Source organism: Telopea speciosissima, chromosome 1, assembly GCF_018873765.1.
Source record: "Telopea speciosissima isolate NSW1024214 ecotype Mountain lineage chromosome 1, Tspe_v1, whole genome shotgun sequence".
NCBI classification, from domain to species: domain Eukaryota; kingdom Viridiplantae; phylum Streptophyta; class Magnoliopsida; order Proteales; family Proteaceae; genus Telopea; species Telopea speciosissima.
Window position 1 is genome coordinate 5,660,486 of NC_057916.1, and position 139,709 is coordinate 5,800,194.

Here is a 139,709-nt window from a genome sequence, read left to right on the forward strand (position 1 = left end):
ACACACACACATTGGGTGCTAACTTACTGTATATACCGCTAGCATACCCAACATTTTCCCATAAATAAATAAAGCAAGAGAATCCAGGATCTGTTACAAAAATACCAAGTATTTTCCTCTGATTTGACCAGTTTAGGTCACTGTTTTATTAATATGCTTTGGCTAGTAGAGCATAATCAAACCCTTGTTAGTATCAATAGATGGAAAAGTAATTGGGTGCAATTGTATTATAATTTCTACTATAAAACAAATATTAAAATACAAATGTCTCTGAAACTCTCACCACCATTTACATTCCTTTTGTCTTATTGATGAACACACCCAAGGCCAGTGTGCTTCCACCATCCACTGTACAGGGGAACCACCTCAATATATCTCTTGACATCTCATTGCAATGATATTTGAGAGCTCTTCCCACAGGTTATAATGAAAGGGGAAATAGGTGAAAGCGAGAAAGAAAAGGAGTTAATGAAGGACGCAAATACCCATCATCTTCCTCAACTGAAAAATCTCGCCATAAATTTGAAACCCCAACCTAACTCTTGCTAGTATTGTTAGCAAGGCTCTCGTAGAATAGGATGTATCCATGGTCCGTGTTACTAGAATATTCCTGTGCAGACCCAAAGAATGTCTGTACAGCAGATTCATCTATTATCTCCACATTCTCATCGTCAAAGAACAACCAGTGGTTGTGACTCTTCACAAGGCTAACATAATGTCCATGGTTGGGTCCACTACCAACATGAACAACAACCGCAAAGAGGGAATACTCGAGGTCTGCATCTTCCACTGTGTTGCTCAGCTTCAGTTCCAATGGGAACACTACCCGGTAAGATAGCTTTTTGTACCGGCCAAGCTGCTCAATGTACTTGAAGCGCTTCAGATGAATAACCAGGATGTGAGGTGGCCTTTTGATCTTCATCCTCTTCTGGGCTTCCTGCAAACTGTAACAAAAAAGACATCATATTTGGTGTTTTGAATAGAAAACCCTTTACATGTAAGACTACCTAGCCAAAAAAATTTCTCTTCTGAAAAAAATCTCAGATAATGAAAAGAAAAATTTGCTACTTCTAAATGCGTTGTATTAACTCCATTTAGAAGATCCTCAATGCCACCTGAAACACATGATTCAGTGGGTTCCACGCATATCCTAGGAAAAACTACTCAAATCAAGAAAGAGAAAATTTACATGATGAAACCCATATTAGCAGTATCCATAAATTTGGATAACCAAAGGACAATGAAACCCAATCCCTTCTATATTAAAAAAAAGGGGGGAATGAAACCAGCAAACCCAGGACCAGACCTTAAACAACTTCACATGAACCAACATCAATACAAGTCAGGATTGTCAAAACTAGAAATGGTAAAACCAGCTAATATCCTTTATTCTGTTACAGCTTATGTAACTTGGTAGGCCTTAATGGCCCTTTCATTACTTGATCCAGGTTAGAATGGACTGGCCATTGACGAGATACATCTCTGGTCCTGGTTATAAGAAATTTGGCTCAGTGGCAGGTAACAGGAAACCATCATTTTGAATCTAAGAAGACAATGCTAAATTTAAAAAAGCAATTGAAGGTACCTGCAGCACTTGTCACAGAAGAACTTGTCCTCTGCGTTCAACGTTTCTGTAGAACTGAAATTTTTGAGACAGCTTGTGATTGAGCTGTTCTGTTCAATATCAAGGCTCAAGTCTAAAAATGTCTCATCCCTTGCTGTTACTGTCTCACATCTTAAGCACCTTGTCTCATTGGTCAGAATACCCTGCATTTAAATACACCATTTACACACACACACAGGATCTGCCACACTAAATCATGTACTTGATGATATACACTTAGCAGTGCATCAAGCCTACCCATGCATTAACCAAGACTACTCATTCCTGGTCATCACAGCATTTGAGCTTTCACAACTTGGCAAGAGCTGTCATCAAGCTGCTGCCATTGACCATTGGGCATAGTTGTCACGGCGTCACGGCGATCCAAGTCGGTGGAGGGGTGTCACGTCGATATATTGACATGTCGCCCGCCATGGCGTTGCCATGGCGAGCATGTCGACCATGTTTTATTTTTTATTTTCTCTATTTTTAATGTGTTAATAGATGTATACTCAAGCCATGTTTTATTTTTTCTCTATTGTTTCTCAAGTTTTAAGAAGAAAATTCAGAAATCGAAGAAGAAATCGAAGAGGGAAAGAAGAAATCGAAAGAAATCGAAGAGGGAAAGAAGACAGGAAGAAGAAATCGAAGAGGGAAAGAAGACAGGAAGAAGAAATCGAAGAAGAAATCGAAAGAAATTGAAGAGGGAAAGAAGAAATCGAAGAGGGAAGAAGAAATCGAAGACAGGAAGAAGAAATCGAAGAGGGAAAGAGAGTCAGGAAGAAGAAATCAAAGAGGGTCGCCATGGCGTAGGTCGCCATGCAGCCCTCTCCAGCGCCAGGACGCCATGGCGACGCCATGACAACTATGCCATTGGGTTTGATGCATAGGCAGGCCACATGTAAGCCAAAATTCAAGGAAACTTAGTACATAAGTCTAAACTCATGAACCTAGAGCAATCTTTCACACAAATATAAGTGCTTAGTGCAAATGATCAATTGAAGGAGAAAATATTAGATTTGAGAGGTCACCTGAAAATTTTTGTGAACCCACGTAACCAATGGCTCCTTTTGAGCACCATTGGGTTGACCATTCTTTGGCCCATTTGCGATCTTTGCTGACGGCGGAGAAGTCTCTGGAGAACTTTTCGTAGCATGAGACTCTTTCTCCAGTATGTCAACAAGTTCATTTAGCAAGAAGTTCAAAAATTCATGGGCATCCTACAAAAAAAGAAAGCAGGAACACCAGTGATTTATGAACCTGTTAAAATACTCTCTTTTTTTTAAAGAGAGCTACTTTGGGATGTTCAAACTCTAGATGCATATAGGTATGCTAATAGAAGAAAATTCCAAACTCATGTCTTTCCTTTTTTTGTTATTTCAAGTAAAAAAGCAACATTATTTTGAACTTCATTGAGTCTTAGTGAGTGCACCACGGTCATTTAGGCTCTATTTGGACGGACTTTGTAGCTCCAATTCAGGCTTGATGAACAGATTTTATATTCCATTGCTTAACAGATGATGCTCTATACGCTTAAAATAAGATTTAACTTTAGCCGTCAGAATGGATTCTAAGTTAACTATGACAGGCAGTCCTAAGTAGCATTGGAGGTCAAAAAACACAAAGAACTCCTTCCAAGTCTTGTAAGCTTAATATATAGGTTATAAAAGCACATAATTTCCATTAAAATAGATAACCTCGATCTGATCAAAATCAGACAACTCCATGAGTCTAGACATAATAGCAACCAGGTGGCCTCATATAAATCACAGATTTCTTGAATTTCTTATATGCATCACGGAACGCTGTGTGAAGGCCGTAGAAATGAAACATGCAAATGTTAGGTTGGCACCTAGTTGATTGGACCAATTCTTTAAGAATACAGTTGCAATATGAATACCATGCACGATTTGGCCATGGTTCACAAATCCAAAATATCCTGTGCTAGGTTGGTCTTTAAAATTTTCAAATCCAACAACAAGGCCATTTATAGCATTCTCAACCATCCAACAGGTAAGATATCTGAGAGATGCATTTCAAGCTATAGCAATTCAAACAGGTCCCCTCTGGGAATTTGAATTTATGACTACGTGAAACCATTCAACATTACTTTGCAGAAATTCTCTCTTTTTGGGGTAACTGGAGTTATAAAATAAAAAGCTCAGGCTTGACTGCAGTACGTTAACTAAATGTTAGGCTGCCAGCTAAAATGTCTTCTCATTAATCATTCAAATAAGATGAATTTCAAAGATAAAACCACCATACAGTATGAGATGGATTCTAGCTGATACAACATTTGCTGGATTTGTTATTCCAGCACTGAATCATGACTGTGGCTTAGGTGGTTTTCAAACAAATGCATGCTTGTTACGCCATTAAACCTATACCTGGTGCATGTAGCTGCGGAAAAGTTCATTCTGTTTCTTCACTCTCTGTACAAAACGTTTTGGAGCAATGACACCCGTTTTCTTCTTCTGAGAACTTATCTGCATAAAAAGCATCAAAAAAATTGATCAAAGGAAAACTGTTTGGACACTCTTGGTGTCTAACACTAACAAGTAAACACCACAAAGAAGAAAATAAGCTGCAATTTCTTCTCCATTGTTAATTACGTGTTGTTAAAGAACAAAAAGAACAAGAAATTAAATATATGGAGGCTGGAAAATGCAGCAAGAAGCCAAACAGAAGTGATGGGGGGGGGGGTAGGTAGGAACAATTTTAAAACCCTCCCGGGTAGGATCCCAAGTCAAAAACCTAACTTAGATAGAAACCCGGAAATTGACTGAAAACTCAAACCTCTCAAAATAACACCAAACTCTAGGAAACAATAGTCAATTGGAAGGATAAGAACCCTGCAAAAGATGGGAATGAACCGATAAGTAGTTTGGGAGTAATTAAGGAAAAATTGATCTCACAGACAGAGATCCCAGAAACAGTAAAACTGAAATTAAATTCAAACCAACCAACGGATTGGTCTGAAATTTGGATGAGACCTCAAGTTCAATAGTTTAAATAAAAGCCCTAAGATTCCAATACAAACCAAAGGCTGGTTTAAAATAAATTTGAAAATTCAAATTCTGAAACTGGGTATAAAACAAAGCATCCGCAAGACAGTAAATTAGACTTTAAGAGTTGAATCTGATCTTACCTGACGGAGGGAATATAACAGTAACTTAATGATCAAATAACCAGTTGAAATCAGAGAGAAAAACTTCATTCCAGCAGCTAATCAATCAAACAACTCAGAACAGTATGTATATGGCGGTAAACAGAGGAGGAAGAAGGGGAAAACCTATCTCAGTTCCAAGGAAATCTCACACAGTTGCTTAAGGCTAAACAGCACTCAGAATCATTAATTCAATAATCTGTATCTGGGTGATCAGCCTTACATTGCTTATATAGACTGAAATAAACTCCTAATTAAACCATGAAAACTGAAAAACAACTCCTAATATGATAGGAGTACTACAATGTTGCTGAAATTAAAAACACAATTAATAACTAACTATTCCTATTTGAACTAGGAATGAAAATAAGCTACCACTAAGCCTAATCTCATATTCCTACCTTGTACCCAAATTTTAGGCCCATTGAAGTGGCCCATAACAATGAAAATACATGGAATCAAAAGCCCAATACATACATAACCCAACCCAACCCAAGGCTGATTTCAAATAAAATAAGCTCATTTATGTGATTATCTGCATCACTAGTCCCAGACAAAAGAACAAAGACATACTTACTCTGAGACAACTGACACCTTTCCTGCTGCGGAGTGCGGACTACCTCGATGCCCAAAAAAATATCTAAAAACCCCCCAAAACTTTCATCTGAAAAATGATGCTGTAAATAACCTTTAACATCCTCAATGCCAGATAAGCCATTACAAGAAACCATAATATCATCAACGTAGACAACAATTGAAGGGACAGATTTCAAGAGGCTTCTCTGGAGAAAGATAGGTTGGTCAGGCGGACCATGATGGAAAGCCGAGGACATGAGGTTATGGAAGTGTTTCAAACCAAAATAACCACCTTAGAGCCTTGGCAACCAACAAAGACATAAATGATCAAAGTAGCATTGAGAAAACCAATACCTAATAACTTTGCTAAATTTATCAAACCATGCTCTACACGATTGATCAATCTATAAATAACTTTGTGCAACCTACAGACTTTGTATGCATTCTCTCCCCCTAAGTAACACATCATGAAAGTTGCTCCATATACAGTTTCTCATACAAATCATCATACAGAAAAGCAATCTTTATATTAAGTTGAAATTAAAACCCGAAGAGAATTAAGACGTACCACAAGAGAGGTCTCGAAGTAGTCAACTCCATATGTCTAAGTATAGCCTTTGGCAACCAAGCAAACCTTAAGCCTCTCAACAGAGCCATCAGGGTTATACTTGATGGTATATATCCAACAACACTGCACAAGCTCCTTACTAGGAGGCAAATCTACTAGACTCCATGTCTTGTGATAAAGTAAAGCATCTATTTCCACATCCAAAGCCTATTCCCACCCAGGGTGAGATAAGGGTTCATGATAAGTTTTAGGGATAGTGTGGGTAGACAAGGAAAAAGAGAAATTACAAATGGAATCAGGAAGATGAGAAATAGACACATAATGAGTAACAGGATAAGTAGCCATGGAATTCTGGGTACATGAACAAGTACCTTTTGAAGTGCAACTGGGAAGTCATCATTAGAAGAAGAACCTATAGGCAAAGAATCTAATTGTGACATGAGCGAAGAAGGAACAACTGTAAATGGTTGTGACAGCTTAGGTGATACCTGTAAACTTGCAATGATACTGGTTGAGATGTAGACGAATAATCCTCAAGATGAACTAATTTTGAAATGAAAGGAGAACTAGAAAATTCAGACTCTTAAGTCCCAATCAGAAGTGGTAAAATATGGGGTATTTTCAAAAAATGTGACATCAACACTAACAAACTGTTGACCAGCAATAAGATCAAAATACCGACAGCCTTTTTGGGTACAAGAATACTGGGGGAAAAACATACTTAACAACACGAGGAGACAATTTATCAATCCAAGACGAAGATTGTGAGTAAAATGCATGCACCCAAATATGCATGACAGCAAAGAAAATAAAGGATTATCAGAAAAAAACAACCGAAAAAGGTGACTGGTTTTGAAGAACTGAAGAAGGCATACGGATAATAAGATAACTTGTTGTCAATACAGCATCTCCCAATAGAATTTAGGCACACTTATGAAACATTAAAGATCGAGCAATCTCTAATAAATGTCGATTTTTCCTCTCTGCCACTCGGTCACTCCATTTTGTTGAGGTGAATAAATATAGCTAGTTCGAGGTATAATATCATGCTCAGAACAAAAGGATCAAAGACTAAGTCTTTAATTCATTATGAAACTATTCAAAAATAGGTACAAATTTAGAAAGATCATGTAATTAATACAACCAAGTCATTTAATAATGGTTGTATATAAAAGTGACAGAGTAAGAAAAACTAGACCAACTCTTTACACGACAAGGACCCCAAATATCCGAATGAACTAATGAAAACAAAGACTGACTCGTAGACACACTACGAGAAGGGCATGTAGTGCGGTGATGCTTACCAAGCTCACAAGCCTCACATTCTATACTAAAAATAGACTTGTAACCGAAAAATATATGCCTTAGCTTGGAAAGAGATAAATGCTTGAGCCTATAATGCCAATGAAGTGGAGAAGCACCACGAGAAGTGACAGACGCAGCAATAGAGGAAACAACATCAAGGTAGCATAAGCCATCCTTCTCATGCCCCCACCAATCCTCTTCTTTGTCATGAGATCCTAAAAACGAAACATAAAGGATAAAAAGTGATTGACTAATTGAGATTTCAGTCATCTGACTTACAGACAAGGTTTTAAGTACGTATCCGCCGATACTAACTGGTACGTATCTTCTTTTTAGGGTATCGATACAATACGGCACCGATATGATACTTTAAAAGTATCAACTGTATAGGGTCGATACGTGACCCGATATGGTTAATACTCTCCGATATCATACAATACGTCTCTTAAAATCACCTTTCCGATATGATACCTGATACCAATACTTTAAACCTGGCTTACAGAAAGAAGATTAATAGGAAACTTAGGTACATGAAGTACATGTGACAAGGATATGGAGGGGGAAAGAGGAACAACACCATAACCAGAAACATGTGGAAAAACCATCAACAAGAACAACATGAGGAAGACAATTTGACTTTCGGAATGAATAGAATACATTTGACTTACCAGTCATATGAGATCAAGCACCTAACTCATCAATCTAAGGAGAGGGAGATGAAGGAACATGAATTGTGGGCTGCAGCATTACCTGAGTGGGCTAAGGTAGCAGTGGATGAGAAAGTGAATGTCAAGCTGCTGGACACGCTTAAGCAATTGATTGTACTGAGCAACCAGATCATCACGTGACACAAAAGTTGATTAAATACTCCCAGGCAAAGAAGCAAAATTGGTGTCATGAGATGGCACCATTTCAGCTATTCCATCAGAAAATGGCGTGTTAGCAAACTGTTGGGCCCACTGAGGTTTACCATGGTTCACCTAGCACTTGTCCACAATATGGTTAGGGTGGCCACAATCTATAAACCATCGTAAAGGCTGATAAGCCTGCTGTCCTCCACGACCACCGAATCACGTCCTCGACCCCCCCTCCCTGAACCACGACCTCTACCAGGAAAAGTGGAGCCTCAACCATGACCACCACTACCAGCAACAAAGGCCGAGTTATCCTTGGAAGAGCTAGATGAGTCATACATAGAAGAGGGGACCATGCTGCGCTGAATCTGACAGCATGCTTCATCCATCGAAGGAACCTTCTCACCTGTAAGGAGCTGGCTTTTGACAGACTGAAGATCAGAATTTAAACCAGAGAGAAACTTAGCTAGTTAATATTCCGCACATTGAGATTTCAGCACCACAAGATCAGTAGACAATGGTTGATAAAGATTCAACTCTTCCCACATACCTTTGAGTGTACTATAATACTCGCCAACTAATTTACTATTCTGCTTGAAAGAAAAGATCTTTCATAAAAATCATATACTTAGGATGTGTTCTTGGCTTGAGCAAAACTCTCCCTGAGGCCATCCCAGACTCCCTTAGCAGTTGAGTGGAACATAACATTAGCAGCCACAGATGGTTCCATACTATTCCACAACCATACAAGAAGGGCGTCAATTTCACGCATCCAATCTTTGTGTTCTCTAGAATCAGCAGGTGGTGGGTCTGAAATGAAATACTCCATCTGACCCTTTACAGTAATGTATACCCTAACTGCTTATGCATAGAGATGATAATTAGAAGCACCGCTCAATTTTATGGCGGTGATTTGCACATTAACAGCATCAGGAGGGGGTTTGGAATCGCCCACAATCAGTATATAATCTCCCAAAGTGAAGAAGTAACAACAATAAACAAGTCTCTAACAAAAATACCAACCGCAAGAATGAGTCAGCAAGTATACTCAATCCGCAGAAAGTAAGAGAAGGAAAATCAATTGCAAACTCAAAACAGGCCACAAGATATGTATAATGTCACAGAAAAAATGAGATCAATGAGATAAAAGTTTGCAACAGACAACCAGAACCAGATCCACAACAGGAGTAGGAGATACCAAAAACCGCAGAGAAAAGAAATCCAAGATCAGACACAAGCTTAGCCTGATCTGGCAGATCTCCTAGTCGAATGGTGGAAATAATGGAAGTAACACACCTCAAAAATTGGGAGATCTGACGGTGGCTGGATTGTAATATATAGTACTCACCAAATTAGCAGGTTACCAAGAACTTGCAGAAAAAGAGATCCAATGATCCAGAAACTGGAACTAAATCTTCCATATGTCAGTCACAAAGTCAAGTGCAGGACCTAGACTATAACCACTAGTGCAGCATCGATCAAAGCCAACCGCGAGTTAAAGAAGCCACAGGCGCAGAGAAAGAAAAAATCTCTTGCGCAGGTAAGAGGTAGAAACCTCTGTGCTGAGTTGAATCTTCAGCAATGAATCAGCAGTAGTTATAAGTCTTGATCAATAAGCAATCATCAATAATCCAAACAACAATTCACTTCAGAAACACAAGAAACCCTAGTTGTTTTCATATTCAAGAAACTAGGGTTTCATGATAAATAATGCAGCATAGGTGGCTGCACACCACAATAAAAAAATGGAAACCCTAAAAGGACTGTCAAGATGACGGAAGAAATCTGCAGACACAAGTTACTAATTCTCCGATACCATGTTACAGTACCAAACACTAATAACAAGCACCTGTGTGTAGAGAAGAAGAAAAGAAGAAAGAAAGGATAGAGAAGAAGAGAAAGAGATGAGAGGAGAGAACTTGGGAGAGAACTTGGGACTCATGGTTAGAAGAATAAAATGTACATCTAACCGTGAGGCCTATTGTTTATTTCTAATACCTCGAAGACTTGAAGTATTAGAAATACAAGAAAGGACCGGAAGTTAAGAGTATTTACTCACAAGTCCCTGAGAACAATATATATATATATATATATATATCAAAACACCCTGTGGTACATAAACTAAACCATTCAACAAAGAACAAATTGTTCTCCACTAGAGCCCATAATTGATGATTCCATGGAAAAAAAAAAACTGAACAGATTGTGGGAAGTAAAATATTTCAGTTTGGTTTACATCCAGGGTTTTACATCGATACAAACGGAACCAAAATTGCAAAAACAAACAAAGAAGAGGTTTTCCAAGTGGCACACCAGAAGGTATCCCTTGATGGGTGGGCTAGCTGACTTGGATATTAAATCCCATACATCAATTAAGGCCCTTCTTTTACTGTTTTCTCTTTACCTCTTCCTTTTCTGGTGAGTTCAATGAAAACATAAGTTAGAGCTCCAAGAAACCTTGACCATTAAACCCTAAACTTGACCTGAAAGGCTGAAACTCAGAACAACCCACTGTGAACCGGGTCAGCAGAGATATCCCAGAGTAAGAATTATTGGAGTTGCAGATTGTAAGAGTCCTGGCACCAGAATCCAATTGCTAGTCACAGGAGTTGCATGCATGCATCTCTAGCAAGATAAGGGTTTCAACACCAGAAGCCACAGGAAGGTAGATTTAGGTGTACCTTGGGTACCAAGTTAAGCCAGGACTGTAGCATTTTAAAGCGTTTAGTATGAATTTTATACAAAAATTGAAGTATCTCATACATTAAATCCCCCCAAGTTGAAATATTTGGCAACAAGAGTGTTCAAAGGTGGGAGTGAAACTAGTTTGCCTTTGAAATAAAAGATTTGACATACAGACAACACCACTACAAAGCATATAAAATTACAAATAATAACAAGCACATAACAAAGAAGAAGACAACAGAACCTAAGTTCAATAGCCAAACCATTTCGGAAAATAATAGGGGTAGGCTTTGTTTGCTCAACCACACTTTAATTGGACCAAAGTCCACATTAAAAACATGCAACCTAACATAAGCCAGAGAGTATTGTCACCTGACTGAATAAATCTGCCAAGCATGTCAAGAGATTCTCTTCCGCATCTCCCTGATTTTTGTTATTTGCATAGTACTCTAGTAATTGTTCACGGAAGGGAACACAGAAATAAAGGGCCTGGATACAAAAAATAAATAAATAATAAGTAATTAAACTCATTGGAGAACTATTAGGGAAAAGGACTCAATCTAAAATCCAGATATAAACAGAAGCACCAAGTTACTGATCATAAAACCATGAAAGCACATCCTTCTAACATAAAAGATTTAATCATGCACCCCTTCAGGTCTCAGGTGCCAATTTCTAACCATGAAATCAATGAACAAAGACCCCAGTAATTAATAGGCTCCTCTTTTGACTGTTCCTAGTTCTTCAACAATTTCCTATCACTTGATTTTAATCTTAAAATTTTCAAACACAAATTGGGGGCAGGGGGGAACAGGATAGAGTAACAGAGTAAGGCACCATTCAAACCATAGTTGTCACAGCGTCTAGGTGACCCTACGCAATGGAGGAGGGAAAAAATCAAGGGGACACCAACAAAGCGCCTAGGCATCACCATTGCCTTGACAATTATGATTCAAATTATTCTGTGTGTCAGCATTACTGTCAACAACTAGAATGCAGTCCATTCCCCAAGTAGCAATTCTCAGTTTCTCATTGTATATCATAGACACAAATAGAACTCACACCAACCATGTAGTTCCGGTAAAGACTATGGGTATATTAATCATATTTCAGATATAGACATTTCACGAAAAACACGTTTTTGTCCAGTTACACCATAGACAAGGACATAGCCATTAGTGTAAGAATTATGGACAAAATGTCATGAAAACCTGAAAAAAAAATGAGAAATGATGGTGCGTCAAAAAACCCATATTGCACAATCAGAAAACATTCTTAGACAAACACTAATATACCAAAGAAAGTACAATGTACGAAAGTCTCAAGGTGGACAGAAAAAGAATAAAGAAAGAATATGGGAAACTAAACAAAAATCTATCGTATCAACCAAACTTAAATAAACAAATACTGAATAATGCAGATAAAACACAGAAATGGGCTTATTTTAGTGGAAATAAGCCTTCGATTGGGTTTCATATGTGGTAGGCCTTTGGTCCAATGGGTTTTCATAGTAATAGGCCACAAAAATGGACCTAAATATAGGTAGGAGGCAGGATAACAGGATTTATTAGTTAGTTAAATTGTGGGGTTTGTTTAGAGTTCTATTTTTATTATCAATAATGTAATCGTGGGGCTGGAATAGGTTAGTATAAATCAAGTTTAGTTTCAGTGTCTTTTCTCTATATTTTATAAAATCATTAGTCGATTAAACCCACCTCCAAAGAAAGCTATTGGCTGGATGATTTTAAGCTTAGTTTGAGTCTTGTTTAGAGTCTTTTATTTAAACATATTGAATATTGATGCAGATAAGTCACCTAAAGGGCTAATTTTATTGGAAATAAGCCTTGGGTTGAGTTATGTAGGTGTTGGGCCTTTGATCCCACGAGTTTTCTTTATACTGGGCCACTTCATGGAAAAAAAAAAAAAGGAGCAACCCAGACACCCAGTGCACGAGACTCCCGCTACTGCTAGGTCTAGGAAGGGCAAATGTATGCAGCCTTACCTCCTGCTTTGTAGGAGAGGCTGTTTTCAAGTTTTGAACCTGCAACCAACAGGTTGCAATAGCACAACTTAACCGTTGCGCCAAAGCTCGCCCACTTTAATGGGCCTAAAATATGGGTAGCAAGCAGAAAAAGGGATTTACTTCATTAGTTTAGTTAGAGTCCTGTTTTGAGACCTTTTTTTCATTATTTTAGTTTCCTAATCAGTTTATGTTACCTTATTAGTTAAGGATTGGGTTATGCCTTACCCTTTTAGTGTTTGAATCTGTTTTTGAGTCTTCTATATAACTTTGTAAGGGGCTACAACCTTAGACAAGAATTTGATTAATAAGATTGAGAAGAAAAAAAACATAGCCTTACCCTTTTAGTGTTTGAGTCTGTTTTTGAGTCTTCTATATAACTTTGTAAGGGGCTACAGCCTCATACACGAATTTGATTAATAAGATTGAGAAGAAAAAAAACCAAAAACATAGCTTTGTACTTTGCGCTGTGACAGAGCATGGTAATTGGTGAGATGCCATTGGTGGGAGACCAAAATACGGTGAGAGGCCGTGGGTGAGACCCCTGAGCCTGAGAGAGACTACCCTATCTTCTTCTTCCCTTCTACGATTTCTTTATTTTTGTTTATTGTTCTGAAATTTCCTGCAAATTTGAGAACTGATTAAAGTATTTACTGTTGTTGGATCTGAAGTTTGCGATCCTATTGTGGACTGGTTATCACTTGTGACTGGTCTACAATATTAAATTAATACAGATAAGTTACCTAAAGGGCAATGGTAAGGTTGCTCCATTGTGACCAAGTGGTTACGGGTTAGAGTCATGGGACTCCTAATGATTTTCCTTCATTCCCTATTAGTTATGTTCTATTGGATGGGAACAATTATTTGATGTGGCCTCGCTCCTATTACCTCTCCATTGATTCACGTGGCTATGCGGGGCATTTGACGCATAGTTGTCAAGGCGGCAAAGAGACCCAAGGCGGTGGAGGGGTGTCTAAGTGCTTAGGCAACAAGGCGCCCGCCTAGGCGACCAAGTGGTATTTTTTATTTCCCGTCTTTTCTAACATTATTTAGTATGCTACAATATGCACCTAATATTATCAAAAATCAACATTAAGCCACATCAAGTCATCAAAATCAACATTAAGTCACATCAAGTCATCAAAAATTAATATTAAGCCACATAAAGTCATCATAAATCAACATAGAAATAGAAGACAGCAAAACTAAAGAAGCAAGCTATTGGAAGTTTGAAACAATCAAAACATACATTTGGTTTATATGTTCATGGAATTGGTCATTTTCAGCCATACATAGTCTCACATTTGGTTTATACTGTTCTTAGAAAATATGATCTTATCAATAAGTAATTAACCTGCTCTCGATTTAGAGAAATGTTTTTGTTCTCTAAGAAATTTGATTGATCAAATGATTTTATTTTTACATGAGACTCTTTGTATTAGGTAGAGCACAAAACCAGCTTTCCAACAAATCCAAGATTGCTTAAATCTAATTTATTTTGAGGGAGTTATTTTCCAGTCAAACCTTATTTGATGTATGCGAATGCTGTCAAAATCGCTTTGAATGAAAATATATTTTTTAATATTAAAATAAATAAATATTTTACCGCACTTTTAGTTTTTAACAATGTTTTTCCATATTAAGATTTATGAAATTTTTAGATTTGAGAAAAACCCCAGCATGATAGAAGGATAAATTCCATACGACAGTTGTAAAACCAACAATGCTCTATGCAGCAAAATGTCAACATAAAATGATTGTAGATAGAATTAGGATGCTGAGATGGTCGATTGGTAATACTACGACGATAGAATCATAACTGAAATTTATTCAAGGGTGCTTGGGAGCTGTACCAATAGTTAACAAGATGAGGGAAAGACCACTGAGAGATAGTTCGTTGTATGTAACCAACCACACATAAGGGAATCCGAAAAACACAAAACTCGCAAGAATAAACTATCAGCCTCTAAACCATGACGAGAGTCCCATGTTCATAAAAGCTTCGAGAAAATAAATACCTGGTGACCTTCACAGCATAACCCACCGTCCCAGGGATCTAACTTTATACATGGAAAACGCCAGAGTTTTCAGAAATCTTAGAATTACAAATAAATTGCAACAGTGCAGAACAACGCCCCCCCAAAAAAAAAAAAAAAAACATAAAAACCATCATTTAATGATTGTTGGTGAATGAATAGCAGAATTCCGTCTAACATCAAACACTGAATTGAATTGCGAACTCTGAAGTAGCAAAAACAATGGACACATAAACATCACGAAATAAGCCATCCACTACTACCAGAATTAACCCTAAAATCATTCATAAAAAGGAAATCCAGCAAACGAATCAGATATCATCAATCAAACGAATACAAGATTAATACACAAACCTGTAAAACACTGTTACAGTAGCAAGTATTGCCGAAATTCTCCAGCCCGAAATACCTCTCGCCTTCGGGGAACTGGTCACCAAGAACTTTCTCGAGCTTGGAACCGGCGGCACCCATAAGACCATCAACTATGAAACCAGTCCCTCTGTTTTCTTCAGCTCTTCGATTCTGTCCCCATGAACAACCAAACTTCACACCTTTTCTTTCTATTAACTTTCTTAGGGTACTGTGAGGAGCAATCGAAGAGAATGGTCTGAAAGAAGAGATGGATTATAGCTAGAGATGGCGAGACGGAGAGGTCGGAGAATTATAGATTTAGCTGTGGAGAATAGACAGAGAGAGAGAGAGAGAAAGAGGGATGAAAAAAGATTAATATTATTATCGCATAGGAAGGGACAGGGTGGGAATTTGATCTGGCTCTTCCTGTCTTCACAGCTTCTGTCGAGTGTTGACCGTACGCATGCGTTATTTGCATCCCTCCCTTGCCGTCGTCCCCTCTCTCTCTCTCTCTCTCTCTTTCTCTATACGCTAGCACCTAAAAGGCTAAAATCCTTCCAATTCACATGAAATGACCTCGTTGCCCTGCAGTATACCGTATACGACATCATTTCCTCTATGCCGCCGCTTGCTCTAAGAAAATTTTTCTGTAGGAGGACACAGCGACCATGCCCACACACAGTGGGGGCAGGAAATGACTGCCCCGCCCTCATGAAAGGTAGAAATCCAGCTCCCAAGAAATTAGCGCGGGAAAATAATCATCTCCAACTCCCTTAAGTATGCAGTGCGGCAGTTTGGGGTGGATATGTCAACACCTGGCACCTCGGACATCCAATGGTGTCGAGCTTGAGAAGGAAGAAAAGAAAACGAAAGTTAATGAGCTCGGACTATTGGACCTCTGAGCTATCAAGTGTCAGCATCTCCACCCCGAACTGTTGAACTACACACTTTTAGGGAATTGGAGAGGATTAAAATCCTGTCAGTGCGTGTGTGGCCCCAAGCTCCCCTAGCTCCCCTAGAGAGAACATTCCCCCTATATATATATGAGCAAGAGAGCGTTAATCGGTCATGTAGCCCCTGCCTGGGGTGGCCAATAAATGTGTGTGTAGTTGCATTGGTTTGGATGTGATTTTCGACTTCACTGGGGGCTGAATGCTCTTTTCGTGCACAACGGCATTGGTTTGTGTCTAAGCACAGGAACCATGCTAACACATTGGTGTTGTGCCCAGCCTAAGTTTGTCTCTCCCATCCCCTATGGAAATGACCCCCTGCCCTCCCCATTGAACACAGTCGCTAGCTCAAGGAAAGCAAGTGGCGTGGTTAAACAAAAAACAATATATGGGTAGAAGATTGTTGTCAAGCTGTGTGGAACATGCACAAGTGCGAAGGCTAATGAGAGCGCATGGAAGGGCATCAACGAAGCAGGGCTTTTTTCATTCCAGGGGCGCGCGGTCTTTTCATGTGATCCTGTGTTTGGTATGATGCCCATGTGCATGCTCAAACTGTGCAAGGGCCAAGTGACCAGGTAGGAATCTCTTGCCCGTATTTATAAATAGGGGAAGTGTTTCATGTGGGGGAGCCTGACCCCTGCACGTGCACATGGGCCAATGGAAGCGCACGCAAAAGCATTGGCGGACGGTCATTTCCGCCTTTCATGTGGAGTGGGGCGGTCATTTCGCCCCTCCCCTCCCTCTGTCTTTGGGTGTGGGCAGTACACTCACCCACATGAAACGTTTCTCCTTATATATATTAAGGTCAGGGGATTTACATGCTACCAATGGAAGATAAAAATCTCCAACACGATGCTAATAGGAGCCTGGGAGAGAGTGTCGCACAATTTGTACATAGGAGAGCCCACATGTCAAGGAATTGAAAGAAAGGTTTGGAGGAGAGAGTGTAAGAACGCAGTATGTACAACTTTTCTCATATATAAAATACGGGGAAGAGATGTTTTTTTTTATAGAAAGAGGGCTATTCATTCATGCGCGCCCAACGCCAAGCAAAGGCAAACGGAATAATACATAAAGCAGATAAATAACATGATAAGCACAAGGTATGGATATACAATATCCAAAACCAAGGAATGGAAATAGACTCGGTCTCACATGTCATTGACTGGGTCATCCAAACTAGGGGATGGGTCACAACCACTTCCCTAGATAAAATACTATAGACACAGCTTAGATTAAGCGCATGCACATACGTGCCAAATGAGGGGCCCCCATAAGGACTGGAAAATCCAACAGCAAAATGCCCACAACTACCGATATGCTGCCATAGCCTACTTTCAAACAAACTTGCCAGGTCGACAAAGGTCTGATGAATCGGCGAGTGGATCTTTGAGCATCGTTCGGCAACGAGAGAGGGTTGGTGAAGATTGACCGACGACCGGAGCTTCATAGCCGATGATAACCGCGGTGCCACAAGCACCATAGTCGGTATCACTTGCAAACACATAAAAAAAGAAAAAGAAAAAAACCTTCCACAGAGACCCGAGACACTGAAACAGAGCCTTGGAGCACAAAACCTACAATTTTTGCCGACGAATACAAACAATCCAAATCACCCACAGAGCAGTCCCACTATGAGCAGTCCCACCATTCATCAGTAGCAACACGGTGGAAACCATGAAGACCATGGCCCCAATAGATACCAGATTGAGGAGCGTATTCCTGGCCTTGACCTCTGCCTCACAGGATTGAGCCATCCCCATCACCAATGCAACAACATGAAGGGCAGCAGCACCTAACATCTGGTCGCCACCATGCATCACCACCGCAGCACCGAGTATCTGGCTTGGATTGGCATCACCATGTTGATAATCTGAAAATCTTATCAGATTTAACAAAACAGAGACTGAGTCTGTGTTGCTTGGTCTACAACCCATTGCCGTGGGAGTAGAAGCGGCTACGGGAGGGTGCTTGGAGGGAGCTCTATCGGAGAAGAGCAGGTGGGCAGAGATGACATTTGCTTGTGGAAATGGCCATGGACTCCATCTGGAGACCGGACTGGTGTGGATGAAGAGGAAAAGGAAGGGGAAAGAAGCGGCAGTGAAGGGGAGAGGTGCCGGCGAAACCACAGGTTCCCCATCGTAGGCATCATCGTCGTCGTCGGCATCCTCTTCGTTGACTGTTTCGATGGTCATGGCGAAGAAGCTGATGAAGAAGTGGGGGAAAAGGGAAAATGAACACGCACTGAGGCGGACAAAAAAACACGCACAATGGCGGACAGATACCATGTACAGTGGCAGACAGCAAACAAAAACTTGCAGCGACGAAAAAGGATTAAATACGGGGAAGAGATTGCTGCTTGGTCATGTAGCACTAGTGTGGTGGCCAACAAGAGCGCACACAGGGGTATCAACATGGATGAGATTTTTTATTTTAGGATGGTCCAGGCGGTGATTTAATGCACTCCTGTGTCTGGGCACAAGAGTCACATGACCAATCAGCGTTCTTTTTTCCCATAAAATATAGGAAAAGGTTCTCTGAGCAGCTAGGCAAGAGTACGCTAGCACATATGTGTCTATCTCTCACTTCCTCACTTGAAATGACCTAGCTGCCCTCCTATATACAATCTCATTTATGCGCTCCCCTATTCCATTTACTCAAAGAACTCTCTCTCATAAACAATGAATAAAATATTCATAGTTAGGTCATTAAATTTATTTGCTAGGAGCCCTCTTTTTTCAACCATGTGGGGAGGACTATTATTACATTCACTTGAAATAACCTAGCTGTCCTCCTATAAATGATACCATTTTGGCGCACCTCATTGCCCCCGAGTGCAACTCAGGTTCATGCACGAGACGTACGCCCCCTTAACCGATGAGATGATTTTTGTACGTGAATCTAAACCGAACTGATGGCTCCCCTATGCCTGATGGCTCCCCTATGCCGTTTGCTCAAACAACCCCCCTCTTATAAATATCGAATAAAAAATATTCGTTAGGTTATTGAATTTATTTGCTAGGTGCACGGTGAACCTCCACCTTTTTTTTTTTGGTTCTACCAAAAAAGATCTCCACTTTTTCTACCACGTGGAGGAGTATTATTAATCCTTCCGTAAAATCTTTACCGTAAATACATCCACTTGATGCTCATCTTAGGGATATTTTGATTAAATATTCCAATGGATGGAAAGGGCTTGCTGAGTTCAACTTTTTTTCCACTCGTTGTGATTCCAAACAGTGAAAGAAATCATGAGTATTAACTGGCATGAGTGCCACGAATCGTTATCGTCTACTGTTACAACACAACGTATCATACGGCACTGCACAGGCCATGTGGCACAACAGACCCCACATAATGCACATAGCCTGTGCAGCTGCCGCACGATGCATTACAACACCGTACTGTAACAGTAGAGGATAAAACCATCTTGCTCACTAGTCTCTCGAGTGAATTTTGACTTTGTCTTCATCCAAAAGAAATTTTACAAGTTTTAAAGTAAGCAGGAAAGGGAAATTTTTATATCTAAACTTAACCATGCGTTAGGAGGATTAAATCTGTCTCAGGTATATCAAGATATCACGTGAAGGTTTCTTTCTACCTTCCAAATTGAAGTCAAGATTGAAGGTATTGCTAATGGTTTTCTGCCTAATTCCATTGATAACTCTTGAGAGTGTTGAAAGCCATTGATGGGTAGAGAAGCTATTAGCACCGATGATCACTAACAGCATTTGGAGAAGTTGTGATTTAGTTCAGACCCATCCACCTTAGGTTAAAATCCAACCATTTCAGAAAAAGGAATTTCGCATGAGCCATCACACCAAAGCAATTTGTTCGGTACACCTATTATTGTTTCTGTAAACATTTTTGTTGATACTTGATACCACCATATCTGAAAGATACTGAATTAGGAACCAAGCTAGACTGGTGCTACTGTCTAGCACTTGCAAGCGAAGACCACCACACAGATGGAGATAAAGAAAATGCAGAGTTATCAATTTGCAGGAAGGGGGAAAAAAACTATAATTAACCTGTCTTAATCCCAACATGTATTGCACTGGGATTCTTGGAAGAACAGACGAAAGTAGCCCACTTAGTTGGATACAAACATCCACCACTTATACAGACCATAAACATAGAGACTGGTGTATACAATCAGTCTCAAGGGGTAGATCTTGAACCTGCACATACAAAGCAAAATAATTAAGGAAGAAATATCGTTTTCTTATCAATGCGTCAAAACATGCAGGGTTCCTGTCAGAAAATTAGGGTTTCGGTGCTGCCAAATACTCTACAGTTTCTGAGCAAATGTAGTTCTCCACAGCACACGCATGATCATGGAATTTTTCTAAAGTTCAAACCATTTGAAAGAGAGGGGACACAATCAAAAAGCAACTATCCCAGCTGAAAACCAGAGCTTTTCAAACTAAGCTTGGAAGATCAAAGAACCCTAACCTCAGATCTACCGAAAGGGGTTTAGAAACAAAAAAGTGATATTAACATCAGAGAGAGAGAGAGATAAGAGAGATTACCTAGAGAAGGTCAGAGGAGAAATAGTAGTGAGGGTGTTGTTATTGCCAGGAAAAGGGGTAGACCATCGAGAGAAATCGCGGTCGAAGAAATCCCAATCGGGAAGAAGCACACCAGCAATGGCAAAGAGGCCAAAGAGGTAAGTGACGATCATCTTCTCGAATGAATAAGTGTAGATGCCGATTAATAAGACTATCGCGCCCATGCAAACCAGAGAAGATCGGAGAACGGCGTCACTGCTCGCCATGGCTGCTGCTCCCAACTCTAACCGTAAAAGAACCCCAAGAAAAAGAGAGAGAGAGAGAGAGAGGTATGGTATTGATGACATGCGGCAGCTTAAGAACATTGAAAATGGTAGTTAAAGTATGGGGGCGGGAAATAAATTTGGCGTGATCTCTTTTATTGAGGTAGTTGTGCTGCAGTCTTCCATGGTAAATGAAAACAGTGGACGATGGAGAGTTGATATCCCCAACACGCAGTGCCGATTCCCGATTTGAATCGGTAAAAATCGGTCACAACTGTTCATTAATCGCAGTAACTCGGTTTGAACTGGTGGGATGGATCAGTGTCAATTCCAATATGAATCGATCGATTTCCAATCCGATTCTCCAATTTTTGAAACCCTACCTACATGTAGGTTTAGGTGTTTACCTGCGCAGACACTTTAGGTGCCGCATCTGTCCAACTTTATGCCATTTAAACGGTGGAGAAGGGTACTACCAAAAAAAAAAAAAAAAAGGGTGAAGAAAGGTATAATAGAAAGGGATAGGTGTTGCCACATGAAGTGTAGGGGATTTGAACTGCCAATACCTCTCCCACATAGTGCCATTTAAGGGGTGAACACAGGTATTTAAAGAAAAGGATAGGTGTTTGCACATGAAGTGCAGAGGATTTAAACTGCCTTCCTGAACTTGAATTTTAGTTCATAATGGATCCACATCCTCTACTTCCAAAGTTGGTACTTCCATCCTACTTCCTTTAGTTCACAGTGTGCCACTTGGCCTGACATGGATCCACCAATGGTTGATATTAAAAAAAATTCAAAATATTTTGAAAAACACATGAGATGGATGTTTGAATCACCTGACCCCCAAACCAAACCCACCCGACCGATTCAAACTCAACCAAACCCATTTCACTCCAACCAAATCCATCAACACTCATCTCTGCCTTCCTCTTTCTCTACCTTTCTTTGCAATCCCATGGCGGTGCTACCTACAACCCCTTTTTGCTTAGAATTAACCACGTTAATTCCTGGGTTCACTCGATCCTCATCATACTAAGAAATCCAAAAGAAAATACATACTAAGAAACCAGAAAACCCAAAAAAAAGAAGAGGGTAAAAAGTGCGAATCACAGAGAAACTGAAGAGATTCATGAGAGCGTCAGTGGCTGTGAACGCTGAGGTATCTTACTATTTTAGAGGACATATCGTTCGAGAAAGTTTGAGGATTAAAAAGTGTAGTAAGGGAATACTGCAAGGGGAGGAGGGTGAAAGAAAGACAGGCGGATTGAAGACGGATTGAACAAAGGGGAAAACTTCTGATTTTTTTTTTCTACCCCTGAAATTTCAGAAGGTGGATTGGTCTTTCTCTTCGCAATTATTTCCATTTTTAGTGGCTCTCTGTGCTGGCTATTGGGTTTCGTCTATAATTCATTTGTTTAATTTGAGTTTCAAGGTTTTATTTTAAAGTCTCTGTATCTTTCCGTGACATTCTTTTGTCTTCTAATGTAGTTAGTTCTTCACAAAATTATGCAGAGTTCCCATTTTCTTCTTTTAATCCTCTCTCTCTGATTATTTTAAGATTTTGCTGCATGTAATTTAATTTGTTCTCTACTCTTGAATTGTCAGGTTACTCAGTTCCTGTTTGCAACATGGAAAGCTAGACTTGGGTTTTTTCATTTTGTTCCTTATCGAGTTAACTTCCTACTCTGTAGAGGCGCTCATCGAATATCTTCAAGAACTTCCTCAAGGTCTCTTCAATCAAGATTTTTCGGAGAACGGGAAGAGCGATGAGATGGTTCAGGAGCCTGTTGGGGATGAAGAAAAAGAAGGAACAGAAGGAGAACTCTAACGGCGGTAAACCTAGGATCTGACATGGTTAATTCTACGCAAGAAGGGGTTGTAGGTAGCACCACCATGGGATTGCAGAGAAAGGTAGAAAAAGAGGAAGGTAGAAATGAGTGATGATCGATTTGGTTGGAATGAAATGGGTTTGGTTGAATTTGAATCGGTTGGTGAGTTTGGTTTGGGGTTCAAGGTGATTCAAACAACCATCTCATGTGCTTTTCAAAATATTTTGAATTATTTAACATCAACCGTTGGATGCATAGGGAAGTAGGATGGAAGTACCAATTTGGAAGTAGAGGATGTGGATCCAGTTGATAATATGCTTTCATGCAACATCAAAGGCTTGGCCGCGTTGGCGTATCAATTCAGACCTTTGAATATGTAAGGAGTGGTTTGAATTGGCTAGGCGTAGAATTTCACATCCAAATTCAATCATTTACCCTCCCTTGTGATGGGATACCTTTCATGTATGTCCATCTATCCCCTTGCAATCCAGACACTTGTCAATCCATCGGGACTGAAAACTTTTCGGCCAAAGTATATGTATATCCAAGGAATACCACTCTTTTAATTCGCCTTCCTATTTCTGTCAAGATGCTTGTGGATCCTGTGACATTCTTAACGCAATGGTACTATCATCAGGAATTTCAGGAGCAAGGCCATAAGTCTTTACTACGATCAAGTTCTTGCCTTCAGTAACACTCGATCTGAGCAGTTAGCAGTAGCACACGAGGGTCTTTTAGGATAACCACCATTCTGAGATTGAGTCAAACCCTTATTCACAAGATTCTTTGTGTTCTCTCACCCATCCACATCGATGTATTCAAACAACTAGACTAGAGACACTCAGGATCACCATTCAGAAACTCATATAGGAACACTCTGCTTATACCAAGCTTTGTTACAGAGCAAATTACGCTAGAGACAGCCACAATCAGCAGTAGACTAGAAAGTATGAACTCAAAGGCGCATGAAGAAGCATGATTCAGGCTTGGATACCACTACATACATACAGAGAGAGAGAGAGAAAGAGGCTGTCCTTGGCTGTGGTTTCAGGTAGCAGTCAGATTGGCAGTGACTGATCAACTGATACAATGTCGATGAAAAACTTCGCTGCCCCTTGACATGACCTCTTAGGTTTCACCCAGGACCACCTTGGATTGCTGGTCCGGATGGCAATCAGTGGAGCCTAAACAAATTCTGGACTCTGGTTCCAGGTATCAGTTGGGATCGGTAGTGGCTGATCAACTGATATAGAACTCTTTGCTTCTCTTCACCACTTTGGTTATTAACTACAGTCAGGTTGGATCGCTGGTTCAGATGGCAATCAGTATTGTCCGATCCAGTTCTGGATCCTGGGTTTTAGATCATTGTGCAGAAATCATGTCCCAACAATCTGGACTGGACTTGACCACAACAGTTCCATGTGGCTGAAATGAAGAGCATGTGTATCAAATTAAATCACAATAGAGAATGCATGAATATGTGTTGCCTTATTAAGTAATTAGATGATATCTCTCTTTTTGGTAAGTAATTAGATGATATCTCTAAGGACTCACAACTGCCATTCAGGAATCAATTAAATAAATCTATAAGTATTACATTCAATTATTGTAACAGTATATATCTTACTCCATAATAATGGCCGCTTGTGGAGATCTGTAACACTGTTGCAAAGTGGCAGGTATCGTGTTTGCGTAATTTGTACTCTCAAAACCTCCATCCGGTGACGAAGCAAATTTTGCATCTTCAAACCCCATATAACCATCGAGCTTTAACAGGTCTTGTTCCGAGGAGTTTCACAGGTAACAGGAGGAACGCCAAATACCCAATCAAGAACATTCAGGTACTTGGACCGAAAAACCTCCCTCTCCTGAGCATAACAGTGCATGATGATAGCAGTTGACAAACTGAAAATAACTACATCAGCTCTCTTCAATCTCTTAGGCCGTGGCAACAAACCAGCCTCCACCATGCATGTGAAGAAGCTCTCAATTGCTCGTGAAAGGCAGTAGAGAGATATTTCAATCCGTCTGCTCTTCTTCTCGATCGCCAAGGCCAGACCAGTAGGAAACTGTTCACAAGGACAAGCACAGCACTTTAATAACAGATTAGACCCATAATCTCAGGGCAATAAGAAAGCCACCAAAGTTCACACACCGTTCCCATTGCCACCGTTGAAATGTTGCACCTCTGGAAAATCCTGAACACCAAGCACGTCCACATCCTAAAGCACAAATCAAACAATTATAACTGAGTAACTGACAGAGATAAAAAAATTCTATGTTCTAACTGTAATGCCTCAGTTGGAATTATGTGGCCACAACAAACTGCATAGACAATCAGGTTGGCACTGGTACCAATTGATACAGAGAAGAAGATTCACTAAACTTGGTAATCCTAGGAATAGGTTCAGATGGAAAATAAATAGGGAATAGAAGTAGATCAAAAGTTGCTGGATTTCAAAATACGAGAACAACGGAGAAATGAAGAACACTAATAGAAACAACTCAAAATAATAGCATCAAAGTTCAGTTAATTGCTCAATATTGTGCAATAGGGCTGCAAAGTTAAGAAAAGAGATTTTTCATGTTTTGCGAGGTGTAAAATTGAAGGGTTGGTTCCTAATAGGCAGAACAAAAAACCTAACAAATTTTAAAATTGAGTGATTTGTGGCCTTCGAGAGAAGATAAATAAGGGTCATAACCCAGTATATGCAAGTCTCATTTTCGCAGGTTCTGGGGAGAAGTGGATTGTAATAGGTCCTAGCATTCGGTTTTTTTGGTGTGGGGGGGGGGGGGGCGCAAAATTGCCACCCTTGGAAACGGTTTCATTAGCTATTTTACAACTAGAATCCCTCTTTTTCCCGATCCGGTTCCTCCACCACTGCATGGGTTCATGCAGAACGTAGCAATGTAGAAGTTCTGCAGAAAATCCATTAGGATCTCCATGAAAATGGAGGTGCAAGTATAGTGATGAGAGCACGATAAGCAGAGCTGAAACTGAAATAAATATTACTTATTGACCTAATCAACTGGCTTATCAGAATACAGTAATTATAGTTGCAGAAGAGAAAATGAGAACACTTAAAAAAAAGCAAACGAAAGAACAATTTAGGTTTGTATTACAAACCATCAATGGAAGAGAATCATTCTTTGTTCCATAAGTCATATGGCATTCCATTATGATATGAATGCCATAAATAGCTGACTCCCAGATCTGATTAGTCAATTCCAAGCTCAAATCCTATTCTAGAATGAAACACCCTTTTGAATTATCCTAAAACTGAATTGATTCTTACATTGAAGTAATTAAATCCTATTTTGTTTCAAACTAAATACATATAGATTCTCCCCTGCAGCATCAGGTATAAAGTAGTTCAGGATGACTGCAGTGATATTTCCCTTAGGTTGATTCACAGTTTGATCGAGTCCATGAGCAGCTTAACTGAAAAGGTGAGCACAAAGATTCTTCAACTAATGGTACATGTAACTGATATTGTGCACCTCATTTTACATTTTTCTGATAGCTTCACAAATGATTAAACTGAAAACTGGATGCAAAATTGGCAGAATATATTCCAATCAAAATTGTCAAAACATTAAAATTGCAAGTAAAGGCTGCAGTTTAGTCTCTCTCCTTTATATATATATATATATATATCCTTTTGTTACTTAATAATTAATAATAATAGCAGCATTAAACTCCACGGAAATTTTTGCAACTGGGGCCAAAAAGGCAAAATGTTATTTTATCTTAACGACAGCCAAATCAGATGGTGGTAATCATGTTGGTTCAGTACTTAGGAATAAAGTTTGACCAGTCCAAGCTAGTTTTATAATTTAAACCTATAGAGCTTGAAAGTGAGCACTTGACCAACACGCCAAGCACGACCTTCCACTGATAACAACAGAAAAAACAATATTCACTGGGCCAAAAGGACCCCTCAAGTAAAGGCTTCCTCAACTGGTTGACCAAAATGAGGATCCTAAATTGCACGAGCAATAGGTCTCACATGTAAACAGCCCTGTACCCATGACTCAAAATTTACTAGACAAGCTACTTGAAAAAGATTTCCAGAAGTCAAATAGCTGATTTCGAAGAAACTAGGATTTTAATGAGGATCCTAAATTGCATGAGCAATAGGTCTCACATGTAAACAGTCCTGTACCCATGACTCAAAATTTACTTGACAAGCTACTTGAAAAAGATATCCAGAAGTCAAATAGCTGATTTCGAAGAAACTAGGATTTTTTTTAGTACATTCGAGTATTGAACAAAGCAGATATTTGCTCATGTTGCTCATAAGGAACTGAATTTTATTAAAGCCTATTTTAGTTATATCATGTCTTCCTAGTTTAATAAAGTATCAAATAAGAAGGTTGTATCCTTATTCTTAAATGTGGGAAAAGATATTTCCATATTACATATATACAACAACAACTCAGCCTTATCCCAACTAAACGGGGTTGGCTACATGGATCCTTGCCCTCCAATCAGTTCTATTCGAGGTCATACTTGATACAAGGCCTAAGCTATGCATGTCTTTCCTCACCACTTCTCCTAATGTTATTTTAGGTCTGCCCCTGGCTCTTTTAGTTCCTTCAATCTGAATCACATCACTCCTCTATACTGGAGCATCCAAAGGCCTCCGTTGAACATGGCCATGCCACCTCAAATGACTTTCTCGTAGCTTATCATGTATTGGAGCTACTCCCAAACCAGCTCTAATATGATAATTCCTTACTTAATCCTTCCTACTTTTGCCACTCATCCATCTCAAAATTCTCATCTCTACTACACTGAGTTTATCTATATGATGCTTCTTAACTGCCCAGCATTCTGCACCATACATCATAGCCGGTCGTATGACTTGTCCTATAAAATTTTACTTTTTAAGTTTTAAGTGTAATGTATCTTGAAACTTTTCCCTCCATACACAAAAGGGAGATGTTTTAAAGTTCAAAGTACCCTTCTTATGTACTAAAGATAAGAATGCCACATCATGTACTACCTAGCTTTGCACTTCATACCATGTATGGAGTTGTACTACATACTGTATTTATCCCTTTGGACTATATATCTTCAATATAAGTAAGAAAGGCCTCTGTCATATCAGACAAGCCAAATCATTCTCTAATCTTCTTGTTCTCAACTCGGTATTAGAGCCCAATATTTTGGGTATTTATTTTCCCCTGCTAGAAGGTACGACCCTCCATGCAACCGAGGCTTCAGCCTCGCTCACCCGGCCGAGCATGATCTATTAAACATGCTTTAAGGCATGTCACGCCATGCTAACCACCGTTGACCCCTTACCTCGTATGGTCCCAGCGCCCCTACCGCCTTCGCCAGCCATTGCCAGACTTTTGCCTGGAGGGAATCTGGTTACTTAGAGAACCAAGAAGCAAACAGTGGTATCCATACCTAGTGCAGAAGCGGAATACCAAGCAATGACTCAAGGTGTGTGTCAGCATATATAGCTTAAAGTATTACTTGATGATCTGGGGGTGACATCTAAAGAACCTATAAGGCTCTACTGTAATAACAAGTCAGTATAGCTCATAACCCATTTCAACATGACATGACCAAGCATATTTAGATTGACAGATACTACATCAAAAAGAAGCTTAACCAGGGCTCAATTTGTATTCCGATTGTCACATCCAAAAATCAGTTAGCTGATGTATTTACGAAGGGTTTAAATTGTAAGCTATTATATCCTATTGTATGTAAGTTAGGCATGAGAGATATCTATGCAACAATTTGAGGGGGGTGTTAAGGATAGGATAAGAATGCCACGTTGTGTACTACCTAGCCTTGTACTCCATACCATGTATGCAGTTGTAGTACATACCGTATTTAACCCTTTGTACTCCATATCTTTAATATAATAAGAAAGGCCTCTGTCTAGACAAGCCAAATCATTCTCTAATCTTCTTGTTCTCAACTGGGACAAATCTTTGAATGAGTACTTCAATGCCTTAAAGGGAAAGTGGGAGGAGCTCAATATTCATCAACCTCTCACTACTGATCTGGAACAGTTGAAGATTCAGTGGGCTGAATTTCAAGTTGCAAAATTTATGGCCGGGTTGAATTTTGATTATCCATTTGTTAAGAGCCAGTAGTTTGTTGGGGAGAAGGTACCTTCCCAGAATGAGACCTCTCATCTCTAGCTTATTGTTTCTCCTTCTAGAGATGACATCTCACCCTCTCCTAAGGCAGGTTCTATGTTTGTTGCTGGTCTTGGTCGTGGTTCTACCTTTCTTGGGGGAGGTCGTGGTTGTGGTACAGCCGTACAGGTGAGCAGTAGACTGACAAACCTTTAAGACAATGTACTTTTGGTGGCAAGTCTAATCATATGGTTGAGACATGTTGGGCTAAACATGGTAAACCACAATGGGCTCGACAATTAGCTAATACACCTATATCAGATGGTAATACTAAGAAGGTGTCTTTTTGGCGACACCAACCTTTCCAGTTCATCTGCAGCTTCTCCATCAAGTTCTGTGTCTCGAAACGATTATAAACAAATATTTTTTTTATAAAAATAAACAAATACTTAAACATATCCAAAATTTCTTGAGTTATCCACTGCTACTTTCTCATCCACAGGCACTCTGGCACACCCAAGTACATAAGCATTTAACACTACCACATCTTCCACTCCTTACATAATTGATTCTGGTGCTCCCCCCAAATGACTGGTAAGTCAAAATTGTTTTCTTCCTTCTCTATAATTCACAATCCTTCCCTGTAATTCTGGTTGATGGGTCTTTAACCGATGTGATTGGTCACAGTATGGTTTCACTTCATCCATGACTCTGTCTTTTGTTCATGTACCACAATTACCTTTAAGTATTTTATCAATCAATTACCTTACTAAATCTCTAAATTTCCTCTTATTATGTTCTTTAGGATCTTCAGAGTTCAGACAAGGAGGACGATTGGTGGATGGACTATATTATCTTAATTGTGTTGCACCTTCTATTGCTTCTACTACTACTTCTGGTGGTCTTTCCCCTATTCAGTGGCACTTTCAGTTTGGAAATATCATTATCAAAACTTCAGCATATGGCACGTAGTTGCAAATCTGTGTCTCGCCTTTAGTGTGGAGCTTGTGAACTCAGGGAGCATCATCAGCCGTCTCCCCTTCTTGTAGTGTGTCTAGAAGTCCTTTATTTTCTTTAGTATATTCAGATATTTGGGGTCCTTGTCGTGTCAAAAATAGGTTACATTTTTCTTATTTTTTCACTTTTGTGGACGATCATTCTCGTTTGACTTGGTTGTATTTTATGAGAGATCATTCAGAATTTCTTTCGTTGAGAAACACAGACATTTATTGGAGATTGCTCAGTCTATAATGATTTATATGAATTTTCCCAAACAATTTTGGTGTGATGCGTTTCTCATCCCTTGTTATTTGATTAACCAAATGCACTCTTCTGTCTAGATAACGGATCACCTTTCTCTATTGTGTTTCCAAAATCTCCCTTATTTTCTTTGCCGCCTCGGGTTTTTGGATGCGTGTGCTTTGTTCATAATTTGCAACCTCAAGTTGAAAAGTTGTCTCACAGGGATTTTAATTATGTTTTTCTTAGTTACTCTAGAACTCAAAAAGGGTACAAAGTGTTATGATCTACTTACTCAACGGCAATTTGCAGTGCCATTGTTACATTCTTTGAGAATATTCCATATTTTTTACCTATTGCCACTAGCTCTTCCCTTGACATAGGTGTTGTTCGGTCATCTCTTATTCCTACTCTTGAGCCATTTGATGATGCTCCAACCACTATCTCATCTGCAGTACTGAAGTGTACCAACGGCGTAAGAAGACAATGTAGCCTGATTCGGTTCTTCTTGCTTCACAGCCCACCACACGGTTCGATCTTCCAGCTCGAGCTTCTGTTTCCTCCTCGTGATGACTTCCTAGTTACTCTTCGCAAAGGTACCAATTCTAGTACTCAGAAATCCATGATTGCTTATCCTATAGAAAATTTTGTTTCTCTATCTCACCTTCCATCTCCCTTATATAGCTTTGCTTTATCCTTATCTACTCACTCCATTCCTAAAACTAATCATGAGGCGTTATCTCATCCTGGGTGGAAAGCAGCTATAGAAGCGGAAATGGATGCCTTGATTCTCATTAGACATGGACTTTAGTAGATTTACCTCCAGGTAAAGACCTTGTTCGGCGTCATTGAGGGTACACCATTAAGTACAATCCATAGATTCAGTTGAATGGCTAAAAGTCTGTTTAGTTGCGAAAGGTTATACTCAGACCTATCACCTATGGTCTGGATTACTTTGAGACCTTCTCTCCTATTGCTCGTCTTAATTCGGTTCATGTGCTCATTTCCTTAGTTATGAACTTAGACTGGCTTTTATATCAGTTGGATATCAAGAATGCTTTCTTTTTAGTGATATACTCATCTACATAAGGAGGTGTATATGGAACAACCTCTAGAATATGTTGCTCAATGGGAAAATGCTCACAAAGTTTGTAAGTTACACGAGGCCTTTTATGGTTTCAAACAGTCACCTAAAGCCTGGTTTGATAAGTTTAGTTCGATTGTTACTCGGTGCGGATTCTCGTAGTGTAATTCTGGATCATTCTATGTTTATTCATCGCTAGGATTCTAGGGTGATTGTATTGGTGGTGTATGTCGATGATAGTATCATATCTGGCAATGATGCATTTGGGATTACAAAAGTGAAATCTTATCTACTAAAACATTTTCAAATGAAAGACTTGGGTGCCCTCAAGCATTTTCTTGGAATTGAAGTGCTTCGAAGGAAAAAAGGGATTAGTCTGGCATAGAAAAAACTGTATTAGACCTTTTGTTTGAGACTGATATGCTTGCTTCTAAACCAGTTGATACATCTATTGATCCACACCAGAAGTTTGGGACAAATGATGGCAAGGAATTTGATGACAAGCACCGGTACAGGAGATTAGTAGAGAACTTATTTATATTACTGTTACTAGAATAGAAATATCTTTTGTTGTTGGAGTTATTAGTCAGTTTATGGAGTACCTAAGAAGACTCACTGAGAGGCAGTGTGTTGAATCATAAGGTATCTTAAGGGTGCTCCAGGAAAGGGGCTCATTTACCGAACTAATCAGCATATTGGTTTGGTTGGATATTCTGATGCAGACTGGGCTGGTGCTGACAGTGATAGGAGATCTACCACAAGTTACTGTACGTTCATTGATGGCAATCTTGTCATATGGAGATGCAAGAAGTAAACAACTGTGGCTAGATCCAATGCTAAGGCTGAGAATAGGGCTATGGCTCATACTGCAACTGACTTGATTTGGATGAAATCATTGCTTCAAGAGTTGGGGTTTCCGGTTACTAAACCAAAGAAGATGTTTTATGATAATCAAGTTGTTATCTATATTGCAATAACCCAGTATTTAATGAAAGGACCAAACACATTCAACTTGATTGTCAAGTTGTGAGGAATGCAGTACGAGGAAGTTGACTGATACACCATTTATTTCCGCAGATCAGTTGGGTTATATGTTTACCAAGCCTCTGCTTAGTCAAACTTTCCGGAAGGGCTGTTCCAAGCTGGGCATGGGTGATTTATATGCTCCAACTTGAGGGGGAGTGTTAAGTGTATTGTTATTATCTATTGCGTTAGTGTTACCGCAGGGGGTAACTTGGGGACATAGTTTGGTTTCTAAAGTTATTTATGTACTATTTAGTAATTCGGTTTAGTGTTAAGAGTACACTTGTAAACTCTCTTTTATCATACTATATTAAGCATCATAGGGGCTTATGGTTTGATATTCTGGACAAAACCGTGACTGGTTTTCTCTCCAGACCTGCGGCTCTCTCTCTTCTTCACTTTCCTTCTTCTTTCTTCTTCTCTTGCTTTGTGATACTGGTTTCCTTTGTTTGATACGATTTGAACCTCTTAATTGGGAGGTGTTCGTCCTTGCCAACTGAGCTACCCCCTTGGGATTAATAACATCATTTCTTACTTCTTTAGTTTGCAACTTAAGGGATCTACACACACACCAAGAGAGAGAGAGAGAGGTTGGATGTGAGGGCCAGATTTTGTTGGTAACAGAGACGCACGAGAATTGAAGAGAGGGTTGCTCACAAGGGAGTAGAATCACGGCTCAAATCAGACTAGATTACACCATTTCCGATGGGCTGGGCAAGGGATCCAACCTTACTTGTACACTGATCCCTGATTGTATTGGGATGTTGAAGTAGAAAAAATGTGTTCATTTAACTAAACTGTAGAAACCTATATTCAGCCCTTTCTTTACCACATGAACAGGGTAGAATTGGAATTTAGAATAACCCATTGATGTCAACCTAATGGTTGTCACATTTTATGTTCAAGGGACCAAAGGGAGAAACTTTCAAAACATTGTGTACTTAAGCTATACTTAGAGCCATGTGCAATTTGGCAATATCTTTTTCTATATCAAATATTGAGGCTATTTTGCAATAAAAATGGGGTTTATCTTGATGAGGAGTAGTACATTTTGATAACAAATAAAATTTCATCTAAAGAAAGCAGTCTAACTTAGCCATCATTCAAGCTCTGAACATTTGACTTGAACTCCTATTTCAAAAGTAGCCCAGTTTGTGAGCCTGAAATTTTAAATTTCATTAGTTTAGTTGAGTTTTGAGAGGTTTTGTATATTCTAGGTTTGGAAATATGAATATATAATATGTAGTGTTCCATCTATTTGTCATGGGATCCACAGTAAGCCCTGTATAGTTGCTTTCTTAAGCATTGTATGAAAGTTTTTAAAACAATTGTCTAATTATGAATATTGGCCCTTTTTTTCTTGTGGGATAAATACTCATGAATAGCATTCTCAAATAAAATAAGTTGCTGCTTCTATCCTACAGAAGCAAGGTATTTGCCTTGAGCAATTATTCCCCTCTTCCCTGTACTCTCCCTTTCTAAATCTGTGGTAGAACCCTGTTGCTAGTTGCTTTTACTTTAAGGCTATGTTTGGATGCCAAGAAAAGAAAAGTTTAAACATGAGACAAAAATCATGATGATGCAATGATTGAATTATGTATCTATCTCTCTCCTCGAATTCTTTTTTTTTTTGAATTTTTTCTGTTCTTCTCTTTTCCTGACATCCAAACATAGCCTGAGGTTTTCTTTTCTTGTAAATTGAGAAAAAACTTACAAATTTTTGTTAACAGAGTATCAATCTAGCAGTTTCTCTATTAGCATTATTAATAAAGTAATATTTGATGTAAAATGCAGTAATGAATTAACCACCTTATGCAAATCCCTTCTTGTACCATGATAGTGCATGTGACATAAGGAAAATTAAATGCTATACCATGCAGACGAACAATATGCAGAGAGAAACAAGCTTGATCTTGCAGTACCAAGGAGACACTTCCCCAAAATTGTATAATGCCTGCACAATGCTCAGCATGAATGCATTAGAATAGAACAATATAAAATCATGACAATGTGCAGAGAAAAAAACCAAGATAATGAGTATAAATTTGCGGAAATCATTCCAATAGCACATCATCAAAATCCAGATTTCAAAAAAATGCCATGCACTCTCTCCATATCCATCAAATTTAATGATAGAAGAAAATAATTGAATCTAGCTAAAATGATCAACAATGAGAAGCAAAGCCTTAATTAAGTAGTTTCCTATGGATATGGAACCAAAGAGCCATACGAAGATAATGTGAAAAGTGCCAGCAGTGATTAACAAAACTGTTCAAGAGGGGGAATCATCATACTGCCTATTTATCTCTGATCTGTCTATGAAGATTCCCTGATTGCAACTGGAATATTTCTAATGCTGACAGGGAATCTAATATCCTAAGTAGCCTGGTCTACCCAACCCATCTGTCCAATGGCATAGAAGTTAGAATTGCCAAATGATGGTCCCAAGTTTTAGTTCTTGTCAGTAACTTGAATTTCATAATAAGAGAATTGGAAAGATAAGCACATCAGCAAGTTAAACGTCAAAGAAATCACAGGTTAACAGAGAAATAATTGAAGCAAAACGCATAAGAAATTTCAGACCGGAGCCAGAGGATGGAGTCCAAAAGCAACCAAAAGATAGATCAATCTTATAGGTTCTTTCACAAATTTAAGAACCACAGAGAACAAAATTCATGCAGAAGCACAAGCTTTAAGAATTGAAAGAAACAGTATATATCAACTGGATGTAAAAGACTATAAGAACCCCCCCCCCCCCCCCAAAAAAAAAAAAAAAAAAACCAAAGAAAGAAGAAAAAGACGGAAGATTTGATCGAAAGAATTACTGAATAACGGAGAGAGCAAACATGTCAATAATTGAAAAAAACTTGCCAATACAACTCAACTAAGCCTCATTCCAACTAAATGGGATCTGCTACACGGATCCTGTTTCCCTATTCAACTCTATTTAGAGCCATATTTATCATCAACCCTAATCCATACATGTCTCTCCTCAGATACACTAGTTTTATTTTCTATGTGGTTTTATTTCCGCCCAACATCCAGCTCAATACACAATACTGGTCATATAGCTGTCTCATAAAATTTTGCTTCGAGTTTTAGTGAAACACAGCAATCACAAAACTCTAAAAGCATCTCTTCACACCATCCACCCCACTTTAATTTATGGGTAAAATCTTCCTCAATTATCTAAAATTATCACTTTGAGGTATCTCCCTGTTGTAAATTCTAAACCCCAGTTTCAGTACTATTTCTATTGCATGTGTGTGTGTGTGTGTTTATCTTACCCGGATTATCTTAAAAATTTTATTCCAAAGTGTTTCTCCATTATTTTAATTTAGCATTTATCCCTGTTTTTTCATTTATCAACAGAAACAATATAATCAACAAAAAATATACACCAGGGAAACTCATCCAAAATATGTCTAGTCAACGCATCTATGAGTAGCACAAAAAAAAAGAGGGGCTTAAAGATGGTTCTTGATGTAATCTTACTATAATTGGATCCTTCATTTGTTTTCAAGGTCATGAAATTTACCCTATCTTGAAATTTATTAAGTTATAACTGTCGTTAGAGATAGAAAGCCTTCACCAGACATCAAATTAGTTATTAAAAAAAGAATAATCATGCATGCACAAGACACCACTAGCTGGCCAGACTTGGACCCACTTCACAGCAATTGGTCGTTACTACAAATTATATAGTGATTTCTTCAAGAAAAAATAGGACTTCACACAAAGTTTAACTTGTCATTTCTTAGCGAGAAGATGATGAAATAACTGGAGTGTACTAGGTAGAGTAATAAACCCCCAAAAAGTTACCTTTTTAAGAGGTCTAGACGATGTACTATCAGAGCAGGAATAAAATATACTGGAAGATAGACCGGCAATGCCCTTCCATAGGCTTGAACGAAAAAGGAAATGACATGTTCTGCACAAGATTGATGTCCATGTATAATCTGCAGAAACATTTGAATAATAGCATATCAGTTTTTTTTTCTTTTTTTAACTAGTAATAATACTCGGTTGTTGAAGTTTTCACAACACTAACATAGGAACGTACTGGAAAACTTCAAAATTTATCAAGATAAAATAATCACTGCAAATTATTAATGCAAAAATTCTAAACAAGTAGCTTCAAGAACTGGTGTTTTTTTTATGGATGGCCATTTCAAGTATTGCAATCCATAAAAATACTCTTTTTCAGGTGGTCTACGAGCTGCTGCTCGATCAATTAGCTATGAAATACCATTAACTCTATGTGTGTTATCAATATTTCTACGTTTGATTCGTTGGGACATAAACTTTTATTTAATTTGCTTTTTTACTTCAAATTTATTACTTTATTTGAACTTTGACTTTGGTTTCTAGTAAAGGAGTTTAATGTATTGACTAGATAACTTTATTTTTTTACTCATCGTTCCAGTTAATGAACTTAGGCAGATAGTTATACGAGAGAAACAAAACAACTTAAAAATTCGCAGTAAGAAGATTGAATCTCATTTCCTATGTATAGAGTTGAGTGGAAGTAAACATAAGTAAAGCAATAGAAACTATTTACCCTAAGATTGATTGATTAATCATCAAGGCTTAAAGTGGGTGCAAAAGATCAAATGTACAGAATTTTCGGTATTGCATGTATTATCATACCGGGGATCAAACAAAAAGAGTGGACGGTTAGTAACACCAACGTATACAAAGAATTAGTAATAGAGATAATAATGCAAGTTAGGACTACATAAAAGGAATTCCAATGGGGCTTTAAGTTGGTAGAAATGATCAAGAAGTACTTTCTCATGTTCCCAATTCAGAGTATCCTCTTATCCATTGATAAAAGAAATGACTATCAGGAATGAAGTAATCGTTTTTTTTTAGTCCCTTGTTCTGAGAAAGAAGAATAGGAACGAAAGAAATGGAATGCAATTGCATGCAATAGAAAGAAAAAAAAAAAAAGGAAAAATAATTTACAGAGCATTTACAGAATCCACTTAAGAATAAGCACCCCAAACACTCCCAAAAAGAAGAAAACAGAAAAGACTATAAAACTTAAGGTTTCAAATGTGAATTCCTCCATTTCCAAAAAAACAAGCAAATAAAAAAAATTAAAAAAACTCTCGAAAGCTGAATTACTATGACAAAACAAAAGATGCTGAAATGTTCTTTTTCATAAGACAAGACTTTAAAACACAAAAAATATAATATTTTGAAATTTTGAAGATTCACAAATTTTGAATATAATTTAATCAACCCAGCCTAAGCCTCAAGCCAAAGAGTTCGTGGAACCTAAGGGATGTCTGGCCTTCAATTCACTGCATTCAACTCATGTGAAAATGCATGTGTTATTTAGTTGGGGGGGGGGGGGATGGAAGGATGGTGTTAAAGCCCAATTCTCAGAGAAAGTGTATTACAACTTCCTGTAGCGCCATCATATGGAAAAGTGCTGCCCCTGTTTTACTTCAGTTTTGTCCCTAAAGAAATTCCTAACCCAATAACCCTTGATCAGCTCAACTACTGCAGATGTTGCCAAAGAAAAAACTTGTCCATGTATTTAGTACTTTATGAATAGCCTTGATTTTGTACTTTTGGTCATCTTGGGTCCTAATCTGATCTATGAAATATATTGTTTTTGGTGCCAATCACCCAAAAAAAGGTGTCAACACAAGTAATGTGTGTCTTCCCATGAAAAGCAGAGAACTATAAATTTAGGGAATGCATACCGAACATGGCACTTTCATTTGAGGATCAAGCTTTATGTTGACACCATTGGACTTGTAGTACTTCTCTATCCCATCCAACTTGGTGAAAGGCATGCTGCTTGCTAATTCTTTGATGCCTTGCAATATAACAGAATCCTTTCCACCATGCTTATTAAGAAAAGACCTGTATGATGGAGGCAGACTGTCTTGCTTCAATATATATGCCGACCTGCAAAAAAAATAAAATTGAAATTGATCATATTCGGGCCTGAATCTTTCTTCCTTAAGCCTTCCAAATAAGAAAGATGATAAGTAGGGGCATATTTGAAGTATTCTTTATGAATTTTACACGGTAATCTGTCCAGAGGTCTGAAGAGGCTGTTCTTTGTTACTAGTCTACTTGGATTCCAAGGTTGCAGAGACTTACATCAACCACGACCCAGTGTCCCTGGTGCAGCTCTAAGAAATTGAGAAACCACAAAAACAATTTTTAATGTCGCATATTTTGATTTTGGATACATAAATAATGAATTATGAAAGAGGGAACTGGTTAAATAATACAAATGACCCAGTGTCTTGGTGCAGCTCTAAGAAACTAACCACAAATATCATTCTCACTTGACTAGAATCAAACATCTCAGGTAAACTATCCTACATATATACATATATATATATATATATATTGAACCACCAGGGGAGGGTACACTAGCAAACTTGCTCTATCTCTCTACTCCTAACATGAAATGACCTTGCTGCCCAGTTGTGTACGAAACCATTCTGTCACACTTCATTAGTATACTCCGATATTACAGCTTGAACAAGCAATCTCACGAGGGGATGTTTATGTGTATGATAAGTACAAGGAAGTTCTAAAGAGATATTAGGTCAGTGGCTTGGACATATGCTCTATTCGAAGCATAATCTATCCCAAACAACACTATAGCAAGTGCAATTTAATTAGAGATACAAGGGGCAGGGAATAATTTCCTATAAACCTGCTTCAACTCCTACTCCTCAAGGATTGGATGCAATATGACACCAGATAAAGAGAGGAATTACTTGTTATCTATTGATATTTAGCACTCAATTCTTTTTCAGGCACATAACTTGATACTCGTCCTTTTCTTTCTTCCTTTCTTTCCTTCCTCAACCCTCCCTCCTTTGGAAAATGTCAATAAACTAAAGCGAAAAAGGACTCCGTCCAGGAGCGTCACTCCTGCACCCAGACACAGCATGGGGCAAAATGACTGCCCCCCCCCCCCCCAATGAAAGATGGTAATTCTGCCCCATTGGCCCCTCTGCTGGCGCAGGGACCATGCTCCCGGACAGAGAACGCATCCCATAAACTAAATTATATAAGAAGTACAGCAAGAGGGGGTAAGAAACGGACCAAAGAAACAGTTAATTACAGACAAGACTACAAGACAAGATCCCAAAATGCACTGAATCTATAAAAAGTACATTAGCCAACAACTGACTATATAAATCACTTAGCAATGATAATGGACCACTTTCAACATCAGTGCACTTAATGGCTGCTATGGAGAGTGGCATCAGGAGAGCCTAAGAACAGCATCACCGGCAATATTTTCTCATTGACTTCATCCTCAGGTTTCTTAGAATTTCCAGAGTTCCTCTACTTTCTTAGTTTCCAAGTATCCACCCATTTTCATAGGGATAGTTCTTCTATGTTTACCTGACTTTCACTCACCCCTTATTTTTCCAACCAGTCAAGCATCTGAAGACTGGAAGAGCAGGCCACTGTGGAGAAAGGCTGCTATACAATATGTCCAACATTCCAAGAAAAATAGCACCAGAGGAGAAGGTGGTTCACTAATACAATGCCAGTCTTGTAGAAGTCACATGGGTTCTGAATACTCCAGCCCCTAGCTCCTGTTTATTAACAAACCATTCACTAAAATTATGTCTCTGGCTGCTGCAAAAATGAAAAAAGATTGCCTTCCTGGGCTCTTAGTCACCCACAAATTTCTGAAAATTTGAGAATGTAGCCCTGATCCATTATGATTCACATAAAATTCATCATGAGCAACCCAGTAAAACTCCAACTTCTCCAGAAGTCATATCTCCAAGTCAATAATATCGTGGCAAAATCCTGTGTTCCATACCACTATCATGACATCCTTGTAAGCAATGAAATAACACATAGCCGTGAAATTCAATTTTGAGAATTATTTTCACACCAGTGATCAGCCAGAATTTGGTGACATTACCTTTTCTCACATTATTCCAATCCCTTATATAACCCAAAAGAAAACAACTTGCCCCCAGAGTGTGTTTGATTGCTTGGTTTAGTCTCTCAACACTTGGATACTATGGTTGCGTTAACATTTAACAAAATTACTGACACAAAGTATAACCCAATGAAGTAACCGTTAATGCAGTTAAGGTCATGAGTTTCAAAGTTATAAACTCTTGTAAAATAATTGTTTTCCATAATGCAGATACTACCATAGTCCTTAGGCTCGTAGGTGCAATGGAAGTTTCAAGGAGGTCTGATAACAGGAAAACTCTCTACAAAAAGAATTACAGTTTGTCCACAAGGGACAAATACAATGTCCAACCTCATTTAAAGAGCAAGCAAATAGGAATAGAAACTTTCAAAAATAAATTGATTGTAATTAACAGTTGGGGAAAAGGAAAAGATAGGAATCGAAATTTAGGCACTACAGAAAAAGACTTATTGTAGAATTAAATTTTTTTCCCAGAGGTTACGTACAGAATTTGGGAAGAGGAGAGGCACATTAGGAAAATGTCGCCGTGTGCCCACGTTAAAGGTTTACAAATGCGTCCAAATCGTTTGCTCTTTATCCCACATCTGGATGCTAGTACAGCAGCTCGCATAAGGATGTATATGGCTAGGCCTGTGTGCTGCGTATTTGGTCCAGTCAAAAGCATCGAAGGCCCTGCAAGAAGCCCGGCAAACAGTGCCCTCCACTTCGCCGTCCTGATCCAGAATGAGATATAAATTAAATGAGCACCTAAAATACCAAATTCCTTTTTATTCTACTCTGGTAAACAAATATGAATTACAACATGATCAAACTAGAGTTATTCAAAGAGGAGAAATGAAGAAGAGGAAGATGATGATGGACAATAAGAATCGTTACATGCCTACGATATCCTCCCAAAGCAGCAATACACTCATCGACAGAAACAAATGTGCCTGCAAAGGTACCGAGGAAGAGGCCGTATCTTAGAGTCTCCTTAATTGCTAAAACAATCGCCTCGCTATTCGGAACCACTCCGGTCTTTCTGAAACCGAGGGAAATCAAAATCAAAATCATAATCACAACCTTTGAGTCTGAACCAAAGATTAATTTCAGAAACTCTTTGTAAACCATCTAGAGGTGGAAAAGGACCTTCCTCTCCTCAACCGGGCGAGGATCGAAAAGGCCGCGAGTCCACCTTTTAAACCTGCACCAATGGTAAAACCCTTGGTGGCAGCGGCAACACATCTCCGTAACTTCTCCCAGTCCCTCTCATATCTCAAATCAGAACTAAGAAAAGAACAATAAGATGAGGAAGGAGGGCCAGATTTCCCGCAATGAGGACAACTTTGTTCGTCCGATACAGTGCGGCTCTCGCCGTGAAAGCCACCATTGTCGCCGGAAAAGCATCTGCAACAGGCAACCGATGCATCGGTTCCGACGCAGGGCGGAGACATGGTGGCTAATAGGATCTCAATTCTCAAGAGATCATCGCCATCACACAAATACGAGTGCCTTCAGAGAGCTTAAGGCCGGAGCCAAAAAAGCGGGTGAGAAGTTAGACGCTTTTATTAGCACCCCATAAGCGGATTTTTATCGTCTCAATTACATCTTCATCAATTACATTTCAAGTGCACACCTAAGATGAGGACACGTGGCTTAATAGAATCTCACGGTCGAAATTGAATTGAACGATTTCACTTTCATTTCACACATTGCTATTTTTCCCTCCATTCTCTCTCTCTCTCTCTCTCCCACCTCTCCTCTCTCAAGACGACCTGACCAGACGGCGGTGGAGGTGGTTTCCGTCACCGTAATCTGCATCCTCACGCGCGCGGCAACCTCACGTCGATTGAGCACCCTCACAAACCTCTTTCTTTTTAAATCCCTAACTCCTCTCTGCCATAGCTCAGTTCGAATCGTTCTTCTTCTTCGTCGCACAAGCGAAGCTATTGCCCCTGCAACTTCAAGTATGAGACTATTTCGTCAAAGAATCATGGTTTTCCTTATACCAAACCCAGCTTTGTTCCGATTTTGCATTTATTTTCGAGACCAAACCCTATCTCCTCTCCTCCAAGGCGGGCGTAACGACTACGGCGACTCCTCTTCACACTCCCGGTATCCCCATGACTCCTTTCCTTCGCTCTCATTACGTTTACATTGCCTCTTTGTTTTTTTTTTTTTTGTTGTTGTTGTTGTTGTTGTTGTTGTTGTCATTGTGTCGATTTGGAACCAAATCAATCGGTGATTATTTAGTGGATTTCGAGTGGTATACGTGGATTCGAAGTGAAGACACAGTGGATTCTGTTTTTGTTTTGTTTTTTTTGTTCTTTCTTTTTATGTATCCCTTTCTATCATTCAAGCAAGGTTCGAGGTTAGATTTGTTAGTTTCTAAACCCGATGGCTATAGTGTTTTACACAAATTACGGTTTGATTTGCTTCCATCCTTGATTCTAGCTTCCGATTTGGTTATTGATTGTTTCTTGCCATACACGAATGCGGTTTATCTCTTTCTCTGTTTTGATCTCTTTTCGATTTAAAACTTTCCATCAATTTCTGGTTTTTCCTGGTTCATGTCAAATTTTTTGTGTCGATTTGGTAGAAGATAGAATGTAAACTTGACAATTAATCAATTTATGGACTGTTATTGGTTACGTGTTGCATGGTAAAGTCGGTCACTTAGATATGATGTGCTTAGTTGATGACATGAGTTTGGGTATGAATGCCCCTAAAATACTAACAGCTATGTTGTGAGTTTACACTATGGTACTCTTACATTTTGAGGTTTAAAATAAAACCCTCCTTCTGATAGATCATTGACCTCATTTTTCAGTGACTAGAACTCTTATATTTTTGGGGTTTAAAATAAAACCCTCCATTCAATATGCTTTGCCATATTGCTTTTGATATTGATTGTAGCTGTTTGTGTCCAATAAATTACCTTCACTCTAGCTTGATTTGAAGAGTATTTGCATCCTAAAAATACATGCTATTGCTGCCCTACATCCATGCTCTTAAAATTGACTTGACTTCTAGCTTTCCCTACATCCATGCTCTTAAAAATTGACTTTACTTCTAGCTTTTCCTACATTCATGCTCTTAAAAATTAACTTTCATTCACCTTGATTTTATACTTGTAGGTTTCGATGCTTCAAGTCACACGCTCGGACTCCAATAACTGGGTGGTGTTGTAGATAATGAAAGAAAAAGAAAGTGATCTTTGGACCTCTAAGAAAAAGGGAGGAAGGCTTTAGCCTGAGCCATGGGTTATTAGCCTCAATTGCAGCTCTACCGACCTCCTTTTGAGTTTCTATTTTGTTTATTTGGACTAGTTATAGCAAGTTTTTTTTTTTTTTTTTAGATTTTAGAAAATTTATTGCTTGTAATTGAAGCCAAGGCTGATCCCTTAGCATACATGTAGGGATTGACCCCTTGTAAGCACAAGGTTTTTGAATGTCTTCTCTTTCAATGAAAGTTTGCAAGCACAGCTAACAAATTTATTAAGTGCACATTAGAAATTTCATGTATGGTCATGTTCCCAACTTTGGGTGGTAATAGCAGTGTATCAACTCTTGGAGTATGGATCGAGTGAGTCATGAATCGGTCAATTACTACTGCAAGTCTGTCACTTAGATGTGCTTAGTTGATGACATGAGTTTGGACAGATATGAGGTTCTTGATTTTAAAGCTCATTTAGTGTGGAGTAATAATGATCATCTATATCTAATTTCTTGTTTTTAAGGTGGTATTCTTTTTAGAAGGATCATCTTTCAGCACTAACATGAGTGGGTGAAGCGAGTCTTTTGTCATCATACGAGAAATTGGAATTTTCTAGCTACCCAAAGCAGATGATTCTTAATGAGGGGTCTCTCGTTCCATAAGCCCCACTACTTTCCCCTGCTAGTATAGCAAGGATATATATGTGATCACTTGAATTTCCTAGTCACACAAACTAGACAAAAAGGAACTCAATCCTCACATATCAACCATTTATAAAAGTTTTTACAAGATGAAGTACATATAATAGTTCATCAATTGACTGAATTAGTCGCCCATATTAAGAATTATGAAACCTAAAATAAGCTTCAAGCCCCTTGAAGTACTCTTCTTCATAGGACGCTTGTAATAATTCTCCTAAGAACTATGTCATCCACATAAGACCAAGTGGCCCTCTTGGAGTGCTCTCTGCCCATAAGAACCTCTTTGAGTATGGGTTCGCAAGACTTTCGGGAATTCCTCAACAGTTTCACGAGTAATCCTGCAAACAAACAAAATAAAACCACAGTTAATATGATAAGAACAAATTCACCAAGACTCCACATTTAATAGACACTTTATTACCATGTCTAGTTTTTATATGACGTGTCTATCGGTGTACATTTTTTTTTTTTTTTTTTGGTTAGATGGGGTTATATGGAGAGAGAGAGAGAGAGAGAGGACAAAGGTGGGTTTAATGCGGGAACTTGGGTGGTCCTAGCTCTTATGGATCCCAATCAAATGGAATGAGAAATGGTGTTGAACCCAAAATAAAACTCAAGTTGATAAAGAGATATCTTCATGAATATTATTGCCTGGTTGATTCATATTGATCCTCCCTGTACATTACTAAAATTCTAACAAGGAAGCACCATCATGAGGAAACAGTGAGGAAGTGTAGTTTGTAAGCACAGAGCGAGGAGATAGGCGGGTTCAGTGTCTGTGTTTATAGTTCTTCGAATTTGATCCATCATCTTCAATTACTTTAATGTTAGGTATTGAAAATGATTGAGTGATAAATCATAAAGAAAGAAAGATAAGGCGGTCCATATAAGCAACTTGCCTAAAGCATCCGATCCCTTTTCTTTTTCTTGTACAACCTCGTGAATCGGCATTTTCTAAGGAAGTTTCAAAATGCATGGACATGGAAGCGATTAGCAATAGCAAGTCAAGCTGAAACGCTACTCGAAGATGATGCCAAAATACACAGGTTTCCATATCTATTATGTGCTTTTTCACAATGATATAAAGACCTCCAAACTAGAGAATTGTTGTCCCACTTTAAATCAATTTTCCTTCTTAACTTGACAAAAATTGAACTTTGTCTTAAAGGTTTAACATTTCTATCAAGTTTACGTCCTATCTTCTACCAAATCGCGCGAAATTTGACATGAACCGGAAAAACCAGAAATTGATGGAAAGTTTTAAATCGAAAAGCGAAAAGAGAAAGAGATCAAGCGCATTCGGTATGGCAAGAAACAATCAATAACCAAATCGAAGCTAGAATCAAGGATGGAAGCAAATCAGCTGTAATTTCGGGTAAAACACTATAGCCATCGGGTTTAGAAACTAACAAATCTAACTGAACCTTGCTTGAATGATAGAAAGGGATACATAAAAAAGAAAGAACACCAAAAAAAAAAACCGAGCAGGAATCCACAGGTCTTCACTTCAGATCACAAGTACCACTCGAGAATCCACTAAATAATCAGCGATTGACTTGGTTCCAAATCGACACAAAAAAAAAAAAAAAAAACCACAAACAAAGAGGCAATGTAAAGGTAATGAGAGATCGAAGGAAAGGAGTCATGGGGATACGGAGTGTGAAGAGGAGCCGTCGTAGTCGTCGCCGCGCACGCTTGGAGGAGAGGAGATAGGGTTTGTCTGCAAAATAAACGCAAAATCAGAACAAAGCTGGGTTTGGTATAGGGAAAACCATGATTCTTTGGTGAAATAGTCCCATACGAAGTTGCGAGGGACAATAGCTTCGTTTGTGCGAGGAAGAAGAAGAACGATTCGAATCTAGAGCTATGGTAGAGAGGGAGTTAGGGATTGAAAAAGAAAGAGGTTTGTGAGGGTGCTCCATCGGCGTGAGGTTGTCGCGCGGCGTGAGGATGCGGTTATGGTGCGGAAACCACCTCCACCGTCGTGCAGTCGGTCAGTCGTCGTGAGAGAGGAGAGGTGGGAAAGAGAGAGAGAAAGAGAGAATGGAAGGAAAAATAGCAATGTGTGAAATGAAAGTGAAATCGTTCAATTCAATTTCCCCGTGAGATTCTATTAAGCCACGTGTCCTCATCTTAGGTGTGCACTTGAAATGTAATTGACGAAGATGTAATTGAGACGATAAAAATCCCCCATAAGCTCTTTCGTCTGTCAAAGAACCGACAAATAAAAGCTTAACACGTAGGGGATTTACTCTTCTCTTTTCTTTTGGAATGAGGGGAGGAGGCGTGTGGCATTTCGTCCAGGGAATTTGTGCCAACTCTGAGGTGAAAAATAATGACGTGGTGTACCTTTCCGTCAACCTCGTGGGATCCGTTCACTGACTGCTGAGTGGCGAGTGACGATACACATTTAGCACCTCTCCAGGAGCCCACCACGCCCAGGTTGTTGCCGGCCGTTGGCTGTGCTACACACATCCCTAGGCGTGTGCCAAGATTTGTGCAGCACAGCTCAGCGTTAAATGCCCCCTGACAGCACCCTGGGCGTTGGGTTCCCTGGAGACGATACTGTCTATCGTCGTTTATTTTTGGAAAAATTACAAAATTAGCAACTATTGGGTTTGGATTTTCCAAATTAGTTACTCATGGATCTGAATCTTCTACTTCCAAGCTACCCCTACTGTCGTGAGCCCTAGACACAGTAAGGTAATAAAGACTGCCTTACTCCCGCTCGGATAGGGGTAGGGTGGTCTTTTCATCACCTTGTTGTGTCTGAGGCACACACAGCAATAGGGGCAGATCAATAGTACAAGACCCAACGCAGCTACTCATTGTTTTGTTTAACAAAATTACACAAAACTGACTTTGGGTTTGCAAAACTAACCAACATCTTTAACTATTCCATTTTCTGGGCGGATCCATTTCCCCAAGTTCTTCTAATAGATGGGTGAAAATGATATACTCCTACTCAAACACAATGCCCCGGTGGGATCCACTCCTCTCTATTAGAGGAACTTAGGGAAATGGAGCGGACACGAAAAAGAGTAGATGAAAATACCAATGTTCGCCCCTCAGTCATATGCATTTTTTTGACACTTTTATCCTTCCTTCTCAGATCGTCTATGTCCTTTCGGTGCAACCCCTCCCGCCCTCTCTTGTTCTCTCTCCCTTTCCCTACCCCTCCCTTTTGTGTTCTTCCTATCGCCCACCAAGACGAAGAAGAAGCTCTATTGGAATTATGTATTCCGAATTGGAGAGACAACTGACCAGGTAAGAGCAAAAATGATGCCGCAAAGCTTCAACCTGGCGTTTACCATTCCTTCACCGCCAACTATCAAGAAACAGTTGGATGCAAGGGGAGCTAAGAGACATGAATATATATGCTCTATGATCAATTGAAGCAAGTGAAGAAAATGGCAATTGAACAGTTCTGCAATTAAAATAAAATTGACAAAACGGAGATGAATACAGAAGAGAAGTATATCCGAACACTGGAACAAGACAATGCCACGCTCCAAGAAGAAGTCTCCTCCGTCATTGATTTCCAGTCAGGCTGTGCATCGTTCGACGATAATACCTTTGATTTTGAGTTTTCAAGGGTCGTTGCCCTTGATCGATCACTCCGGCCTCTTGAGTTCTCCTTTGAGGTTGAAATGACGCTTAAGCCCAAAGGGTTTTTGGTAGTCCACACGGCTTTGGCCGATGATACACACAGTTTCAATTTTTTTCTTGCTTTGTTCAGAATGGTTCGTTCCGTGACATTGGTGGTCTAGATTTTTCGATGCCTTCAATTCCGAAAATTATTATGAATAAAGAAACATAGATTCTTCGACAAGAGTAGAAGAAGCCTGATGACCGTGAGGGTTGCAACGGAAGCTGGTCATGGCAGAGGCGGGATGAGGCACAGTTTGGAGTGGACATTGATCCTTCATTGACCGAATCCTACTTCCTACTAGAAGTCCCTTTTCGATTCCCACCCTTGTGAACGCTCCATTTCCATCGTGAAAATTGCAAGGAAAGCGAACAAAATGGTTTTCTTGCACTTGGAGAGGTCATAGAGTGTGATGGTTTGGAGATCTTGGCGGAGTCGAAGTGAGAAAAGGTGGATTCTATTTCTCTAATCTTGGGAGTTTTTGCATGTTGACTGCAAGAATAAGCTCTTATTATTATAGTTGAATTTATTTGAAAACTCTTCTTATGGATTCGGTTGATGTTTGTGTTTCTCATCCGCAATAAAGAACTTGTGGAATCTCGAAACTTCAATAGTCAGGTTAATTGGTTGTGGGTTTATATGGATTTACAATTGGTTTTAAAAGTGACGGTAACCCTTGGTGTGGAAGGTATTTTTGCTTTTCGATTGTGGGGCGGATCGAGGATAGATTTACGATAGAGAGGTTCTAGTGGTGATGGTCGAATAATGAGAATATGGTCAAATGCGAAAATTTATGTTGACATTTTTACAATGGAAGAATTGCAAGGGTTGGACTTCGACGGGGTTGTAGAAGAAGAAAGAAGATGTGTGTGTGTCCGAAGAAGAAGAAGAAGGTGAGGTGATAGAAGACTGAGGGCAGGGGCGGGAGAGGCTCCAGCAATGCTTTGTCATGGCAGTAGCTAATTGTCGGGTAGATGGAGGGTAAAACCGTAAAGAAACATAAGAGGAACATTGTATTGGACAGTTTTGTAAGTCCAAACTCAAATTTGTATAAATTTGTTAAACAAAACATTAAGTTAATAGTTTGGTAAACCCAAACCTAATATGGTCTAATCTTATAATTTTCCAAAAAAAAATAAAAATGAGAGAAACAATTATAATAATAATAATAAAAAACAGTTAGAAAAAATTGCACCCAAGTTTATTTTTATTTTATTCTTACTTGACATGAATACTAACGAACTCTGGGGATTGAGTAAATCGTTTTAAAATAAAGAATACTGGATGTAAACAAATTTGAACTGTACTTGTAATTTCCGTTCTTATCTAACTGTCCCTTCCTAATAGTAGATACCCGGCCTCGGAAGGGCATGCCCGTCCGTATAAGACATTGTGCTCAATTCCACTCTTTGGCTTGCCCTACTTTGCAAACCGGAAGCCTTGCAACGGGTCCAAATCTGAATCTTCTTCAAATCGAAAAGAAAAGGAATGAGTTTACGGAAATAAAAGTAGTGTTAAAAACGGATACCTTCTTTTGCAACCCCGGAGACCAAAAACAGTTGTGTGCCTACAACACTCCCTCCGACTGCGATCGATTGACGACGATGGTGACCTCGAGATTTCGACAGGTCATGTTCAGTGTTAATTGTAGTTCTCCCCTCCATTAACAGTATCTCCATCAAAAACGGTCTCTACGAAGAGGAGAGAGAGAGAGAGAGAGAGCCTCAGTGACTACCGGTTCTTGGGAGGAAACAGCCAGAAAAGTAGTTGCTTGACTTGCAACGAAAAAGAAACGAACAAAATAGTAAGTACTGTATTTACGCTCACAAGTTTCTTCTTTTTCAGTCGGTAATTTATGTGTTTTTTTTTGGTGGGGTGGGGGTGTTTAACTCTCAATTTTGGTTTAGGAGTGTTATTGTATTCTTAGGAGAGGTGAGAAAAATGTCTGTAGCACCTACCGGTCATCTTAATCATGATGAGTCTCCATCGAGGGGATCTCGAAGCGTGGACTGTTTCGAGAAATTGGAGCAGATTGGTGAAGGAACATATGGGTGAGTTACGATAAAAATTGATAACAAGCTCCTATTGTTTATTCATGAAAAAACTGCTCATTATTTTTTTAAGTCTCTCACTGTTTGTTTCCAAACAACCGCTCTGTGCGTAAGGTACTAGTGCAGCTTCCTATGAATGCATGCTTTATTCCCCACATGTTATTGATATGTTTTTTTTACTGTATTCAAGTTTATGTGAAGGATGATTAACAGTTTGTGGTTATACATTACTTTTTTGAAGATTCATTGGAATGGTTTGTAGGATTTATGGGATGGTCAATAATCGATCAAATGCTTGATTCTCCTATACTCAATTCGGTTATCGGATTTTTTGCTAGAGTGTTTAATGTAAGACTAGAACCTGAATAGGTCTAATCCCAGGCTGGATCAAATAGAAAATCTCCAAAGAACAAGAAAGCGAACAATGGGAACTAAAAATAAGGGAAACAAGAGAACAATGGAAACTCAAATGAGGGAACAATTTCCTTGGTTGAAGTAACAAATAATAATAATAAAAAAAACCACAAATTTGTAACCTGTTGAAGCAACAATGATCTTGATGTGATAATCTTCAAGAAATCGATGTGACAATCGAAAGAAATCCCAGCAGCTTGTAGCACTCTTGAACTCGATTTGAACAAAATTAGGGTTTGGATTCAATAACCGGTGTAAGGGAATGGGGAGAAGGGAATGGCTATCTCAGCCTGGGCATCTCACCCAACCTATCTCAGGGTTTTCATAAAGGCTAATTGTAATGCCCCACGTTTCGAGTATAATACTTTAATATTGATTTAGATCATTTGTTATTATTTTAGTATCTATTTAATTGTTTTATTTATATATGATGAATAGTGTAAGCAAGAGGTGGCATGCTTATATTAATCTTAGTTATTAAATATTGATTAGTATTTGATTAATATGATTAATTAAGTTGATCCTATTAGAGGTGGCATAGCCTGATTAGACCATGTGTCCTACTTTAGGTCTGTAACATGGTGCTTGGAGAGGATGAGGTGGTGGTATGGTTAGTAGCCACATGGCATAAGGGTGAGGTGTAATCAAGAGTCAGTCACTTTGTTTGACCAAGTCTAACCATTTGCATGGCCAAAGTGGTGGTGGTGGCATTGGAGAGCCAGCTACATGGCTAGCTAGGAGGAGGAGGAGGTGGCAAATGGAGTTACAACCACATTGGTGCATGGAGAGGATGAGGTGGTGGTATGGTTAGTAGCCACATGGCATAAGGGTGAGGTGTAATCAAGAGTCAGCCACTTTATTTGACCAAGTCTAACCATTTGCATGGCCAAGGTGGTGGTGGCATTGGAGAGCCAGCCTCATGGCTAGCTAGGAGAAGGAGGTGGCAAATGGAGTTACAACCAAATGGAGACACCATATGCATGCCCAGGAGGAGGTGGCTGATATGTGACAGCCACAAGGAGAAGGAGGTGGTGGCATAAGGTGGACCGCCACATGGTACTGAGAAGAAGGATGAGGTGGCAGTTGTTTAATGTAGGATGAGTCACATAGCACAACAAGCTGGAGGTGGTTGGAAAGGCTCTGACCAAGTGATTATCCTAAGTCAGCTTGGGTTCATATGGTGGAAACATTTCTGTGTTGCTGTTTTGCTCTGCTCTGCTTAGTTTTCTGCTGACTTAGAGAAAAGAAGAAGAAGAAAGAAAGAAGGTAAAGGGATTGAGTATTATTGATGGCTACTGAATTGAGAGTGTAATTAAGTGGATGTTGATAGAACTTAGTTATCGGAAACATAGAAACTGAAGAGAAATATTGAAGGAAAAACAGAGATTAGAAAGAAGAGCAGGAAGCTTAGAGGATTGTTATGTCACCAAGTCAATTTGTTAGAAAGAAGGGAAAGAGGATTAGAGGAAGGGAAAAGAATTCAAAGTTCAAGTGAGGATCGTATCTGATTTTCCAAGGTGTTCTTGATTAAAGGTGAGGGATCATATACCGTAATGTCCAATATTGTATGAATGTATTGTTTACATATTTAAGAGCAAGTATTTACAAGGTTCTTTATATATAATTATGTTTCATAAGATTTAATAGCTTTATGTTTAGATTGTGAGTGGATCATATGGATTGAATGATGCATTGCTATCTATATAATGTTAAGAATGTGAGAGATCATATACTGTATTGTTACAGATGATTGATTGTATGAAGCATGATATAATGAGTATGTGAATGAAACATGTTTGTTGATATGTGATAATTATACAGTAGTACATGTATGAATGTATTATATGAAGAAATGTATATTGTTATGTATTTATTAAATGAAATGAGTTATATTATAAGACTTGCTGATTCAATATGTTATATAACAGATTGTGATGCCTTAGAATGGAAATGAACATGTATATGAATGAAATCAGATATGAATGAATGAATGAATGCTAGGACTGAACATGAACAAGTGAAATGATAAGAATGTAACATGATATGTTTGTATGAAATGAATGTAGAACCTTTGTGACTGCCATCCCTTTCTAGTAGGGGATTAGGTATTGGATGAGGGAAGATGTAATACGTAATACATGATATGACTGGTTATAATCCTCCCCAGTGTTTCAGTAACTGGAACAAGGAGTAGACCATTAACCAGAGATTGAGATTGATATTTATACGGGTGATTTACTAGTGCATAGTCCTCCCCAGTGCTACGGTGACTGGAACAAGGAAGTTGATGGTGTACCTAGGAGAATCATCGATCACATTCACATCGTTCCTCCCCAGTGCTTCGGTGACTGGATTATGGAGTAGAATAGACTATTGTGGGTGGCCGGCAGAACCTTAGATTATTGTGCATAGTGGCAGTACACTATGATGACCTGGCCTAGTTTTGTTGAAACATATATGCATTGCTGTATACCTGTATGATGTGTATAGTAATGGTTATGTGGATGTGTGAGAAGCATACTAGTACTGTTATATGAAGTGTATCTTATCGTTCTAACATGTTTCAGTTTATTTGTATGAATGTGAAGCAGTCATATGTATATTGTTGATTGTGTTTGTTTCATTGGTTGGGCTACAAGTATTGCTATATACATTCATGAGTTGATTGATAAATGAGAGCATGAATAAGAGTTGTGAAATGAGCATTGTTTATGAATGCATGTTGGTAGACAAAATATAAGAGCATGGTTGAATGAATGCTACATTGAAATGTGTATCTGTGTAGGATGAAAAGATGTGTATATGGATTACAAATGAATAATGCCACATACATGATTTAAAGTATGTGATGTTAATGAAAGAAAAGTAAAGTGAGACAATGTACAAGAGATCTGATGAACAAGAATGAAAGTAATGAGAAGTCTTATATTAAGAGAAAGAGATGGTTCTAGTAGGGATCTCTCTCCCAGTATGCAACGGCGATACGTAACGGCATGACTGATGATTTATAGAGACACGGATGACAGCCGCTGATCACGGCATGTCCTCATGAATATGATGTGTTTTATGGCAGTTCACAAATGATGAATAGACTTGTGTTTTGAAATGCCTTATCATAAAATGTTTGTTTTCCTGATATGAAAATGCCTAATTGTATTTGTACACTGACATGAAAGCACATGAACACTTGAATGTATTGTAGCATGATTTCCTCACTGAGCTGTTGGCTCATCCCTATTAGAGGTGTGTATAGCTCCAGACTCTTTGGATTTCTGAGTGTACATGGTACACCAACCTAGGGAACATGATAGAGAGAAATGTTTGAACAGTAGGAGTTATGATGTGAGAAAGACAAGAACATGTTTTGCAATAAGGTTTAAATTCACAAAGCTTTGTAATACTTGTTCAATTGCCACTAGTGTTATATATATGTCATGTATTAGTCTTAATCCCAACTCCAGTAGTGTTAAGTCTTCCGCTGTGTATGTATGAATTCTATGGGAGTTGGGTTATTTATACAAATGTGAAAGGTGATTTCTGATCAATGCTCGTGAGGGCAGACTTTTTACCCTGTCCGGGTTTGGGTTCGTTACACTAAAACCATTATTTCATTAATCAAATTCGTGGACAATGCTGGCCGCCCTTACGAACTTATATAGAAGACTAACTAAACCAATGAATCAAATCCCGTTTTCCTACTTTCTACCCATATTTTAGGCTCATTTAATTGGCCAATTACAAAATAAACACATGGGATCAAAGTCCCAATACATATATGACCCAACCCAAAGCTTATTTCTACTAAAATAAGTCCTAAGTGACTTATCTACATCAATTCTTCCTTGCTTAGAAAAAAATTCGTCCTCGAATTTTGCAAAATGGAGGAATCATCTTTGGGTGATGAACATCTGTCTTCAACCCATAAGTACTCATGCAGCTCGTGGATGTTAGGAATGTAATCTTTAAGGCATGGAACTTTCTCTTCAAAGAACTCTGGTGGCATGACGAACTCTATGTGCTCAACTTCAAAATCAGCAGTCATGTCCATGGGGTCTTCTACAATTGTGTCTTCAACCTTCTCTGTTTCAAACTCCTTAATATACACCTCGACATTCGAAACATCAGACTGACTCTTCCATGATGACAGAATTTGTTGGAACTTTGACATTATTCTCATAGATATCATTGTTATCATCAAGGGTGTCTTCACACTCTTCTCCTTCAAGGGTAGCATTAACAGCCCAGTCACCTCCAAGCTGTGGTTCACACACCATCATCTCTGGAATGGATTCAATGGCTATGATCACTGAGTCTGCCTTCCCCTCTTTGCAGGCAGAATTTTGCATAGTGGCCATCATCTAACTGTGAAGTGAATCTTTTTGCATTAACCTGCCGAGATATCTTATTTAATTGTTGCTTCATCGACTTCATCTCATCAATTAAACCTTTAAACATATCAATGAGTTGTTGAAGAGTAATGTAAGACTAGAACTTGAATAGGTCTAATCCCAAGCAGGATCAAATAGAAAATCTCCAAAGAACAAGAAAGAGAACAACGGGAACTAAAAATAAGGGAAACAAGAGAACAATGGAAACTCAAATGAGGGAACAATTTCCGTGGTTGAAGTAACAAATAAAAAAAACCACAAATTTGTAACTTGTTGAAGCAACAATGATCTTGATGTGAAGGTCCTGAGTTCGACTCCGCCTCCCCCCTTGGTGCCACCCGCCTTAAGAGGAAATTCCTTGGTGAACATGGGCCCCCAGTATCTCCCGGTTCGTGTGTGTTACGGGGTCGTGCACGAGCCCTGGGGGAATTAGTCGGCAAAGGCCGGACACCTCCAGTTCCCCCCCCCAAAAAAAAAAGAAAGATCTTGATGTGATAATCCTCAAGAAATCGATGTAAGAACCAATTGAAAGAAATCCCAGCAGCTTGTAGCACTCTTAAACTTGATTTGAACAAAATTAGGGTTTGGAATCAAGAACCGATGGAAGGGGATGGGGGAAGGGAATGGCTATCTCAGCCTGGGCATCTCATCCAACCTATCTCAGGATTTTCACAAAGGCTAAAGCCAATATTTCATTAATCAAATTCGTGTACAATGCTAGCCTCCCTTACAAACTTATATAGAAGACTCAAAGATAGACTTAGACACTAAAAAGGAAGGCCCAACCTTATCCTTAACTAATAAGGTAACCTAAATTGACTAAAGTGAAATAATAAAGAAAATAGACTCAAAATAGGACTCTAACTAAACTAATGAAGTAAATTCCGTTTCTACTTTCTACCCATATTTTAGGCTTATTAAATTGGCTAATTACAAAATAAATCCATGGGATCAAAGTCCGAATACATATATGACCCAACCCAAAGCTTATTTCCACTAAAATAAGCCCTAAGTGAATCTACATCAGTGTTCTTCAAGTTGATCTAACAAGCAGCAGTTTGTGTCCTTGACGAGTAAGCTTAGTTAGCTATACCGCTTAGCTTACAAAGCCATAAAAGAACAATCCCTTCGCTTGACCCCTACATCAATAGATTCACTACCAGCATTGTACCTTGTACGCAGAACCATAAACCACTTACCAGACACCAACCGTACAATCCATTTCCTCCATCAAGAGGAGAAAGTTGCCACATTTAGAAACAATGATGTAATCTTTGGGTTACCACATTTAGAAACAATGACACAATCTTCCTAGAAGAAAAGAGAAACACTTAATTTTCAAAATTGTCATTACCAACATAGTAGATCATTTCTGAGTCCTGAAAAAGGCATCCTAGTATCTAACATCATCACAGGGCTGAGTATGACAGAATTATGAGAACAAGCGGTAGAAAAAATTATCCAAAAATTTTCCCTCGTGCAGGATGAATAAATTTCTCCAGGGTCAAGGGGGATCCATTCGTAGTTATCAAGGCGATAAGGCGACTGTGGCGTTGGAGAGGGCCTAAAGTCAAGGCGACACCAACAAGTCGGCAAGCCTAGGCGACCAAGGAGCCTGGACGCCTAGGCGACACCTTGCTAATTATGGATCCATTTTATATATTGTTTTACATTTATTGACAACATGCTGAATGCTCCAATTAGTGTTATCAAAGTGCTAGAGAGAACTCAAGGAATTTCATCTGGGATGGTCGGTTAACTAAAAAGACCACCTAATTATCGGGCAACCTTTTGCAGACATCTGAGGAAATAAATAGTGGTTATGAAGATTTCCTTAAGGTGCAGAGAGTCTGGCATACTGTGATCTAGTCTAAATATGGCTTACATTTGAAGGTGATGTTTCTACCTGACTAGGTAAGTTATATTGTTCTGTCCCTATTTGATAGTAGAAGGGACGGATTTAGAGTATGGGGTTTGGTGATGGAAGGGAGGACATATATGCAGGCAGCTAGTATGAGAAGATGGACTGAATAATACTGGTGCTTGGCGAGGGTAGTTGACCATCAAAGTTACGTTGTGGTATCTTGAGAAAATGTGGAAGAAGGATTCCCAAGGTACCACAGGAATGCTCATCCACATTATTTTTAATGTTTCATTCTCAACCTTGCAAATGCCAAATAATACCTGACCTTCCTTCCCTTCTGTTGCAATTAATGAACAGAGTAGCCTTGAGAAACGGCATCCACTATATTCCTTCCTTTTATAAATGCCCCTTGATGAATGATGAGTTCCACTGTATTCAGTAACTCTCTGATCATTCTTGGTTATACTTTACTTTCACTACCATCTTATACACGTTGCATACGAGGCCATTTGGTATGAATTATTTATTATGTTTGGCCTCTTCTCTTTTTGGAATTAGTTTTCTGAATGTTGAACTAGAAACAAAATGTCCCACATACCGCTCAAAAAACTCATGACTCATCAAATCCCTTCAAAAGATCCATGTTTAAAGATTTCCAAAAAAGTCTTGATGATCACCATTGAGAAATCATTGCAATCAGGAGCCTTTTTATGCTGGAGTATTTCAAACTCTAAAGGATGTTGAGTCATCATAAAGGTTAATGAAATTTCTTATGCCTTGATTGGGATGGAGTATTTCTTGTGTTAGAAAGTAATGTTTATGTAACCTAACCTTGGGGCTACTTTTAGGTGGTCAAGACTTATCATCATTTTGGTGCCGCTTGAAAGTTTATTCAGTTTGTTTTCCAAGGAGACCAAGATCTTCCGATTTTGAGTTATTTTGAGAAATCTATGCTCAATTCACTATAGTGGTTGGTGGCCTTAAAGTTCTATCGCAGTTTGTAACTAAACCCTAGGTAAGATGTAGCAAATATAATTATCTATCTCTTCGCTTCTTTTTCTCTATCCTGTAGTACCTATTAAATATTTGGGCCTGCTGCTTGTAGGACACTTTCACCAAGCAACTTATTTGCAGGAAGTATTTCCTCCTCCTTGAGTCAACCGTCCGGAAAATCATCCTTCATTTGGGGTGAGGATTTAAGTTTAGATCATCCAGAGCTACAGGAGGAATAGCTTAGAAGAGTAGAGACTCCTATCCCTTATTTTGTCTTCATCATTCAAATCCCTACCTTCAACTACCACCAGGCTATCTTATTGTAATTCCTTCTTGCATTTGCTTGTACATGAAAGAACTTGAGTTTTGATAACCAACTTGCAGTGTATCATCCTAAGTCTTTGCTTCCACGGATTTCCTAGGCACCCTAAAGTGTTTAATTTTTAAGCCTATATCTGCTAGCTTTGTCTTCTTCCAGCTTCCTCTTTACGGTCAAGTTAGTTTATGGCACCATATGATTTAGCCTTATTCATTTTAGTTCCCAAATACTCGCACAGCCTTAATTGTCTTATTAGGTTTAATTTTCTTTCCACAATAAGTTATCAGTCTAACTAGAAGAGTTAGCCTTCTCTTCACTGTCCTGATGTTGCAAATAACTGATCTTCAAGCAATGAAGATCATATGGTGCAATGGTAAGGTTGCTCCATTGTGGCCAAGTGGTCATGGGTTTGAGTCTGGAAACAGCCTCTCTGTAAAAGCCAGGGGTAAGACTGCGTACATTATCACCCTCCCCAGACCCCGCAGTGACGGAAGCCTCATGTACTGGGTTAGCTCTTTTTTTTTTTTTTTTTTTTAATTTTTATCTTCAAGCAATGTTTTTACAAATGAGAACTCCGCATCCATATGCATTTAGTTAATTAGTTATGAGTCAATCCTTTCTAGTTCTGCCACTTCTCCATCTTAACATCCATATTTCAACTAAACTTCCCCCCCCCCCCTCTATTATGCTTATTGTTTCGTGTTTTTCCAATACTTTGCTCAATATGGCATTATAACATTGTTGGTATGATAACTCTCTTATAAACTTTGCCCTTCAATTTTTAATGGCATGCTGATCATACAGCAATCCAGTATTACCTTACCTTATCAGGCAGAACTTCCTCCTTTTCTTCTTGAATAAATTTCTCCAATGTGTTGTTAAATGCTTGTAATATGCATGGTTTTAATAGTCTAGTGGAGGAGTTATCTGTGTCTCTTCCAGTTTCCTTCCCCCCTTATAAGAGCATTTGGAGTTTTGGATATATTCTATTTGGATAATTACCCCTTTGATTACTTTGCTATTGTAGTCAAGTATACATGGCAAGAGAAATCAAAACCGGGGAAATTGTTGCTTTGAAAAAGATTCGGATGGACAATGAAAGAGAAGGGGTATGCTTTGTTTTCTTTACTATGTTGATTGTGTGTGTATATATACATACTGTTCTCTAAGAATGTATCTGACAAATTTGCTTTGTTTTGCAGTTCCCTATAACTGCTATACGTGAAATTAAAATCCTAAAGAAGTTGCAGCATGAAAATGTAATTAAGCTGAAGGAGATTGTCACCTCCCAAGGTACTTATTGTTTATTTTTTCTTGAGCAGATTTTCCTTTTTCTTCAGTGTGCTTAGAAGGCTTTCTATCGTTACATTTTTTTTATTCAATTTGTCTTTCAGGTCACGAAAGGGATGAGCAGGGGAAACAAGGTTAGTTGTTTGATGTTGTTTTGTATAGCTGAGTTAAGCTGGAGATTATTGTATCATCCTTTGCTGTTTGGTTTCTAATAATCTTGAAAACTCTGTATGTTTGCACTTTCATCTTGGTTCTTTAGGGCATGCACATCTCATGATTCAAATTAACCTATTTACTGTTGCTTAAGTTCCTGATGTTAGCCTCATTACAGGTACTACAGATGGTAACAAGTATAAAGGTAGCATCTACATGGTTTTTGAATACATGGACCATGATTTAACAGGTCTTGCAGATCGTCCTGGGATGAGATTTTCGATTCCCCAGATCAAGGTATCGTAGTCCATGTGCCTATAGTGTCAATTTATTCTAGTAATTATTTTCTGGTGTGGGACAATTAATTTAAAATTATATTGCCAGTGCTATATGAGGCAGTTATTGACAGGGCTTCACTATTGTCATGTCAATCAAGTACTTCATCGTGATATCAAAGGTTAGTACCAAATAGAGATACATGTTTTGTGGATGTAGTTCTTAATATTTGGCAGCTTGGTTGACATCTTGGCTATTATTGCTCTTGCAGGCTCAAATCTTCTAATAGATAATGAAGGTAATTTGAAGCTTGCAGATTTTGGCCTTGCTCGTTCTTTCTCCAATGACCACAATGGTAACCTTACAAATCGCGTTATCACTTTGTGGTACAGGTAAACAGTTATCTTTGATTAGCATGATAGGTAGAATATGGATCTCCAAAATAGTTAACCATCTTTTGTCTTCCTAGAATATGCCCCACTTCTCATTTAATTTGTTCAGGTTCATAATGGTTTGGACAGACCCCCAGAATTGCTTCTTGGAACCACAAAATATGGTCCTGCTGTTGACATGTGGTCTGTTGGTTGTATCTTTGCGGAGCTTCTGCAGGGAAAGCCCATCTTAACTGGGAAAAATGAGGTGAGACAATATTCATGCTTCCCTTTTGTTGGTTAAGTGATGATCTAAAGAGGGGCATGCCCTTTCTGGTTTCTGGGTATTGAATAATCAAATAGATGGTCTATAGTAGATGTGGATGATTGATGTAACAATTAATATCTGGATTGCTTCACCTTGCATTTTATGTTTCTTTGTCAGCACTCAGCAACAATCATTTGATTTGATCTGTCCCCCAAAAAAAAAATTGCACACAGAATTTCGATGTTATGGAAAAAAAGCTAAAATGCTTCAAACAAGTTTACATTCTTTTGGAATTGTGTAAAAAAGTTTAAGAATTGCATCAAAATATTTTTAAGAATTCATGGTTTTAGTGTTTGTTTGATAACACTCCATGAAATGCGTTTTTCCGTTTTTCTGTCATAAGAAACGGAAAAACACCCCAAAAAGTGTTTAAAACGTATTTTGTTTCTACTGTTTCTTGAAACATAAATTAAAAATTGTGGGCCAGAGAACGTGTTTGATGAAACAAGTATGACTAGTTCTTTTGTTTTTTGAAACAATTTGAAGGAAACTTGTGCCCGATAAAATAAGAAGAGGGGGGGGGGGGGGGAATAGTCATTCCCGATAAAAAGCTCCAGCACCATTGACTCTCCTCCAACCTCAAGCTCCAACGCCATATCGACTCTCTTCCAACCTCAAGCTCCATCGCTCGAGAACTCCTACCACCTGCAACTCGCCATCGCCATCTAGTGTTAGTTTTACTATTGCTTTCTTGTTCTTCTTTTTACCTAGATTTGGGGTTTTGAAATGAAATCCCTAATCTCTCCGCTTCATCTTCAAAATAGGGTTTGCAGGTTCTGGAACTGTTTCCGGAACAGGTTTACCAAACGTTTTTGAACACCCCAAAAACTGTTTCTTAGCACAGAAATGGAAAAAGTTGTTTCTACTGTGTCTCAGCACAGAAACAGCAGAAACGTTGTCAAACGGTGCCTTAGTACCCCACCGAAAAAAATGTTTCATCTATGGGCCATGACATCTGAATAACATGCTCAAGTAATATACTAATAACAGTGATAAAGTGTAGAAAGTGTAAATGTCAATGAAGTAATATAGATATCACAAATGACTGCTGTAAAATGTAAAGCTCCGCTCCCAAATTGTGGATTTGATCAGAACTCACTGGAAAGTCCACACAAAGGATTGATTAAAAAAAAAAAGGAATCAGTATCAAGCAGCTGATAGATTCTGCCACATGAGAACCATATTCAATATTCAATAGAAGTCCAAAACAAAAGCAAATTGTCTTCCATTGAACAGGCCCTTTTACATTAGACTCTTAAGCCTAACACTGATTTCCCAATTTGAGAATGAAATGCAAGGAAACCACAAATTAGGTGTTGCCCATCTTGTTTTACCTGCAATTTCATTCAAGTCCCCCTGAAATAAATAAATTCTTTTTTATGTGCATATTTTTTATAATGAAAAAATTGCCCGTGACTGAGAAACTGAAATATAAAGAGAGAAAAAAAATTAACAACGAAGGGTCTCTTTGGTATGATTTGTATTTGTATATTACCTATTTTTGAGAAATCATTTGTGACAATATATTATATAATTAGAAATAGGTTTGGTATGCCTATGTGCATAGTATATTATGGGGAAAAAATGATGGTAGACCAAGAGAACTCATTTCCATATGACATTTTATCGAACAGTTTCTGTGCATCATCCAATCTTTAAAAGAAATAGAGAATCAGTCACTTGTTCCTTGTGACCTTGCGGGAAGTAGAAAAACCCTCTGGCCCAACCGAGGAACATCAACGAGAGGACCTGCACAAGCTCTCCATAGTTTTGCATAGAGTTTGTCACCTATATAGCCTGTCAAAGTCCAGGGAGGGGGGGGGAATCAAAAACCCTAAATATGCCCCCAGAAGCAACAACATTACGACGAAAAAGCTCTGAAAACCCCAAAATAGAATCAAGAGGAAGAAATAAACTGCCATTTCTCTCAAATCTGGGCAACCCTCCCCCCCCTTTGCAGCCCTCCCCCTCCCCTTGTGCAGATAAGGTTATTTGGCTTCCCTCCCCCAATGGTCTCTTCACCTCCTCTTCAGCCTGGAACCTCACTAGAGACCCTAGCCCCTCTGTCCCTTGGCACAACCTAATCTGGTTCAAAGGCCATACCCCTCGCTATTGCCTCACTGTCTGGAGAGCCCTCAGACTTTGCCTGCCTACCCAAGCCTTCCTCATTCATCGCAATCTCCCCGCCCCCCCTCCCTCTTGTAACCTTTGTTGGAACGGCCGTGAAGACATTCATCACTTTTTCTTCGCCTGCCCTCTCACCTCCTCCATCTGGAAAAAAGCCCTATCCTCGATCTGGCCTCATAGCAGAAGGATCCTGATATTTGACCGTGAATGGCTCTGGCTGCTCAAGTCTTTTCCTGGAAACTCCATTTGTGACACTATTGGGAAGCTTGTTTTTGGCGCTGCTATCCACCATATTTGGCTGGAAAGGAACCTCAGGAGATGGACTTCCAACTCTAGATCTTATTATGTGATTTGGAAAGCCATCTCATTCGATGTGTCCTCCAGGCTCAGCTGCATCCGTCAGAGACATTCTTTGGACACCCCTAGGAACAGGCATATTTTGATTTTTTGGGGTCTTGATGTTCACCTTTTGCGGCCTTCCTCCTCTGCGTAGACTCGGTTGGTCGCCCCCCCTCCTTCTCCCCCTTTCTTTTCTTCTTTTCTCTCTCCTTCTTGTATATTGGCTCTCTTTTCCCTGCCCCCTCTTGGGGTTCGGTAATATACTTATTTACCAAAAATAAATAAACGGCTATTTCACCTGTGTCCTGTCATTCACTAGAGAAATTAGGCTGCGATACTTGCGAACCTTTGAAATTTTCTGCATACGCCATGGAAAAGAACTTCGAGTTCCTGAAACTCTTAAAACCACAACTCAAATCAATGAAAGCTCAACCACTGACTTATGGACACTCCTCTACCCCATTTTAAACTGAAGAGAAGAGGAATCCAAAAGAAGAAAAGTTTGAATGCAAGGAGTAATGGTTTTCTGAATTGAATGACCCCTCCCCCGACCTTTCCACTACAAAAGAACTCACAGTAATGATCCTGATCGAGAAGTAAAACCTCCAATCGCCAATCACCAATCACCACTCTCTGCTTCAGTTACAAAAACCCCTTTATCGGTTTCCAGAAAACCACTTCGCAAAACCACTTTTCGAAGACCAGAGTCTCCCTTTTCTGTTCTTCTTTGCTTCGCTTCAACTTATACCTCGTCGAGATTGAAGCTTCTCACCCCTTATCTCTCTAAATCCAATCTTCCCTTTGGCTTCACGCGAGAAACAGGAAACTCAGAAAACCACAATAAATGATTTGTGACCATGAATCACAAATAGCTCTTGAGCTATTTGTGATTTTTAATTTATTCTAATTTGTAATAAATAGAAATAAGCAATATCAATCATACCAAACACCTGCAAAAATAGAAATTCGTCAGATAAATACAATACAAATCATTCCAAAGAGACCCTAAACCAATTCAACTGCCTGAGGCACTTTAATGTGCTGGGCATAAATTTGGGATAAAAGGAAAAAAACTAGAACCATCATTCGTGGGTTTTACAGCTTCTTGAACACTTTCTAGGAATCAACCTGGCCCAATTTTGGCAAATCTCTCCCTCTTCCAGCACCAGTGCCTTGAGAACCACCCATGGTTGTTGATTGCATTTTTCTCACTTAATTTGTGGAGAAGACCATGAATTAATTACCAGATGTCTGGAACCTGCACTTGGTGATAGGCTTGTATCACATATCGGGGAAGCATGTAACACAAATGGCCTCTAGTCTTTTGATATTATAGGCAATTTAGACATATGAGATGCTCCTGCATCAGTATTTAAGAAAATGTGGCATCCATCTTCTGCTCTACACACTTATTTTACTGCTTCTTAAAGGCTTTCGATTTGAAAAGTTACTGTGCTGTGGGTAGAAAAAATGCTGATTCGTTTACTGAGAAATTTCCTGGTAGGCTCTGAATTTAATACACTTCTTTCCTTTTATTATATTTTCTGTAGCCAGAGCAATTGAACAAGATCTTTGAACTCTGTGGAGCTCCTGATGAAGTCAACTGGCCTGGTGTTTCCAAGATTCCTTGGTATAACAATTTCAAGCCAACAAGGCCTATGAAGAGACGTCTTCGAGAGGTTTTTAAACAGTGAGTAAATAATAATGGTGGTTACCCTCTTTAAAGATGTTGAATGTGCCAATGGGGCTATCTCTGCCTAATTTACTTGAAAATGTTTGACTTCACTCTTCTTTGGCATTACAGGTTTGACCACTATGCTCTGGAGTTACTGGAGAGAATGCTAACTCTTGACCCATCTCAGGTATAAATTTTATCAGATAATACACTGTTTACTCATCTCGTCAATGTTCTTGTTTTAGCATTAAGATGATCTTGGCTTCACAACATTCTTTTAGTTGCTTTCTGATATTTTACTTCCAAGTTTTGACATATTTATCGAAATGTCGGAAAACGTGAATGAATGGCTTGTGAATTGATGTTCACAGCCCTCTTATTTATAAAACATTCTGGAATGGGTACAAGGATACCCCTATTACAAAAATACTTCCCTTGAACCCAAATTACAACACTCCCCCCCAAGTTGGTGCACAAATATCAAACATGCCCAACTTGCTAACTATAGAACAAAAATTCTTAACAAGAATTCCTTTAGTAAAAATATCAGCTAACTTCTCACTAGACTGAACAAAAGGTACACAAATAGTTCTCTGCTCCAGCTTTTCCTTGATGAAATAGCGATCAATCTCAACATGTTTGGTACGTTCGTGTTGGACTGGGTTGTGAGCAATGTTGATGGCTGACTTACTGTCACAATAGAGGCGCATGGGAAGATCAATTTGAACATGCAAGTCATGGAGGAGACCTTGGAGCCGGGGAAGTTCACAAATTCCATGGACCATGGCCCTGAATTCAGCTTCAGCACTAGACCGGGCCACAACTGCTTGCTTTTTGCTCCTCCAAATGACCAAGTTGCTATCAACAAAGGTGCAATATCCTGAAGTAGACTGTCTGTCAGCTGGACACCCTGTTATTCCATCCTCAAGTTCAATGGATGTATCTTCTATTACAGGAATATGCACATCCAGTGGGGCAATCAATTCCTCTTCACTAAGAGACTCCTCCTGAAGAGGATTAGGAGTAGGAAAATAAGCCTTAGATTCCCGAAAGATAACAGCCATGGCAACCAATTGGGATGATAACATTTATAACCCTTTTGAGTAGCAAAATATCTCAAGAAAATACAACGAAGACCCTTAGGATCAAATTTACCATGGACATGGTGATTACGAGCGAAAACCACACATCCAAAAACTTTCGGGGGGAACAATGAAAGAAGAAGAACTCAAAAGGACATCAAGAGGACAGCGGGCATTAAGGACCTGAGAGGGAAACCGATTAATGAGATAGGCAGCAGAAAGAATAGCATCACCCCAAAATTGTGGAGGAACAGTCATAGTAAACATAAAGATCGAGTAACCTCTAAGAGATGGCGGTTCTTTCTTGCAGCCACACCATTCTGGGCAGGAGTATCAACACAAGAAGTCTGGTGAATAATCCCATGGGAAGAGAGATAAATCTGAAATGAAGATTTCATATATTCTTTTCCATTATCAATATGCAAAATTTTCACATGGGCATCAAATTGAGTTTCAATCATTTTATGAAATAATCTGAAACAAGAGAAAACTTCACTTTTCTGGTGCATAAGATAAACCCAGGTGATGCGACTGAAACAATCAATAAATGTAACAAACCATCGGAAACCAGAAAATGAAACACAATGGGCATGGCGCCACACATCATAATGAATTAAACTGAAAGAGTGCAAACTTCTATTATCAAAAAAAAAATGCAAGCATCACCTCAAAGAGTAGGTGAATTACAACTTTTAACTAAACTAGGAAATAAAGTAGCTAAAACATGTAAAGGAGGGTGACCAAGCCAACGGTGCCACCAATGTAGTTCGGCCAAAGCAAAGTTAGAAGTTTGGGAACTCAAAGCAGATGCAGAAGAGGTACTATCCAGCATATAGAGCCCACCAACCACTTTACCATAGAAAATCGTATGATCCGTTTCCAAGTCCTGAAAAACACAATGAGTGGGAAAGAAAATTACCTTGCAGTTGAGGTCACGGGTAAGATTACTAATGGAAAATAAATTAGTAGTAAATTTAGGGACATGTAAAACTGAAGAAAGATGTAAAGGAGTACACTTGATGGTGCCCTTCCCAGAGACAGAAGAAAGAGAACCATCAGCAATCCTAACTTTATGGGAACCAGAGTCAATAATCCAAGCATCAGACATGACTGAGGTATAATTACCACTAGAAATACCTGATGTGGAAGATAAAGGAGTGGAAGTAGTAGGTCATAGCAAAGATGCAGCCGATGGAGTGGAAATAGAGGTGGTGTCCAGGTGTGTTATAAGTTGGCGCAGATGCTAATTAAATTCTTACTAGGAAAGGGGCTGGTCAACAGTATTTTCTTTAGAGGAAGTCTAATGTGCCCCGGAAGTAAAACGACCCTGACCACGGCCTCTGGTGTCAATGGGACGCCTATGAAGTTTCTAACAATGGTCCCTAGTATGTCTCTCCTTGCCACAAAAATGACATTTCAAGGGAGGTCGATTAGTAGTGGACTGATCACTGACAGGGCGAGAAGGAAGTTCCATGAGAAGGCTGTGGTGGACCACTGAATAAAGCTGATCGTTCCTAAGGAGCAGGATGAACCATGACAGTGCGGCGCCGCCGCACTTCTTCAGATTGAACAATAGCATATGCCTGTTCCAGTGTAGGGAAGGGCTATCTATTCAAAACATGCATTCAGATATGGTCATACTCTATATTGAGACCAGCAAGGAAGTCAAAAATACGCAGGCCTTCTTCCCACTTCTTGAAGGCAGTAGCATCCTCATCACAAACGGCAGTAAATGGTCCATAAAAATCAAGTTGTTGCCACATACCTCTCAATTTGGAATAATATTGTGAGAGAGTTCTTGCTGCTTAGTGGTATAAATCTTTTGACGAAGCTCATAACATTGGGCAGTGTTACCCACTTTAGAACATGTATCCTTGGTAGTTTTCCAAATCTTGGCAGCAGTGTCAAGGAGAAGGTACCTACTAGCAATCTCGGGATCCATAGAATTAATGAGGTAGGGCATCACACAGAAATTGGATGTCATCCATTTATCTTGTGCAGGACCAGTCTCAACAGGCATAGGAATCGTTCCTATAATATAGCCAGAGAGACCAGGAGAGCCAATGGCCAGAAAGCAAGAGCGCGACCACATAAGATAGTTGGTCCCATTTAATTTGATGGGACTAACAGGGAGAAAATCACGAGATGTGGTCCCATCAGTTCCCGTGGAGGCAGTGAAGAAGACGCCCACAAAACAGCTCAACTTGCACAACTTGGATCCCAAGAAATCATCAACAAAAAATTCTCTGGCAAAGGATTTAACACATATCAATCACCAAAGAAGAGCCCTTGATGGGAGTCAACTCAGCACCAAGGGGAGAAGAAAAAGGCCGACAACAGGTAAAGGCGGCAACGGCAAAACACACAGACATAAATCGCCGGTGGAAAAGTCTAGCAGTGATGGGAGGCGCTAGCAGGTGACGCTGGCAATCATGCCGAAGGCGGCAGGAGATGCTGGCTGAGGCGGAAGGCGGAAGGCGGTGTTGACGGAGGCGGCGCTGGCTGGTGGTGCTTGCGGCTAGGGAAGGTGTGTGTGTGTGTGTGTGAGAGAGAGAGAGAGAGAGAGAGAGAGAAGAATGAGATGGGTTTCGTTGTGGCATTAGGGTTGGAATCCCAATGTGGATCCTAGCTCTGATACCATGTGGGAGAACTTGAATGAATAGCTTGTGAATTGATGTTCACAGCCCTTTTATTTATATAGATGGGAGAATATTCCGAAATGAGTACAAGGACAATAATACCCCTGTTACAGAAATACTACCCTTGAACCCAAATTACAACACGAAATTTACTTGCATAATTTTTAGCTACAACACTCCAGATCTATCTATTAACTTCCGAGGGGTGCCCATTTTGATCGACACAAATGATGAGGTGGTTTCCTTGAAAACCTTGTCTAGATGAAGAAGTTGAGATGGATGAATGGCTAAACCTGAAAAGAAAAATGAACACATTTGGGGTAATTTTGAAGTGGCTCGAATAGGTATCAGTTAAGGGAAACTTGCTTGAGGTGTTATATACATGTACAACAAAAGCCACTAGATGCACCAATAAGGAAGAGTGATGTAGTACAGGTGCTATGTTATAAGTGATTTTTGTTGGTGACCCTTCAGAATTTTGAGATGCAGCCACAAGTTGTGGTCCACACACATTCTAACACTTCTGACCTGAATTAGGTTCCAAAGTCTAGCGAGCGAAAGTGAGAAAGCTCATAATTATCTTAAAACTGAAGATGCCAGGAGATCATTTCCATTTTCTATTTATTATCTTCTCCTTGTTTATCCTCCTTCATTTGTTTTTTTTTTGGGCCAGGAGGGGGGGGGGTATGTGCGCCTGGTACCAACCCCTTGGTTTTGTTCTTGTTTTCTTTTTTCTTATAATTTAATATTTGGTTTTGCAAGTGAAAGTTTAAACTGAACTGATTGGAAGGTGGTTAATGGATTGGTTGAGGATTGGTCTTCTCAATCGATTTATTAAGTGGGTTGTTTTGCTGAACTATACATCTCAAAAGCTTGAGGTATTAAGTGGAGAGACCCAACTAGTTTATGAAATTTTCGAAGGCCCCAGAGTTAGTCGATGTGGGGTTATTCCCTTCAAGGTTTGGGTTGAATATAGACTGTTTCCTCAATGATACGCCCAACCTGAATCCGACCAAGTCCACCCGTATAATTGATCAGAGTTTGAGTTTGAATAAATAACTTGAGCACGATAAGCTAGCAGATTGGAGAAAGGATACCATTATGTACTTCTGACTTCTAAGAAGGCCATCCTTTCAATTGTTTGGAAGTCCTAAACAGCACACAAATAGTGCAAAATGTCTGTGTAATACTTATTACATTCATAGTTTTCACTATGCTATATGCTTTGTTTTTCTCATCTGAGCTGTATTCTCTGTATTCATCATACAGAGCTATGTTTTCTGGCACTTGATCTATAGTCATTATTAAACTGCTTTCTCCCCCCCCCCCCTCTCGGTTAAACAGAGGATATCTGCCAAGGATGCACTTGATGCCGAGTATTTCTGGAATGATCCCTTACCTTGCGATCCCAAGAGGTATTTATTATTCTCAGTTTTTTTTTTTTTTTTCATGTACCTTAAATAATGTTAACCACTCTCTGCCCCCCCCCCCCCCCCTGTTCCTGCTATATATGTGATCTTTCTGACTAGAATCATCCTTTTTACCTTGCAGTTTACCTAAATATGAATCATCCCATGAGTTTCAGACAAAGAAGAAGCGCCAACAACAGAGACAAAATGAAGAATTGGCAAAGCGGCAGAAACTGCAGCACCCTCAACCACATGCACGCCTGCCTCCTGTCCAACATACTGGGCAAGCACATCCTCAGCTTCGGTCAGGACCAAACCAGCCCATGCATAACTCCCAGTCCCAGCATCCAGTGGTTGCAGGGCCAAGCCACCATTATGGTAAACCCCGTGGACCTTCTGGGCCAAACAGATACCCTCCAAGTGGAAACTCAGGTGGGGGATACAACCCTGGTCATGGAGGTTATAGTGGTGGGCCATATCCACAGCATGGGCGGGGACCTCCTCCATATGCTGCGGGTGCTATGCCTGGTACAGGTCCCCGAGCAACTGGCAATGCTTATGTAGTTGGTGCTCCAAATTACTCCCAGGGTGGTGGTCCATATGGAGGTTCAGGTGGTGGTCGAGGCACAAACATGATGGGTAGTAATCGAAATTCACAGTATGGTTGGCAGCAGTAATGATAAACTGTGATACTTGGAACATGGAAGGAGAATAGATAAAAAAAAAAAGGAGGGGAGAAAAAGCTATGCCCTTTGTATTAGATGAAACTAATCAGCTGAATGTGGGTTTCCCTTCCTGTAAGCTGTGCACCATTTGGGTTTCCCCCATTTCACCAGAGTGAGCTTTGGACTTGTGGACCAGGTAAACGACTTGATCTCATGCCAACTGCGATGGAGGTTTTTCTTTATTCCTGGTTGCTTGTTGACCCTGCTCCTTTCAGAGACAAGATAGCCTGTTCAACCTTAGTTTTAAACTCCATTTCAATGGTCAGTAAGAAAAGAACAATCAGAGAATGAGCTTGCAAGTGCCTAAAATTCTGATTCCTGGGGCTTAGCCAGAGGGTGACTCAGGAATGGATCTGGTCTCTTTGCAGGTACCCAGAAAAAAATTATTCCATTTCGCTTTTGGAGTGTTTTTTTTTGGGGTAACTGCTTTGCCTAAAATTATATTAATCTTTCAATGTAGTTGGGAGGGGATTGCAACTGGTTATGAAACTGATACAATTCTTCCTACTACACATGTGGCTTGTCTACTATATGTTAGGATTATTAAGGAGATAGAAAAATAAAGGATTGACGCTTCTGTTTGATCTCTAATCTTAAAGTAAGTTTGAGTATGCATCTGTTTGACATCTTGGTGTAACACATTTGACATGTGCATGGGGTATGAAGTTTTACAAAGTTAGACACACCTTTTGATATTTTTATCAATGGATGTATATATCCAGAAGCAGGTTAACCAGTCTTATTGTTTCACATAGTTTTCTCAAAATAAAACTGAAGGCACACTTTTTTTCTTCTAGGTGGCCTAATCTACAGAGATTATCCATACATGTGAGTGTGACTGACTTAGATTAGTCTCTTGTGTCCAGTTTCAGTCTAAGTTTTAATCAGTTACCCCCATGTATGTCCATGCATCTCTATATTTGTCAATCATCCATGTTTTTCTTTCCTGTGCACAATCCTTATAGTCCTGAATTTTTCAATCTCTTGTTTTACCACTTTTAGCAATTTTTTATTTTTTATCACACAAACCACACACCAATTCCAAAAGGTTAACCTGTGAAGTTTAACATGTGATTGTCCACGAAAATTACAGCCGCAGCTAACATGCCATATGACAGAAACAAGGCCAGCCTGAAGAACAACTCTCTCCACACCTTGAAATTAAAACTCCCATTAAAAAGAACCAAACCCTATTACCCTCTTTAGAGATGCTTAATCTTCATCCCCAGCTCTTCTCAAGGTTCCAAAGTGGATGCAATTAAGGCCCTAAATTCCTTTTTCGAACCTAGTTTTGCTGGATTGGGTTCAATTGCAAAAGGTTTGCTCTGAGAGTAACTATCAGTACATCGTTATTCTTGTGTCTACACACAACTAACTAGGGGTGTCAATTTCCAGTGCGAACCAAATGAACCGATTGGAGAACATCGGAGCGAACTCTTAAAAGTGGTTTGGTTTCGATTTGAAATTTTATGGAACTAGTAAAAAATCGAATCAGACCAAACTACCCGAAAGGACCAACTAAAATCAGAAATTGAATGAAAACACTAACAACCCAATAATGGACTGATAAGAACCCCGTTAAATCAACCCGATAAAATATTAAACTAAACTGAACCGAAACCAAACTGTCTTTAATGATTTGTGTGTGTTTTTTTTTAATTAGGGTTAAAGAACGCTAACCAGTTGTGTGCAAGGAGTGGATCTTACGCCTAGACACAGCTAGGTTTAGAATGACGACTCAGCCCCCATGGAAAAACGAAAATTCTAGGCGCCATGGTGGGGGGCTGGGCAGTCATTTCACGCCCAGCTGTATCTAGGCGCAAGGTCCATGCCTTGCATATGATCGGGTGGCGTTCTTTATCCTTTTTATTTAATCTAGGGAAAAGGTTCTCTGAGCCACTGTAGCAGGGTACACTAGCATCCCTGTGGTGCTTTTTCTCCTTCAAATATGAAATGACCTTGCTGCCATCCCATGCACGATATCGTTTTGACGCAGCTTGTTGGTGTGCTACTCAATGCCTCTGGCTTAGAGAACCCTTTCCCTTTAATTTAATACCAGTTCAAACCGATCGCAACCGAACCAAACTGGCCGATTGACACCCCTCTACTAGCGATCTGTGTATTTGAACTTTTGAAATAAATCTCGGAGAGCCAGGGGGGCTGTGTTGTACCAAAATACAACTCTGTCAAGATCCCAAGTTTAACTCCTTTCTTATCACCAATCCAGCTGGGATTCGCGATCACAAGTAGCCATCAAATACTTGCTTCATCACCAACTTTAGAGCGTTTATCGCTCCTTGATTTAAGATGTGATCATGCTAATGCTAATCATGACTCATTAATTAAGAGGCTAATAAGATAATTTTCTTTCTGCCTTTTTGTTTTATTTTTCTTTTTAGTTTCCACCCAATGCACATGGCCTACTACTACGTTGGGCTGGAGACAGCTCAGCTAAAAAAGTTTCTCCCTCAGCTAAGCTCGGGGTTTTGATATGATTATCAACTATCATCCAAACTTTAAGAAATTAATGAAGAACCTAAGATTGTGATTGTGATAAGGGTGTCAGAACCAAATGGTAAACCATTTATTAAAATCGATTCGAGTCGTGTAGATTGGAACTGTGAAACCATATAATTGTTTAATAAATGGTTCGATGTGGTTTCATGTAATGAAATTGTTTGATAAACTGTTTGGTTTTGGTTTATACAATTATACCTCTTACATCGTGAACCAAATCGAACTATACCGTTTAGCACCCTTAGATTGTGAAGCATGGTCTCAAGTAAGGGTGTTAAAGTTCAGCACAAATTGGTCTTTGATCAAACGAAACAAACGTGTCAACTTGGATAGAACCAAACCAAATCCTTATCGATTTGGATTTGGGTTGGGTTTTATAGAATGAGTAGAAATTGAAACCAAATCAAACCGATAGAAACTGAAAAATTATCGACATTGATAAAAAAACATAAGAAAGATATAGTAATCTAATAAGAAACTGAAAACCTAAAAAAAAATCCCATTAATTTCCTTATATATACGTGTAAAACCAAAATCGGACCGAACCTAATAGTATAAAAAACTATAAGAAACCGAACTCGACCAAAACCAAAACTTTCCACAGTTTGGGTTCGGGCTGGCTTAATAACATACCGAAACTGGTTTAGCCCAACCAAAATTGCACCGAATAGACTTTTGACACCCTTCGTCTTAGGTATCGAGTATCAGTATCAATACCGAATGGTCTCGATCGATATTGATACTGATATGAATTGGTCGTATCACACAAATCCGGTCATTTTGATTCTCAAATTAACAATACCTTGGTTTTTAGACCATTAATTTACCCTCTTGGTATCGAGACTACAAGTACATTAGCGACCAGGTATCAATATCGGTCATGATATGATCAATATGATATCACCTTCAATGTGAATACTTCATGAGTTTTAAGTTTTTGACAGATCCTATAGGGAAAATTATCATATCAATTTGCCTGCCCGTCAAATTCTTCATTAATAGAGGGAGATATCCCACCCAGGCAGTGTGTTCGGGCAGGGGGTAGGATGGTCATTCCCCCTCCTCTCTATTAGATGAAATTGAAGAAATTGAAGAGAGAGAGAGAAGAGAGAGAAGAGAGAGAAGAGAGAGAGATCATACTTCACAGAATCACAGGTTACCTGCGTACGATAAGGTTCGCTTTCAAGGACCCAAGTGGGTCATATACTCATGTACACGGAGACACCCGTGACTTTGCTTTTGCCTTTCCAACTGTTTGATCAGTTTGATAGACTTCTCTGTAGCAAGGGTCTTCGCCTTTTTTTTTTTTTTTTTTGTTTCTTTTTTCCTTTATCATGAAATAAACCTTTCGCTTTCAGCTTCACATGCAAAAAATTTGGAACAAATGGACAAAAACAAGCTTTCGTACATGTTACGATCCCGAATCGCGATAAAGATTCAACATGGAACGAAAGAGAGTCCCTTGGCCCTTAGGTTTTCAAACATCTGCATTTTCGAAGTTTTTTTTTTCATGGAAATTTTTATGGTGAATTGGTGATACCAACGGTAAGTTAATGTATCTACCCGATTGTGCACTAGGTGTGGCAACTATATCTAGACACATAATCGCCTCGGGCCGTTTGAAACTTCCATCATTACATGGGTGCAATGCAGTCATTTTTAGATGCCTCAATCCATCACCCTTTCAACTATCGCTAAAGGGAAGAAACTTGTTCTCCTGAATCTGAATCTATTGAACAATCTTCTACTCTCTACTGGTTGATGTTGATCTTTACAGTTATGGTACGAATCTGCAAGGAACCCTAAATTTCCATCGACTCTGGTTTTCCTAGTTGGATTGAATTTTGCTTATTTCAGTTCTAAGTTATTTGGTTTGAGTCTTATCTCAATACAGTATTGAATCCTCTCTTTAAATATCTAGTTTAATCGTCTCAATTCAATCCATTCTTGCTTAGCTCTTCTAATCTCATCGTGTTCTTCTTGAATTATTTTTTCACTCTCCAAACAATTTGGGAAAGATGAGGGCAATTTGATCAATTAAAACACAATTTTAACATTTTCAATCACCGATTAATGGACTGGGTATTTTTGTTAAGTAGTTTATAAAGCATGGGTGGTATGTGAAATTTTCCTAACCTCACGGATGAAAATATAATTAAGGCAAGCTTCAGGGGAGGTATTTTACTGTGGAGTCACAACTCACAAGAAGTGGGTTTTTGTCAAGTGTCACTCACGCGCCTGTGAAAATGCTTCTTCCAACGTAACGTTCGAATCAACGCCTCACGGTCAGCAGCGATCAATGTTTCTGGTTTTCTCTGGATCCTCCTTCTGCTCCTTATTTTTCAGATGAAACCTTTCCTCCGATCCTTCATGGTTTCCCTGTAAATAATGTACAAACTAAGCTAAGGTGTTCTCTGATCTCACATTTCTAAACTAACTCAGTTGAACTTCTCTGTTCTCTTTCGCATGGCGGGAGCTCCGTGCGAAGAGGTGAGATTTCTTTCTTTCTTCTACTTTTAATGTTCTTAGTATTTCGTATTTGAGTTTTTTTAGCCTCAGACACTCTTGTCGGCTTTGTTTGGTGTTTACTTTGATTCTGTTGCTCTGTCTGGATGCAATCCGTTCTTCATCATGGCTTTTAGTAGGGGTTTAGGGAAGAGATTTTTAGAATAAAGTACTCTTTTGTTTTTGCTGTTCTTCAGAGCTGGGATTTACTTTTAGGGTTTCAATGAAGTGGGACTGAGTGAGTTCATGTACACACAATGCAATGAAGCCGGACACTAAACTTGGTTGAGGCCGAGGTTCAATCGTGGATAGTGAAACAATGCGTGCTCGCGTGTGTTTGTGCTGACTGGTAAATACATTTTAAACGAATCGCATTGGAGTAAGAATTTGCCATAGAACTCAAATCGCTTTATAAGGAGTTTCTTGGCCATATGGAGGCTTCTCTGAACAGCTTATAAGTTGGCCCACGCCATGCTGGCACCAAATGATGGTTCAAGTAGCCAGTAAAATTTTGCGACTGAGATGGGGGCAACTTAGCATTGTCAATTTTCGAAGACAGTTCCACAGTCATCTTGAATTAAACAGAGATCTTGCCATAACAGAAGCTTTCCAAAGATTGCTTTGCTGTCTCTGATTCTTTTTAAAAGTTAGGGCAACTCGGAAGAAGACTATCTTCTGGTTTGACTAACACATGGTCTGTTAATTAATGCTGCCATATCCTCTATGTTTTTTTTTAAAATTTTCCATCATAATTTCCATAAAATTTGTACAGGGAGGAAAAATCTCTCTCGTCCACTTACATGTATGGGAAAAATAAACTTTTAAGCTCTTTTTAGAAAATCTGTTGGAAGTTTTCACTGCGTCAGCAACAAAATGCCCATTTTATATTATTTCTTTACTGAAATTATAGGAACTGATTTACGTTATATCCTTGGGTAGGTTTAAAAAAAAGAAGAATTATTTTCTCTATGAGTGGTGGGGTTGGGGGGAATGAGGTGTTACAGTGGTCAGTCTTCTTTGTTCTGTCTATAGACTATATAGTTTATTCATCAGTTTATCTTATGTTTGTGGCTTCAATATTTCCCTCAATTGAACTTGAAACTTCAATTTGTTAATATTTCGTTTTGGATTAATTAATTTTGTATACTTGTCTCCCATTTGTGCATGGGCAATGTTATTGCAAGCCATTCGTCTCTATAGAAGATACATTTAGATATTAATTGATGCCCATGTTGGTTCGTGAGATATGTCATGCCATATATGTGTATTAGTTAGTTATGAATGTGTGGGTCTAGTATTTAAATGGAGTCCTGAGCCCTCTCTCTCTCTCTAAATCTCTGTGTGTGTTTATCTGTAGAAATATTATTGGGGGTATTCACAAATTTGTTGGCCTGGAATCTGTGGATTCATTTATTACGTGACCCATTTCTTTGTCATCTTTCAACAGTACTATATAATTCCGCGACCAGATCTTTGTATCAATTCCTCAAGGAAATTTGTTCAATAACACTGCAATGTATTTCTCAATTAGACCTGACAGGTATTCAAGTTCTTCCCTTCATACAATGCTATGAAGCTCTAGTTTGGTGCCAATTTCAGTGCTGGTTGGGATAGTTAAAATGCCATAACTAGTTTTTATAGTGAACTCTTCCTGGAAGTCTAGTTTCACTTATCCTATCTTGGACTTGTCAAGCATCACATTTGGTCCCTTAGAGCCAGTGAAAACAACATGTTATTCTCATATTGTGACATTGCATAATGAAGCATCTCAGCTGAAATGGTTGTGCATCAGCATCAGACATGACTGTCACCCCACTTAGGAATGTCTGAGAGCTGAGTAAGTTTCAGAACTTTTTGGTTCTCAATCTATTTGGGAAAAACCCTGCTTGTCTATGCTTCTTCTGGGAATGTCTGTGAGCTGAGTTTGGAATTTAGGATATTTTCTAATGGGAATCATTTGTTCAGAATCAGCACTGACACAATGGTTAAAAACTTTTCAGAAAGAGGAAAAAAAATCTAGAGATCTCCAGTTGGTTAACTGATCTTTTAGAAGTTTTCTAGAAATATGTAACAAATTACTGACAAAAGATAAGTGAGTGAATGGAAAGGAAGTGATGAACGTGTGTGTGTATCTCTAATGCAAGTGAGATGTGAAGCGAGTACAGTGAGGGTGAGGATGGTGTAGTGAAGTGAGTGATATTGTGCATGTCAGTATACCATATATGCACTTAAAGTGCTTCTTTATTAATTGTTTGAAATTGATATATCTTTGAGCTTCCAATATTTTTCGTTGGTGCAGGATCAAGACGTCTACAGCATTTCAGTGATTTCTGAAAGAGGGAACACTAATCCCCAGTTGCCCTCACAATTTTCTTTATTGAGCTTCTTAGAAGTTCCATATGCATCTGAAAGCAAATCAGGCTTGGATAATGATTGGAATGACATGACCTCTGTCAGTTTTCAGATGGAAAGTGCAGATAGATGTTCATCATGCAGTGTGGATATAGATGTCGAGGAGAAAAATTTGTCAAAGCCTAAAACAGAAGAAAAAACTGCTCATTGCTCAATAAAAACTGAGAGTGCTCTAACTGTATGTGCATCATTCTTCACCTTATATGTGTCCCATAAAATGGTTACAAGCTCTTTATATTGAAAGTAAATCGTAGGTCATTGGATGGACAAGGATAGTCTACCAAGGGCATTAAATTTTGTCATTGATAGATGTACGAAGGGCATTAAATTTTGTCATTGATAGACTATTGTTATGGTCTAACTGATGTGCATCCCTGTTCTCCTCTGCTTCTAATCCTGCAAACACTTATACCTTCCAACTGGTTTGCAATTGCAGAGTACGTCTCAGAGAAAGATTAGCATACAAATAGGTGGCAAAATCATGCAGCTTTTACTGAATCATAACCCTATTTTACTGAAGCCCAGTTCAAGAGGTATGTAAGCAAGTTCAGAAACTACCTAATACTTGAGTTATTTGTGAACACCGTTGTAACCTTTATGGGAAAAGGTCCTCTGATCCGCCAGGGGAGGGTATGTTAACACCCTCTCTCTCTCTCTCCCCTCCTCATATATGGAATGACCTTGTTGCTCTCCTATGTACGAAACCATTCTGTTGCACCTCATTGGCGCTCCTCTATGATGGTTGCTCAGAGAATCCTCTCCCACCCTTTATTTTCTCGATTTTAACAATTAATGGTCACCTTCTTCTTTTGCATACCGTAGGAATGCATATGATTTCATGTGTGTGGTAATATAAACTTACTAAAAGAGCAATATTAGTTTTTTGCCTTTTTTTGACTGACCAAGTCATCATCTGAAACAAGTCACTACTTCATGGGTAAGGGGATTGAACTTACAATGCAATTTATATTCAAGCTAATGCAGTGTTATTTTCATGGCTGGATCAGCACGACCTGATCTGAAAACCCAGACTGAGGCGAACCCGGCCTAAACCAGGATTTTGGTCTAATAAGGGTTGGTAGGGTTTTGTGAATTGCCATTGATTTTAGGCAAGGTTCAAAAACTCGTCTCGACCAGGTCGAGATGGCCGAGATCTCGAGATCGGTGAGGTTTCTTTTCTTTTCTTTTCTTTTTTTAGGTTTTGGAATGATGTTTTGGTGGGCAAATGGCCATAGTTGGCTCTGAAACTTTGAGGCAATCTTGTTTTAGGCTTAATAAACATATTTAAATCTTCAAATTGAAAAAAAAAAAAAAAAACAAACCCCAATTTGGTGTTTTGGATTTGCACCCTTGGTTGGCAGTAAACGTCGAATCCTTAATGCGATATTATCTATTCTACACATTGTTTGAGTGATATGAGACATAATTGGCAAGTAAAACAAGTAAATTATGCAATAATGGATAAGACACATAATATTGAATAATTATATAAGAAATAGTTAAAGACTTAAAGGTTCTACTACAAACTATAGTAAACAATAATATATAAGTCATAGACACCATTCTCCCAAGTCCCAAGTACAGTGAACAATAATAGATAAGTCATAGACACCCAAGTCTTCCACGTCCCAAGTCCCAACTCCCAACAAGTGACTACCTACTGATATGAACTATGATGTGCTGGCTCGAGTCCACCGTGAAGTCGTAGATCGGCCTCCGGTGTGTAACATATAAAGAATCTACTCCCATACAACAAGTATTTATCATAATTTTTTTTCTTCCAAAAAATAGCTTTTGTGAATAGTAACTTTACCTGAAATAGTAGAATGTAGCCAAATCTTCAACAATGGGCAGCAATCGAGCTCTTCGTAGTGATGTGGCAACCCCCAGTAGTGTATCCTAGTTGTATTGAGTGATGATGTGGCTAAAAAGCAAGAAACAAAGGTTTCCCCTCTTCTCTAGCCAAAAAACCCATTTTTTCTATTGAGTAACTCAAGTTCTATTTCGAAATTTTGAATTCTGGTCGAGACTTGGCCTTTTTATAAGGGGGTGTGTAGCATTTCGGCGAGATGATACTGAAATCTCGGTTGAGTTATTCGAGACCTTGTATATTTAACATTTCGTATATGGTTTCGTCTAGATAAGCTCGAGATTCTCGAGATTCTTGAGATCTCACCACGATCTTGACCTTTGATTTTAGGGAAAATTACACTCCCCTCCCCTGTACAAGTACCTAATATTAAAATCATCCCCTTCTGAAATTACACAAACCTCCCCTGCTTTTGAAAATTAATTACAACCGTACCCACTCCGTTAGTCGGTCGTTGTTAAATAGTGATGTCATATGGGTCAAACTTTTTTAAAGATAGTAATACCCTTTATCCTAGTGAACTACCTATTCTACCCATTCATCCAAAACTACCAAAACCCTTATTCCCATACGAAGAAGCTGAACCCTGCAACTAACTTTGCTGCGTCCCTACACTCCGGTGACAACTGATCACCTCCGTCTCACCCTGGCAACCAGCGTTCTAACTCTAGGCGACAACAGACGATGCCCGACGAACTGCCTTTCACCCCTGCGACCATCATTGTCATATTACATGTAAGTGCTGAACCATCCAAGAAAAATACATTTTTCGATCTCAAGGTTTAGGTTTTAATTGGGATAGCTGTGGGTGTGTTTATTGTAATCATTCTCTCTGTGCTCTCCTTTTGCCTTACTTCATGGAGGAAATCGAGAAGGTCCATTGATAATCAATCAAAATGGAAACACGAGAGACTTCCTTAGAGCTGGTGTTTGGCAAAGGATAACAGGGTTGAAATCATGGAAGTTAACCTCTTCTAGCAAACCTGAAGCATCCAGTGCCTGTTTCAGTTTCAAATTCTTCTCCCCATCAGGGTTCATGGTCTAAACATACCAAATGACATCCTTATAATTGGATGAAAGCAAGAGATGGTCAGCAGGAAATAAGTTATCCTTCTCCACCTTCACTATTTCTCCAGACTCTCAGGTTCCTCCACTCCGTATTATCAAAACTTCCATCACCATGATGTATCCACCTTTCGATTGTTTACCTCAATGTCCTGTAAATATTTTGACAAAACAAACAATAAACACATGGAACAACTAGCCAAGGAACAAAGTTAATAATGAATACTAAAAAACATGGTCATGACTTGATTCTTTACAAGATGAAGGTCATTCAAAGGTGGCTTGCCTACTCAAATGTTAACGATGGATTGATATAATCATATAGCTGAAAATTTAACACTAGAAAAAGAAGCAAACACGAAGGTAACTTCTTAAAGGCTTAAAGCAATTAATTTGAGCTCAGATGACTTAATCATCTGGTTTGAGAAATTATGTCAAGCACACATCATACCAATCTACTAATCCAGGAGCACTAGCATAGGACTAAAGAAAAGACAAGAAGAAGGATATATATACACTTGCTTCTTATGCCTCCAATCTTCGATGGCTTCTTTGACCATGCTAACCCTAATTACAATAATAAGAGGGATAATGGAACTGACAGCTGAGTAAGGAGCAAGAGGTGTGAAGGACAAGCAGCCAACAATGAGGAAGTATATGTTAGCAACTCTCTTGAACTGCTCAAAAAAGGATTTGGGAAAGAAAGTGGCTAGCGTATACGTAGTGGTTCTCACGTAATTGTCTCCATAATTGAGGGGCGATGACTCATAGCCTTCTGGGTTGTTGCAGAAGATTAACCCTGAGAAGCCTTGTCCACCAATCTGTGAGAGGTTGTCCCTGAGAGATGCTTTTCCACATGAGAGGGTATAGATCAATTGCATCACCGAAGATGCTCGAGCAGTCCTTTAGAACCATGGTGGTTACCTGATCGAACTCCGCTGAATTGGGTTGGCAAGAGAGGTTCAATATGTAAGCAGCAATGCGACAACCCCTTGATAAGCTCACAGCAATGGCAATACACGTGAGCCTTGCTGGGGTTTTGCTGGACAATGTTGGCGTAGCGAGAAAGGCTGGAGTGGAAGACGTCTGGGTACAAGCTTGCCTTGCAGTCAGTGCAGATGAAACCGGTGGCATTGTTGTTTTCAAGGTTTTAGGTCTCGGTTTCGCCCCTGGTTTTGCCAGGCCGCGAAACTGAGATCTCTGCAAGTTGGTATGTTTTTTCCCATGTTGACTCGGTAGGTGGGTTTCGGTGGCCATATGGCCAAGATAGGTCCTGAAACTTGACATCCACCTGATGCAGATTCGTCACCAAAATGGGCTTATTTCTTTAGAAATAAGTCTATGGTTGGGTTATATGTATATTGGGCCTTTGATCCCATGGGTTTTCTATGTAATAGGCCACTTTTATGGGCCTAAAAGAGGGGTACATTGGTTGCATACGGGATTAGCCCAATATTTAGTCTATTTTTATATTTTTAATTGAACCGGTTTAAATTGGTTGCATCCAATTGGTTCAATTGGTCTAATTTAAGTGAAGTGATCCTATTGGCTAAGAGGTTCTTATATCCTATTGGCTAGTAGGGAATCTTCTTTATTTTAAGTAGTTTAAGTTGTTTTTAAGTCATTAGGACTCTATTTTGAGTCTATTTTAGTTTCCTAGTCAGTTTAAGTTACCTAATAGGTTAGGAATTGGGTTAGGGCTTTCCTTTTTAGAGTAAAAGTCTATTTTTGAGTCTTTTATATAAGGTTGTAAGGGGGCAAAGCCTTAAACAGGAATTTGATTAATGAAAAGCTTTTTGTTTGCTGCCATAGTTGCTGCCCTGCTCTGTTGAGTGTTGCTCTGTTGAGTGGGCATCCTTGTGGTTCTATCAAGGTGGAAAGGGACTGGTGGAATCCGGTTGACTCCTTACGCCGTGACGGCTGGGAGGATCTTATTTCTTCGAAGGTGGCTTCATCCTTCAACCATTCAAACTGCTGTTAGAGGATTCGAGAGTGAGTTTGAATTTATTATTTTCTGTTTATCCTTTCTTCCCTTCCCCAATCAATTCCTTTTCTCTTCTGTCCTATTTTCATAAACCCTAGAAGACTCTAAACTCTGATTCAGATCTGCTCCTCCATTGGAATCTGATCAGATTTGGACCATAACTTCCCCTCATCACCATCTCCGCTCGACCCTAGCTGCTGCCCATTCTGTCCATCCAAACCCTAAGATCCCTCTTCTCCATTGACCCTAAAAACCCTAATTTTCTGCTGGGACACATTCAGCCATCAGAAACCTTCCATATTGCAACCGAATCTTCCCCCTAGCCCCTCTAACAGTCGACCTTAACCCCTGCCCCTAAATCCTACTTTAAACCATAATTTTAGTTGTTTACCTTATTTACAAAACCCGAAACCTAACCCTAATTTCTGCAGGAAATTAAAACTTATTCAAATCCAGATATTTTTATACCATAATGACCCTCTAAACCTGCAGATTAAAACCCTATAAACCCCATTCCCAAATTCCCATCCTAAACCCTAATTTTGCCCTAAAACGACCCCTAATCAGCCCTAAACAGCAGGCTTACCCTAAGCTTGGTTCTACTTGGTTCCTAGTGGGATTAATTCCTATTCTAGGACTACATTACCACCCTGTTTGAGGCCTTCTAAACACAATGGAAACATTAATTTTTACAAATTCAAACAAAAAATGGTACTTTGACTTCAGACCCTAGGTTGGTAGTCTACAGCGTAGGTGAGCTCTACCCTAGGCTATTCCACACAATTTTTATAACACATATAATTAAAGTGGAGGTGTAAAACAACTTAATTAAGCATTAGGAATTAAAAACATCAAACCATAAATCATTACAGCATTAGGCATCATATTAATAATCATACATGGTGATGGTTTGACGGTTTGTTAATAATTGTTAGAAACTTGGAAAGAGACATAGAATAAACAAATACAACTGTTAGTGTGTGACAAGTCCTACCATTTGAGAGTAGCTAGTACTGAAACGAGCTATATCTATAGATCGGTGGACATTGAATTACATACAAAACTACATAGTCAACAAACAAGTATTGATCATGTTTCTATGAAAAAAATAGTTTTTGAGAAGTATTTTTTTTTTTTTTTTTACCTAAAACTGTTCTTGAGATGCAATGCAGCTCCCTCTCTTGATGTTGAAAGTTCAATCTTGATTCTCCAAGCTTTAATCTTCAGTTGAGGTGAGATTTACAACAAAGAAAAAAGCACCAAAACCCTCACCTCCAAGTGTTTTTCCTTCACAACAGAGCAAGAGGCAAGATTTCGAGTTTAGGTTGAAATCTCGCCGAGAGGGTGCCTTTTATAGCTTTGGTTTGGTCGGTCGAACTGAGATCGAGATATACCACGAGATCTCAGCGGGATACCAAGATCTTGCACAAATCCTGTATTGCCTACCGTCTCGTCTCAAGACTTCACGAAACCGAGATATTTTCGATAGCTCGCTGAGCCTTGGCTATTTTAATCTTTCTTAGGGCTTCTTTTACTTCAAAAACCCTAATTTTATGTATATACCTACGACAAGTGGTGTCTTCTTTCCATCCATTCATACACTTAAAAAAGGATCCATGCAAAAGTGGATTGGCTGAATCCAAAACTGAGATACTCTCCTCATTCCTCTCTCCAAATCCATAACCTCCATGAACGCCTTTATAGCCTATTCGTTCTCTCCCAACATGTCCATTCAGATCACACCCTATAATAATCGTTTCTCCTTGACTAAAACATTGTACTAATCCATCCATGTGTTCCCAGAATTGTAGCTTACTACTTTTGTCAATCCTACTTGGGGTGTGTAGACACTAATAATATTGACTACCTCTTTCTCCAGCACAAGTTTGATAGATATAATACTATCTCCAAGTTTTTTAATATCCACCGCATCATTCTTTAGAACTTTATCCACTACTATGCCCACACTATGCCCACTGCACTTCAATTATTTTGATCCCCCGTATACCACAGTTCAAAGTTGTCCAACTCCTAAGCTTTTTTACCCTTCCATCTAGTCTCTTGAATATAAAGGGCGTACTCAGTGCATGAGGCTACCACTACTGCGTGGTCTGGGGAGGGTCATAATGTATGCAGCCTTACCCCTGCTTTCATAGAGAGGTTGTTTCCAGACTCGAACCCATGACCACTTATTCTCTTGAATATATGCAATATTAATCCTTCTCCTCGTAACATCAATCAGTTCTAGACTCTTACCCGTTACAGAACCAATATTCCAAGATGCTAATGTAATCCTATGCTTTTAGATTAGCTTCTTAACCCGCACATGACCCCGTTATGAGAGCCCTTGACTACTTGTCGCCGCATACGGACTCCATTGCGGATGTCGCTTACAAGGGATGCCCTAGCATTAGGTCGCACAATAGAGGACATAAAACCTAAATAATAAAAATATATCACTCATAAAAGGATCCATGCAAAAGTGGATTGGCTAAATATATAATACGGTGTCGGCTGCCTAACCTGACACACCAAAAAAAATAATAATAATAAAATAAAATAAAAAATATATATATAATATACAAAAATACAATAAAAAACAGATCCCTAATACATTGAAAGTCAACCCCTACACTTGAACAAGAAAGCATACAGATTTTGAGTATGTTCTTAGCAATATTCAATTGACATCAAATTTTATTGGTCTTCTATGTTCTTAGTGAGGATTCGTAAAAGTTAACATCTTGACCACGCTCAACATGAAGCAGATTTTGAATCATAGTGTGGCAAAAAAGGAAGCATGGCAAAAAGTTCAGGGCTGGGTTCAAATATTCAAATGACAATTGCATGGGCGAAGCGTAAAACGTTTTGGCTAATTTAATTTTGAATCATAAATTTGAGATAGAAGATTCAGATTACATGTATTTATGTGCACATTCATATCACACGCATTCACATGTTTCCTTCATGAGATTCAAAAGACAAATTTTCTTATGACAAAAAGAAGGAAAAGTAAACTTCAGTAAGAATGTGCAAAAGTGTGTGTATATATATATATATATGCTCACAACGATATAAGCAGTTACATACAACTAAAAGTGTTACTTAAGAAACCAGTGAACAAATAAAAAATGGCCATTACTCACTGCTGGTCCCACCTATACGGGATCCTGGGGGGCTGAGTTTGGAGTCAATCCTAACCTTTGGCATTTTTGGGCAAAGTTGCCACTCTCGAGACTTGAACCCGGGCAGCCCGAACTGTTTACCATTGCTCTTAGCAATGGCCCCTAAATCAATGAACAAATAAAAGAGATTAAAAAGGTTCTTGGAGGGGAAAGGGTTAATGTTCTTGCTTTATATAGTAAGTGTTGTAAATTTCTGTTTTGATCGTTGTTAGTTTTCCAATCTTAATTTGCACTTATATCTTTTTTTTTCCCCCTCTTGCAACAGCTAATTACCTATATTATCATCTTTTTCTTTTTATTTATTTCCTGCATTCATCAGCAGACAAATCAGTGACTGAGGGAGCTCATGATACAACTAATAGCAGATGGCGGCGATATAAGCGCACAGCCTCACTAGACTCAAGAAAAGTGGTTGTCTTTTCCTCAGTACTGTAAGATTCCAGTCCATCATTACTTAAACTGAATGTGTACACTATGAGATGAAGTCATGCTCGTTTCAGTTTTTATACTACATCAGACCTTCAAAAGCCAGTGCTCTTGTGGTTTTATATTGCATGAAATTTAATTTGTAAGGTAAGATGTATTAAGTGCTTGATGATATTGTTATACTTATCCAGCTAAACTTCTCTTTTAGATATAAATCTTCCATTTTAAATCTTCTTGTACAAGCAAGGTTTTTTAATGTATTGCTAGATATGTTGCCTCTTACTGGAAGCTTAAAGAATTATTAATATGGCAACCATATTAGGAGCAAGCAAAAAATTTGTTCAATCTCCTATGTCTATATACCCTTCTGGACGACAGTTACAGCAAAGACAGATTGCCTTTAGACCATTGAGATGCTACTATCTTATTTCTGTAATTAAATATTGTTCTTATCGTATCTTTGTTTTCTTTTTTTCACTTTCACTTATGAATGTCTTTTTTACATTTTTTAAAAATCTGTTACAGGTCGAGCATGGGAACACTGTTGTTGATATACTTGACACTTAGAGTGAAACAAATTGGTGATGGGCTAGTTCATGCCTAGTGGTTGTTGCTCATGTTTGTTTGTGTGTGTGTGTGTGTGTGTGTGTGTTGGGGGGGGGGGGGGGAGGGGTGTAGATGTGCACGTGCCATTTCATGTACATATTCACATTTTGAGTCAGTGACCTCTGTTCTGTAACACTTGAATGTTTGTCATAAATTAAATCGTTTTTTTATGGCCTTACCATTGATTCTATTTTTTGTCATCCGAGGTTGATGTTCAGGAATATGGGTTCGATACCATTTTTTCATCTCGTTCTTAATGTAGAGTTTACCATTTACTAGTCACACCCTCCATGTATGTATGCAAAATCAAGATCGTAGAAGTGTCTCCACTCAGCATCTACATGGATTTTCCCCGTACTTTTCTTTTCCTAGATTATAGCATGGAACATCAAAAGTTCTGATAGATATGTGTGTGTGTAAAAGAGAGAGAGAGAGAGAGTAGTTTCACGATAGTTCACAGTGAAAAGTATGTTAGTTTCATGAAGCAGTGCAAAATCTAATGGAGCTCCAATATCATTAGTCTGGTGTGATTACTATCAATGTTCATCATGAATGTTAGTGGGTTTACTTGAGCTTGACATATTTGAGAATGATTAAAACCTATCTGCTTCTAATCATCATGGCCTCCACCATCTCTTGGCCATTTCAAAGTTAATTTTGATGGAAATTAACTTAAAGTTGTGCGAGGATAGGCATAATTGTGTGCAGGTGCAAGGCTGTGGCCAAATGCAATGCAGAGGTGATTGAGTCACTGGCTTCGCAATGCTTCTCTTAGGTTTGGCAGATCCAACAAGTAGTTGAAGATGATTGCTATCTGTTATCCAATCCTTTAAAGATGATACTGAAGCCATGGCTTCTCATTTCTCTAGCAAGACTTGCTTGATTAGGTTCTCAAAAAAGATTGGATTTCTCAATTCCCTTAGAAATTTTTTTACCTCTTCGGGTGTAATACCTCCGTTCAGGGAATGAATAGCTGTGCTTTCTTTTAACAAATAGATAAAACGGTATCTGCGCACGATGCTAATTCACTCAATATGCGTCCAGCTATACTCATTAGATTGCCTATGTATTTTTATCTGTTCCATTTCTTTCCTGCATTATTTCCCCAAGTTTCTCTAATAGAGGGGTGTGGATCTTACCTGGGCAGTGTGTTCAGACAGGGGTAGGGTGGTCATTTCTGCCCCCTTTATTAGAGGAACTTGGAAAAATGGATCTGACCAGGAAATGGAGCAGATAAAAGGATTAACCCCTTCTGTTTCTCCATGTAGAAACTCGAAGCATTGGTAGAAAATAAGAAACCAAGGGCATTGCACCTTTGTCCCCACAGTTCCCCTTATTCAGTCCAACCTGGTAGTACGAAAATGTAAAGGACCTAAAAATGCATTACTGGTGGAGTGGAATGAAGAATGATGTGACTAAACATGTGATAAGATCTCTCGTTGGTATTTTTTAAGTGAAATGTTTCCAACTGTGTCAAACAACTAATTCAGAATCTCAATGGCCTATCCATTGGCATTTTTCAACTTTCTTCCTGTTTTTATGTCAATTCCAACTATTGAATGAAAAAGACATGGTATCAATTAAACACATGTCTAATATTAATCATGAATAGAGGATGACATAAACAACATGTGAAATTGAAAAATTGAACTGGCACATGACAATTTGCAGGAGTTTGGCTTAGTATGTGCCGATAAACTGCACAAAGAAAGGTGCACTCTCGAGTCTGTTGTATCGGTGTAACAATACAAACCAAGGGTAATGGTATTGTATCACCGATCTGGTAATGGTTCAAGTCTCTAGAGAGCAAAGTTTTAGTACTTAGTATTGATCTTGATCGATACCGATATCGATCTAGACCTGGTTGTACCGGTATGTATCAGACAAATTAACCCCTGTATTCTTTAAAAAATCAGAATTTTTTAAAAAACATTTTTACCCTTGGTTTGTATTGACTTACCGATATAGATTGGTCAATAATTGGTATCAATCTCCACCAATATCAATACGAATTGCCTAATCCTCAAATCATGCTTGAGAGGCATTCCACTTCAATTCCAAATCGGTGCAATGATAGGGTAAAATCATCTTAAAAAAATAATGACACTACTATATTGACAGATCGGTTACCGATCCAGTGGTATGACACTACTAATACCCAAGGGTAAAAAATTAATAAATCTGATTTTATTAAAAAGAATGGGAATTTTTGTCCGATCCAAACCAATTCAGAGCGCTCCTAATTGGTATTGGCCGAGATCGATCCCGAACCCATATCCGATACCTTAAACCGTCCTCCATAGTCCATTTGGTAAAAGAACTTAAGAAGTGGTGTTATCGTAATTTTTAAAAAGAATGAGGGATAGCGTTTTTAACCTAAAAAAAAAAAGAAAAAGAAAAGGGTAGCGTAGGTATCAAGCCAACCGCTTCCAGTGAGGCACGCGCGTCTCCGATCCTAGAAATAGAGGGTTTGGCGCCCAATTTATTTCAATTGGTTTGGCATCGGAATGCAGGTATCTTCAGAGCAGACCTTCGCTAGATTTCCGTGAAGTCATGATGAATAAGCTAGGGTTTTCAGGGATGAAGAGCTTAGATCAGCTCTGATCGTTATCAGGATCAGTTTCAGGAGCCGTGAAGACCTTCTCGGCAGTCGGCATCTTCGCGGTGGCAATCTGATTAATTTTCATCGCAGGCTTCGCTAATTGAAGCGCACTGCAGGTTATTGCCGAGGAACTCTAAATCTTTCAATTAAATCTTTCTTGATTTGTTCATTTCCAGAGAAATTGGCTAACGCACAAGCCTCCATGAAAACTGATCTTCAAACGGCGGTGAAATGAATTCACTCATCTATTTGCCTTAAACTAGTGGATAATTGTTCGGATATCACACATTTTATGGTGCGTACTTTTCGTAGAAGCTTATGTCATCTTTTCCTTTCACTTCAGGGTTGGCTCCGGCTCTATATTTTAGTTTGTTCTCCAAAACATTATTTGCATTATTTTTCTTGTATAGATGTAGTTGCCTAAATTAATTGATTTTTAAAAAACATTTTCCTTTAATTTCAACTGCTTGTTCATTTACTATCTGCTAGGTTCACTATTGAATTTCCCCTTTTCTTTATCTGATCAGAGTTACCGAGGTTCAAGTTCCATCGTTTTCTTTCATGCTCAATGTTGAATGTTCTCTTCAACACTTCGGGTTGCATATCATTTTCTTCCTTTTAAAAATAATTTATTCATCTGTCACTTTAGATGTTTTCAGTTGTACATATGTTCATTTTGGCTAATTATGTAGAACTCAAAGCTGAAAAAATCAGCCGAGCATTTCTAATCTACTAGAGGGGAAGTTACAAAAAGCGATCAATGAAAATGCAATGCTGTCGCTGAAGCAGAGTGAAGATGCTAAGTTTTGGAAAGGAATTGAGTTGAAATTATCTTCTACAAAGACTTTATGTGATCAGCTCACTGAAACTCTACAGCAGTTAGCTGGTCAGATTCAGGATGGTGGGTGCCTTCTGATTCTTACATTGTTTGCTTTTGCACATTCAGAGTCTTAACCATTCATAAACTGCATCTACAGCTGAGCAAGATAAGAAATTATTTGAAGACAAACTGTCTGCATGTTCAAAAGCTTTTGACATTTTGAATCTTGGGATTAATGATCTGTCTGAGAAATTGGAGTCATCTGAGCAAACTATTAGAAACAGTAAGTAATTCCTTATCAAATTATTCTTTTGTGAAGATTTTCATTTTGTTTGATCTGTTTCATTTCCTTGCAAAAGGTTGCTGAACTTGCTATCAGGTCAGAAACTACTATTAATGTGGCAGTTTGGTACCCATTTTACGTTTAATTCTTGTAACATGCTTGATTTTTTGGTAGAGGAGCAATAGCTTATGGAACTCAGAGTTGAGAAAGAAGAAATGGAGAAAACTTATAGGGATGAACATTGTAGAGCCACCGATCTCATAAAGGAAAAAGGTATCTGTATCTTTGCTAGAGATTAAAAAATTTCTCACCAACCAAATGGTGAGAAATCCTGCAGTCAACTTGGTCTGCTTCTTTTCCTTCTCCCTTCTGCTGCTTTTACGGTGAAAAGTTTTAAAATAAATTTAATTGAAAGCATTCTAGTAATTGCAGATTGACAAGTCTTGAAAACTTTGACTGTTTTTTGAGAGTAGAAAGGAATGGTACAGGTTCAACATTATGTGTTTCTTAAACACGTTCTTTGACTCCAGATTCTGTGGTCAAACAATTAGAAGAAACGCTTGCTGCTGAAAAGTTGGATGTTGATGGTCTTAATTATCAGTTGAAGGGGATGCATCTTCATATAAGTTAAAAAGAAGATATCTGCAATGGCTTGAGATCCGTTCAGGAAAAAATGGAGAAAGAAAAGAATGCTCTTCATTTTGGCAATGGAGAATTTGCTAAAAAGCTTCTTATATCGGGTCAAAAGATAGAAAGTCTTGAAGACCTTCTTCATGGATTAAGGGCAATGTTAATTGAATTGGATAAACAAAGTCTGACTGTTTCAAACAATGTTGTCCTGCTAAATTCATCATTTGATACTTGCTACAAGTTGTCCAAGAAAGAGAAAGACTTGGCTGCCAAGCATGCTCAATGCCAATTTGATCGACTCCATGGTCAATTTCTCCATGTTATCTCGGAAAAAGATTCCTTACAATCAGTCAATGAATGTCTCAATGATAAGGTTCTTGAGCTGCAAAAGGTTCAAGAATTTGCAATGGTGCAGCATGCTGAGGAATGTCATCTGGCTGAAGAGAAAATTCAGAGGTTGGAGTCCAATACAAAAACTCTTGTTTGAAAGAAGACTGAGTTGGAGATGTTGATAACCAAGTTAGAGGAGAAAATTAAGAATCTTCCAGAGGCTACAAATCAATCTGAAAACAAAATGGTTTGAAATATTTGTTCGCTGATTCAAGGATAAATTGTAGAATGTTACTTTTCTATTCTAAATCTGTTTGACTGAATTTTGTAGCTAGATTTGTTTCTGAAAATTTCAACATTAGATTCTGAGAACCAAGATATTCAAGAGATGTCACAGGAAAAGCTACAAGAGAAAGCAGACAAAATTGAAGCTCTTGAGAAAGAGATCGGTAAGCATTTGGAACTTGAGGATTCCCTCGAGAAACAAGTCATCTTCATGACAGTTCAAAAGAGAAGGACCAGCATCTCCTGCAATTCAGGGACAGAGAGTTACAGTTAGAAGGTAAAAAAGAAAAGGTTATAGTAACAGTTGGATTAATTGGTGTTATTATGTTATGAAAGCTGACTGAGTATTTAACAACCAACCAATGTTATTGCAGATTCAATCACAGCTAGCAGTGGCTGAAAGCAAACTTGTAGAAGCAAAAAAGCAATATGATCTGATGCTGGAAAGTAAACAATTAGAGCTGTCAAAGCATTTGAAGGAAATATCTGAGAGGAATGACCAGGTTTTATGTTTGTAACCATTCAGATTACATCAAGCTCCTAATGGTTACACAGTCCCCTTTTGTTTGATGCTAAGAGGAATGTGATTAGGAAATTAATGACATCCGGAGGAAGTACGAAGTGGAAAAGCTGGAGATTGTTAATCATGAAAAGGAAAAGGTTTGAGTGTTTAAAGGTTATCTGTTATGGTTTGCCTATTATTTATTCACCTGATACGTGCTGACCTTCAGGCAGACAGATTCATTGAAGAAATAGAAAGAAAATGTGATCAGAAATTAACAGAGAGCAAAGAAGAATCGAAGCAATATTTGATGCGTGTTCAGGAGGAACATGTTCTGGTATGGTTTAAGATTGGTGGCTCAAATATAAAGTTGACCAAATTGATCTTTCTTTCTTCTATGTTCATGATATTCGTATTTCCTGTGAATGATAGATGATCAATGATTTCTGTCCTCTAATATAAGTTCATGTTTGTAACTTAACATGTTCTGTGAGTTTACAATTCCCACATTGTAATACCTGACTTTGCTTCTTGTGTTATGATTTCGGGTTTTTTTTTTAACTTTCAGTCCGTACCTTAAAATTACTGTACTTGCAAAGGGACAGAATTTCTCCACTTGCAGTTACTGTTGGACTAACTTAAATGTGGACTTACGAGAGCATAATTCTTTAATTTTTGATTATTTTGATAGGCATCTTCATCTATATGATACATGCAGAGATGGTTTCACACTTGTAACTGCTTTTACAATTATTGTCAATCCCCATCTGTGAATAAATATGCTTTTTATTAATATTAGAAGAAGAAAAACTATGTGACTCCATGCTTGATGAAAATAAATAACTAGAAATTTTAAGATTTTCTCTTAAAACTCTACTAGACATGTTAATGCAACATCCATAAATCCAGACTTGAACTTATTTTTATTTATGTTTATTTAACTTATATTATCCATGTACATCAGCAAATTAATGAGTTTTAAATTTTCAAACTTTTAAATTGGTTGTTGTGACTTTGATTTTAGTAGGTCTATATGTACAAAATGCACTTAGTTGCAGACCAAACATCTTTCACACTTCACAGGGTTACACTGTCGCATATTTTGTTCATGTAGCACATTCCTAAATTATAATCTTTGTGCATGTTCTGTCAACACTCAGATACTGTTGTACATCAGTGTTTTTAATTGCTAAAGTTTCCCTTCTTAAATAAAAAAAGTCAGTACTTAAAGGAATGACCTTTCTTCAATTTGCAGATTAACCGTATCCTGCTGGAGCATGATAAAAAGAACAGAGTATTAGAGCGGACCACAAGGAAGAGCTGAAACAAATCCAGCTTCATGCTGAAATTGAATTGGAGGAGGTAAGCATATCTAAAATGCTGATAGTATCATTATCCAGGAGCCTTAATCAATTGCTAACTGATTAAGTTTGTCAAAATTTAGAAAACCATGCTACTGAGAGAAGAGCACGAGGTTCAGATAGAAGCTGTGAGGTGTCAACATGAAGAAGAATGTAGAAAACTGCAAGAGGAACTTGATCTCCAGAAGTCAAAGGTATACCAGTTAGGTCTATTATCAATTGATTATATATGTCTTATCTCAATTAAAATGTAAATACATAACAGGAAGAAAGGCAAAGGGCTTTGCTGCAATTGCTGTGGAAAGTAATGAGTTACAATCCACAAGGGGATCAAGAAGTGAACTCAAATCAGGTTTAATACTATGCCTCCATATCTCTCTCTCCTCTCAGAGATGCATTCTGATACACACACACACACAGATGCATTCTGATTAAACCTGCTAACAGGTTTCAGACGCTAACATGGAAGGAAGCCAAATAACTTAATATCAAGCACTTGGATGTGGCTGGATTCAAGGCAAGTAAAGGGTAGATTCTTTTGATTATGTGCTCCAAAGATGGGATTGATCCAATGGACAGAAATGCAGAAAACTCAAAAGGGACAGAATTAGAAAATAGGACAACAGAAAATAGAAAGTAGAGTTGAACTGAAACAACTTCAGATCTGGAGTTCAGAGATCTCCAAATCCTGGTCAAAGGGAGGCCTAATAGGGGTGAAGAAACACTGAAAGATGATGTCCATTCGATGGCTAGATAGCCCTAAAATCATGACTGAAGTTTGAGACCAGAATTGAAAGCTTGATGGAATCGCAGACTGTAACTGAGAATAGTTTTGAACAGAATAAAAGTAGGTAATAAATGAGATTATAGAAATAATAAAGAGAGAAGTACAGAGTCAACTCCTGAAGTGAACTTTAAATCAACTCCTGAAGTTTACAAGTCAAAGAAAGAAGATTTCACGAGACTCTGCTTGGTAAATGGGTCGATTATTCGGGGTGCTCCGTCATTGTTGTTGGCCCCACAAAAGAATGGAAGAGGGAAGGATATGACCTGGATACACCACCTAGGCATGCAGTAGGCTTCACCACCTTGGGTTGCTCTTGTTTCACCACAAGGGCTACTGCTCCATTGACGAAGACACAATTACTTGACTGCTAAAATCGTTGGAGGGCTGTTTCTTTACTTGTATTTATAAAAGTAAAAGTTTATGGTACAAGAAAAGGAAAGCTTAGCTAACAAGTGGCTTACAACTTAACAAAAATAGAAACTTACTCTAAGATTTAGTTTGCCATAACATCAAAATAGAAACTCCTATGTTTCTGTAGCAACTAAAGCTAGTACAAAAAATAGTAACTAAATAGATATCCCACATATATGGCAGCAACATGGTAATGTAGTCCTAGATAGGTAGGAGACCTACTAGGAGCCAAACAACAGGATCAAATAACAAAAGGGGCTGCTGGTTCGAATGGACAGCACTAGGATTTAGGTCAATTCCTAGGGTTAGGGTTGGATATTGGGAAAGGGGTTTATAGGGTATTAATGGGCAGGTCTAGAGGGCTATTATGGTATAAAAAAGTTAGGGTTTGGATGAGTTTTAAAATTCTGCAATTCTGGACAGAATTGAGTTGCAGGTTTTGGGCCTTAATGGAGTTAGGGTTTATGGGATTCAAACAAAAAATAAAGGGGATCAATTGGGGAAAAGGATTAGAGGATTAGAAGAAGAATTTTGGCGTCAAACTTACTGAAGATTCCACTGGCAGCAAGCTTCGATAGTTGTGAAGGATAAAGCCACCTTCGAATTTGAAGAAGATCCTCCCAACCGTCACGGCGTAAGGAGTCAACCGGATTCCACCAATCCCTTTCCACCTTGATAGAACCACAAGGAGCACAGGAACAACAACAATGGCAGCCAACAAACAAAAGCTTTTTTCATTAATCAAATTCGTGTACAATGCTGGCTTCCCTTACAAACTTATATAGAAGACTCAAAAATACACTAAAAAAGAATGGCCTAATCCTATCCCTAACCTATTAGGTAATTTAAATTGACTAGGAAACTAAAATACTAAAGGAAATAGACTCAAAACATGACTGGACTTATAGAGTCCTAATCCAGCCCAACTTACATCACATGACCACTTAACCAAGTCACATGATCACTTAAATTGAACCAATTGGATGCAACCAATTTGAACCGGTTTAATTAGAAAACATAAAAATAAAATAAGTATTGGGCTAATCCCGTATGCAACCTAGGGCTTATTAAAGTGGCCTAATACATAGAAAACCCTTGGGAACAAAGGCCCAACATGTATATAACCCAACCCTAGGCCTATTTCTAAAGAAATAAGCCAATATCTATAATGAACCTGCATCAACTCTCCCCAACTTGAAAAAATTCGTCCTCGAATTTTGCAATGATGAGGGGGAATCAACATGTGATCAGCAGCTTTGACCATCCCCAAACAAAATTTCGATGAGGCAGGAACATTGGGGATAAAGTCTTCAATGCGTGGAGCTTTCTCTTCGAAGAACCATGGTGGCATAACAAACTCTATGTGTTTTGCCTGTGAATCAGCAGCAACTGTCATTGTCTCGTCCATAAAGCCTTCAGTGTTAGCAACCTTCTCATCTAATGCATGAGACACAAGCTCCACCTCTTCAAGAGCAGCATCTTGAAGGTCATTGTTTTCCTTTGGAATGCTCTCAATCTGCTTTTCATCTTCTACTGGTTCAGCCTTATCTATATTGGTTTCTTCAATATAGATCACTTCAGTAGGATCTTCTGTTGGTGCATCTGCCATTGGTGAAACTTCAAACACAGTCGACGCCACTTGCGTTTGAGTTGACATGTTCGGCAGTCCCTGTGGTTGTACAGTCAATGTGGTCACCTTTGGTTGTAACCCTTTTAGAGTAAATAAATGGTATAGACGGTGTCGATGAGGTAGGACACACGAGTTGTTTTCAGGTTCAATCCAACCTTGCTGCTCGTCCAACTAATCACCACCTACTGCAATAAAACTCTTTGAATGTGGTACCGACTGACACCAAGCACCATCATGGTATGAAGAACACCCAAATTCAACACAGACTTTACCTGTAGGCATGATGCAAATCTCTCCTGATTGGGACAACATATCCACCACGGATTGTGAAATAATGTTGTTACATCGCCTCTCATCAACAATTAATATGGTTGTGCTCCCATTGGGTAGACGAACTCGGGTTTTAAAAACGAATGGAGGTGGGTCTTTCGAGGCTTGGTTGGAGCTTCCTTCCGCCATAGCTCTGATACCAATTAATGTAGTCCTAGATAGGTAGGAGACCTACTAGGAGCCAAACAACAGGATCAAATAACAAAAGGGGTTGCTGGTTCGAATGGACAGCACTAGGATTTATGTCAATTCTTAGGGTTAGGGTTGGATATTGGGAAAGGGGTTTATAAGGTATTAATGGGCAGGTCTAGAGGGCTATTATGGTATAAAAAAGTTAGGGTTTGGATGAGTTTTAAAATTCTGCAATTCTGGACAGAATTGAGTTGCAGGTTTTGGGCCTTAATGGAGTTAGGGTTTATGGGATTCAAACAAAAAATAAAGGGGATCAATTGGGGAAAAGGATTAGAGGATTAGAAGAAGAATTTTGGCGTCAAACTTACTGAAGATTCCACTGGCAGCAAGCTTCGATAGTTGTGAAGGATAAAGCCACCTTCGAATTTGAAGAAGATCCTCCCAACCGTCACGGTGTAAGGAGTCAACCGGATTCCACCAGTCCCTTTCCACCTTGATAGAACCACAAGGATGCACACTCACAAGGAGCACAGGAACAGCAACAATGGCAGCCAACAAACAAAAGCTTTTTTCATTAATCAAATTCGTGTACAATGCTGGCTTCCCTTATAAACTTATATAGAAGACTCAAAAATAGACTTAGACACTAAAAAAGAATGGCCTAATCCTATCCCTAACCTATTAGGTAATTTAAATTGACTAGGGAACTAAAATACTAAAGGAAATAGACTCAAAACATGACTGGACTTATAGAGTCCTAATCAAGTTCAACTTACATCACATGACCACTTAACCAAGTCACATGATCACTTAAATTGAACCAATTGGATGCAACCAATTTGAACCGGTTCATTTAGAAAACATAAAAATAAAATAAGTATTGGGCTAATCCCGTATGCAACCTAGGGCTCATTAAAGTGGCCTAATACATAGAAAACCCTTGGGAACAAAGGCCCAACATGTATATAACCCAACCCTAGGCCTATTTCTAAAGAAATAAGCCAATATCTATGATGAACCTGCATCACATGGACCCATAGAATCTGTCACAATATCTCCTCCAAAGCTGTTGGTCAGTGGCTACATATGGGTCAGAATATGGGCTTAAGTATTAACAACATATGGGCCCAAGTATGGACATGACTATAACTTAAGTTGATGGCCTATATGGGCTGGTTCTAACACAAGTCATTGGGCTTAAATAGGGGCCTGATTGGGCTGGGCCTTCTTCCTCCTATGCTGGCCTTGTACTGCATCATACACACACACACACAAACAGAGATGTGAAGGGCTATAACATGAGGTAATAAATTTCTTTCCTGAAAATTTATGAAGCAGGCCATGTATTATCGTAAAGGAATTTTATGCATTGAGTATGATCAGAAGAGTTGGGATAAGGTTGAGTTTGTTGTTCTTGGTGTTGTTGTTGTAGTATGATCAGAAGAGTACAGTACTGCTAGATGTTCTGCATAATGGTTATAAGAGCAAATGATGCTGATTACATGGTTCTTGTTGTTTCAACCCGGACTTGGTTATCTTTAAAATGTACTGGTTTATGGAACTCTTGTATGCCAATAAGAGAGAGAATGCAATCAGATTTGAGAAAACTTAGAAAAAGGGTCAATCAGACCTGCTACAGACACTAAAATGAGAGAAAAGTAACAAGTCTTGAAGGAGATCACAGATTAAGGAACCGAATCAATCATTGAAATAATAAACTCTTAATAACAGTTTAACACTAGTGATTCACACCTTGAAGTAGAGTCTGTAAATACTGGATGCATAGGTTGGGTCATTCTGATGTAGAGAAGATTCTGAAGAATTTCTCGATCGGTTGAACTAGCAGAAGTCCACCTGATTAGGTTGAAAGTACTAATTTGCCAGCTCAACTTCTGAGAGGTGTAAATTTTGACTCGGGTGGAATTGCGGATGTTGTAACACATTTTTTGGCAAGAAAGAGGCTAAAAAGATTGTGGGGAAAGCAAGGGCAAAGAAATATAATGATCTGTATAACAATCTGAACCCAAAGGAAGGAGAAAAAGCTGTCTTTAAAATATAGCTAAAGAAAGAGAAAGGATAAGTAGAGATTTTGACCTTATAAGATGTGTTAAAAGTGAGATAGTAAAGTTCTAATAAGGGATGAGGATATTAAGAAGCGTTGGGAAGAGTACTTCTGCAGCCTACTAAATGAAGGCTCCTCGAGTAACAAGGCTCTAGAGGGCTGCGTTACTTTTGTCGAGACACCACATGCCTATTGGATATATACTCAGGATTAGGGTGTCTGATGTAAAAGAAGCCCTATGAAAGATAAAAGTAGGCAAGACATTAGGCCCAGATGGAGTCCCAATAAAGGTGTGGAAGAGCCTAGGATTCTGTGCTTTAGCTTGGCTAACCAAGTTGTTTAACAGTTTTGGGTTACTTGCTTCTTGTCTTGGATTTCATTATAATCTGAAAATCTATTTGCATTTGCAGGTAGTTAAGGGAGGTGGTGATTCTCGCCCTTCAAATATAGGTGATTTGTTCTCAGAAGGGTCCCTGAATCCTTATGCAGATGGTCCTTATGCATTTTGATTAGAGGTATTCTCATCTCAACTTCATAGGCTTTTCAAATTATTTTGTGCTTCAAATTGCTATGCTTGGGCTCCTTCTGGAGAGGAAATCTGTGTTTTGTATAATTATGTTGCAATACTATCATGTTTATAACTCTTAGGATTAGTTGACTGTCTCTAATTCTATCTCATTATTCCTCAGGTGTGTTAGCAGTTTTCTTCTTGAAATAAGTATCCTAGTGGAAGATATGTTGGATATATGCTAGATTGATAGGATTAGCAACAGAAAAAATAAATACTACTGCATACCTGGATTTTAGAGGACAAGTTTCTTCTTTCCTTCAGTACTATATAATTTTGTCAGATTCAAAGAAAGCCTCTTTTTTTTTTTTTTTTTTTGTTGAAAAAAGTAACACGTCTTACTTCAAGAAATTTGTTAATTGAACCATTATACTACACGGAAGTTAGTAGTGATAATCCTGCAACACATCTCGAAGCATTTTGTAGGCATTGATACCTCAGCATGAATCCCATTACCCTTCTGCACAAGATGCGTATAAAATGTTTCATGAAACTAACCTTAAATAATCTGGAAATGACTAAATTTGGCATTCTTTTGGGAGCTAAAAAATTATCTTAAATTTTTTATTGAAAACTCGACCTGAAAACATTGCATCAACAAATTCGATGGGATACTCTTAATTGCACAGACCAATATATATAGGAACGGAAACAAAATGTCATTTCTCCATTTTTCTCATTAGTAGCAGTCTCTGTATCTATTTCCTGTCTTTCTTGTTTCCAGCTTGTGTTTTTGCTTGCAGTTAAGTGGCCAAGTATTTGTTACCCTCGAACTTGCAGACAACTGTTTCCGTTCTCTTTGTTGTCTCAATCCCATGCCTTTTATGTTCGAATTCTTCTTTTCTGTGATAGGGGTCTTGTAAGTTGTTGGTGAATTGAGGTTTGGCGGTTGCGTTAGGCTTGGTGAGTTCTGTTTAGACTTTATACCAGTACAGTGCTTTCAAAGGATCATCACCCGTCGGAAGGGGGACTGGGGCCTCCAGCATGGCTCTCCAACCATCAAGCCTATTGGTGCATGTTGGCCAATGTTTGGAAGCATAAATTGCTCTGAATGATATAAACATTCAACCAAGGATCAAGGTTGCGGTTTTGAGGCCTGTTTCGGCCCTGGCCAAAACCGAGATATCTCGGATTTGACCAGGTTTTGGTCGAAACCTGGGGTTTTTCTGGGCCAATTGAAACCTAGATTTTGAGGCCCAAATTTTTTTTTTGTTTGTTTGCAGCCTATTTTTACCATTTTACATCTACTCCATGAATTAGTTTCACCAAAAAAAGCCAAAAATGGTAGTTGTGGTTTGGACCCAGTTTTGCTAGTGTATGCTGAATGTTGTTGTACACTAGCCCTACTAAAACCACTGACTACATATAATTTGGCTACTGAAATGTAAATATACAATTAAAACAATCAAAACATACATTAGGTTAGGGAAATACAAGTATAGAACACTCACCACTCAATATATGGAGTGTCTTGGTTGGTCTAATCCATGAGCTGCGTACCACTAAAGATGTCGGTGACGCTCCTCCGAATGCAACACATTTGTATCCCATGAAATATTTTGCACCCAGCAGCACTATGTCTATATACTAATTCTTCCAAAAAAATAGATTTGGGGAAAACAACCATTACCTTCAAAGCTTTAATCACACAAATCCAAATCGTAGAAGGGTTGAACGAGTAGAAGAATGCCAAAAAGTAGGGAAAAATCACGTGAGAGTTGGAAAAAACTTGTGCAAAATCCCCCTTGGCAGTGTCAAAACTTGCAAAACTCCCAGTTCTTGGTCGAAACCCAGTGCTGAAACTTGTGAAACTCCCAGCTCTTGGTCTAAACCAAGTGCTGGAACATGTGAGACTTGCGAAACCTGTCTAAATAGGGTTGAAACCTGGTACAAACCAGTTTCGACTCTTGGTTCATCTCGGATGTTGAAATCGAGTTGTCTCTGTCGAAACTAGATTGACCCCCCTACGATTGTCATTCAAATAGCAAAACCACCCTCTTTGTTGTGAAAATATTCACATGGAATGGTTCAAAATTGAATTGACTGGGTTCATAGTTGTCAAGGCGACTAGGTCACCCAAGGCATTGGAGGGGGCCTGGACGCCTAGGGTTAATTTTCAAGTGGCGAGATGCATGTCACGTTTAGTTCTCATCCAGTGGCTCAGACTGATCCTGAGTTTCGCAATCTACGCCAGCGTATCTAACTAAATTTTAAGGCCCTCATTTTATCGGTTACTTTATGGTCCTGATCTCATGGCTTACATGTCATTTGAGATCCTGTGCCCTTCAAGTGCATTATATAAGCTTTGAAGACTCCATTTTTCAAGCCATATCATTGGCCGAACTTCAAACCCACATAACTTCCTCAATACATCTCTGATTTAGGTGATTCAAAGTGGGTTGTTCTCCTCTCTGCGTGAACTACACACTGGAAGCAATAAATCAGCAAAGCAGTAAGCAGTGGTGTGCGAAAAAGTGAAAGTGTATGGTTGAAGGCTTTGAGGGTCACTCATCTACCTTGAGGGAGGTTTAAAGGCTCCATTAATTGAGTTATAGCTTGGTGGTTGTGCTCTAATGGTCATGTATTGAATGTAAGATAAGGAGGAAGAAAACGAAGAAAAGTGGTTCCCATGCCAATGTACACTTGAAAAGTCCAGTTCTCTAGTTAGAGCAGTTGAATGTTCCACTGAGCAATGGAAGTTCTTGGGGACATCTGAGGGTACCAAAGCTTTGCTCAGACAAGGGGTTGTACACTTTCTATCATAGTATTGGTTTTAAGCATATTGTCCATATCCCTATATACTTGCTAGACATAGGGTTGTACATGTTAAGCCTATGCTAGATGTGCTACGATTGTTAGGCATTGCCATGAGCCCATCTTTATTTTCAGAAAGGGGTGTTAAATGGGTGCTCCCTGACAATGGGTACTATCACTTGTATTGGCATTGTTGTACCCTTCAGTTCTATGTTGAGAAAATTTGGGTGTAGGTGCTCCCAGCTATAGGTGTAGCTAAAGTAGTGCATTTAGTAGATACGAAGCCCTTATAAAAACCCCTTTGTTGTGAGTGTGCTTGCATTGTTTACTTCTATGCCAAAATGTGAAGTGTGTGTACTGCAGGATGGGTGTACACACCTGGAAGAGCCTTTGACAGTCAGGTTAGGGTGTGTACATGACTGCGTGGTTATTTATGTACAACACCAACAATATCTACCAGTTTCATTGAGGGACAGAGAATGAAAGAAGTTTTAGATCACTGATTCTCCACCCTCTCAGTGACAGCCATAGATCAACAGTTCTCTAGTTGGCGATCTAAAAAAGTTAGTCATAATGACTCTTGGATGAGAATGGAGGGGAATTTAAGGAACTTCGTTCGATGGGGGGGAATATAGTATTAATGCTTTCCCAAGGGTGGATGAGTACAGACCACAATGTCCCATCACTGTTCTGCCGACCTGAAAACTTTTGCCTTGAAGTTATTTGATTTTCTCCTTATTTATGTAAAAAGTCAAAAGCAATGTGTATTTTGTGCTTTCTCTTTCTTATTATGACCTCTATGGTTGTAGTACTACTGTCCAAGCTTGATAAGAGGAATTAATGTCTTAAAAATGTGGCACCTTTTTCAGTTGCTCACGCTAAGATTCATGGCACAGAGACTCTTGAGATGTGTGCTGGTCATAGGTTTCTTTATCTACTACTAGCTGAGGTTCATATTTCTGGGCTGGATGAGCTGAGCTTCATATTCAACACTTCAATTTCGATCAGAAAGAGCTCTTACCAAGAGACTGTTAGATTTTAGGTTGAAGAAGGAGAGGAGAAGAAAGAGAAGAGAGCAGCCACGGTTTTGGTGTTCAAGTGTTCTGTCTCTAACCTAGAGACTAACATGCTTATATTGAAAAGAATAGTAAATTACACCTAGGCCCTTGGCCTTATACAAATGACAAAAAATAAGAAAATAATACAAGGGAATATTTATACATATACCCCTGATACAATACAGCCATTCTTAACACTCCCCCTAAAGCTGGGTGGTATATGTCATACATACCCAGCTTGTCTAACATAAAACTAAAGTGATTGGAGGCAAGTCCTTTGGTGAAGATATCAGCTACTTGTTCATTCGTCTTCACAAAGGGAGTACAAATAGCCTTAGAGTCTATTTTCTCCTTAATAAAGTGTCTGTCAACCTCAACATGCTCTGTCCCGTCATGTTGAACTGGGTTGTGAGCAATACTGATGGCTGCCTTGTTGTCGCAATATAGACTCATAGGTTCAGTTGTCTCAAACCCCAATTCTTGGACAAGCTTCTTCAACCATAAGACTTCACACACACCATGAGCCATGACTCTAAACTCTGCTTCAGCACTTGACCTGGCTACCACTGGTTGTTTCTTACTCCTCCAGGTGACCAAATTGCCTCCAATAAAGGTATAGTATCCTGATGTGGATCTTCTATCAGAGATAGACCCAGCCCAATCAGCATCTGTATATACTTCAATTCTCAAGTGACCATTCCTAGAGAAGAGAAGACCTTTTCCAGGGCATGACTTCAAATACCTGAGGATCCTATAAACTGCATCAAGATGTCCCATCTTGGGTGCATGCATAAACTGACTCACTACTCCAACAACATAGGTGATGTCAGGTCGGGTGAGTGAGAGGTAGATAAGTTTACCTACTAGCCTCTGATACTTTTCAGCATCCACCAAAGGTTCACCACAATCTTCCCCTAGTTTGTGGTTTTGCTCAATAGGGGAGGAGATTGGTTTGCATCCTAAGTAGCCTGTCTCCTTAAGTAGATCAAGAACAAACTTCCTTTGGCAAACATTGATCTCTTGCTTAGATCTTGAAACTTCAATCCCGAGAAAATACTTCAACAGACCAAGATCTTTGATCTCAAACTGCCGAGCCAAATAAAGCTTAAGCTTTGAGATTTCAGCTTCACTGTTTCCCGTGATCACAATGTCATCAACATAAACAATGAGAGCTGTAATAGTGCTGCCCTTCCTCTGTATAAACAATGTGTGGTCAGCTTGACTTTGAGTGTAGCCATTCTGTAGGAGGGCTTGTCTGAACCTCTCAAACCAAGCCTTAGGAGACTGTTTGAGTCCATAGAGAGCCTTCCTAAGTCGACACACTTTCCCATTATCACCAGGATGCTTGAACCTAGGAGGAGAGTACATATATACTTCTTCTTCTAGGTCACCATGTAAGAAAGCATTCTTCACATCAAGTTGGTACAATGGCCAATCAAGATTTGCAGCCATTGAGAGAAGTACACGGATGGAGTTATGCTTGGCCCCTGGAGCAAAGGTTTCCTGATAGTCAATGCCATACACCTGTGTATACCCCTTGGCGACAAGTCTTGCCTTATACCTTTCCACAGTACCATCAGACTTGAACTTGACTATTAATACCCATCTGCACCCAACCGGGATTCTCCCTTTAGGGAGTTCAACAAGATCCCAAGTGTGATTCTTCTCAAGAGCCAACATCTCTGTGTTCATTGTTTCTTTCCATTTTGGATCTGCCTTAGCTTCTGTTACATTCTTGGGAATAGAGATGGATGAGATAGCCACAGTAAAGGCTTTACCTGTAAGGGAGATAGAATCATACGAAGCAAACTTGGCAATAGGATTAGTGCATGCCCGAGTTCCCTTTCGGTGAGCAATAGGAAGATCTAAGTTTGAGAATGGTGAATTAGAGGAAGGTATACCTGTCTCAACTGATGAAGGCTCAGGATGAGGAGACGAAGAAGGATTTTGGCACGTCTTCTTTATAGAAGCCATGAAGGAGGATTTCTCCTATCCATCGTATACACCAATAACTCCCCCTGTTCTCTGTTTTCCTGTGCACTAAGAGGCTCCCCCTCAACAACAATATTCACAGAATTTTTCTTCCCTTTGTCAAGCTAGAAAGGAGAAATAGGAACAAGAGAGGAGATAGGAGGATTTCTCCTATCCTTCGTATACACCAATAACTCTCCTTGTTCTCTGTTTTCCTGTGCACTAGGAGGCTCCCCCTCAACAACAATACCAAGGGGGAGTGTTAAGAATGGCTGTATTGTATCAGGGGTATATGTATAAATATCCCCTTGTATTATTTTCTTATTTTTTATCATTTGTATAAGGCTAAGGGCCTAGGTGTAATTTACTATTCTTTTCAATATAAGCATTTTAGTCTCTAGGTTAGAGACAGAACACTTGAACACCAAAACCTGAAAAAGACAATGGGTAGGAAAGAAGGTGACAAAGCAGTTCAAAGATCTAGTCAATTGACTAACAGAAAGAAGGTTAGTGGCAAAGTTGGGAACATGAAAAACAGACTTCAAGGGTAAAAAAGGTGCAACCTGGATATCTCCCTTACCAGAAATAGAAGAGAAGGTACCATCAGCAATTTTTACCTTATCTTTCCCAGAATAAACAGAATAGGAGTTATATAGCTGTGACCTACCAGTCATATGATCTGTGGCACTTGAGTTAATGACCCAAGAGGTGAGGTCGAAGGAGGAAGCCTGCGGTGCAGTGGAAGAACCGGTGGCAAAGGAACCTGAGGAAGTGGCAGAGGAACCATCCAAATGAGCCATAATCCGGCGAAATGCAGCAATGTCCTCCTTGGAAAGAGAGGATTCATCAGATTCAACAACTCCAACATGAGCCTTAGGCCCTTTCTTCCGCTGTCCTCGCCCTCCAGATGAACCAGCAGGGGGCTTCCCATGGAGATACCAGCAAAAATCCTTAGTATGCCCATTCTTGCCATAATGGTCACATAGGAATCGACCCTTTACATCTCCCTTAGCAACCCCCTTATCGGCCCCCTTGGTGGAGTCCTGAGGGATGGAAGAAACAAGTGCAGAGTGCTCAACAGTGGGGGCAGTCCCCATAGCACCCCTACGGGTCTCCTCACTCTGTAGATATCCACACACATCCTCCAGTGAGGGAAGACTTGGACGGCCAAGGATTTGCACCCTAAGAGGCTCAAAATCAGCATTAAGACCTTCAAGAAGAAATAAGACCCTCTCTCTCTCAAACAACTGATGCGCCTTGACCTCATCAGCAGGGCATAACTGGAGATCTCTATAATGGTCATATTCTTCCCACAGGCCCACAACAAGGCTATAGTATTCAGAGATACTTCTCTCACCCTGGCGCAAGCTGACAATCTGTTGGAGAAGTTGGTACACCTTAGTAGAGTCTCCAACCCGATCAAAAATATGGGCCACACTATCCCAAATGTTCTTGGCAGTCTCCTTGCCCATAAATCTTCTTCCAATCTCAGGCTTCATGGAAAAAAGAAGCTAGACCATCACTAGGGAATTCTCAGAGTCCCACTTGGGATACCCTTGCTCAGTCGGAAGAGGGGCCTGTATACTACCATTGATGTAACCCATCTTTCCCCTACACCGTAGAATCAATTTCATGGACCGGGACCAATCCAAATAGTTGTGGTTCTCAAGTTTGGCAATAGGGAGTTGGATATTGGGACTCTCAAAGGAGGAAGGAAGAAATGGGGCTGTTTGGGCTGTGTCTATAAGAGGCAGGGGTGTTGCAGCATCTTTGTCACCCATTTTGACCTTTAATCAAACACTTGATAGGCCCAAATAACAAATATCTCAACCACAACAACAGTCCCACAAATATAGCAATAGAAAACCAGGAAAAACAAAGATAAATAGCCTGAAAATAGGCCTTTAAATCCCTAAAAACTGATCAAACAACCACGGAGTAAGGATGAGTATTGTTCCTTACCAAAAACGATTCAAATAGACCAAAGAAACTGGTCAAACAAGAACCTATTGAAGCAACAAGAGCCAAAAACCACTGCAACTGGCAGAAAACAGAGGCAGAACAGCCTGGCCGAGATTCCCTTCTACTCCTTGGGTGCTTGCAAGAGATGTGGGAGGACACAATGAGAAGAAACAAGACCTCCACACGAAACTAGAGCAGTTGGTTGCTCAGTATTTGGACTGTAGACAAGAGAGAAACAGGTCTGAGAAGGTATGCTATTTTCCTTCACAGAGACTGTTCTTCACCTTCCAAACAATCTTCGATCACCTTCAAACTCCAGGAGCAAACAACTCTGATACCATGTTAGATTTTAGGTTGAAGGAGAGGAGAAGAAAGAGAAGAGAGCAGCCACGGTTTTGGTGTTCAAGGGTTCTGTCTCTAACCTAGAGACTAACATGCTTATATTGAAAAGAATAGTAAATTACACCTAGGCCCTTGGCCTTATACAAATGACAAAAAATAAGAAAATAATACAAGGGGATATTTACACATATACCCCTGATACAATACAACCATTCTTAACAGAGACTTCTAACTATTGCTCCAGCAGCAGAGATGCTTGGACTTTTGTTGTGTACATACCTCTTGTGCTCCTTCAACCTTCACATTAGTCTTGGGAATTAGAAATAGGCATGCTATCTTTGTGTGATAATTTGGTGGGATTCCCAGAAGAAGTGTTTTTTTTTTTCTTTTTGTTTTTTTTCTGCGGTTTCCCAGTGGAAGCTTTCAACCGTTCGTAGGATTACTGTAAATATATCTATGTGGTCTATGGATCAGAATATGTAATGTAGAAGGGGTTCATCTAAGAACCACTCTATAGTAGGATCGATGATAGGCTGCAGCAGAACATCAAATTAGAAACAAAATCAGAATTGGTAACTTAGTGGATTAGAACCAAACCAGCCGAAACATGGCACCAAACTTAAGTCGAGTGGAGATAATGGTGAAGAGAATCTCTGCCCCAAATTCCAGTCAATTCCAGTGGCCAGAGGTAGGGATCTAAACTGGAGTTTGAATTAGAAGGTAACTCCAAAAATAGAAAGTGTAGAGTTGCAGGCCAATCCAGCCAGCAACAGAGCTCAAGACTGGGATGGAGTGGTCTCCTCAGGGGTCTGGAACAGTCCTCGAATTATCACCTTCGATGGAATAAAGGCTTCAGGGTTTAGGTCCTTCGATGGCAGCAGCAGAGAACTTGAAAGGGTTGCAGCCGGCAGGTGTGGAGATGGGATTTCTGGCCCCTGTTCAGCAACAACTCCAGTACTCGTTTGGATTGATTTCTAATCTTCTCAGTTGAAGCAGCAGCAAACAGTAGATGTCTCAAAGTAACAGCAGTGGTATAGCTCGATTGAGGTGAGAAGACAATGAAAAGAATATAGGAGAAAAAGTTAAAGGGGGATAAGGTGATAAGTCTCTCTCTAAGCCAGGCTCTCAGCAGCCCTAAAGTTTTGGCTCTCTCAGCCAGGTCCTCTCACCCTTCAATCTCACAATAGGATGATAAACTTTGCACAAAGCAATTAAATCAACTTCATTAAAATGTCTGGAGCCTACTAATAGTCATTACATATATATGCAGCAATACCTTGCCCCTCGAGTAAATATAAAATAGAAAGTAATTTGCTACCAAGTAGCTTGCAACCAAAATAGAAACTTCCTAAAAAAAATCTAGCTACCATATTTCAAAATGTAAACTCCTATTTTAGAGAACAAAACAAAAATAGTAACAAACCGAAATTAGAAGCTACCTAATATACTTTCCAAAACTGAAAATAGAAATTAAACTATGGTAGCATTATGATAGAGTCTTTTTCACTTAATGAGCCCTCAAAATCTTGTAAAAAATATCCTCACACAAGAAAAATATGGACTGTGACACTCTTCACGTGGACAGTGTTTTGACGTCTTCTTCATCTTTTGTCCTACATCAATATGAATATCATAAGCTTATTCTTGTGGCCTGGTGGTGAAGCATCCAGCTGCTGATCGTGGAAACTTCGGATCCAATCCCGCCTCATGTGGGTGAGAGTGGTGGGGGTTTATTCCATGACTCATCCCCATTAAAAAAAAATACACCTTACATTTCTAAGGAAGTCTGTGCCTCATTTTGTCCCCCCATGAAAACCGTCTCAGATGGAGAACGAAAAGTTATCCTCTTGGAATTTTGATAAATAGATATGTGAAAATTCTTTAATCAGACTAATCTGCTGTCTCGGATTGAAGCTTAACTCCGTGGGCTTCAAGTAGAGCATAACTCGATTCTGATCATCACAGTGCTTTTGTTTTTGGGAAAATTACATGATTAGCTACTTTTGGGTTTTCATTTACAAAATTGTCCGCCTTATGTTTGAGTTAACAAAATTAGACAAAAACAAGTTTAGTTTTACAAAACTGGACAAAACAGTGACTCCTTCCTTCCTCGGCAGTTCCCCTCTGAAAAAATCTCTTTTTTTTCCTCTGTTACTTGGGGTAGCAGAGAATGGCGGTGGCTAGGACAAGGGTAGGGTTGCAGGGAACAAAGGATACCTGGCCGAGAAGGCAATGACAGGGGTAAAAATGTCTAAAAAAGTAAGTGTGGGAGGGAGAGATACTATTTTGTCTAGTTTTGTAAACCTTAATTTGTTTTTGTCTATTTTTGTTAACTCAAACATAGGGTGGACAGTTTTGTAAATGAAAATCTAAAAGTAGCTAATTATGTAATTTCCCCTTTGTTTTTCCCTTAATAGTCTATCAAAAGGTGTAGGTAGCTACACTATCAAAAATTTGGAGCCTTTTCTGGGTGACTGAGTGGTCTGCTTGCCTTATTTGCCACATGGCAAGTCAGGAAGGGCCTAAATTTTAGTTGCTGTAAGGTCCCAGTCTTCTCTTCTTATATTTCAAATTCCAGCCTAATCTAATTCTGTCAAGTCAGAAATAAGGGAGGGAAAATGGTGAAAAGACAACCGGACAACTCTGGACCCTTGAGAGTACTATGGAAATCAATTAAATTTGATATATGAATTTCTATAGGGAATTTGTCATTAATCCAACAATTAGAGTGATCAATAGAATTATTGTTAGTGTACTTAAACCATACAACACTAAGGATGTAAACCGATCGGATTCGGCTCGTATAGTGCCATATCTTCATTTGCATCCGATTAGTTTTTGGATGGATTTGGATAGTGCTAAACGGATACGGAGACGGATATGGATTGAATATTTTATCCGTTTACATGTAAATATAGCTTTTCGAATAGTTATAGCCTATCTGTATCTGTATCCGTTTAACTTTCGGACGGATTTGGATAGTGTTAAACGGATACGAAAACAGATTTTGACTATTCATTTACACCCCTATACAGCATCAATGGTGCCTCAAATTTTTTGTCCTTTTTCATAAAAGAATAAAATAAAATTATACCTTAATTGCTTGAGCCCCCCAAAAAAAAATAAACTAGTAAAGTTTGAAAAATATTGAATCTAACAGAGATGTGCCATTATTATGAGAGAAAATTACTAGCCCATGTGGCGATTTCAGCTGTTGTGTAGAAAGGCCAACGGCTACGTTAGCCACATGTCATAATAAATAGAAATTCAATTTATACGATGTATTGGGTGGGTGGCTTTATGTACATTTTTACAGGAGCTCAAGGTCATCTCTTCAAAGCTACGACAGAGATTTTAATTCTTGTTGTCAGGAGAAGTTAGCGTCTGCTCCTATTAAGTCCCTACTTTTTTGGCTGTAAACAAAGTGGCTACTCTTATCAAGTCGACGCAATCTATTTGTGTTGCTGAAAATTTCACCCAAAAGTGATTGTTTGAAAGTGATGCACTAGTGAGTATGATTCGAACCTGTTAACCATTCGATCCTAGTGAAAGTGTAGGCCGATACGATATGGTTATATGGTTACATGGTTATAGAACCTCGTTGCTTCTTTGTTAGGTCAGGTTTTGTATAAGAAGACCACACTTCTAATGGATACATAGTTGTCACGGTGTCATGGTGATCCAAGTCGGTGGAGGGGTGTTTGATTGATATATTGACACGTCACCTGTCATGGTGTTGTCATGGCGATCATGTCGATCATGATAGAATTGTAATTAAATCCAAAGTTGAATGGCAAACTAGTAAATAAATCAAGATTTATAAGAGCAATGGCAGAATTGTAATTAAATCCAAAGTTGAATGGTAAAGTTGAATGGCAAATTAGTAGATAAATCAAGATTTATACGAGCAATGGCAGAATTGTAATTACTCTGAAGTTGTAAAGGAGTGGTAGAACTGTAATTTAAAGGAGTTAAAGAGAAAAGTGAATGGGTTAAATAGAATAGCAATAAAGCATATAAGGGATTTTATATAAATAATATAAGTTGTCCTTACTTGCAATTTTAAAGACTTAATGTCTTCTTCAACCTTGCAATAACACGATAGAAAGAGAGGCAGAGAGGCGGTGAACTGGAGTAGTTCCAGCAGAGGAAACTCCTTATGAAGACGATTCTCCCTGCAATTTTTGGAACAAAATTGCAACACCAAGGTTTGTCGATCCCAATGAGAAATAGCCCCAAAATTCTACTGGCAACCGAATGGTGGGATCTGAAATCAGATCTGGCGGATGTCCTAGTTGCAGGTTACTAAACCAAGGCTAAAATATGAGATTTTGGGAAGCAGGGAGTGGGTCAAAGGTTGGGGAAGAAACAAAAAATTAAAGAAGAAGAAATCGAATAGGGAAACAGAGGCAGGAAGAAGAAATCGAAGAGGGAAAGAGAGACAGGACGCCATGGCGTAAGTCGATATGCACAGCCTCCAACGCCAGGACGCCATGGCGACGCCATGATAACTATGAATGGATAATGTTCCTTGCACTTCATGTGCGCAATATCATACATGCGATATCTACATTAGTTATGAGTAGGATTATTGTAAGATAGTATCGTACGTGAAGATCAAACAGAAGTGGGAGTGGTTATGTAATGGCTAATACTGCCTATTAATTAGTGATTTGGAAATGAAGAGGTATGTTGGATTTAAATTACAATTTTTCTTTGAAAGAACGAGAATTGGTGATCTCCTAATTATGCTAAATTATTCCTAAAAACTCTCCATTATTATCTTCTCTTGTCCTCTCTAAAACAGGTAAGGGTGGTCAGACCGTGCACATACCAGCTTGGTATCAGAGCCAGGTTATGGATGAGCATGTGGATAGGCTAGGAGAGGTTAATTTGTTCAATGAGGAACGGAGGTAAATTTCTATCCAAACTCGATGTGCAACAACAAAACCTCACCAAACTCTCCAAAATCTTTGAAAGAATGAGTTTGCGAGGCCCACGTGTTGTGGAACCCGAATTGGGTGAAACATCCCAATCCGCTATGCAGCTTCTTGGAATGGCTTGCCCTTCCCAAAACTCTTCCTTACATACTATTATGTTCCAACAAACCTTTACCCCCAAATTTGTAAAATTGGATTTTCCCCACTACAACGATAAGGAAGATACAACTAGTTGGACGTGTAGGGTTGAGCAATTCTTTCGATTCCATCAAACTCCCGAAAAAGAAAAAGTGGCATTGGTATACTTTCACCTCTAGGGAGATGCTCAGTTATGGTATCAATTGTACAAATAGGATGAGGATAAAGTAGGTGACTTATTTGCTGTCAGCGGTTTGAAAGATAATATTAAAGTGGACGACCTTGCTAGTCGCCCCACAATCATATTTGTGGTTATTGGATTGGCTCGACTGTACGAGGTTTGGACCACTCACTTGAGAAAAATAACATTCCCCCTTACATAAAATCTTTTCTTGTTTATCGACTCACGTCAATAGAGATGTAAGAAAGGTGAGCTAAGGGACTTTGTTACAATTGTAACAAACGGTTCATGCCTAGACATTGATGCAATAAATTATTCTAGATTGAAGATTATTATGAAGAGGAGGCCACATGGGAGTCTAGGTGTTATTCAACATCAATTTCCATCCTACGATCTCGAGGACAAAACCAAAATCCAGCGGGGAGGAGTTGTTATGTGCACACCATGCGCACAACATCATACATGGGATATCATAAGTGGGATATTTACATTTATTATGAGTAGTATTATTGTAAGATAATATTATACGTGAGTTAGGTAGGTTATTATGGTTTCATAACTAATAGTGTTATGGGAGTAATGGGTAACGGTAGTTGTATCCAAGTAGGAGAGTCGCACTAGTTGTAACTAAATAGGAGAAGTGGAAGTTGTTATGTAACAATTATACTGCTGCTCTGAAAATAAAGAGATACGTTGGATTCAAACTATAATTTCTTTTTAAGAAGAGGATTGGTGACTTCCTAATTACGATAAATTATTCTTAAAAATTCTCCATTATTATCTTCTCTTGTCCCTTCTAAAATAGGTAAGCATGTTCAGACCGTGCACGTACACATACCAGATAACCTTATTGAAGTATCGGAAACTATCTAGATTTGAAGAGTTTGATATGGTATATATATTTGAGAAGTAACTATCAAACACATATAAAACCAATATTTACTTTGAGTCATACACATGGACACCCTTGTCGCATGGTATCCCCTATTTGTTCATAGCTTCTTCTCAATTTATAAGTGTGGTGCCTCATCCAATTTGGGATCCTCTAAAGGGCTGACCCTCTGTCGCCTTAACAATTCTGAAATCATAAATGTACTTGAAGGATGAATTCGTAGCTATGAAATTCAAGGCTGATAATTCTTACTGAAAAAAAGAAAAGAAAAGGACATTCAAGGTTGATAATACGTTCTGTTTTTATCGTCTTAGAATGCATTATTGATCTTGCGTATCAAACGCAGACGAAACTTACCTGTGAACCACAGTATTTAGAAACTTAATTGCATCCATTGGTTGCTTTAGTAGTCTCCACCAAAGAAATCCTTAATAGTAGCTTTAAAGAGGAGTTGTTTTCCATCACGACATCATGAATGTGTTTGTTTTGATGGACTATAAGGTTCACCTGTGTGGTTATGCAGAATCTAGTGCTTGCCCTGAACGCAACTCCAGCGGCCAGGGTGTGCCCGGAGGCATCTAGCCGTTGGACTGTGTCACACACATCTCGATTGCTGATTGGACAAGTATCAGGATGTGTGTGGCACATCCCAGTCCTTGAATGCCCCCTGACACTCCCTGGAGAGGAGCTAGATCGGGGTTCAGAGGAGTAAAAGTGATGAAGAATGGCTTATCAAACTTGTTTTTAGTAGGCATGGTTCATGTGTGTGAGAGAGAGAGAGTTTGGTTCACATTATAAACATCGAAAAAGTTACCCGTTCAACTGAAAAGATTGTGGAAGCCACGTAAAGTTCCAAAGCATAACAACCATAAAAAAGCTAACTTAAAATCCAGAAGAGATCCATCAAATCACGTCTATAAACAGCGAAAATTCTTGTCTACTTGTGCCACACACACACACACACACACACACACAAACAAAAAAAAAGAAAAAAAAGAAAAAAAAGAGAAATTCTTGTTTACTTGGAACCCTTACTACTTTCTCTCACATCAGAGGCAATATCCCTTACACAACACCACAGATGCTTCTTGTATATTTACATTTTACACTTCGTACAAGCAGTAGAGTAGAATTAAACGCACTTGTAACCAACATTAAACCTTTTATTCTAAACTATATATTATTCTATTTGTATTAATTTCTTCTTCTTCTTCTCCCTTTGTTCTTTGGAGGTGGGTTAGATGAAAGATGATGAACGAGGAACACTTGGGAAAATAGACTCCTATATACTAGAGCCTTAGGCTGTGGAGTTGGATTTGGATAAGCAAACATTTAGGCCTCAATTAGTCTTTGCAACACAAGAGCCTATGCCTTTTGAATAGTGTTGGAGGGCCTTGATCAGGTGGGTGCATGAATTTGCAGCTGGGGCATGCAGGAGAAGACTTGCACAACATAACTAACATGTGACACCGCCGGCAAACTGCTGCCACCATCTCCGGCTGATCAGGCTCCGACGATATCTCCGAACTGGTCGATCTGTAAACCGGTTCACGTTTGGTCCAATTATCATCCGAATGGGTGTTGAGTGATTGCTCGTAAGGTAGATTGAGCTCCAAGTCTAAGCTCATATGTTTGGGACTACTTGATCCATATGCTTCTGGGCTTTGCCTTGGATCCTTAGAGGTTCTCTTTTGGGTCCTTGAGTTGTAGAAATGTATCTTCCCAGACTGTAATTTTAAGGAGTAAATACATAAATAAACCATTAAATTAAAGAGTGATATAATATAATACTATTCCACAAGTTTTGGCATTAATAGATAGATCTTTTACCTGGATATCGAGGCATCGTTGCCACTCCGAAGGCAAGGGCTTCTGTTCGAGGTGGAGGTCAATATCAAAGAGCTTTGATGATACCCTTTTCGAATGGTTCTCGATATCCTCTTTGGCTTCTTCTTCCACTTCCCATCTCCTCTTCTTCGATAAATTCTCATACTGAGGAATCATTTTTCTCTGATTCGGAGAAACTGGGGTGGGAAAGGAAACCATGAACACAAGATGAATCGATCTCTATCTCTATATATCTCTGCAACTCTTTGGTTTGATCGACTGGTGAATCGAGATGGTTATATAGATGAGGGCAGGTAAAGAATTAAAAGAGAGAGAGAGAGAGGATCTAATGGAGAAATTTAGGCGACAGTAATAAGGGCCCACCCTTCGTGGAGCTTCTGTTCTCCTCTTACAACTTGGCTAGGTAGGTTTGCTTTAACTTCGAGCCGCTCTTCAAACTTAGGATGACAAACCTGTGCTTACATGCCAGGATTTATGAGCAGGTAATACTTACTACTGGACATGCATTAGAGCATGAAGGCTGAGTCAATTAGTCAAGCCAAGCCGGACTGGAATGAGTTATTGCAGGCGGTGATGTTCATCAAGAGAGAGAGAGAGAGAGAAAACCATGTAAGATTGTAAGCAGAGGGGAAGGTTGGAAAGAGATATTAAATGGGGGAGAGCGGATACAGTTGAAGGATGCTTGAATGCCTATCGCTCTTCAATAACTCCAACTTCCACAATTGGGTCACCCAGAAAACTAGAACTTTAAAAGCTCTCAATACTCCTTAAATCTTTTGCAATTAAAACAACCATAACCCCATGACCCTTGAATTAAATGCCTCTCTCTCTCTCTCTCTCTCTCTCTCATATTGAATAGTTATGAGCATGAAGTGTTTAACCATTCAATGTTTCTCCTCTCATATCTTTGACAGTTTGATCACCAACCCAACACCCCACCCCACTCCATATAACTGCTAAATTGTACTGTTGTATCTTCATTGTTACAGTATGTGTTCATAATTTTCAGTTCATCTCTTCTTATTTGTTCGATTGTTCTGAAACCTGGACCAGCTTACCGAGTCAACCCGATGAGTTTGTAACAAAACACAATACACCATAGAGATCATATGAGCATTCAATACATGAACTAGAGAATCAATAAGAACACCCATACCTGTGTCCATATCGTTTGCTTAGTCTTGTGTATTCCTTTCTCCTCACAATATTAGAGTTAGTAACTAATCAGCATTGCTAGCATTATATAGACTGGAAATAGAGACCAATCCTGTCAGACAGAACAATTGATCTCTCCCCCCATAATGGGTTTAGTTGTTAATTGGTCCACATAATACTCTACACTTTAAGGCGTTTCACTTCTCCATTCAACGTTTCAGGATCACTTCAACATCCTTAGCTTAACATCTAATATATATAAATCCAAGTGTTCCTATTGTCCCATTTTCTGTAGTTATGCTTGGTAGATAAGCACATGCATTTCCAGCCATGCTGGCATTTCTGTTGCGAGAGTTATGTTTGCTCTCAACACCTTGAGTTGTTGCATGTTCTAATAAATTCCTTTCTTTGTATCAAAAAATATATATTGAGGATCTGACTCCTCTACTTCCGCCTGTCTGGTACTGCCATGTGCCCTCACACACAAGTGTGGTGGAAAGTATCGCCTTAACCCCACTTGGGTAAGGTGCTCGGGCAGGGGTAAAGCGGTACATTCCGCCTTGCTTGTGTGTGGGGCGCACACGACAATAGGGGCAGGCGGAAGTAGAGGAGTCGAATTGGGCAAGTTAGGCAGGGTCAGGGAGAGAGTACGTAATTCACTGGTCATGTTTCTTACAAATTTTATTATCTAAATAGATGTAAGGGTTTTGGTAAATTTCATTGAAGGAGACATGATCCTCACCGTACATTATTTAAGTTAGTCTAGCCGTACGTCACCTACCAAATCAAATAGAGAGGGGTCCCAAAGTTGGTTTCACAGGTGACAACCTTCGTCACTGCTACTAACGTTCATTTTTTTCCCAAAGGTTACTTGTGTTTTGGTCCCCAAAGTTATAGTATGGAATTCAGGGAGACATGGGAAGAGAGAGAGAGAGAGAGAGAGAGTCATTGTAGTTAGGGTTCAACTCTACCAGCCTTCATTAACTCAACTTGAATACTCTTAAATGCAGAATTCAAGGATGAAGTATTGACAAGCCTCGCTTTCTACAACACTTTTCTTCATGAGTCGCACCACCGGTTTCCGGTTTCTGTTAAATGCTCTCAACCTACTTCCCTCTTTCATTAAGAGCTTCTCTTTCTAACTGTGAGAACTCATTCAAAGCTCTCCACCTTATAAGAGAATAAATCTTAATAACCTTGAAAATTCCCTTGAAAATTTTTATTTCCTTTAATAACCTCATTGAAAGTGGTCTACCACCCTATTCACATGTTACAGTTACACCATATCTTAATTTAGATTACATGGAATGGAACCCACAAATTTATTTTTTTTTAGTAAAAATGGGACCCACCATTTGGATTGGTACTGCCAAGCTCTTTGCATAGGGAAAGATTTTAAATGGATCCCACCACCCTCTATGAAGTGGGCAGAGTTTAAACTTAATTACCAGGGAGTCAAGGCCAGGGAACCCTCTTTTGGAAAAATTGAAACACCCCCTTTTTTTTTTTTTTTTTATGGGTAAAAAAACACCCCTTTTGAAGGTCACGCAAACTTGAAGCCAAGGCCCATTAGAGTTGATCATTGGGTTTTTTGTTAACCCTAAAGATAAACAGGTGTACCAACAAAATACAGCTTTAAGAGCTTCATGAAGGGTCATGATTCATGAACTGATGATTGCTTGTGGCTATACCAACACTTATCAATTTTGGTCCATAGTTTGTATTTGTTTGGTTGAATAAGTTTAGCTGGAATTTGGTGCATTAGTGAATGTTTAATTATACTTCACTTCATTGGACTAGTGTGCTAACATGAAAATGAGATTGATATTACAAAATGAAGTCATATTATTGATTTAAGGAGAAATTTTTCTTTCGCCATGCAGTGAAAGTTCACCACACCTTCCTAGGGTTCACAAACCCCAATAGAGTTTTAGTATGTTCCCCCAAAATACCCTCCTGATACTCTCCCTCGCACATCTGAAGTCCCACGATGAATGGATTCCCATTCACAGCGACTCAAGGAAAACTCGGTCCTTGATCTAATGCTATTAAATTCTGATTATTGGAGTAATAAATTGATCATCAAGACTCAAGAGGTAGTAATTTAAGTGAATCTTTTTATGTAAATTAAAAAAAAAAATTTTGAAAAAATTGGGAAATTTTCAATGTATCCCTTAAAGTATTACCTATAGTTTATAATGCTCTCCTACAAAATATTGTTTGCACAATTGTACTCAAATAACCATACTAATGTCAACGGCAATGAGGACCATTAGATTTTAAGACTTTAATTTCCATTCGACTTAGAGGAGATTACCATTTTTGGTGAACCCAGCATTAAAATTTTACCATGATTGCCATGACATTCATGGACATTTTAAATATTTATTACAATAATCTATTGTAATGAAGCCAAGAAAAATGAAATAATGTAATATTCTAAGGGCAATGTTGGAATATAAAAAAGAGCAGGATAGAAAGGGTTGTGTAAATTTAGAAATATGGGTACAATTGTTTTCGGCAGGGAAGTATTTTAATTATCATAAAATGTAGAGGAGGTATTAAATTTTGGGTCATTTAGGTATCTACTTTTGTTATTAATTAAAGTTAGGAAATTGCACATTTGTGAGGTGTAAGCTTGAAAGGCATGATGATATGAATACAACTCGGTTTTGTGATTATTCATTCAATGATTTTTATGAAATTAGAAGAACTTTTTGGGTTCTGTTTGGATTTTAGGTGAATGAATCGGCATTAATAGCATGATTTGCTTTCAAGACATACAACTCCTACAATCACAGAAATACAAATCTCGACAAATAGGTGGAGGCATATGATTAAAAGGGGAAAGGAAGTAAGAAGATGAATTCTTTTGTTAGGAATATTGGAAGAAAATGTAAAGAGATTTTTTTTATTTTTTATTTTTATCAGCTTGATGTTGTGTTGGCAAATACTGTCGACTGATATTTGCATTCATAGTGATGATTAAAAACCGATGCAAAAAATACATTTTTAGTGACGGAAACATAAACCGTCTTAAAAAATGATTTTGTTAGACGGGAGCAATTCTACCATCGCTATTTTTCCTGACATCACGTTAACCAACAGACTGACAACGGTTAAACTTGCCGTCGCTGTTATTTTTAGTGATGGAAATGTATTTTCGGCAATGATTTATTACCGTCACCAAAAATCATATTTCTTGTAGTGTCCTTGGGTTTAATAGAAATTTTATCCACGAAAGAAAAAAAAAAAAAAAAAAAAAACAAAGTTCAACCTATGCAACCCTATTGTAAAACAAAATACATATATTCACCTAACAAAAGTCACATATACAAATTAATGTTCAGATAGGGTTTAATCAACTAACTCCAGATAAACTGTAGAAAATATGAAAAAAAAAAAAAAAGAGATTGGAAAATTAATACAAATTCAGATTGAGTGATTTTTTGACTCAATGTGTTGTATTGGAAGAAGTTGAACTGAGTAAAACCTAAAAAGTGTTAGCTATGGAAGCTTATATACATAACTACAGGCATTGTAGAGAGAGAGAGAGAGGGAGAGGCCTTAATACTCCACAATTGTTCCCATCGATATGTCTCTTCTCTTCCCTATCTTACTGGGTACGAACCTTCCCCAGTACCAATGCTGCTCCCAGATAGGTTGCATTGCATCAAGAGGGATACCTTTGGTCTCAGGAAGGAACATCAATATAAACAGAGTCATGATCACTAACCATGAAGCATAAAACAAGTAAACACCAAACTTCAAGTGGCATAGCATGGGAACGACACCTTGAGCTACCAAAAATGTGATAGTGAAGTTGATAGAGTTACCGAGACCATTCCCGGCTGGCCTGACTTCTATTGGTAAGACTTCAGTGGGAACGAGGAAGGTAAGGGGACCCCATGAGTACCCAAATCCAAGGCAAAACAAACTCATCCACACCATTATCTCCTTTCCATTTTCCTTGGTGAGGGGTTCATTGTCTGAAGGCCCCATGATACAAAGCAACCAAGCCATCGCTACCTTCATGCACCACAACCGCGAGTCCATGACAGATAAAGTTGAAAACCAATTAAGAAAGAAATGAGAACATGTTAATTACAACTACAAGACAGAAGAACCCATATAGGCAAGACAAGTTTCTTTCTCCATTTGTGCATCCAGCCGTTGAGCTGTGCTGCGCATATTTTTAGATGTGCAATCGAGATGTGTGCGGTACAGTTCAACCGTTGGATGCCCCCTGAACATGCGCTAGGTGCTAGGTTCCCTGGAGACCATCATGATCTTAAAATATATAACCGATTCTCACCGAAAAGTGTTCGGATCCCCACGAAAGTTTTTGCTGTTTCAAAAGGAAATAAAGTTGAGGAAGCTGACCTGGCAAATGCACATATTGATCCCACCCACAGTGAACAAAATCCTCCGACCAACTCGGTCAACCATGAAGAAGGCAGCCAAGGAGCCAATGAAGTTGATTGATCCAATTGCGATAGCTCCGATCAAAGCAGAGTCATTCCCAAACCCAACCGATTGAAAGACTACCGGTGCATAGAACGCCGCCATATGGACACCTGTCAATTGCTGAAAGAACATCACCAACACTGTCAGCATCAAATGGGGTCTGTACTCTCTTTGGAATATCTTCCTGTACTGATCCTTATACTTGGATTTCGTTCCAACTGCTTCACTGTGGAAGATATCCGTCCACTCGGTTTCCAAATCTGAGTCAACCCCTCTGACTTGACTCAGTGTCTCCCAAGCCTCCCCCACCCTACCTCGATGGACCAAACTCACTGTCGTGTCTGGAATGCACAAGGCGCCTACTACCATGACGATCGCCGGAACTCCGGCGACAGCGAAGGAGATACGCCAATTCCAGTCGACTTTGAGTTGGGCCACGAAGAAGTTGACGATGCATGAAATCAACACGCCTATGCCCACGAAGACATCGAACCCTGTTGTGAAGGCTCCACGCCACTTCCGTGGGGCCATTTCGCTAAGATAAATTGGTACTGCCTGCATGGAAAATTAGAACAATAGAATGAATGCGGAGCTCTTTATGTGCCAATATCACCTATGGGAGGACAAAAGTTTCATCCTACCCTATATGCATGCCACTATCCCTTGCTTTCAATGTAAACGCAAAATGCCCATTCTCAGTAAATTTCCATTTTACCAAAAATCAAAACTACCCAAGTATTTCAATTATTAAAAGCATTTTTAAACCTTTGATTCACAGTTCATTTTTTACTTCAAAAATTTTTAGATGTAAAATTTTAAATATTGAAAAGTATTTCAATGTTTGTTTTTTTATGGAAACAAATATTAGAAAATTTTTCAACATGTATAATTTTACATTTACGAAGTAAAATTTACTGCATAAAATTTTCTAGGTAAAATTATACATCGAAACAAGCATAACCTTTGTTTTTGTTTTTTAATGATTTGGGCATATATCATTGGAAACAGATACAACTACAGCCAACAAACTACCACAAAGCAACCAACACCACCTCCTCCTCCCCCCCCCCCCCCATCCGGCTCCTCTCTTATGAGCCCAACGCCGAGTACCCAGTGAGGCATCCAATAGCCGAGCAGCTGGATGCGTGCTAAGATGTGTGTCGGACACCATGCAGACACAAATCCCCGTGTACACCCAGCAGTCCAGCTGTTGGGTGCCTCAATTGAGCACTCACTGGGTGGGGAGTCACTCGAGAGGAACCCAATCCAACCCAACCCCCCCCCCCTAAAAAAATAAAAATTTGAAGGGTTTTTTGCCCCTTCGCGAATGAAAATGCTAACCTTGCATTGTCGTGTTGTGCAACCGCAACACTAAAAAAAGGAAAAAAATAATACTACCATACCATTTCCATTTGAGAATTGTTATATGGGAGAATGTTCTCTGTGTTGCAGTGTAGGCTGCGCTCAAGAACATAGGCTTACCACTTAGGGGGTAGGGTGATCATTGCGCCCACTCCCATGTGTCTGGGTGCAGCCTGCGCTGTGCCTCTTGTTATATACACACAATGAATTAAGAGCTGACCTGGTTGGAAAAACCGATCCCAAAACCAACCAAGACACGGCCAACGAATAGCATCACCAAGTTCATGGCAGCAGCAAGGATTGCGGTGCCAATCAAGAAGAGCAAACCACTGAATAACAACGTGGCCTTGCGCCCCAAGTCCGAGCTGAAGCGTCCGGCCACCAGGGACGACAACAAGGCGGCCAAGTAGATCGAAGAATTAAAAAATGTGAGCAGCCTGCTATTATACGTGCAGTAGGAGATCCTCATCGCCTCCACCTTCTTCTTCAGCACATCCGGAAAGAACTTCTCTAGAAACGATCCTATGGTCATCATCCCTGCTGCTATATGCATTCATTTAACATGCAAACCGGCCTCATCTATCAGCTCCCATACACATATTATCGGTTCAATCGCCTCACTAATCAAGAGATTATACATATATATATTTAGAATTTTTTGAAGAACAAACCTGTAACGCCCATGTCGTACCCGAATATCATACCACCAGAAGCTGCAACTATGCAAACTATCACTATCGACGCCGTTAGCTTCTCGCTACCGACACCATAGCTGTTACCATCCAAGATCTCTGTAGGCATCCTTTAATCTCTCTCTCTCTCTCTCTCAAGAGACACAAAATGAATTATACTAAAGCAAGAGAGCTATTCAAAACCATTTTATGGTCGCTGAAGACAGGCAATTAGCTAGTTCGATCTTTACCAGATTATCAATGTAAAGGAAGTCCAATCTCACTTTTTTTTCTTCTTTTTTTTTTTAATGTAAGCAAAAAGACAAGGGTGTCGATGGATACTTCGTTCGCCAAATATTATTGTTGTAGACAAATGGATGAAGTCAGTGGAAAGACCAACGATAAAACAGGAAGTGGACTCAGGGTTTGTATGGTCACAGGAAGTCTTATGTGGTGAGCCTATCGATCTAGACCAGAAGAACCCGGTGTCTTACAGCCATGAATTTTGAGTTCGGTTCCTCTGCATGTACCAACAGGTGACTGTACATGTAAGAGTCGAGAATGGATCATCTGCACGTGCCAACAGGTGTAGTGGTACATGTAGTGGAGCCGAACTCTCATGAGAGCCAACCACATGTCCTATTTTTGCCATTTACAAGGGGAGGAGGGGTTTTTATGGAAACAAAATTAAAATGTGATCGACTCTAAGATGCACGTTCACCTGTCGGTATGTGTAGATGATCCATTCTCCTAAATTTTTTTTTTTACTACTCTCTATGTATGGGAATCCGTTTGCTGCAGGGAATGTTCACGTAAGTGAATGTACGTGAACAACTCATGGTCGTTCAAATGGAATCTATTCTATAGGAACGTACATCTCAGAGCCAATCATATATATTTATTTTGTTTTCATAAATACCCCTCCTCCCCTTGTAAATGGAAAAAATAGGACAGATGATTGCCTCGAATATATAAAAGACAAATCAAGGGTGAGAAAGAACATTGCGTGGTTGGTGTAGATTCCATGCAATCGTTATATTGGATATTTTGATATCGACCATTGGATTTATTGTAAGTATTGATTTTTAATAACTAAATTAGTACTAAAAGTTGATTATACATGAAATACAAATAGTATTCGTATAGGAAGACTATTTTAACAAGTAACCACTTCGATCAGTTGTCATTTCTTCTTCTTCATAAACACCACCGCCTCAGTACTCCTATACATTGAATTAGATCATACAAGAATTTCGCATGTGTATTATTGTCAGTTGATTTGGAACTAAATTCTCGTCTATAGTGTATATTCATTCGGTCCTTTGGCCTGAGATGTTCTTAATGGTGCAATTACGCATTATGAATTTTGACACACCAATGGTACGGTTGATATGTCCTTCGATTAAATATCGGTGTACTGAATTTACAGTGTTTGACTGTATTCAAAAGAGACATCCTACATGGAATCCGTTGCCCTTATTGAAAAAATATAAAAAAGGGAGAATGTCCAAAACCAGTGACATTTGGTATATTGCTTACAGAGTTTTAAAAAATTAAATTATTTATTAATAATTATTTTCACAAACTTTTTCGAAATGTCTTCTGGTCCAATCGGAATTACAGATTCGCTGAAATAGAATTTACTGTAGATTGAGGTTATAATAGCAATTTTAAACATGCCCAATAGTGTATTATGCGATATTCTATAGTGGGAGATTGACTTATCTACTTAATTGAAAATTTTTTGTTACCATCATGTAAAAGTCATATCACCAATTGTAACCCAAAAAAAGTCATATCACCAATATTCTAGAAACAATATGGGCAGAAGATCGTTGCCAAGCTGCATGGTCCTTGCACAAGCATGGGGGCTACTGTGAATGTGCGCATGGGCATCAACAGTGTGGGATTTTTTATTCAACATGCAGGGTGGGCAGTCATTTTGTGTGGTCTTATGTCTAGGCGCATGATGCACGCATCGGATATTTTTCCCAAACAAATTTTAGAAAGTAAAATTGTGAAAATTGGGTGGTGACAATCCAAGTCTCTCCTCAATTCATTCACAATTGGTACACTCTTTCTTCTTAGAGATTTGATTCCCCGTCAATTATTTCTTTCCACTGAGCTCCTCTCTCCCTCTCCCTTGTGTGTGAGTGTGTGAAGCTGAACATAGGGTTTTATGAAAACCCTAGTGTTCTTAGAGGTAGCGGTCCTGATAGGTTGCATTTTTTACCTTTAAAGTAACCTCGGGCGCTCAATCTACAATTCCTTTCCCCGTTCCTTCTTATAATTAGGGATGTAAACAGATCGAATTCAGCTCAGATAGTGCTATATCCGCATCCGATTAGCTTTTGGATGGATTCGATAGTGCTAAACGGATACGGATAGAACATTATCCGTTTACATGTAAATATAACTTTTCGGATAGCTATAGACTATCCGTACCCGTTTAGCTTTCGAACTGATTCGGATAGTGCTAAACGGATACGGAAACGGATTTCGAGTATTCATTTACATCCCTACTTACAATAAGCAACTAATTGTTTTACTTAACATAATCAATCCACCTACAAAAACTAGTTAGTACGTACTCACTTGATTCTCTACAAAACCAAACTCCATATTTTTTTTTTCCCTTTTTTGGATAAACAAAACCTGGATCTATAGCTAATTGTATTGTGTACATGCCTTAATACTCCGTATCATCATCGATCATCTCTCTTGACAATGTCTTCCTTTCTACAAACTTTTCCCAGTACCAATGCCTCTCCCATACAGGGTGCATTGCGTCCAGAGGAATTCCTTTGGTCTCAGGAAGGAAAAGCAATACAAATATGGTCATGATCAATATCCATCCAGCATAGAATAAGAACACAGCAAACTTCAAGTGGCAGAGCATTGACACGAACGTTTGAGATAACAAAAAAGTCGTCATGAAGTTTACAGAGACACCGATACCATTACCGGCTGGTCGGACTTCTGTTGGTAAGACTTCAGTTGGTAAGAGGAAGCTAAGGGGACCCCATGAATACCCAAATCCGGCGGCGTAGAGACACATAAACACCATTATCTCCACAGCAGTGTCCTTGCTGAGGGGTTCATCACCGGAATTCCCAACCCTTGTCGCAAGCAACCAAGCCATAGCTATCTTCATTCACCCACCATGCCACCGTCACATATAAAATGAAATCCAAGTAAGAAATTAAGTGTAACTTCATATATTTCATATAGAGGCAAGAGTAGTTGAACCTGGCTCTCCTTCAGCCGTGGCGGCGAGAGCTAAAGGATCCAGCCCAGCAAAAATAAGGGGGTTTGGTCATTTCATAGGGGCGGGTTGCCTGTGAAATAACCCAAACGCCCCTGTTTTTGCTGGGCTCATACTCCAGCTCCCTACTGAGAAGTTTCCCAATTTGTGTACTCCTAGGAAGATTGGGATTGAGCTAGCTCCTCTCTTGGGAGTCTAGCACGCCCATGGTGCATCCAATTGTTGGGCTGTGCTGCACAAATCCCTAGGCATGCACATATATGTGCAGCACGGCCCAGCCCTTGGATGTCCCCTGGGCGCTGGGCTGCCTGGAGAAGAGTGAGATCCGAAGGACTACCCTTAGTTATAAAAGAGGCTGGCTCAGGTTCTTGATCACCTTTGGGTTTTTAAAAGAAAAGAAGGTGGGAAAAATATTTGAAAAAAACTGACCTGGCAAATAAACAGAGTGACTCCACCAAGAACTAACAAAAGCTTCCGACCAATTCGGTCAACAACGGCACAGGAAAGCATAACACAAGAGAGGTTGATCACTCCCATTAAGACAACTCCGATCAAAGCAGAATCACTCCCAAACCCAACCGATTGGAAAAGTATCGGAGCATAGAATGCCGCTACATTGATACCAGTGAGTTGCTGAAACACCATCACAGCCACTGACAACACCAAATGAGGTCTGTATTCTCTCTGAAATATCTTCTTGTACTGATCTCGAGACTTTGATTTCACTGCTTGGCTGTAATTGATGATCTCCATTAGTTCTGTATCCACATCTGAGTCGACCCCTCTGATTTGACTCAGTGCCAACCGAGCCTCACCCATCTTGCCCCGTTCGACCAAGCTGAGGGCCGTGTCGGGGATGAACAAGGCACCGAATGTCATAATGATCGCCGGCACTCCTGCGATAGCGAGCGAGAGACGCCAATTCCAGTCGACTTCAAGTTGGGCGGCGAAGTAGTTTACGATGTTTGCAGTTACCGTGCCGAAGTCCATGAAGAAGTTGAAGCCTACAGAGAAGGCTCCGCGGTACTTGGGAGGAGCCATTTCGGATAGGTAAACTGGTGCTGCCTACATGGAATTGACCAATTGTGAATGGGCGTGGGGGCTTACAATTCAGATAGTCTACGGCCCCCTGCCCGGAGCGGCCTGAGCGGCGCACAAACAAGGTGCCCTGCAATGACCGCCTTATCCCCGCTCGGGCAAGGTGCTCGGGCAAGGGTAAGGCGGTCATTGCAGGGTGTCCTGTTTGTGCGCCGCTCTGCCCGTAGCGTCGTAGACGATCCGGATCCGGGGGCTTATTGTGCAATCGAGATTTTCTACGGCGCGCCTGCCCATAGTGGCCAGAGCGGCACACTGATGAGGCGTGGCGTAATGACTGCCTTACCCCTGCCCGAGCGGGGGTAAGGCGGTCATTGCGCCTTGCCTCATTAGTGTGCCGCTCTGGCCGCTGCAGGAGCGTGATCATGATCCGCTTACTGTGTTGTGGAAGGTTATATGTATTTTAAAGTGTTAATTTATAAATCTAGGATCTGGCTCTCCTCCGGCCGTGGCGGGAGCTAGAGGATCCAGCCCAGCCAAAAGAGGGGGTTTTGATCATTTCACGGGGGAAATCGATAAATTCTAATCAATCTCACTCAAAATTGGCCCGATCAATTATTCAATTTTCATTCCAATCCAACGATTCAATTTTAATTTTTGGAACGCTGATCTTACCACCAAGCAAGGTGTGGGAACTTTTTTGTTTTGTTTTGGGGGTGCTAATGGCATCTCCTTTTACAATTCTATTTTTCAGATTCCATAACGATGATCACGGTATCAATATTTTTTGGTTAATTAGCAGTAATAGACAGGGTGTCAAAACCAAATCGAAACCATTTACCAAAATCGAATCAAACAATTTAAATTGAAATCAGTAGACCGTTTAGTTAAATGATCCGATTATGATTTAAAAAATGATACTGTTTATTTAATCGGTTCGATTCGGTTCTGATCGATTAATTTAACGGTCTGAAAGACTGAAACCATGTAATCCAATTAAAACCAATTATAACCAAACTGTCTAATTATTTAAAAACTTAACAGTTTTTTTTTATATAAATTAAAAGTCAAAACCTAGCAAGTAGCAACTGCTGAGCACTCACGTTTCTTTATTAATGATATCCTCTTTTCCAAAAAAAAAAACTAATAACTTAATAAATAATAAATAATAACTAGTAATAGTAAATAAAGTAGTAAATATGTATAGAACCATCTAATCGAAATCGTGTAAAATCGTAAAAAACCATTTAACCGAAACCGTTTATCAAACAGTCCAAGTTTTAATTATGAGACCGATTAATTTTAAACGGTCTCGTTACGACTTCAACCCTCAAGCAGTCAAAATCAAACTGAATCGAACCGAACCATTTAACTAAAACCAAACCGTTTAACCGAAAGGAACTCGAAGAGATCATTTTCCGTAGTAGTAGTGTCCCTGAGTTTTTTTTGTTCTTTTAATAGACATAATGAAGCTAGGTCACCTGGTTGGAAAAACCGATCCCGATACCGAGACAGACACGGCCTAAGATGAGCATCCCCACATCCGTGGCGCTGGAAATGAGTGCGACGCCAATCAGGAAGATGGAACCACCGAGCACCAACGTGGCCTTGCGTCCCTTGTAAGCGCTGAAGCGCCCGGCAAATAGGGACGACAACATGGCGGCAAAGTAAAGGGAGGAAGTGAACAATGTCAACGCATGGCTATCGAACAAGCAGTAGGTGTCTACCTCCATCGAAGCCATCTTCTTCAACACTTGCGGAAAGAACTTCTCCAGGAACGGTTCCATGGTACTCACACCTCCTGTAATATATATATTTATATTTATAAACCATACAAGAAATGCCTATTTGTAAATAAATTGCAGAATCGGAATTATTAAGAATTTACGAACGAACGAACCTGAAACGCCAATGTCGTAGCCGAAGAGCATACCAGCAGAGGCTGCAACTATGCTAATTATGATCATCGACACTGTTACATTCCTTGTACCGGCGGTGACATTGCCTTCCATTTTCTTTCCGGCAAGCATTCTTCAATCTCTCTCTCTCTCTCAGGCAAAGGGAGCTATTCAAAACAATATTACGGTGGCTGAAGAAGATCAATGTAATGGAAGTCCAAGCTAACGTTTTGGAAGTAAAACCGCATGGGAATGAATTAATGATGTGAGGGTTAGTCGGATTACATGTTCTAAATATATAAGTAAAGGGTTTACCAGAAATGAATGAATCCGGTTATCCGGTAGAAAAAACAAAAAGACGATAAAATAGTAAATCTAGATGATAATAAGTCAACAAAACTATGTGAGACTACTGTCGGTCTGTCTAAGATGGAAGAAGCCGTTGTGATCAAGACTGTCGGTCGGTCTAGACGCGAAGAACCCGTTGTCTTACTTGCCAGCCATGAATTTTGACCAGTGTATGAACCGTATGAACTGAACCCAGTTCGTTGCGTGGGTATAGTGGAAGAGATTTATTGGAAGATATGAAACACCACCTCCCACCCAAAAGTAGGGATGTAAATGGATAATCGAAAATTCTAATCCGATCTGCATCCATATTCGTTTCGGTATATCCTTTTTTATTTAGAGATATTTGGGGGAAAAAATTAAGTAAATAATGATCTTGAGGGTTTTTTGAAGATTCAATAGGTTCTAGAATATAAGGAAAAGAGAATCATGATCGAAGAGATATATGGATTGAGAGTGAATTGTATCCGCTAGGGGGAGGAAGGTCCGGGTTACATAAGATGTAAACGGATGGTCAAAAATCCGAATTTGATCCGCATCCAAATCCGTTTAGATGTATCAGTATTCGGCCAAAGAATATCTGGATCCGATCACATCCGATGTGTATCCGACCCAAATCTGATCCATTTACATCCCTACCCAAAAGTGGGTCGCACGAGATCAGATCCCCACTCCCCCCGTGAGGATCCATCGTTTATGGAGTGTGGGTCCCACTCGTTAGACATGGATCCTACACCCCCCCCCCCATGGATGATGATGGATCCATCAAAAGTACAGGACAATTCTTGTTATTTAGTTGGTCTTGATATTGGAGGATCTAAAAAGATTCTACTAATGTATCATTTTTTGGTTCAATGGAATTCATAGGTAGAAGAAAAGCCCCGTTAAAATAAGATTTTTTCTTTTTGGATCATATTTAGATTGTTAATATGATATAGAAGAATTGCTATTAAAAGTAGTACACTACATTTTTTATCATGAAATTTCAATTGCTTGTTGAATCACATGAAAATACGATACTCAAAATTCGGAGGTGAAAGAGATTTTAAAAACATCCTTGATGGAACAAAAAAAAAGTGAGTGAAAGATCTCATTGAATCAAATTTGGTCCATGAATATAAGAAATAGTAACAATTCTTGATCTCTCTCAATTCGAAGATCCAGAATTTGAATTGATGCCAAGGAGCTGATCCAAACTTACGAGAGGACCAATCATAAGTACATCTATTTTGGAATCAACTATAGGAGTCTTGTTGAGTTCGACACACAGTAGGGCTTCTACCATCGTGCTGTTTGTTGGTATGATGTACTAATCTCTCTAATAATTCTATACATATTCTATTTAGAAGAATATGATTGGCTTATGGTTGATATCAATTATAAAAGTAAATTTGCTAAGGTAACAATAATTGTTTATGAATAGATAATATATATATTAAAACAAAGGAAACCTATACAATATGGGATGGTAGAAAAACCTCTTGTTTGCCTTCAAATGGGAGTTAAGTCTTGATTGCCCCTTAGGGTTGATCCTTTGCTCTTTGTTTTCTCACCTTGTAGTATAGTTCTTTTTCTTTTATTTTCAAAAAAGAGATATTACCTATCATGTGTGAACTTTCTATAAAAATGCATTTTCCTATAATGTTATTGTTGGTGTGGCGTGGGAGATTCCCCCACGCTAGTGGCATGGGGAACACTCTTCCGAGTTCCGATCCTTCAATTGAACCCAAAATGTTAGCCCATAGCTTTCAATTGAATTGAGAAATTTTTTCATCTTTTTTTATTCCCCTTGATGGGAAAAACAATCCAGACCATGTTAGCAGAATTACTACAGAAGAAAGGCTTTTAGTCAAATTAACCTTTTACAGAACTTCAACAAGTAATAATTAGTGAAGTCAAAAAAAAAAAAGAGGATTTCATTATACAACCTTGGAAAGACTACACAACCAACCACTACTGCAACTGCAAATAAACGTTTTAAGTATCTCAGAGCAGCAGCACCAATGATTACTCTGGCCCCAAGACTTGTGATAAGCTCCCATTTAACGAACCAACAATTTCCGCATAGGCATTTAATCTGTGTAAGCTGTGGTCTCATTTAGCTCTAGTGACCCTTGAGATTATCCTTTTCCAACCGTTCCACATGGGAAGTGGCTGAGTCAAATTCTATTACTCTTAGTTCTCCTATATATATGTATGTGATGCTCTAGCAAGCACAGCCACCTCCTTGCTGCTCTTGATGGGATGAATTTAGAGTAGGCTTTAGGTTCACATCAACCATATCTTCTTGTTTAGTTGAGGAGAGGGTCTCCATCCCCGGCAAGGCAGCAGCAATCTTTCGGAATAATGGCTGCATTGTGAAATCAAAGACAGATAAAAGGAATTTGTCAAATACGAGAAGGGAAGGAAAAGAAAATCAGTAGCAAATGAAGAAGACTGGCTTCATTGTCTGTGCTGTTCAAGTAGCACATACACACATGATGGCATTAAAGATGGTACCATTCAGACAGTTCATGCCAAGGAAATTTATGTCAAAACATTGACTCAATTGAGTGAGACCAACTATCTGTAATTGAAAGATTTGGCACTACTACATGTTGCCCTCAAAGTTTGAAGAATGTAATAAGTTCAATGATTAAGATATAAGTGCAGATCAATATTTCCTAGGAGATTTTGTTGGTGATATTGAATGCCTACGCTCATCAATGCAAATGGTAAGGAAAATCGTTGCATATTAATGCACATATTCATCAATAGAAAAACATTGGCATAAGAAAATATCACACTATCCACCTTAATATTGAATCCTGCTTTAGCGCTGGTCTCTATGAACATGACACCAAAGTCACGGGATTTGTTATCTCCCTCCTCTATTGAAACCTGCCTGTTTGATCATCCAGAAAAAAAAAAAAAGTATTAAAACCATAATAGAGATTAAAAAACTACTTTTTTACGCATGAAAACCTGATGAACCCGCTTTAAATCTTCTAGAAGTATCTTAGAATCCCCTCAGACATTCTACCGAATCTGATTAGTAGGCTCGGTAAGTATCTCTCAAAACCTAGAGGAATACTAAATAGATGCTAAACTAGAGTTATTATAAGGAACACAACTAAATGGGTGCTCAATTTAGATAGTTTTTCATGCATCATCAAGGAACAGTCAAACCGAGAAATATTCCTCTACAAGATTGACAGTAGATAGGTTCCGAAGCTACACATATTGAGAGGAAAAAATGATATAAAATATAGGGCAAGAAAATATGCTTTCAAAATGCCAGCGTATAACCTACCTCTTGTCAACTAGATCGGTCTTGTTCCCAACAAGGACAATAATCACATCACTGCCTCGTTCTGTGCGTACTTCCTCTATCCACTTAGAGGTGTTCAGAAATGATTGCCGATCTGCGTCAAATTAGATAGTGAAAATGAAACTTCAGCATTGAAAACTGCACATGTGGGTTCACACAGATAAAATGAATCTAGATTAGCAGGTCTTTGGAAATTTTTTTTGTATAATATGGGTTTACAGATAGGATAGGTTGCATGTGTGAATATGGTGGATATATTGGGCTACACCAATTCAGTCCACCTTCTGACTAAAACCAAACTCTAAGATGGAATTAAGCATGCTAAAAAGAAGCAAGAGCTGCCCTGGTAACTATTAATAAATGCATTGTTAAAGAGGAGGTCACTAATAAGTCTAGGAGATTAGATGCAACTCTGCAAGGATAGTCTACTCATCCACATTAAATCCAAAACAAAATTGAGGAACAATGGCACAAAGATAAAGAAATATTTCTTTTTCTGGAATCCACAAGTGCCACTACTTTTAGTGTAGGTAAAATTCTGGCTTGTCAACCATGGCTTTACTTATGTTCCTCTTTCTTTTATGTTTGGTTAATGTATTCAAAAGCGTTTTGAAGGCAAAATAGCCCGCCAAAAAAACACCAAGTATTGTATGGATTAGAACTGAGATCATGCTAAACATTTAAAGTGTTCCAAGAGAACTACTACTCACTGGATACGTCATAGACAATTACTGCAACAGAGGAATCTCTGATGTAGCTTGGAATGAGACTCCTAAATCTCTCCTGTCCAGCAGTATCCCTGTAAAACAAGAATGTGAGAATTCTAGAATGGTAATATGCCAATGTAATATGAAACACGATGTATATATCAAAAAATTCAAAGCAACTAGGAGGGAAAACAACAACAAACAACCTGAAATTTTAATCAACAATGCAATGTTGGGTCACTGAATAAAAATCTTAACTTCAATAAAATGCTTATCTTCCGGTGTACTGACATGTGTTTTATTTTATAGGACATTTTTTTTTTGCCCACTTGTGATTGAGAGAAAATTTTTCTTATTGAGGAAATTATAAAACAGGGGCAAGACAACATGGTAAAACTTCGAAACCTAGATAAATGGGCAACCCAAAAACCATTCTGGCTCTGTGAGAATTCTTCATAATGACACAGTTACCCCATAGTCTCTTTTGCTGAAACTACCTAAGTGAGATCCATTTTCTTGATGGAGTCGGGAGCCAGCTTGAAGGGATCAACCTAGCACATGATTCCCATATTGAAAGATAGGTTATCAGTGCCATCTCCTGTAGGCATTGCAGGACCAATTAACAAAATGTGTAACAGTCATTGGGAGGCACAAACAACTCTCAGCCTATCCACCGAGGCACCAATTCTCCGACAGATGATGTGGCTTCTTTTTGTTTTTAAGTTTATGAGTCATCATACATCCTTCTTTTCCTAGTAAGTTTGAATTTTCTGATAAAGTGCAAGTCAATTAACATACACTTGCCTGTAGCTTTATTTTCTGATACAATTACTAATTGGGGTCTGGCTACAACCCATATCTTATCTTAACCACCAAAAAGAAAATTCATATTAGAATTCAAAGAGCTGCATTAAGGTCCTGAAGTATAGTTATGACTAGTATCCTACAATGGAAGTCATACAACCAAACGTAATGCAGGAACCAGAGAACATTCATATAGATCAAGATTTGTCAAGCTAGAATTGACAACGGATAACCGAAAAAATGATAAAATTCCATCTTACTTCTTACAAAATACAAGAACTTCCTAACTATTTGTTGCTAGAGATCAGTTTATGTTCCTCCCCTGTTTCAACTGCATTGCATGTTCATGTTTCCATTTGAAGGAATGTGAAGGAACAAATTTGCATTCATGCATCAGAAAGACATGCTTTGAACTTAGAAAATGAGCTCCAAGTAGCATCCATATAAGGAATCATGAGAAGAGAATCACATTTTTATCAACCATGAAAGCAAGATGTCCTACCATAGCTGCAGACGAACAGTGCGATCTTCAAGATACATTGTCTTTGACAGAAAATCAATGCCGATTGTAGCCTGTAACAGGATATAAAGTAAGAGAACCTGACACTAATTAACAGAACTTACAGGGATAAAATGCACAATTATGGGCAAAAAAAAACAGCGAAAGCAAGGTCAAAAGTAAGGAAAACGCATTCATACTGAATGTTGAGGTTTGCAATTATACAAATTAATTTTACTCAAGTTATTTCTGTGTTTAACTCATTGCATGCTAAACTAAATTACAGAGTCATTCAGAACTAATAGCATGCAGTGACAAAAATATAAAGAGACAATTTGAAATTTAGGAATGATAACTTGCAGTGTTATAATTCAATATCTATGAAGATTTTCTATCATTCAGCATCATGCTTACAAATGATATAAATCCGTACTGAATGAGAAAAAAGACATATAGTATCATATTCTGACATAAGGAGGCCAATAGCCACATCTAATGATTCTACACTGTTATTACATATATAAAAGCAAATGCTCAAGATCGAATGTAGTAGATTTGCAGGAATTTTAATGTCACTGCCCAATCTAAGCAGAAGATTTACCCCTACTTTTTTCTGGTTCAACTCAACTCAGCCTTATCCCAACTGAATGGGGTCGGCTACATGGATCTTCTTTCACCAATCAAATCTATTCAGAGTCATACTAGTTACCAGTCCTAATCTATGTATTTCTTTCCTCACCTCTTCATTTTTTTGGAAACGAAATCATTTAGCGTACAATGCTCTTGCATTAAAAAAAAAACACGTTCAAAAAAATCAAAATTCAAATATATGATGAATTAGGATTTAGGAGGCACAATAAGAAAATCAAATCAATTCAAATTCAAATGGAAAGACTGAACAAATCTTTTGAATTGAAATAATTGAAACTTGAACGAACCATTTCATGAAAGAAAATTTCCTATGAACCTACATACAACTGAAAACTCTTTAGAAAAGAGAATGCACTGAAAAGCAAAGATCAAGAAATCTAATTTTTTTTAAAAAGTAACAAAACCAATAAGAAGACACAATTCCTGCGGAATTATCAAAAAGTTTCAGCCTTTGGGTATCAAACAGCAACCAAACATCAACAATGCAATCAAATATGAAGGAAAACCAAATCGATCAACCAAAACAATGAACATATTAAAATCCAAAATGGATCTTCACGAGATTGAACAAAAAGAGAAGAAAGGAAATATCTTGAGTACCTGGTATGTATTATCGAATTTATCGTACATGAAGCGGGTGATGATACTGGTTTTCCCGACAGATTGGTCGCCCAGGAAAACGAGCTTGTATTTGGCAAGAGGAGAGACGATCGCCATGGATTCTCTATCTCTGTCCTTATCTCCTCTCTTACCCTCAGACCGTTTTATTCTACCGATGAGACGAGATGAGCAGATCTGAATCTAAGAAAGGGTGACAAGGGGAAGCCAGAAATGGAAAGACGTTTTGAATTTATAGGTAAGAGAAAGGAACGAGAGAGAGAGAGAGAGAGAGAGAGAGAAAACAAAACCGCCAACCAAGACGAAGGGAAGTCAATAACTTCAAACTTGTTTCGTTAACTGACAAATTTAGCCCTGGTTTTCTTCGTTTCTACGAAATGGTACACGCGCTGTAGCCACGTGTAAGAGAAACATTGATAACAAAAAGGGCAAATTAGAAACCTCTCGTGCAGTGCATTTCCTTTAGAGTTCAGACAATGACCGTTTCGGTTCGGATTTCCTTCCCGCGAAAGGTTATCCGTCACACCGGTGGGTGAAACCGTAAAAGTATCTTTGAGCTGACATCATTAACCCTTAATTTGTCTTTATTTACATGTATACCCTCAACCTTTTATCTCTCGTGTGACGGACTGGTATGCCCGTGATTCTCGGATTCAAGATCGTCTCCAAGGAGCAGGGAACGCCCAGGGCGTTGCCAGCCATTGGGTTGTGCTGCACACATCCCTAGGTATGCATCGAGATGTGTGCAACACAGCTCAACCGTTGGATGCCTCCTTGCAGCACTCTGGGCGCACGCCTCCCTAGAGATGAGCTAAATTCGTGATTCTCTCTTCTTCCCTTTTTTTTATTTTTTTTGGATAGTACTCCTTCCTTTTCACGCAATAAAATAGGGCGGCCTGCCCTTGGGTAAGACGTAAGTATGTTAAAGTTTAGCTTGAACCGGTTGGATTGATCAAAATCGATCAGTTCAGTTCAGTTCAGACCGAATCAAACTGATCTCTTATTAGTTTGGTTTTGGGTTGCGGTTTAATGGAATTGGTAAAACTTAAACCAAATCGAAATGATTAAATGTATTGACCATAATCGAAATAGAAAATTAGACCAAACATGATGCAAAAATTGAGACCAAACCGATAGTACCCGATAAGAGATCAAAAAAAAAAAGAAGAAATTTCTCATTAATTTTTTTATGGGTTTTTTACAATTATCATCTCAAAAACTTTCATATCTACTATTACCCTCCCAAAAAAAACTTTCAAATAACTATTACCCCCCATGGTGCAAACTAATTACTAAATGGTCCCCTTAACGGTGGGGGTTAGTAGTGATACAAAATCCTTGTCACGGATTTTCTAGGACGAAAATGCCCTTTTGGGGGTGGTAATTGTAAAAAATCCTGATGAAAGTCTTCTCCTTCATCGTCTCCTTCTTCTTCTTCCTCCTCTGCAACCCCAACCGAACTTGACTAAACATTCATCCTTCCTAATCCCTACACCTGCTTCGAATCTTCTCCAAGAAGGAAAAACCCACAACAAAGAATTTCTCATCTCGATCTAATTATAATTTTTTCACAAATTCAGAGCAACCGACGTTCTTCGCACTCTTCTGCTATGAAGAATAGAAATCAAAGAAGAGCAAGAACAGGAAAGAAGAGCTCTTTCCACGATGATGAAAGCAAACGGTAAGCCTCCTTCTCTCTTCTGTAGTCTGCAATCAATTTTTTAATTCTCTATATATCTTTTTCCCCTTTTCATTTCTTGAAGGAACCCTAATCTGGGCTCCAATTCTCAGCCTTTTCACAGATTATTATCACGAATGGATCGACCGTCTCAAGAATACCATTCTTCCCCAGCTTCGTCGCTCCATGTCGTCTTCTTCAGCGAGCCTCCTCTGCACCCACGTCGATATTCTCTACCGCCATTTCCTAGACTATTACGAAGCACTCGACCTCGCCGCCTTTGAAGATGTCTCTCAGATTCTCTACCCAGACTGGCGCAATCCCATGGAACAACCCTTTCTCTGGTTCGGCGATTTGCACCCAAATCTCTTCACCAATCTCCTCAGATCTATCTCAAGCTCTCTGCAGATTGATGAAACTTGTTGGAAATTTTTCAAAGTTCTGAGAACTGGAATTTTTTCCGTCTAAAACCTCTATTTCTTCTTTCAGTTTTAGCTTTATGTGAGACAGCTTCTTCTTTGCTGGCATTTACTGTGTTTTTATTTTAAATGCTAGGGTTTTATTCCAGAAATGGCGATTTTAAATGCCGTTTTGGATCTGTGAAGTACTTAGGCTGTCTCTGTTTGCCATTATATCTTCTTTTTTTTCTGTTATAGAGCGAGGAGGAGCATTTTATTCCTGTCGCTGTAATAGGATTTTAACTTTTCAGCTCGGTTTGGGTGAGCATTTTGTTAAGAAAAATCTCTGAAGCTCTCCTGCTATTGATTTCTGAAACTTCGGAGAGAGAAAATGGTGGATTTGTTGCAGAGCTCAACTAGAAATAGGTTTCAGACGGCCGTGTGGGCCGTGAAACTCGGTTTTCTTTTCATCGGAATCGTGGCCTGAGAAAAGGGCTTCAACGGCGGCACCTCTCTATCCTTTTATACGGCGGAAGAAATCGTGGCCTAAGAAGAGGGCTGAGATGAAGTTCTTCTTCCTCCGGTTTGCTGCAACAGGTGAGGTGGAGAGGATGAAGTGAAGAGGGTGAAGTGAAGAGGGCTGAGACGAAGTTCTTCAAAAGGTTTATTTCATTTTTGACCAAGGGTATTTTCATCCTAGAAAATTCATGACAAGAGTTTTGTATCAATACTAACCCCCACCGTTAAAGGTCTGTAATGGTGGGATCCATTTAGTAATTAGTTTGCGCCATGGGGGGTAACAGTTGTTTGAAAGTTTTTGGAGGATAATAGTAGATATGAAAGTTTTTGGGATGATAATTGGACAAAACCCTTTTTTTATTTATAAATGTAAATCCGAAACCAAAATATACTAAATTTGATAGTAACCTGACTACAAACTAATACAAAAAACTAATAAGAAATCAAACCAAACCGATCAAAATCAACAAGAGGGGTTATATTGAACATTTCACTGTTTTGGATGAATAGTGAGTAACTTCCATGCAGTTACTTGAAGCTTTGGAAATAAACAGATTAATTAACCAAAATTTTTAGTGCACGATATCGGGACTGGTATCGATCGCTGTTGATATTGGTACGGATACCCATATGGATCGATCATATCAAATCAGATCAGATACTTTTTCCCCTTAAGATACGGATACTGAGTTTTGTTTTACTATTTTGCTTTCCCTTGTTATGATACCACCAATATGGCCGATCTGATCCCAATACTTATATCCTTGGATAAACCATGAATACTGTGAACCAGAATCTTTGGTGAGAATTTGTGTATGATATTATAAG

At 39.0% G+C, this 139,709-nt stretch overlaps 9 protein-coding genes and 1 pseudogene across 13 annotated transcripts; 3 read left to right on the top strand and 7 right to left on the bottom strand.

Moving 5' to 3' along the window:
• Positions 1-203: 203 nt before the first annotated feature.
• LOC122648478 (ubiquitin carboxyl-terminal hydrolase 4-like) lies at positions 204-15,669 on the bottom strand. 2 transcript variants are annotated; one of them, XM_043841682.1, is made up of 6 exons: positions 15,168-15,666; positions 11,130-11,246; positions 3,991-4,089; positions 2,635-2,823; positions 1,586-1,767; positions 204-944 (listed from the first exon to the last, which is right to left on the bottom strand). In XM_043841682.1, the coding sequence occupies exons 1-6, from the start codon at positions 15,282-15,284 to the stop codon at positions 536-538; spliced, it is 1,113 nt and encodes a 370-aa protein (XP_043697617.1). In that variant the 5' UTR covers positions 15,285-15,666; the 3' UTR covers positions 204-535. The 2 variants fall into 2 exon arrangements, with proteins under 2 accessions (XP_043697617.1, XP_043697618.1); XM_043841683.1 differs by lacking the exon at positions 2,635-2,823 and having other exon boundaries at positions 15,168-15,669.
• A 4,477-nt stretch (positions 15,670-20,146) lies between these two features.
• Positions 20,147-23,744, bottom strand: LOC122672242 (signal peptidase complex-like protein DTM1). Its single transcript, XM_043869739.1, has 3 exons — positions 23,729-23,744; positions 20,647-20,906; positions 20,147-20,295 (listed from the first exon to the last, which is right to left on the bottom strand). Exons 2-3 carry the CDS (start codon positions 20,889-20,891, stop codon positions 20,208-20,210), a joined length of 333 nt encoding a protein of 110 aa, XP_043725674.1. The 5' UTR covers positions 20,892-20,906; positions 23,729-23,744; the 3' UTR covers positions 20,147-20,207.
• A 519-nt stretch (positions 23,745-24,263) lies between these two features.
• LOC122672237 lies at positions 24,264-41,649 on the bottom strand. Its single transcript, XM_043869734.1, has 8 exons — positions 41,248-41,649; positions 41,000-41,140; positions 40,605-40,832; positions 37,889-38,096; positions 35,994-36,130; positions 34,045-34,125; positions 24,876-24,942; positions 24,264-24,789 (listed from the first exon to the last, which is right to left on the bottom strand). The coding sequence occupies exons 1-8, from the start codon at positions 41,550-41,552 to the stop codon at positions 24,490-24,492; spliced, it is 1,467 nt and encodes a 488-aa protein (XP_043725669.1). The 5' UTR covers positions 41,553-41,649; the 3' UTR covers positions 24,264-24,489.
• Positions 41,650-49,402: 7,753 nt separating this feature from the next.
• Positions 49,403-70,077, top strand: LOC122648600 (cyclin-dependent kinase C-2-like). 2 transcript variants are annotated; one of them, XM_043841814.1, is made up of 13 exons: positions 49,403-49,468; positions 49,592-49,715; positions 58,721-58,802; positions 58,896-58,986; positions 59,088-59,117; positions 59,315-59,433; positions 59,521-59,593; positions 59,684-59,804; positions 59,934-60,051; positions 64,128-64,267; positions 64,382-64,439; positions 69,318-69,388; positions 69,525-70,077. In XM_043841814.1, exons 2-13 carry the CDS (start codon positions 49,606-49,608, stop codon positions 70,057-70,059), a joined length of 1,548 nt encoding a protein of 515 aa, XP_043697749.1. In that variant the 5' UTR covers positions 49,403-49,468; positions 49,592-49,605; the 3' UTR covers positions 70,060-70,077. The 2 variants fall into 2 exon arrangements, with proteins under 2 accessions (XP_043697749.1, XP_043697750.1); XM_043841815.1 differs by lacking the exon at positions 49,403-49,468 and having other exon boundaries at positions 49,573-49,715.
• Positions 70,078-74,877: 4,800 nt separating this feature from the next.
• LOC122646273 lies at positions 74,878-106,436 on the top strand. 3 transcript variants are annotated; one of them, XM_043839806.1, is made up of 7 exons: positions 74,878-75,114; positions 77,429-77,719; positions 77,978-78,074; positions 85,965-86,076; positions 86,597-86,687; positions 93,864-93,873; positions 106,423-106,436. In XM_043839806.1, exons 1-5 carry the CDS (start codon positions 75,091-75,093, stop codon positions 86,673-86,675), a joined length of 603 nt encoding a protein of 200 aa, XP_043695741.1. In that variant the 5' UTR covers positions 74,878-75,090; the 3' UTR covers positions 86,676-86,687; positions 93,864-93,873; positions 106,423-106,436. The 3 variants fall into 3 exon arrangements, with proteins under 3 accessions (XP_043695741.1, XP_043695734.1, XP_043695749.1); XM_043839799.1 differs by lacking the exons at positions 93,864-93,873; positions 106,423-106,436 and adding an exon at positions 86,750-86,852 and having other exon boundaries at positions 74,879-75,114; positions 86,597-86,717; XM_043839814.1 differs by lacking the exons at positions 93,864-93,873; positions 106,423-106,436 and adding an exon at positions 86,750-86,852 and having other exon boundaries at positions 74,880-75,114; positions 85,968-86,076; positions 86,597-86,717.
• LOC122648047 lies at positions 89,185-99,351 on the top strand (annotated as a pseudogene).
• An 8,414-nt stretch (positions 106,437-114,850) lies between the features above and the next one.
• On the bottom strand, positions 114,851-115,755 carry LOC122646289. The gene is made up of 3 exons (XM_043839825.1): positions 115,479-115,755; positions 114,974-115,375; positions 114,851-114,904 (listed from the first exon to the last, which is right to left on the bottom strand). Exons 1-2 carry the CDS (start codon positions 115,692-115,694, stop codon positions 114,992-114,994), a joined length of 600 nt encoding a protein of 199 aa, XP_043695760.1. The 5' UTR covers positions 115,695-115,755; the 3' UTR covers positions 114,851-114,904; positions 114,974-114,991.
• A 10,085-nt stretch (positions 115,756-125,840) lies between these two features.
• Positions 125,841-127,457, bottom strand: LOC122648183 (sugar transport protein 5-like). The gene is made up of 2 exons (XM_043841435.1): positions 126,846-127,457; positions 125,841-126,299 (listed from the first exon to the last, which is right to left on the bottom strand). Exons 1-2 carry the CDS (start codon positions 127,455-127,457, stop codon positions 125,841-125,843), a joined length of 1,071 nt encoding a protein of 356 aa, XP_043697370.1.
• A 1,466-nt stretch (positions 127,458-128,923) lies between these two features.
• LOC122648244 (sugar transport protein 5-like) lies at positions 128,924-129,481 on the bottom strand. Its single transcript, XM_043841482.1, has 2 exons — positions 129,352-129,481; positions 128,924-129,252 (listed from the first exon to the last, which is right to left on the bottom strand). Exons 1-2 carry the CDS (start codon positions 129,479-129,481, stop codon positions 128,924-128,926), a joined length of 459 nt encoding a protein of 152 aa, XP_043697417.1.
• Positions 129,482-131,594: 2,113 nt separating this feature from the next.
• Positions 131,595-136,509, bottom strand: LOC122652308 (ras-related protein RABH1e). Its single transcript, XM_043846018.1, has 6 exons — positions 136,269-136,509; positions 135,021-135,091; positions 133,718-133,806; positions 132,990-133,101; positions 132,491-132,581; positions 131,595-132,047 (listed from the first exon to the last, which is right to left on the bottom strand). The coding sequence occupies exons 1-6, from the start codon at positions 136,383-136,385 to the stop codon at positions 131,904-131,906; spliced, it is 624 nt and encodes a 207-aa protein (XP_043701953.1). The 5' UTR covers positions 136,386-136,509; the 3' UTR covers positions 131,595-131,903.
• Positions 136,510-139,709: the final 3,200 nt, after the last annotated feature.

Bases quoted from the DNA above. Each gene is read 5' to 3' on its own strand.
- LOC122648478 (XM_043841682.1), bottom strand. From the start codon at position 15,284: ATGGGTGCCGCCGGTTCCAAGCTCGAGAAAGTTCTTGGTGACCAGTTC. The intron at 2,824-3,990 runs GTATAGGTTTAA...CTTTTTTTGTAG, and splicing joins TCCGCAGCTACATGCACCAG to GATGCCCATGAATTTTTGAA. The intron at 1,768-2,634 runs GTGACCTCTCAA...ATTTAAATGCAG, and splicing joins GGGTTCACAAAAATTTTCAG to GGTATTCTGACCAATGAGAC.
- LOC122672242 (XM_043869739.1), bottom strand. From the start codon at position 20,891: ATGGCGAGCAGTGACGCCGTTCTCCGATCTTCTCTGGTTTGCATGGGC. The intron at 20,296-20,646 runs GTAATCTCTCTT...TTGTATGTGCAG, and splicing joins TCTCCTCTGACCTTCTCTAG to GTTCAAGATCTACCCCTTGA.
- LOC122672237 (XM_043869734.1), bottom strand. From the start codon at position 41,552: ATGTCTCCGCCCTGCGTCGGAACCGATGCATCGGTTGCCTGTTGCAGA. The intron at 40,833-40,999 runs GCATGTAACGAT...ATTCTGGATCAG, and splicing joins GCTTTGGGAGGATATCGTAG to GACGGCGAAGTGGAGGGCAC. The intron at 24,943-34,044 runs GTATAGCATTTA...TTTGTGCTTTAG, and splicing joins GCATATTGTTCGTCTGCATG to GATGTGGACGTGCTTGGTGT.
- LOC122648600 (XM_043841814.1), top strand. From the start codon at position 49,606: ATGTCTGTAGCACCTACCGGTCATCTTAATCATGATGAGTCTCCATCG. The intron at 58,803-58,895 runs GTATGCTTTGTT...TTTGTTTTGCAG, and splicing joins TGGACAATGAAAGAGAAGGG to TTCCCTATAACTGCTATACG. The intron at 59,434-59,520 runs GTATCGTAGTCC...TTATATTGCCAG, and splicing joins TTTCGATTCCCCAGATCAAG to TGCTATATGAGGCAGTTATT.
- LOC122646273 (XM_043839806.1), top strand. From the start codon at position 75,091: ATGGCGGGAGCTCCGTGCGAAGAG. The intron at 77,720-77,977 runs GTATGTGCATCA...TTGCAATTGCAG, and splicing joins AAACTGAGAGTGCTCTAACT to AGTACGTCTCAGAGAAAGAT. The intron at 78,075-85,964 runs GTATGTAAGCAA...TGCATTCATCAG, and splicing joins ACTGAAGCCCAGTTCAAGAG to CAGACAAATCAGTGACTGAG.
- LOC122646289 (XM_043839825.1), bottom strand. From the start codon at position 115,694: ATGGTTTCCTTTCCCACCCCAGTTTCTCCGAATCAGAGAAAAATGATT. The intron at 115,376-115,478 runs GTAAAAGATCTA...TTAAAATTACAG, and splicing joins AACGATGCCTCGATATCCAG to TCTGGGAAGATACATTTCTA.
- LOC122648183 (XM_043841435.1), bottom strand. From the start codon at position 127,457: ATGGCTCCTCCCAAGTACCGCGGAGCCTTCTCTGTAGGCTTCAACTTC. The intron at 126,300-126,845 runs GTCAGTTTTTTT...GGGTGAATGAAG, and splicing joins TCACTCTGTTTATTTGCCAG to ATAGCTATGGCTTGGTTGCT.
- LOC122648244 (XM_043841482.1), bottom strand. From the start codon at position 129,481: ATGCTTGCCGGAAAGAAAATGGAAGGCAATGTCACCGCCGGTACAAGG. The intron at 129,253-129,351 runs GTTCGTTCGTTC...TATATATTACAG, and splicing joins CTACGACATTGGCGTTTCAG to GAGGTGTGAGTACCATGGAA.
- LOC122652308 (XM_043846018.1), bottom strand. From the start codon at position 136,385: ATGGCGATCGTCTCTCCTCTTGCCAAATACAAGCTCGTTTTCCTGGGC. The intron at 133,807-135,020 runs GTAGGACATCTT...CTTGTTTTACAG, and splicing joins ACTGTTCGTCTGCAGCTATG to GGATACTGCTGGACAGGAGA. The intron at 132,048-132,490 runs GTGGATAGTGTG...TTCACAATGCAG, and splicing joins AAGCAGGATTCAATATTAAG to CCATTATTCCGAAAGATTGC.